This window comes from Amblyomma maculatum, chromosome 7, assembly GCF_055883805.1.
Source record: "Amblyomma maculatum isolate TAMU_Amacu chromosome 7, ASM5588380v1, whole genome shotgun sequence".
NCBI classification, from domain to species: domain Eukaryota; kingdom Metazoa; phylum Arthropoda; class Arachnida; order Ixodida; family Ixodidae; genus Amblyomma; species Amblyomma maculatum.
The window spans coordinates 60,428,530-60,561,193 of NC_139350.1; the positions used below are offsets into that span (position 1 = coordinate 60,428,530).

The 132,664-nt window shown below is 45.3% G+C and overlaps 1 protein-coding gene across 1 annotated transcript; it reads left to right on the top strand.

The window, feature by feature from the left end:
• Window positions 1–439: 439 nt before the first annotated feature.
• Window positions 440–112,092, top strand: LOC146183537 (uncharacterized protein C05D11.1-like). Its single transcript, XM_084609132.1, has 21 exons — window positions 440–804; window positions 3,974–4,056; window positions 6,464–6,622; window positions 12,897–13,106; window positions 14,563–14,685; window positions 23,355–23,495; window positions 26,922–27,032; window positions 32,160–32,251; window positions 36,723–36,825; window positions 38,050–38,124; window positions 42,419–42,529; window positions 44,652–44,795; window positions 52,813–52,989; window positions 54,283–54,385; window positions 64,469–64,602; window positions 66,173–66,439; window positions 66,970–67,133; window positions 79,088–79,277; window positions 88,246–88,550; window positions 90,196–90,348; window positions 108,827–112,092. The coding sequence occupies exons 1-21, from the start codon at window positions 666–668 to the stop codon at window positions 108,885–108,887; spliced, it is 3,045 nt and encodes a 1,014-aa protein (XP_084465258.1). The 5' UTR covers window positions 440–665; the 3' UTR covers window positions 108,888–112,092.
• The last annotated feature ends 20,572 nt before the right edge of the window (window positions 112,093–132,664 follow it).

Here is a 132,664-nt window from a genome sequence, read left to right on the forward strand (position 1 = left end):
GATGCGTCGTCTGCTCTTGGCCGAGCGGCACGTACGCCATTCTGCACATTCTGCACCTCTTCCGGAGCGAGTGCACGATGGGCGAAGTTGCTGTTGCATCATGGTTGCATCGCTGGAACGAATGCTGAAGTGCAACACCACATAAACCAGTTCATGTAGTGCAGGTGAATCGAACGGACAGGAGCAAAAAAAAAATTTTTCTTCTTTCATGCGCGCGGCACAGACAAAACAAGGACGGCGGATTTTTTTTTTTTTTTCCTAAACCCCATGCTAAACCTTTTGAGAACATCACTTTGAGCATTTAAAGTGGCTTCAACTAGAGTATCGTCTGCCCCTCTGTTTTTACGTCTGCACAAAAACAAAAATTATGAAATGGTTATATGCTGATTATTAACTGCGGGAAATATCTCCAAATCTAGCCTACTTTCACTCATTTCATCTCTCTACATGCAAAATGACTTGCCGTTAAGTGATTCGCTGTTGCAGTTTTTCTCGTGCATGTCAGACTCGTCTGCGTCGCCTGCTCATTCTAACCGCGCTCGTGAGTCTCCTGCACGTGCCGGTCGCAGTCGCGGCCGCTGTCATCGACCACGGAGTCCCCTAAATCGAACGCAGCGGGTCCAATACCACCGACTTGGACCTCGCGATCTCCTTCGAAGGACGTTATGAGCAACTTTCAAGAAATATGCGTCGTTCGAACCGACGGCGAATTGCCATTAGCGAAGTACCGGTCAACAAAGACTGGCCTGACTGTATGCGTTTCCGAATTCGATGGCCCCCTCATCAGTGGTTTCCTCTGCATAGGTAAGCTGCTTCCAAGTGCTGCGCCCAGCTGACCCGCACATCCGCTCAGTCGCCTACCACTCGATTGCGCGCATGTGCGGTTAGCCGTTGCGCGGTTGATTTGATGTTTACAAAGCCCTCCATTCGTGTCCCGCGGTTGTCGGAGAGCTTGTGTTGTGTCGCCTGTCTAGACAGGTTCGGGGTGCTGAAAATGACTGTTCGGTGCAGCTGTGTTGCGATATGCGGCACTGTTTCTTACTATGAATAAGAAAAAATGCGTTAAACTGGTATGAGCCAGGGTTGATTTTCAGACTGTGCAGCATCTTGTAACAGTGCCCAGCGCCTGCCCCTGCACGAGCACATTGCAAGTAGCTGTTTGACTCAGCCGATCAGTATGGCAATTCCGAAGGTGTTTATTGGCTACATAAGCGGCTTCTTAAAGTTTCCCCTGGTCAGTAATGCTCACATCATCTTAACGTTGCCATGCGCACAGCAGGAAGTGCATCTACGTCAAGTAGTTTGTGTGCTGATGTAAAAAAAAAGTGAAGCATCCTTTGAGAAATCGGTCTAATGCTGATCCAAGCTCTGCATTCCGCAGAAACTATGCTTGCCACCTATGCTAATACAGTGCAGTTCATTGGTTAACGTTTTGAAGGTAGTGATTAATTAGCCAGAGTCATGTATCGGCAGTTAAACATTCTTCGGTTATCTAAGGTATTCCACTAAAGGAGCCTCAAACTGCATTTCATTCCATCTTACGTCTTGTCCCTAAAGATTTTTTCTCCTCTCAGTGGTCTTGGCATGTTGAAGCTGTCAGAGCACGCTACTTTGCCACAAAACACAGTGCTTTGCTGCAACCTTTTCAGCATCTAGCATGCTGATGCTGTGGCAGATGACATATGGGCAAGAGGTGACCAAAGTTATGTTCGGGACCCCTTTCAGTGTAGTGTGCTTAGAGAGCCAGTAGTTTTGCTTGCGTCTGGAAAATGCCATTTGATGCAACATGCACTCAGGAAGCAGGAAAGTTCTTTGTTAGTTGCACATTTATGGAACGACACCTCGGTTCCTAAAGTTGGAACTTCATGCAAGGGGACTCGGATAAAAGTTGGCATGCAGCATTGTTTGGTATGCACAGCTAGAACCAATATGAAAGGGAATAAGGGAGCACGTGGCCTCCACGCTTCCAAATGCACTGTCACCGACAAGTGATAAGAATCAGTGGTAAAGACTCATCCAGTGTAAGCTTTTCCGGCTGCTCTTCCCAAGCATGCCCTTGGTGCCACCGATTCTCGTCTTGTGTTGGTGGCAGCGCTTTGCAAAGTGCGAAGGCCATGTGCTCCAGTGTTTCCTTTCCTAGTGATTCTAGCTGTACTTGTAAGTGTACAGAAATCACCTTTCACTTGTCAAGTTTTAGGCAGCACTTTCTAGGCCACACTTCTTATCCCCTGTTACTTGTCATTTATGAAGTGGCCTGTGTATTTTTTACAAATGCAAGCCACTATTGCAAGCTTCACAAGGGTTGCGCAGTTCTCTGTTGAGACTTCTGCCAGCTGTATTGTTTGTTCGCTTGGTTTAACATCCCAAAGCAACTCGGACTATGGAGACGCCGTAGTGGATGGAGGACTCTGGGAATTTCGACCGCCTGGGGTTTTTAACGTGCGATGACATTGCACAGCACATGGGCACCTTGTTTTTCGCCACCATCGTAAAGTGGACGGCGCAGCCGGATTTCAATCCCCCATACTAGGGCACAGAAGTCGAGCATCCTAACCACTGCACCATCCCTGCGGGATCTCTGCCAGCTGTAACTTGTATAATTGCAAGAGGCATGCTTAATGTGGTGTCATGGCAGCAAATAGAGGAGGATATTACTGCTTTATGTGATATCATAGCAAATTGAATGCATTTTTGCCTGTTCCCAGATTGTTCTTGAAATGCACAGCTGCTGGTAAGAGTAAATGGAAGGCAACATTAGCAAAAAGAAATTGCAGGGTTTCTTAAGCTATCTCTTAAGAGGTGAACGGCAAACACCTACTGTTCCTCCTTTTATCATTCGCCTCTTTCTCCTGCCTCTTCTCTTTACCCATTTCTCTTTCCCTCTTTCTCTCGGCCTTTCAGTTCAGTCATTACTAAACACTTTTTGTCATTTCTAATCAATTTTACTCATTACAAGTCATTAGTAGTCATTTTTGTCTTTACTACTTATTAATAAGCATTTTTAGTCATTTCTAAGTACTTGTAGTTGTTACAAGTTGTCGTTAGGCATCTTGGCTATATTATAGTAGTACTAATTACTAGTCATTACTAAGCATTTTAGTCATTTCTAATCAGTTGTTCTTTTAGCAAGATGTTCTTGGATATATTGATCATTTGTACTCATTAGTAGTCATTTTTGTCATTACTACTCATTAATAAGCATTTTTAGTAATTTCTGATTACTTGTAGTTGCTACAAGTCATCATTAGACGTATTGGTAATTAGTAGTCATTATTAGTGATTATAACCTCTACCAATCTCTATTATATAAACTTCTATTAATCACTATGTACCACTGTCGATCATTTTTCCTTCCTTAATCCATCTTCATATGGCGGATATTTCCTGATGACACATCCGGAGGTCACGTCCAGCCGATGCACCATGAGCCTTCAAAAGACTTTCGCCCTAAAATTTCAATTTCATGACCTTGAATAGAGGATATGAGGATTGCGAGGTACACAGCAGTAATCAATTAACCTTAGCTGTTATGCTTTGGATTCAAAGAAATCAAAATTTTTTCCGCGAAGTCACCTCCCAATTTTTCTGTTTTTTTTTTCTACAGCAACCGAACAGGGGTATTAAAAAACGCGAGCAGGGTACCTAAATGCTCCACTGTTAGCATTTTTTGTCAGTGTGCAGATGCCTGCCTGGTAACGAAAAAACACCAGTTACCTATGATACAATTATTGCCAGCTACAGTGTCCTTTTCTCATCACTCGGATAAAAGGTGATATAAAAATGCAAGCAGCAAAGTGCATAGGCGTCTCACTGTTTACATTTTTTTCTATGGCTACTGTACCATGTCGTGCAAAAATTTTTCGAAAGGCCATGGCTTTGACTACACACACATTGTAAAGCATGTCCACATGACCTGTACTTTGTTGCTTGTACTGTGCGAACTTAGCATGGTGCATATTTTTTTCTAACCCAGCCACAGAAGCTCAAGATGATGATGGCCTTCCACACACATTGGAGCATCTGATATTTATGGGCAGTGAAGACTACCCTTACAAGGTATGGCAGCTGACCTGAGGTCATTTGTCATTTTGCTTTAGTAAGCATGTGCTGTTTGTGGAAAGGGAAGATTTGGGGGGTGGAGGGGGGGTTGAAAGCATAAATTATAAGGGAAGGAACTTGGGTTGTCTGTATGTCCACCTGAAAGTTGATAGCCACTGGGAAAAGTATGTCAAGATGTATTTCGCAAAATCAAGTTGACCTGATAAAGTTAGTCCAGCTTCCTTCATTTGTTGATTTGTATGGTGGTTTCCAGAATGCATGTAAGTTAAATAAAATGCAAATATTTATAGTTTGAACAAAGTTTGTTTTTGCAGAATGCCAGACAGAAGCAGAAGCTAAAATGAAACTTGGAAGTGGTGGGACTAGCAGGACTTTCTCAACATAAACTTCGCTGCAGCAAACAAAAAAAAAAGGGGGGGGGGGACAAAACAATTTAAATGGGGAAGGGTATTGTGTGCTCCCATCATTTCACAGGTACCGGTAAAGGGAGCTAATTTGAACCTGACTGTCAGATTCAGGCCATTATCAATTAGAATGTGTGTCATGCATACCTAAAGGGTGAGAAAAATTACTTCTTGTTTCTGAAAACTTTTTAAGAAGTGACTACAAAATGATACAAAAGCAAACTGGGTTTAACATCAGGAGTGCATTCCACAGGCACTTGGCGTACTCTGAACGTAGGGGATGGGGTCACTCGTTGGGGACAGGCATGCTGCTCCCTGCGGGATGCTGGTGCTATGAATAATGCCATTTCCTTCACCAGAGCATTTCTCTGTAGACACGCACTGAAAAAAAAAGGCTAGTACATTTTAAAAACTTAGCCAAATATCAGTACAGAATACATAAATTAAGTATATGAACGAATATTTGACTGTTTGTGTATTGTGCTAACATTCTTGCAAAACACATCCCTGTGTGAAACAGCAGAGCTAACGGCAGCCATAGCCTTCTATATTATCCATGGCCGGTAAACCACCCCAGCACGGCCGTTCAAGGTTATCTGAAAACCCGGGTTGTTGGCGGTGCTTCACATAATGCGTGGAAAAAAAAAAAGGTGTTCGTTGTGATGACGCGCATTTCTGCTATGAGGCGCTCACACTACAAGGCTCCCACTACATGCACCATGCATAATTCTGTTGGGTGATCCCAGCTGCAACCACTGCAACCTGCTATGTCCCAGTGTTTGCGTGCTTTATGGGGAACACTCCTGCACGAGCGCAAGAAAATGCTTGTAGACAGTCTCCATAAGCTGCTCAAGCAGACGACGTGTCTCTGCATTTGGAAATTGGGGGATTTCGATAGAAGCAGCATGAAAGCTTTTACCTTGTCACAATAGGCATTTAAATACATACTATATAACGGGCATATTTGTATGTTGCATAATTTTACTGCTGACAGATTTCGCGAGATCTCATCCCACGTGCCACTGCCCTGTAGGATTGCCAACAGAATCGGCAGAAAGCATAGCATCATAGGATATGTGCTTCCCCTGGCGGCACAAACTTGTGGTCGCTGTTTCACCCCAGCATGGGTACACCGACGGAGCACTATTTTTTCTTCCACCTGGGCTTTGAACGTGACAGTTAACATCCTTTGATCTCGATACACGGATAATATAGGTGGCTATGCGGCAGCACTGCAACTCATGTATCTAAGGCAGTAATCGTTACAAGACACAACAGTGACCTTCACTATGAGGTGCGCAGCTTGTCAGTATATTAACTCTGTGGCAGTTATTTCGTGGCTCTCTTAAAATTACTTTTTGCTGCTGACACCGATGGCAAACAAACTGGTGGGACATGTCAGTGGATAACAATAGTTATGAGCCATGGCCTCCAATATCAGGAATGTAGACAGGGTTTGCTAAACCTGATTGAACCCTGCCACGTTACCCTGTATTGCCAATCATATGTTTGAGTATTGTGAGTAGTTTCACATAATGAGACCGCGTTGTATCACTGAACGCACAAACAATTCGCGACAGCACATTGTGCTACCTCAAAGTGGCCCCTGTATTTGAAACAGCCATCGGAAAAAACTATAGCCTGTATGATCCGATCTTTGTGTATGTTATTATTTTGAAAATTGTTTGAACAGCGAGGTTGTGAACACTGAGAATATGCAGTATTTGATTCGCTCGGCAAATCAAATAGGGGTATGTTTGTTTTGATATTCAAAAAGTTTTGAACATTTGCTCACCTTTTAAACAACTTAATTATATGGTCAACTGAATTAGGTGTCGGTGCTCTCCACACAGCCTCTCCTTGCTATAAATTTACTAGTTTATGTGTGCTAACTGAGGAGCTGATAGCTGGCATCTTTGTTGGAATAGTTATTTAAAGGCAAATGCAGTCTCTAAATGTGTGGTCTTGCCGATGTTTCTGCGATTCATGCATGGCTGCAGGGTGTCTTGGACCAGCTAGCAAACCGCTGCCTTGCGTCCGGAACAAACGCTTGGACGGATACAGACCACACCTGTTACACAATGACTACAGCTGGCTCCAAGGGCTTCCTCAATCTGCTGCCCATCTACCTCGACCATATCCTGTACCCGTTGCTCACGGTGAGTGCTTGGGAAGCTAGTCTTGGCTTGAAGGAGATATCGCCTGAGGTCGTTCTCTTAAGTTGATTTCAACAAGCATTGTTGAGTTGTGAAATTTCAGCTTGAATTGTATTTAAGTTAGAAATGTGCCAAATAATGCAGAGAGTGCAAGCGTAGCAGAGGACGCTGGGAGTCAGCTAGGTGGATGAGGGAAGACAGGTGCAGCTGGCACAGGACAGGCTTAGAGGGATATGGAAAGGCCTTTGCGCCACAGTGGACGTTGTAGGCTGATGATGATGAATGCTTGAAGAAGCTTTGTAAAAAAATCCTGAATTTTACAACTGGGTTGGTTTGGTGTATGGGGCTTACCGTCCTAAAGAGACTCGGGCTCTGAGAGATGCCGTAGTGGAGGGCTGCGATAATTTCGTCCACTTGGAGGCTTTTTTAACATGCACTAACATCGCACTGCACGCGGGCTCCTTGCTTTTCGCTTTCATAGAAAAGCGGCTGCCACAGCCGGGACTTGGTCCCACATTCTCGTGTTCAACAGTCAAGCGCCCTAACCACTGCACCAGTGCAGTGGGGCTCGACAACTGGATATTGCACGCAAAGGGACTAGGAGATTTTCTGATCGAGAGACAGGAAGCAGGTTATACTTCTAGAGTGCCTGCTTATTGTTTTCTCAGCCGCATATTTTGTTGTGTCTTGTTAGAGCAAACTTCTCAAAGCACAATTTGCCTTCATATCTGAGGTCCAAGATTTTTATTTATAAAACAGAAGTAGTGGAAAATCTATGCCAGAATCGAAGTGGGTTAACATAGGAGCTAATGCCTTAATGTGCAATAGCATTGCCTTGCAGTTGGTTAGCACCTTTAGGATTTTTACTTTTTTTGACATCAGTATGGCCATTTTCCTTCCTTTTTTTTTTTTTGCATCAAGAAAAAGTCATTACAGTAAAATCTCTTGTTTGGACTTCAAGGGACTAGGAAATCACAGTAATTTTATCTAATGAAAGCTTGGAATATGGTTGTCTATATACTTGAAATGAAAACTAAACGACAGCAGCAAATGGTTTGCAGTCTTTTCAAGTGCTTTCAAGTGCGCATTATCGGGAATGCCAAATAATTGCTACAGAATTAACAGTAGTCCAGGGTTTGACAAAGGTTCGTCTGGTCAGGATTCGTTGTGATCAAGGAACCCGTAGGGGTTCCGAAACGTCTTTTTTTATGTTGACTTGGTCAGTGATTGTAATTCTTTTTACTTAGAATTAACAGTGCCTCCGCGGCCCTTTTTTGCTGCGCAACGTTGTAGCAGTGGTGCCTTTTCATAAATGGCCCTGTCACATTTTGAAGATGCTTAACCGCACAGACAGGTCACTGAAACAAGTGTGATGGAGCATTCTCAAAACTTGACGAGCCAGCGTTGCTGATGGTCAGAGGAACCGCATGGATGCGAGGGAGAAATATGCGTAGGTGTTAGCACAGGCACCACTCTTCCATGTTCAGGTTCTGATCACTGGCTTCGCGGGTCATACCTAGACATGGCCCTCCGTCCGAATTATCCGATGTGAGCCCGTCCTTGCCCAAATTAACCAACGTCTGGTGCCATAGAGTTGCATGAGCTTTGGCCAGGACCGACCGCGCTTCTATTTTGTTCAAATGATCTGAATTTCCAAGGATTGAATGAACTATTTGTCATATTAGCCTCAGAAAGTCCGGTTTTTATATGCCAACAAAGGAAGAGGAAAGGAAGAGTCTGCATACCTTTCTTTAAGTAGTTGTAGTCTATGCAGTCATACTGGGATGTTGCAAATGATATCTTCTGCTTTGAGGGTGCAGGAAACACAATACTCGTAGATGACTTTTGTTGGCTTTGCATCCAAGGGTGGTTAGAAAAGGAAGGGGCATCTGCTCATGTGGCACTGCACCAAGTAGTCCAGCTTATAAAGGAGCATTCTTCTATTCCACTCCCCTACTTGTTTTAAATGACTGAGGGGGACAGGCACATTTGACAAGGAAGTAGGGAAGGTGAAGCTCTTGGAACGGTGCACATTTGGCCCAAATTTACAATGTGTCACTCTGAGTGACTGTGGAACCCTTTGGAATGTTTGAAGAAACCAGCATGTGCATGTGCAAGAGCTGCGAAGGAAAAGAAAGATCAATAATTACACGACTGTTACCTTGTAAAAGCTTGTTGTACACGTGGAAAAATGCGTAAAAAAATGAGTATGTGACATTTTATTGCCTTTTACAGCTGAAACAAGAAGGTGGAGTGAAACAACTTTTGCAAGTTTACTCCGCCACGATTTGGGGTCTGCATTTCAGTCCTCTTGCTTTGGCTTCTGTGCCACAGAAAGTTGTCCCCAAGTATAGTGACTTACTTGGAAAACCTTCTTGAAAAAAGTCTGGAATTGTAAAAATCTACTTCGAACAGCCTAAAAATTTTGACCTTAATTTTTCAAAGTATATGCGTGACACATGAAGTCATCTTTGCTGTCCTTTTAAGTCGGTCACTGTAATCAGTGATGATGAGCTGTAGTCATTGAGAGAATTCTACATGATTTAAGTCTGCGATAGGGCTTGGAAAAATCTCGTGTGAAACTTCACTTGCTCGTAGTGCTTTTCTGCTCTATATTTTTCTTCGCCACTGTTGCCTGGGTGCAGACTGTGGAAAAGTAAGCATAGAGGCCTGCCTTCCTTTTTATATAGCAGTGTGCTGCAATTTGGAGCGTGTGTCGTTCAGTTGCATACACTGTTCCTTCAAATTAGCATGCATTTGCAGAGGCCAAAACTTTTTTTTTTTTGTGCGCTATTGTGCGCTACTCTCCATTTGTAATGCAGGACATGTAATGAGAAGAGAGGATAACCCATGGCTGATAAAGGTAACAAGTCAGATTCCAAGGGGGAAAATGCGTAGCTGGGGGCGGAAGAAAATTGGATGGGCAAATGAGCTTAAGAAGTTTGCAGGGTTCAAGTGGATGCAGCTAACACAGGACCAACTTAATTGGAGAAGTATGGGAGAGTCCTTCACCCTGCACTGGGTACAGTCCCGCTGATGATGGGGATGACTCTCCATATGTCCAACAAAATACAACAAAATTTTTTGTAAAACTTGTGCTGTATAGAAAGCCTACAACGTAATAGCCTCAAACTGTGCTGTTAGAAATGATATAGTAGGTCTTTACTTCTAAGCAATCCCTGTGAGATAAACAACAACCAGTGGCAAGCTGAGTTCGGTGCAATTCATTGTAAGGAGTAAAATGCAATACATAGCAGTGGCAGAAGGGTTTCATATTGTTAATGATGACATTAAACGTAGTGTAGAGTTTTACATACCATAATGTGGTTAGCAGTCATATTTCTACTATATCTTAACTCTTTCGGGACCGCACGAAATTGTGTGATACAACTTGTGATACAACTTGGAAAATATTTTTTTATTCAATGACATTTTCTGCTAGCTTGTTGTAACATATATTGTTATGCAGCTAAATGAACGCACTTTCACGAGAAAAAAATTGAGATGCCTTAAAAATATACATGATATCACAAAAAAATCTCAAAATATCACTTTTCTTCTTAAAAAAACATAAAAAAGAAGGAAATTCTTGAATACGGAAATAAAAAAGAGTAATAAAAATATTTCAGAATATACAAAATGTGATACAATGCCTCTTTTCTAACTTCAAGACAAAAAAAAAGTGGGAGGCTTATGTACAACATTTTTTTTGTGTGTGCTTTCTTGCGGCCTGACGCGAGGTTGACGCCATGGTTCTCAATCTGCGCCGCCGCCGCGCCAAAGATTAAAATCTCTTCCGCGTCGCCGCCTGCCGTGAAAAAGGCAAACTACACCAAAACCGAAAGTTTAGATACTAGACTACTCACTAGATGGCGACACGTGTTCCAATGAGCGGATATTTGAGCTTGAGAGCGCGCGCGATTTGATCGTGCATTTTTACACGATGGCCTATGGCGCGGTCCCGAAAGAGTTAAGCAGAAAAAATTAGTTTTGTTGTGCCTGCTTGAGTACCTTTAACAAATGTTAGGTAGAAACCTGGCAGCCTTCGTGAATCATTTAGCTTGCTTTTTGATAGCCTAGCTTGTTGTAACCTTTGCCAGTTGTAGTAGTTTTTGTTGAAGCTAATATACTGTGGACTCTGCAATCAAAAGTTTTCAAAATCCCCCCCGCACTGCAGGGTGTTTCCACATAAGATCGAACAAAGGATGGTCGGTTGACATTTTTAATATATTTGAAAATTTTATATATTGTTGCATGTTGACTGGAAAGAAGAGATCTGCAATTGGTTTTGCTGCCAAAATTTTTTTCGAGACACAGGAAAGTAATGACAAAGATGTGGACAGCCACACTTATATCTTCTCTGCTGTTTTGGCCAACTTTAGTTGTGAATTACACAAAATATAGTAAAGTTAGGTAGTTGAAAGTTGTCTAATTAAATATATGCATGCTTTTATTTGTATTCTGTTAATTTTGGCCTTTATGGGTTGTGTAGATGTACTTATAAAGTTTCTCAATATCTGCCCAGGAAACGAAATTTAAAATTTTACTTACTTTGCAGGCCTTTATCTCAAAAAATGCTTGTGGCAGAGCGGCAGTAAACCCCACACTAGGTTCTCAGCATATTTATCTATCAAACTGCTAAAGCCTAAATTTATATGACATTTTAGTACAGATGTTTCAATTGCGCTAATTTCAAGAAAACAGCGAACAGTGAAAATTTCTGAAAACAATTAAAAAGAAAACATTTTTGATATTTCTTAGCCTTTGTCTATCTGTTCTCCTCTACTTCAGCTTTCAAAATATTTAAAACTATATTGCATAGTTTTGTTGCACTAGTAATATGGTTACTTCAATAAGGCCCTTGCACAAGGATTGGCAATTGTAGATCTGACCTCTTGCCTGGGTTGGATTTAGGGTTCTTAACGAAAGCCCAGCGCAGTAAGAGCACATTTTCATCTCCTCAGATCCACAGAGCCCGAAACGGTAGTACCTACCTCTCGTGTAGCTGTTCCAACATGTGCACTGGAGCTTCTGTATCCACCCTTTGTTCGCAACTAGACGCTGGTTTCAGTTTCGCTGCCTGGAATGCATGAATGTGGTGCTCCAGTGACAAAGTGAGGTATCACATGCAAAAAAAAAGAAGCAAAGCTGTCGGTAACCGGATGCACGCACCTATCTCAGATGACGGCAGCCAGCCGGCCTGAACTGGATCTTTTTCTGAGTGTTTGATCTGCTATTCACACTTCATGACGGCATACATAGCTGGGACTGCATGGAAGGAACTGTGTGTACAGGAATAAAGGAAATGTGCTTCGTCGAATAATTCAAATAAACGATTGCAGCGCGAAACATTGTGTTTTAATGAGGCAGTTCTCTATGACCTTCACACTTTTTTCATTTCACTAAAAATTATTTGGAATATGTTGCTTGCTCATTGAACTTTATCGTCTTTTTGTGTCATTCGCGTTTTAGTGAAAATGAAATGCAAAAAATTAAGTGCTGTCTGATGCCACTGCGTATCAGGTACTCCACTTGTACAAAACTGATTCCAAATCATTTACTATGGTGTCTCCCACGGCTGATTTGCAACATTGAGACAAAATTGACTAGATACAATGCCAAATTTTAGAAATTGTACGTGATTCACGAATGTCGTAGAGTTTTCAGACCTGCGTGGTGCACTGAGCCTTGTGCAGCGGCCTTATTGAAGTAACCGTATTAGTACTAGCGCAACAAAATTGTGCAATAAGTTTTAATGATTTTGAAAGCTGAAGTAGAGGAGAATAGGTGGACAAACTTTTAAGAAATATCAAAAATGTTTTTTTTTTTTTTTAAATTGTCCTGAGAAATTTTTATTCTTCGCTGTTTTCTTGAAATCAACGCGATCATATCTCTGCATTGAAACATTATATAAATATAAGCTTTAGCGGTTTGGTAGATAAGTATGCTGAGAACATAGTGCGGAATTATTGACTCTCTGCCACAAGCTTTTTTGGGGTACAGGCCCACAAAGTAGATAAAATTTCGTTTCCTGGGCCGATTTTGAGAAAATTTATAATATCTACACTACCCAGAAAAGCCAAAATTACTGAATACGAATGAAAAGATGCATTTAGTTAGTCAGACAATTTCCACCCACCTGACTTTAATATATTTTGTGTAACAACATAGAATAGATAATAGTGAATAGTGCTAGTGCAAGGTTTTCCATCGGAACCCTTCCGCTGCATCCCTGATCCGATTGCCTCAGTGTGCCTCCGCTTGTGCGTGTTTGCAGGATGCGGCCTTCATCACGGAGGTGCACCACGTGAATGGAGAAGGAGACAATGCGGGTGTGGTCTACTGCGAGATGCAGGCCCGTGAGAACACCGGCGAAAGCCTGTGCATGCTGACCTTGTTGCGTACGCTGTATCCTTCTCCTTGTGGCTACCGTTATGAGACTGGTGGACTTATGCAAAATCTCCGAGAGAGCACCAACAATCAGAAGGTAGGCAGCACCTTTATTTAGAAGGGGGGGGGGGAAGGGCATTGCTCTTAAATGGTTGCGGGAAATGACTAATGCAGTGCAGTTATTTTTGTTTTTGTTCGGAAGTGAGACTAGTACACATACAAAGTGTCTTCACAACCATATGGTCCATTCTGGGAAAAGGATTACAGTCCTGTGTTTTCTTTTTCTCTTCTTGTCAGTTGTTCTGTTGTGCTCTTTGGGCGTTGTTCATCATGGACATGACCTTTCTGAAATGAGACATGGTTTAACGGCATGAATAACAGGGACAGGTAGGGGAGAAGTGAGACAATGTGTTGTCTCACTCCTCCCCTGCATGTCCGTGTTATTTGCGCTGTTAAACCATATCTCATTTGTACCCAAACCAACTCGCCCAGTTTTGTGTCCTCCTGAAGACATTAACTGGCTGCTTCCATTGGTACCACCAGAATAGATGGTGTCTATGCAATATATTTTGGGTACATTACTGTATTCACTTACATATTGGTTATGTTGTGTGGGTCCACCCAAAAAATAAAAAATAAATAAAAAGCTACACTGCTGTGTAAGCTGTTTTATCAAGAGCACTGCCATCTTGTGAAGTGGCACCATCTAATGGTTAACTTGGGAACTGCCACCATGGTGGTACGCGCAGCCGCGTTTGCGGAACAGGACAGAAGTGTCCCACATCACCATTTCAAAGATCTCACAATCTTATTTTTGCATCTTGAAAGTTCCTGATTGAGCAAGAAACTTTTTCCAGCTGCAGTGAAGCCGTTCAGTAAAAAAATTACTGGTAACTTAAGCCGTTGACATGATTAGATGTGCTACCACCATTGGGCCGACAGCTGGCGTTATGAAGTAGTCTTACTACCAGTTGTGTGTAACAACTGTATGTGGTGCACAGTGCCGGTTGCATACTGCTGGCTGTGACGGTGGTGAAACAGTTGGTGTAGGGTAACTGTTGGTCTACCCTTTGTGGCAGTTGACTGAAGATAATGACTGTAACAGTTGGAAGCTAGCAAAGGTAGTTCTTTTATGAGAACTCTTTCAGATACAGTGGTTTTTGCATTATGTTTGTTGAGCACACGGATTATGACATGCTTATTTTACTGTTTGAACAGGTACTGCGTCGAGTTCTCACAGTATGTTTCCTGCTAATTATGACCTGATCAAAGGTTGCTGATTAGAGATGAAGTAATGTATTTTGAGGAATATTCATTGTTCACATAGCCACATTCACATGTCTCATCAGCAGTGAAAGCTTATGGAATGAGTGTTCTCAGGAAACAAAAAAGAAAAATATTGTACAGCTGTTCCATGCCAATATTTTGCATCTGCCGAATATTCACAACTTTTCAAATTGAATGTGAACCAAATAACAAAATGTGTCCGATTTGTGTTCAGAATTTCTTTGCACAGCCCTAATGAGGGTTTCTTGTTGTGCATTAACACGCAGGTTCGAGCATACCACAAGAGCTTCTACCGTCCTGAGAACCTCTGTGTGATCGTGGCAGGCAGCGTGTCCCCAGCAGATGTGCTCAAGACCCTGGAGCCATTTGAGAAAAAGATTATGTCAAAAGTAGGTGGATAAGAGCGTTCTTAACAAATGCCTTGTGACACTTCCAGCATCCTGTTGCTCTTGCACAGAGGTGTTGTTTTGACACGCATAGGCATTCCTGGGAAACCTGCTTGAGTATATGGATCATTGTAATATTATACAGGCTCGTTTACTCTTAAAGTGAACACACGAGCACGTGATTGCTCCCTTCAAAGCACCATTGCACCCGACATGACCACACATTCAAGCAAAGTGGCGTAGCTGCAGAGGGACCTGAAGACTGTTCTTCTCGCGGCCAGACCTTTCACTTGATGCACGGTGCCAGGTCAGACAAAATGGTGCTCCAAAGAGGGCAGTTACGCACGTACGAGGCTGACGACCCTGTACAAAGGGCACGAAAAATTTGCCTTGCAGCATTTAAACTTTGCTTGTTGTCAGTGCTCTTGAGTCTATGGCTGTGACCGCGATTATTTGTACCTCTGCCCCTTTAGCGATATGAGGGGTGTGGGTAATGGTTTCCTGTGTACTTGTGTTCTTGTTTCGTGTCATGGACACTGCCATTTATTAGCTTGTGCAGTTAATCAACAGCCTGCTCTGGCAGCAAGCACAAATGTGCAAAAAAAGTGACAGAACTGGCTCACATAAGTTGAAACCAAAGCCTGGAAAGATTTGAATGTGAAGGGATTGATTAAAGCTTTGTAGCTTTGTAAAGAAGGGGGGGAGCCACATCTACGCATCAGCACAATTCAGCTGTTACTCTGCTCGTGAGTGTATGCTAAGTACAGTCAAATCTCGATTAAGGGGTGTGTGAATATCAAAATTTTTGAATACGAATCAAATATCGAATAATCAAGGATGAACGCATTTAACCACCACAAAACATTTATTTGAGCATCTAAGAACATCACAGTTCAACTATCAATGAGTAAATGAACACAAAAGGTGCGTGGCCGCACAAGAAATATCAGTCTGGAACGTTATTCTTAGAAGAGTGGAAATATCACAGAAAATGGCTAGTACACAGCATTGATTAAGGCTAGCTTGCCATAAGCAGAAAAGAGTCTTGCTGGGATGAACATTGTCGTGAAGGAAAACCAGCTGCTCCACATGGTCAGTCAGAAGTTGTTCGCTTCTATCTGAAACAACATATCCAGCCACAGAAAATGCCCTCTCACTTGGCACTGAAGTGGCAGGTATTGCGAAGAACTTCATGCAAAGCTTTTACAGAGGGGGGTATCTGAAAGAACCCGCAGTCTGCCACCAGTCCCATGGGTCACTATCTCGTTTCAACAGTGCCTCCTCTGAACAAGCAGCAAGCTCCCATTTCGCAGCAGAAACTGTCTCAGTTGCCATAGCATTCTTCACCAAATTATCAAATGCATTCCAGACATTAGAGGAAGATGCCTGTGCATAGAGCTCTAGTCTCTGCTTCTTAGTTTCTAGGTCATGAACATGCAGGGACAGCTGTTGAAGCACTAAACCTTTTAGCCACGTCATTTTTTCTTTCTCTGCTCTGAATATGGTGGATTTGAAGCGTGGGCCCAAAAACATGGCCAAGCATGCCTCCTTGTCCTCTGCATACAGGGGGAACCTTGATTTCACTGAAAGTGCCAGGGCTGTATGATATCTAGTAGTACCAGTAAAGTTGGCAAGGTAATGCAGCATTCCAAAAATGAGAAATATTTGAGCTGAAAGTGATAAGTTTTTGTGCTGGCGATAACGGTGGCTTCAAAGAATGGCTCGATCATTTCTACATATTCAGAGGCCTCTTTCCATTCCTGTGAAGTGAGTCCAACAATGCTGCTGTCCGAAGTGGTAAGGTCCACAGTGACTGCAGTTTCAAAAGACACCATCAGGTACTGGCTGTTCCATCTGGTTTCTACATCTTGCACCAGATGGAGAGGATCTTTGCCTGCTTTTTTTGTATTCCTCAAGCCTTTTTTGTGCTGATGAACTGTGTACAATGGTGAACAATTTAACTAGCCATTTTGAACAGACTATCAGTGGGCGGTGTACGAGATCTTGCATCGTTAAGGGCTAGCTGCAGGGTGTGGGCGAAGCACGATCGCTCAGTCCATGGGAGCCTCCTGACAGCGGCACGGATGTTGCGCTAGTTATCTGTCACGATGTGCTTTTCATGGTTGTCGGGTATCCCCCACTCGCTGCACATCTCGTCCAGCATAGCTGCGATGTTTTCAGCACTGTGACTGTCGGCCATATGACACGTTTTAAATGTGTACCGCTTTATTTGAAAATTAGGAGTCAGGAGATGACAATTGAAGCTCATGTAGCTTTCGTTTGCTCACAGGGTCCACATGTTGCTGGTAACAGCTGAACTTCCACCTTCAAAAGCATTGCAGAGTTCCATTTTCACATTCTTCCACGTATCATCATACATGTGCGGGCATCACCTTCAAAAGTGTAGCGCGCGACGGTAGGCGGTAGTTTGTAACAGCAGCTGCCAAAAGCTCTTTAAACCCGCGGTCTTCAACTATGCTGTAGGGCTGCAAATCAAGTGCCATCATGGCAGCAATCTTGCTATCTAATGCTTGCATCCTCTTTTCTGAAAGCGGCTCTGTGGAGTGAACAAAGTCTGTCATGGTCTGTTGACCTATCTCTTGTACACCTGCTGTCATCTTTCAATGCTCTTTCATCTCGGCCGCATGCAGTTTCAAATGATTGACAAGCGGCATTATCGTACCTGTAGGCGTTTTAAGCACTCTGCTGCATGTTGTGCACTCTGCCATTGATGGCGATGACTTCACAAAATATTTTCATATGACATTCTTTTGTCTTTCGGCGTCGTGTCCACATTGTTTGCCCGCTTTGTGGATGACTGTGTCCACAACCTTCGTCCGCCATGGCACGAATCAGAGTTGGACGCAGCCACAAGGAAGCTTATCAGCACACGTTCGCAATGGCATGGCTCTGAATGCCGCCATCTTGCTATGTCTATGTCCATAGGACTTGTGGACCGATGCGAATGCCTGTGCTCGCAGTAGAATATTCGGTTGAATACGAATATTCACGTCGGATCGAATATTTGAAACATGAATTTTTTTGAAACAAATACGAATACTAAAAATATAATATTAAAATTATATTAGAAAATTTTGAATATTCGCACACCCACACCCCTAATCTCGATGTAATGAATCCTGCGGTACCACAAAAAATTCGTTAATTTGAAATAATATTGTAATGAAAAACCTGCGGATATAAGACAGTGGTCAAAACTTGGTATGAAAATGATGTACCTTGGCAGTAGGCATGTGTGTATGCAAGCAAAACCCCAAATGAAAATGTTGCACTAACTCCAGAGCTGATTTATTTGAAGAAGTCAATCATTTTCTTCTGCCACGTGCAGCAAACACTACTGCGCACTACATTACACCACTACAGCACACATACATCTTTCACTTTGCACAACACCTCATCGGCCCCGCAGGGGGCATCTGTTAAAGCAGATGTTTGTGTGTACTGTGCGACACCACTTGGTTGATATGTTGGGGGGGTCCACCCAAAAAATAAAATAAGAAATAAAAAGCTACAGTGCTGTATAAGCTGTTCTATCAAGAGCACTACCATCTTGTGAAGTGGCACCATCTAATGGCTAACTTGGGAACTGCCACCATGGTGGCAGTACCCCGAGCACCCACGCTTAGCCGTGTGTGGCATTGCCGTGTCTGGGGAAAAGGGGATCCTGGTGGTTGAGCCGATGCCGAGTGTTTGGACCACAACAGGACCTGGCCTCTGGCCCAGCCACAGCCTTGGGCAGGACCATCCCTGCTCCAGGCAGGAAAAACTACAGCGACATAAAAGACCTTTTAGGCTCATTTTCCCCAGTATCATTATGCATACAGAAGACAAACTTAGGATCTCAACAAAAAGGTGTTATGAAAAACTATGAAGTCTTTTGGTGCGACCGAGAGCAGTCAGGTAGGCTCTCTGGAGGCGTTGCTATTGTAGTCGGGAGTGATGCTGCAACTAGTGAAATCTGCCTAAAAACAAAATTTGAAGCCGTGGCTGTTACCGTCGTCCATTTTAAAGCATAACAATATGCTCTTTGTATCTGCCACCACATTTAATAACCCTTGCTGACTTGGAAGAACTTCTGCTACAGCTTCCAGAACCATATCTCATAGTTGGTGATTTTAATGCCCACTAATTATTTTGAGGAAGTGAACTAACCGATTCTAGAGGTCGTATTTTAAGATTTTATTTTATGTAACAACATCTGCCTTCTAAACACTGGAAAGAAGACATACTGCTCGCCAAGCTCTGGGAAAATGAGCTGCTTAGATTTATCATTCTGTTCCCCCTCCATTTTTAGCGATTTTAAATGGGATGGGGGGTTCTAGACAACCCTTATGGGAGCGGCCACCTGCCTGTGGTTATTAGCCTTTTATCCTCCCCAACAATCATCCCTACTATACCACGCCATTGGAAACTGCACCTGGCAGACTGGTCATTGTTTAAATCTGAAGCTCGTTAGGAGGAAATATTTTTATATAGCCTCAGTGTGGATGAACTCAGTGGTATGTTTACATCCCGTATCCTCGCTACCATTCATCTTGCCATTCCTCAGAGTTCGGGAGTGGTAAAAAAACAAAACAAATATTCATACACACAAGATGCAGGGCAGCGAAGAAAGAATCAAATAAGGCATGGGGCGTCTTTCATAGATACCCAACATTCGAGAATCTGATACTTTTTAAAAAGACCAGAACTAAAGCTCGGCATATCCGTCGTAGCGCTGAAAAAACATCCTAGAAAAATAACATATCCTCAATAAATAGTTCAGTCACATCCAAAAAAATGTGGGAGCAGGTACATAAGCTAAATGGCACCTACTCTCCCTTCACTCTTCCCCTTCTGACAGTCCCAGGTGTACAAACCAGTATGGAGGAGGGAACATTTCTCCACAATTTCAAGTTCCACACACTACACTAAATCTTTCTTAAAGCACAAAACAACAGCTGAGAAATGAAGACTTCCAACAAATGGAAGCCAAGACGAGGAGTACAATAGCCTAATTACAATCCAGGAATTAAAAAATATTCTATCTGCAGGTAAACAAACTGCACCCGGCCCTGACCGAATACAATATAAAATGCTCGCCAATCTATCTGAATGTTCCAAAGAAGCACTTTTCAAATTTTTTAATAAAATATGGATTGGCGGAATACTCCCAGAGGCTTGGAAGAAGGCGATAATTGTACCATTCCTAAAGCCAGGAAAATCACCGACATCCCCAAGCAGTTATAGGCCCATTGCCATCACCAGCTGCCTAGCCAAGTTTTTTGAAAGCGTTGTCAACATCAGATTAATGTTTACCCTTGAATCCCGTGAACTTTTAAACGTCAACCAATGCGGTTTTAGAAAAACATATTCAACAGCAGACCACCTGGTTCGCCTCGAAAACATAGTCAGAGAGGCTTTTATACACAAGCAACATAAACCCTCCCTCGAATACAGAAGAACCATGCTTACATTTTCATATCTCCTCAAAATACGCTTATTACTAAAACATATATGCTACCCTCTTGTTACAAAGTGCAGCTCCAGAATGTTGTCCAACAATAGACCCCAGTTAATCAGACCCTTGCTATTATGGTTCGAGGATAAATGCCAAGAGCTGGGAATACTAAGTTCCCTCCCTAATATTGAATCAAGGCACGATCCACTACCACCATGGTACAGCCCCCCCATTGTTTGTGATTTCACATTGACTCAGTTTTGTAAACAGAATACACCACATGAACATATTTTGCAAGAATTCTTAGCTCCTAAAGAAAAGTACTCAAACTGCACACAGTTTTATACAGATGGCTCCAAGACAATCAAGCATGTTAGAAGTGCAATAGTGCAAGGAAAATGGGAAAAAACAGTAAGATTACCTCAGTGTAAGGGTATTTTTACCGCTGAGTGTTACGCACCTGCTATGGCAGCAAGAAAAATAGCCAATGGGAACACCACAAACAGTATTATTTATACAGACTCTCTAAGTGTCTTGACTACCCTTCACCACAAAACGCAGTTGCTCCACTACTTGGAGACATCATACATAATATAGCAGCAGCCTCTGCTCAAGGACATAACATTTTGTTGGGTCCCGAGTCATGTCGGCATTGGAGGCAATGAGAGAGCAGATGTTTGCGCTGCTCAAGCCCATGACAAACAGATCAAGAACATAGATATTCCGTACAGAAACTGCATGGCACTAGTGCACTGTAAACTAAAGGAGGAATGGCAGTCTTCATAGTGTAGCGAGGTTAATAACAAACTGCAGTTGGTGAAGCCAATTTTGGGGGAATGGAAATCATGTCATCATCAAGAACGTTTCATAAAACTGATTTTATGCAGACTCTGCATTGGCCGCACACACTTAACGCATAATGTTTTGTTGAGAAAAGAAAACAAACCATTGTGTGAAGAATGCGGAGAGGAACTCACCATAAGCCATATTTTATTTTTCAGCACAGGACTTGAAACATAAAGAAAAAAGTATTTTGCTAGATTTTACAATGAACACATTCCGTTCCATCTAGCATTAATTTTAGGTGAAAGTGGACTTGTTGATCTATCATGTGTTTTTAGCTTTCTAAAGGAAGCAAATGTTTTAAAGAAACTGTAGAATGAATACATTTACTCCACTAAACTCATGATACAACTTTGTGTCTGGCGCATGATAGCCTGATGCGCCATAAACCTAATACAATACAATACAATACACCTCATCGGGTGTGTGATTGCACCGAGTGTCGAAAGTACAGACTTTGTCCATGTGCAAAAAAACGTTAAAGTTCGATATTACCTCATCTTCAGTGCTCCCTGAAGTTTGAAATTCTTGTCTTGGTTCTTTTAAAATGATCGCGGCGGCCGATGGGGCAATGTTGGCTGTCTGTAGAGGTCGATTTGCTTTTTTCCTGCGTCGATTCCTTGCAGTGAAAGCAGCTGCATTCCTATCTTCTTAGCACTTCGCTGGCTGCAATCATTGCTAGTCTCACACAAACTTCGCAATAAGATAATCTGCAACTTCGCAGTAAGATATTCTGTGACAGAAAAAAAATATTTATATACCGTCCCGCACTCATGAATGGCACAAACAACCGACCTGCGGATGACTCACAACACAGGAAGAAATAAGGCAGGTGTCTAGGCCTGCTGGCTACTGCCATTTGCGTAGTAAACCACAGCTTTGTGGTGGCGTTAAGAGCTGGCACTAGATATGCTGATGATAGCTAGAGTCCACGGACCGTACACACAGAAATGGTGGTTTCTGTTTCACGTGCAAGTTGCGAGCTGCAGCACTGATAATTTTAGCCAAATTCATAATAGGTGTTCCTAGATTATAGAAGAAAAAATAAAATAATGGACGTTATTCTGAAGTATGTACGCTGTCTTGAAATTCATAATTCTTAAATTGTTTTACATTGAAAACATAGGAAATCTGCTGGGGATTCTTAAAAAATATTTTAATTTAAAAAATTCGTTAATGTGGGGTTCATAGTAACGAGATTTCACTGTAGTCATGCTCTTCCAGTAAACTTTGATGTATTTTGCAGAGGTAAAAATTAAGCACCTCTTTCCACCTTGTCAACTGACCAGACGACGGGTATCCATATTAATGAGGCAATAGCGCAGTGAAAGGCTTTGGTTCTAAGAAACACTGTCTGTAATATAAGTTGTTCACATTAACTGAAGTCGTATGAATAGAGTCAGTACAATTGTGTAGTATATGGTTATCCCTGGTTATAATGGAATTGTAAAATGGCCACAATTTTTGTTACACCTAAGTTTTCATTGTAGGCAGTTTTTGCATGAAGGCTTGAAAGGGCAGTGCAGAACAGAAACCAAATTAAGAATTTAATGTTGGGGAGACTAGCTTGAAAGTGTTTACAGTAAATCACCGTTACTCGGAGGTATCGAAGTGGTGAAACATATTGCAATCACGCTGAGGGTGCGACGTGCCTGTGGCTACAGCCTCCACTTCCGTCGCGGCTCACATGACATGTCTATGAGGATGCTGGGAAAGGGGCTAAAGTGCAGTGCCTTATCTATTTTTCCCATGAGGTCCCACATTCTTTACCTAAAAAAAAAAAAAGAAAACCTGTAGTTCATGGAAATGTAGGCTTTATTGTAATATTGTTGTTTAAGATGCATTGAGATGTCTACCTTTCTTCATTACCCCTAGCTAGGGTTACATACGTGTGAACCAAACTTAAATAAAGGCATTTGTCGGGCTTTAAATGTGCCAAGAGAAAACTGATGAAGTCTGTGTCATAGCCTGAAAGAAGTTTTTGGTTGTTTGTTTGAAATTGGAAACTTTAGGTTAGAACCACACTACTTCGTAGCATGGCAAATGGAAACTGTGTGCTGCTGAATGCATGAAGGAGCTGCTGCATGCAGTAGTTGTGCAGTAAATGGGAGTAGAGCTATGCTGAAGCCTTTGATGACTATCTATTGTTTTCGCAATCATGTGACAGTTGCGGTTGTGTTTTTTTCCCTGCTCATTTGCTCTGTTGCTTAGCCCAATAGAAAGTGCTCTCTGTTCCCACTGGTGTCGTTCTTAGTGTGGTGCTTGTACTGTGTTGCAACCGCGCAACATTTGTACTAACCACGAATGTCAGTGGTGTCCTATCTCTTTCTGCCTTCGGGGCAAGCGCTAATGCACACCATGGTTTCAGGGTCCAAGGAGGCCATTCTCTCGGCCGTGGCAGAAGCCGGTGCCGCCAATCACTGGCTCCCTGGAGACCGTGGTGCTCTACCCATGTGACGACAATGACCACGGCCTGGTGTACATGGCTTTTAGGGGACCTTCTCTTAAGGTGAGTTGAAAGGACATAATGGGAGGGGGGCTTGTGGCCAGTAGCAACTTCACGGACAATGGAAGGTTGTAGCAGGGAGGCTCAGGGGTATCCTAGAAGGCTGTGCACACAATGTCGCAGCTTCACTGGGCAGACTTCTCTCTACTACACTTAATCCAGTTCATGAGCCCTTTAATTAGCACTAAAATGATTGTGTTAGGGTGCCAGCTAGAGCTGTTTGTGTCTTTGCCCTTATGAGTGCAGGGAACATGGGCCCATTTACAGAGTTAAATATGGCTACAAAAAAGATGTGAGCACTAAACTAAGCAAGTGGCCAAGGCACAGGTGGGCTGGTAGAATGTGGGTGCCATATACTGCTGTGTACGACTCGTTTAGACTTCAAATACAAGACACCGCATATTCCCCCCCCCACCCACCGTGCGCTAAATGGTGTCGCAGCATGTGCAGCTGTAAGCAAAAGTGCACAAAGGTGCAGTTGCTGGGCCAACATTCAGGTGCAGTGAGAGATGAGGCACAGTGAGGCAGCACTGCATCCTGCCTTTCGTACTTGCCGCTGACTAGCAGCAAACCAAACTGCCAATAGTCCTGTAGTTTGGATCGCAGCATGACACTCACTCTGAAAGTTACCAAAAAGCAGATCAGCCAAATTTACCTTGGATCCCACAAAGCCCCTTCTCTCTCCCTTCCCCAATTTTAGACAAAATTGACAATGAATACTCACATTTTATGAGCTTAAGCCCGCTCAGCTAATCATGTTTTGGCATTCACTACAGCGCTAGTTCTGAATGTCGGCTGTTAAATCTAGCCATTAAAGGGCTTTCTGGATAGGTGAATTTGAGTTTTACTTTTAGCTTCATAACTTAGTAGCATTTTTGTTTATCACAAGCCTTATTGGCTGTCAGTAAAGGTAATAGTACCAGGTATTTACAGTCAAACCTTGTTATAACAAATTCTGTACAGTCTGCAGGTAACTTCACAAAATTGAAATTTTGCAACATTGAAATTCGTCTCCTAGCATATGGAGGATCTCCAAAACATTTCACAGACCATTCATATGGAAAGCCTTTAATTGTGGCGAAAGTGGGCATTAGTTACGTGATTGGGTGACATGCCCATACAGTTTTGGCTTCACCATCATCACAGTTCTGAACTGTGAGTCCCCGACCACATTGCCGATTTGATGACGCTTTAGGTCATGTGAGAAGGAGCCAGGGGTGGCAAACCACGCCAGCTTTTCTGCCTTGCTCTCTCTGCGTCGGCAGCAGCGAGAATAGTGCCCTCCATCATACCAGACAAAATGTGGTTCAGCTTCAGTTGAACCTAGTGTAGTTGGAGTGATAGCTGTAGCCGAGGCACCTCTGTGTATATTGCCACACGGCTGCTCATGCGTTAAGCTACTTCTCACGTCAGTTGGCCTTTGACCTTGACCTTCGGTGGGAACAGTGTGGCTGTGGCTTAAGTTCCAACTTGACCTTGAAGCTGTTTGAAGGTCATCGGAAGCACACAGTGACCTTGTCGTTAACCTGGCATAGTGAAGCTGTCGCTTAAACAAAACTGGGTCCACGCTGCACATCGTCACTTTCCACTGGTAGAGCCAAGTAGGCAGGCATGCAGCATCTGAGTGGGAAGTGAGGTTGTCAGGTGGACGGGTGTGACGAACCTTCCAGCCCTTTTGCCAAGCTTTTTTTGTGACAAATCAATGCAACAGTTTCAGTGTGATTGTCTTTGTGTACAGGCAGCATACCGCATTTGGCACCCATTCAGAGCAACAGCACGAGACCTGTGTTAGCTGCGTCTGTCCTCGCGCATTGCGCAGACGCTCGTGCTGCCTGGTGGATTTGTCTACATCTGCGAACCTCACCCATACTACTCCAGACTCCGCAGGAATGAAGATGAAAGGCCATTAGCATAGATGAACTGTGAGCAATTAGTTAAAAAATCTGAATTCATGTTAGAACAAAGGCATCAATATGAAGGTGTGCTAGCTTTATACAAAGCACAGTCTTTGTCGAAGGCTCTGCATTTGCGAGACTTAGTTCAAGTAGCGAAGGTGCAATGCAAATTGAATGGCCAGTGCAATTCGCAGACTATTTGAAATTGTGAATATTCGTACACTCCTACTGGGAACATTCTTTTTTCTTCATTACCAATTTGGATTGCTCTTTCAGGAGCATAGTGTGTGTGCCTTTTCATGCTCCATTTAGCTCATTACAAACATTGTCTAGGAGGCTAACAACCAGTTTGAGGACTTTGTGTTGTCAGCCCAACGTGAGCAAATATGAAGCAGCTGTTGTACCGCACAGGTGTCCTAGAGTCTTTGTGTTGAAATGGTCGATGCAGTTGAAGCTGTCCTCCAAATTCTGTATTTTCTCTCTTGTTTCTTCAGCTTCATGAGCTGCCAACAATTTTGTAGCATATTTGCCTGGCACCCGGTTCCTCTCGTGTCTGTGTTCCATTAGAAATGCTAGATAACCGAGACAATCCAAGAAGAAAGCTGGAGGAACGTCAGAGAAATGCTGTGCGCTAAATAAACGATCACAGGAAAAGGAGAGACGATAGGACAGATTTTCTTCTGCGGTGCCGTAGAGTGCAGTAATGCAAATAAAAATATGCTTCGTGGCACACACATGTGCATGATATCGATATTTGTGTCACAGCTGGTGTGATACAAATGCCGCAGACTGTCACCTTGTTTTACTACATTCAGGACTGTACATTTCACCTGCGGAGAGTTACCCTGCTACGTAATTACACTGTTGTCTCCATTTTTATGCAAACTCTAATTGCCATTGGTGTCAATTCCTGATGCCCCTAAAAGTCATTGCATGGAACCACTGTGTGCGGCAACTAAGTCGTCTACTTGGGCAGTTTTTACGCCAAGCATATCGAGGCAAGGTTTGGATGGGCGCGATGGAAAGAGTGAACAGGCCCTCTTCCTAGCCTAGGTGGTTCTGGCAGTATGCCCAACAAACTGTGAGGGGCGGCCACACATTGCTGGTGCCATGGTTGCCACTTGTGTAATATGCATTACAAGCATTTGGTGAAGGCGCATGGCTCTAAATTAATCCTGTCAGCTGTAAACAGACGTGCGTGAGTGCATTGGTTGTGCCTCTGCATGCACATTTTGTTTGTGGATGATGCAAATATTTTTTTAAAGACATTTGAGATTCGTATAATTTAAATTCGACTCTAATAGGCTGGTAGTAGTGTGATACTCTTTATCCTTCACTCATGTACATTTTTTCAAGGCAGTAAATAACTACTAAAATGTCGGAGAAAATTTTTGGTGCCCTGGTTTTCAGTGCTTTGTACATGCAATGCTTGTGAAACCACCCTAACTCTTTCTGTACTTAGGTAGCCCATCTTTAAACAGTACGGGAGACAGACTCGTTTGTTTTTGTTTTTGTTTTTTTCCTAACCTTGCAGGCTTGGGAAGATATTGCAGCCATTTTGGTAATGCAAGACTACCTGACAGACACATCTGTCTCTCCTCTTCAGAAGTTGTTTGTTGAGACAGATGACCCATTTTGCAGCATGGTATGTACCATAGTGTGGCATTTGCTTTGGTAATTTTATTGCTGCTTTTAAAAGGTAAAGGCCACCTGAGTTAGCGTCAAGTTTAGGCATGAAAGTTTGCATCAGGCCCTGATGGATTGTAGCATACAGTTAGCTCTTGATTTTTCAAACTCTGAGAGTACTGAAAGTTCTGAGTTGAGTGATGCCTTTTAGTACACCTGGTGTTAATTGGACCTGAGTGTCTTGTTTGAATCATCTGGAAGTTCAGTTTTATTTGTGAGAGTTCACTGCAGTGTTGCTGGAGCATGAAGTAGGTAATTGGGTACATAAGCAAGTATAAAGGATGAGCACAAGTTATCGCCAACTGACACAGCAAGAAAAAAGAAAAGTATTTTGTGCAGGTCGTGATTTTCTGCTGAACCTGTCTGAACAGTGAGGAAGGCTTGCACTTTCTCATCAGCGTTTTTGTAAACCTTACCACTGCTGGTTCAGATATCTATTGCTCCATTGATCACCTACCTGTGCTAATCCTGCTTTGCTTACCACTGTATACATGCTTATGGTATTGCTTTGAGCATTCACAAACTCGAGGGATAAGTTGGCTTTAAGGTTTAACATTTAAGGTTATTTTTTTCTTTGTCTTTCTTTCTCTTCCTTGTGCACGAAGCGCTAGCAATTAGTTTGGGTCGTAAAGTGTGGCTGATATGTGGATCTGCTTACATGTGTCTTAAAGTGTACTTTTGCGTAACCTTTACATTGTTTTGAGAAATGTATGACGGCAGCCTAAGAATTCTTACCAGAAAGATTTTTTATAAGTGGTTGGTGGGCATGTTTTAACTCCTTTCTGCCCGGCCTTGTTGCTCTGTCAAAGCCCTTTGTGGTGAGCGACCGCTGATTTGTCCTTGTCCTTGAATAGCCATTGCTGTGCTAGCTGTACCTTTTCTGTCCCTGCATTTTTTAATTTGGTAGCAGTTTGTGCTGCCTGAGGCTGTTTGTTAGTCGGATTGTGGCAGTCAACTGCCAAACTTGTCGACTCTTACAATCAGTCACTTAGTTTCTCTTTTTTTTTTAAGCATAATTGCTCGCGATAACATTAAAATATACTACCATATTTACTCACTTAATGCTCCCACTTTTTTTACAGAAAATTGATGAGAAGTTAGCGGGTGCGATAATTTTGCGGGGAAATTTTTCGAGCAAATGTTTTGGAGTGCTAAAGCAAATTTAAATAGGTGTGAATCATGTTTCTTAGGCCAGCTATTGTAAATATAAACCAAAACATTACTTTCAAGCAGAACTTACCTTTGTTATAAATGTACAGCATTGCCTAAAGCACTTTATTTGCTGCATGCAGCCTAACCATCACTCCCCGCGTTTCGGGGTATAATGCTCACAGCAGACCATACAGTTCTACCCTTGATCAGTCTTGATCTGAGTCCGTATTGATACTGCAGCTGCTGCCTCCAGTAACGCACGCAGAACTCTTAGATGCCGAAGTGCCTGTTGGCAGTGTGGTTGCCATGTTCTAGTGCATACTCAATAGCTTTTAGCAGTACCGCACCATTGCGATGCGGAACCAAGGGCACGGTGGACGGTAGAACAAAACAAGTAACACGGATGGATTGAAGGAACAATGACAGCAAGACACGGAGACACCTCTCAAAATGGCAAAATATGCACAATGGCTCAACGAAGGAGCATAACTCGTGATGATGATATACCCAAACACGCTATTGCTGCTTGGTAGCGCGCACACACAATTAGACCAGCTAGTTTCAGTAGCGCTTCAAAGATGGCGCTTGCTACTACTAGCAGCTAAAGTCACTGGAACTCCGAAAGTACCGCAATCAGCGGGCAGCGCGCTGACATCATTTGGTTGTTGTTGCCAGAAATGGTCCAGCGCGATGAAAGCTCCTATAGCTCGTGGTGTCTCCTCTGCAAACGCATAGTTGATTGATTGTGCGTTAGAAATAACGAATGAAAGTATTTAAGAATGAAATCTTGTATGGGATGAGGGTTTAGGAACGCATTTATGCGTTTCATGACTGTTGCGCTGCCATGATCGTATTCTTCATTCCTCGAGCATGCACGCACATGCAAGATGCAAGCTTGTTCCGTAGTGCTTCATTTTTTGCAGCTCAGGCTATTGTGCCTTACATAGCCGAAGCGAATAATTTTAAAAGACTGGCAAACGCATGTTTTCGGAACAAGGCAAACTGTTTACAGCAGTCATATATGCCGCTTTGACGTGAGAGCACGCCTGAAATGTGATGCGCAGAAAGTTATTCTCTTAGCACTTGCTGTATCATGCCCGTCTGTACTTCCCTTCGTTTTGTCGTGCGTCAGTTGGAGTGGCATGTTGTTAGACAGCTCCAACTACACTAGCGCGCGAAGCCAGCGCTCTGAATTTGCAGCTAGATGGTCGCTCGATGAAACCTTTTTGCAACTACTTACAAGGGGTGGAATAAATCGGGAGAGGCTCCGCTTAGTAGCAAAGAAAGCGCCAAGCCTAGGAGAGTGGTTGGGGAAGTCTAGGCATGCATACACACTGTGCAAATGACAACGGCAGGCTAGCGGAAGACTCCAGCAGCTGTGAGAATATGATGTGCTCTTGAAGTGACTGAAGAGACCAGAGCGCGACCCGTGCTCGGCAGCATGTTTGCAAAGCATTAGTCGCTCAGCGAGCTGTGCACGAAGCCCAACATTCATCGTACCACTCCTTTCATGACCTTTCCTTGCTGTCGGCTCCTAATGTTATCGCACATTAAAGAACTGAATGTTATTTAATTTTGCACGGAACCTTCTCATTCGGCACCCTGCTTGGTCGTTCCGAGAATTATCTTGTACTTAAGGGAAAAATTCAAATGAGCGACATATATTAGCAAAGCACAGATATAATTGCGATATTCATTACTCATTAGCTAATATGAATGACCTCCAGAAAAAGAAATGCGCGAAGCGTCTCCGAAAACATAGCTGTCACGGATAAAAAATCTACAGTGAAACTGCAGTGGAAACTAGCTAGGGATGTCAAACTAGTAAATCGCAGGATGAACGATTTAGTGCATCCGGTAACAGCTGATGGGCTCGCACAATACTTAGCTCGCAAAGCCTGGTATCCCTCGTTGGAACAAATTTGTCGTGCAAATGTGATGCAGTCATACTGCTCTTCGATTAACAGACTTTCCCTCGAAAATGTAAATAGCGCTTTGCCTCATTTTGTTTTGTTGCTACATCCGAAGGCGCAGCACCTCGGCATCATCGGAGACAGAGCGACCACACAAAGCAATATGGGACGAACTTATTCGTAGAACACGTTGCCCGCGTACTGCCGAAGCCTTGCGCTGACTGCGGGTCATCTACTCGAGCGGACCATCCATGATGGGGCTTGAGCACGTGATTGCAGCTGGCCCAAGGGCGGCGCCGCGGCAAAGAGAAAACAGCTGCGGTACTTTCAGAATTCCAGTGACTTTACTAGCAGCAGACTCTCGCAGTGGTAATTTTGGTAGTGTGATGATTATGCAAGGAAAAAAGGAATATTTGACATCCAATATGAAGGGTGAGAGCATTACGCGAGTGCGAGCATTATGCGAGTAAATGCGGTATATATACATAATAAAGTGCCACATTTGCTAATCATCTATGTTGTGCACAGACATATATCTATGCGTGCAAGATGAGTGGAGTTGATGTGATTGTTGGATTCCAACTCGTCACTAGTTTATAGGACAGAATGAACCACTAGAGATGAGCATTAACTTCCAATTAAGTCTTTGGCGAAGCACTTTAGACAGAAAATAATCTTTTTGTTGGCTTTGAACAAAATGTGTACGCTCTGCAGGAAGCCAGTTAGGTGGTACTGCATGGTGAGTGCTACTCATTCTTGTTTGCTTCCTGAGCCGTGGGTAAAACCTTTAGTTTTCTGTGGCAGAAAATCTTAAGGCCTGTGAACTGAGGCAAAAGAATCTGCAGTATTACGCAGGAGACAGCTAAGACTGCTTCAGACTGCTCCTCGCAAATCGTCAAAACCATCTTAAAAGTAGCTAAAGCAAGCATTTCAGTAATTTGGGTAAAGAGCGGGACAGACAGATGCATTGAAGGTATGTGGGAAGAAGACAAGGGATCATTAATAAAGAAAAAGCACTAAAAGAGTTGCGTGGGGTAGTGAGAACAAAGGAGGATAACTGGACACAAGATTGGGCAGCTATCAGCAAGTATCAAGTATTCATGTATCAGAAGCATGTTAGTTACATAGTCTGCTGATTTATGGGACTGGTTTGACTAATATATTGAAGCCGTTGCTTTGCTCAATTGTGGAGCAAGCATTGAAACTTTGACATATTCGTTGATTTCATATATTAGTGCCATGTACACTGCATTCTTCTTTGATGGGGAAAGGGCCTCGGCTATGTTTGGCCTCAGCATTTTGAGATTCTATTATAATGGTAATAATATTTTGTTTTAATTCCTTTGAGGTTTCGTCGTCCCCCCCCCCCTTCGCGTCATGTTCACACAAATAAGGTAGATTAATTTTCCCATCATTCTGGCTTCATTCTGATGTTCATAACAGCAGTCATATTCAAAAATGACAATAGCAGTGAGCACATAGTGCTGTCAAAAATGTTTTTTTTTTTAGAACAATAGGAAACTATAGGGGCCTTATAGCCATAGGTAAAATTTGTAGTACATCATGTGCAAACACTTTGGTTCATACACATAGCGCAGCCTTTTTATTTATTTATTTATTTATTTATTTATTCAGCATTTTTAATTTTTTTAAGCAATGCTCAAAGAGCATTTCTTGTGGCTGTCGACAGCACTTGCATTTTGGCTTCATTCTGATGTTCATAACAGCAGTCATATTCAAAAATGACAATAGCAGTGAGCACATAGTGCTGTCAAAAATGTTTTTTTTTTTTAGAACAATAGGAAACTATAGGGGCCTTATAGCCATAGGTAAAATTTGTAGTACATCATGTGCAAACACTTTGGTTCATACGCATAGCGCAGCCTTTTTATTTATTTATTTATTTATTCAGCATTTTTAATTTTTTTAAGCAATGCTCAAAGAGCATTTCTGTAAGGCATGTAATCGCATGCCTGCAGTGTGCCTCAGAGTTTGCAGTCATGCCTCTCCTTTTCTTTCAGGTAAAGGCAAGCTTCATTGAAAACAAAGAAAGCTGCTTTTATTTTGGTTTTGAGAATGTAGCCAGACAGAAGCTCAGGATGATAAAGACTGCGTAAGTGTAATTGTTCTTATATTAATGGGACTCAAAATTGACCAAAACTTGTCATGTCTCTGTGAGATTATAGTGGTGGAAATTAAAACATCTTGCCTCGTACTGATAAAGCCTGGCGTCCCAATACCAGAAACGAAGGGTCTAGTTTTTATTTCGGATATAAAATTCGCATATAGTATGAAGCTTTAGTGACACTCTGCACTGAAAATTTGGTATTTTCAGCATACTGTCACATGGTGGTGACAAGGTCGATAACACAAATGAAAAACTAAGCGATTCGGCGGCGGCGAGCAGCAGTCGTGCTCCACTGTTATCCAACAAAGAATGCCTGTTTCACTCGTCACTGCTCAATTTAAAAGGGGCATAGAAGTTCTCGATAAAACCGTGAACAGTGACTAGCATAACCGGGAGCATTGTAGAAATACAAGCACGTGGCTGGATTCCTTCGAGATAGATCTCGAACCACCTGCCACAACAAACAAACTGATAAGGCCGTGTCTCGCAATAATGAGCATGGACAACAAATAAATACGGAAGTGATCCGTGCGCTAGATTCACAATGATAAGACCACATGGCGGCGGCTGTCGAAAAAGAGTAAATCAGGATCTTAATGGTTCGCGGCAATCTCTTTCCATGTGACCCACGTTCATAGGAGTAAATTATTATTTACATGTTATTAGCTGAGTAGTGCTTGTTTTATTCTCCTTTTTAGTCTCATCTCTTAAAGAAATTAAAAAATGTAATTTGGTAAGCAGTGTTTACTCATTACCATCCACCCAAGTCCAGCCTTAAGGCCATGAGATTAGAAGCTTCGCAGTTGAAGAAAAAGTTTCAGTTGTGAACATTTGGGAAGAATCTTCATAGTTGAACTGTTTAGATGATGGTGCACGCTGTTCTGCGAAATCCATTCAGGCATAACACTACCCACAGTCCGCCAAAATTGTTTCCAGCAGGTGTGCAATAAAACTCCATTGTTTTAAAGAAATGGAAGGAAAGGAACAACTTGCAATTGAGCTCCCTTATTAATGTGTAGCTGTATGGATGTGAACTGGCACTGTAGTTGTAGTTATCAAATGGTTCTTCCCTATGCCCTTAAACTGCCGCAAAAGAAGCCATTGCTTTTCTCCTCATGAGGTCATATTTTTGTGGGAAACGCATGTCTCACATGCTGGCTTTCTGCTTCACCCTGTTGCATTGAGGCCCTGCAGAAAAGCAGCTGTGGCAGGTGATCGCCACTGAATTTTTCACATCGCAAGCGCTCGTTAGCATATCTCCGGTTGATTTTAAAACATAGTAAATGGTCACAATTTGTTGAAATTTCTAACGAAATAACCAAGAAATCGTTTATGTGGGAACACATTAACTCTCTGGGAGACGTTTTACTGCCTGCAATTTTGAGCACATGAAATGGGGAATTGTATGAACCTGGAACATATCGAGGTTCCACTGTAAATCTCAATGGCAGAAGTAGGGGCTGGGTTTATTATACAAGTGGGTTTACTGTATTATACAAATAAATACAGTAGTTGCAGTCTTTAGAATCTGCATCCCCATGCCCTTGGGCACTGCTAAATCACAACTGCGTTTCTCCTATTCATGACGTGTTTCTGCGGGAGCAGTCTCCAATATGTTAGCATGTTGTTGTTCTTTGATGTTTTGCCTCTGTGCATGTAAGCGCCAAGGTGTCTCTGCTATTTATGTTGTGCGGCCTCTGATTCAGCCCGCTCTTGCGATAGTGTGTGTACAGTCAACCACTAAACCTATTATATGTCCACATTTAGGCGAAATTTTGAACATGGTAGCTGAGGAATCATGTTATCAGAGACAAATTGACTGGGTGAAAACCTTTCTATCACAATGGGACATTTTTCTGCTCCTCTTCCTGTGAGCTTGAGCGTATGAACTGCGAAAATATCAACAAGGTTCTATTGTACATCAGTATGCATTAGCAACCTTGAGTGTGTAAAATCAGGCAGGAAACAGTTCATTATTGCCTAGTGGCTCAGGCCAAAATTGGCTTTGTGGTTGCTCAATTTTGCTGGTGTGCAGTTTTCATGCTCACGGTGTCTAGCATCAGAATACACAGGCATACTTTTCTCCATAAAAATCTGCAACATTTCTGACAAAGATGTTGAGTCGTGCCCCTCAGATACCAAGGTTTCTTTCCTTTCTTTTTTACAAGTTTCATGTCAAATTAAATCGAAACGTATTCTCACCTGTATAATCATAATGATTTCCTGTCCAGCCTAAGCACAAGGTGCTCTTTGACTGTCCAGTCAGCAAGGTGTTACGTCAGGTGTGTAAATACAGTAGAACCTTGTTGATGCATTCCAGGTTCATACAGTTTCTCATTTCATACGCTCAAAATTGCGGGCAGTAAAATATTTCACAAAGAGTTTCACTATTTTTCTCCCAGTTAATGCGTTCCCAAATAACATGATTTCCCGGTTACTGTGTTTGAAATTTCTACAAATTATAGTTGTATACATAATACGTTTTGCAATCAGCCAGACATGTGTTAATGAGTGCTAGTGGCATGAAAAACTAATCATCGGGGCTCACCGTCTTCAGTTGCTTTCATGCAGTGCTTAGATAGGGCTGAAGAATCAAAGAAAGCCAACTTATGGGGCACCCACTCCCGCAGAAACACGACTGTACGAGAAGCACTGTGGTGCTTTAGGGGCATAGGAGGGAACCATTTGATAACTACAACTATTCGCTTGAATACGAGCGGGCCAGGTTTGGAGAATGCAACATGAGCAAAAACACAGCCACTGTAAGCCATCGCGATGGCTTCTCCACATGTCACTGGTGGTGTAAGGAGATGAAACAGTCCCCTATAAAAGCATGGGGGAAAAAAAAAAAAATCCAGCAAGAGCTTTTGGCCAAGACCTCTTATATTTGGAGACATAGGCGCGACAGCTTTTCAGCATTATGAGCGGGGCTTAATGCGGACACCCTGCAAGCAGTACAAGCACTCGTCTAAACTTGAAATTGTAGTTTCTCAAGAAACGCTGTCAATGCATGCCTGTGTTGATAACTTTCAACTTCAAATGTGCAATGGATGCTTTTGATGACCCTGATGGCACAGGGTGGATTTCCTTGAGCGCCTTTTCTGACACTGCGCGGAAAATTATGGGAATTTCACTTCCTCCATTTCAGACTATTCCTAAATTTGTCAGCCACCAAGGGAGATGTAATGCTGGTAGTCAATGCTGCAAACTGATGATTCGAGCATTGGTGCCCTTCTCTAGTTTGCTACTCTGTGAAAGGAACTTTGTTGTGGGACAGTGAAAGGCACTGGTGACATCACAGTCAAGAGAAATCGTTTGCACCTGCGAGCTGTTTCGTGGAATGCCTGTTTAAGGCGTACTTCAGTTGAGCTTTTATCAAGAGAACATCCTGGATAATAGGTTATTAAATTGGATAACACATGGTTCACAGGGCATACCATTGTAATTTCATGACTACTGATGGGCCACAGGTGTTATCATGCAATGTATGCCATTGCAAACAGAGGTTTACAGGCCTTGCTGCAAGGTCTGATTGTATTCATTTTAGTAAACGAAGCATGCATACTCGATAGGCTTCAAGGATTGTCAGTAGACTGGTAGAATGTTCTACGCGACACTCACGGCACGTTCGCCACTATGGTGGAGGGTGAACACTGTCATGGATAGGTTACACGCAATGTAAATACCCAAGAAAGTAGAAGATTGAACGGCCATAGCCCAGTGGTAGAGCACTGGATGTCAAATTCGGAGGTCATGGGTTCAGATCCCATTGTCGACTACTTTCTAATCAGTTACTTCCACGATTAATCATTACTTCAGATTCATCACAAAAAAAAATGTGGTCTCCTTTGTGTCAGTGGCTTTGGCTCCTCCCTTATGTACTTTGAGTCTAGTCACAGTTAATCATAAAATGTCCAGCCTGTTTGGCTCTTTATTTGTAATCAGAAAATAACCGCACATTCAAATGAACATGTAAACGATTGCTGTGAGGTTTTCAACAGCGATACCCGTAGAAAGGCAGCCTAGACAAAGGCCAACCCACGCAGTCAGCTGATTGCGCCAATCATCAGGCACATATTGTATCATTCATACTTTTAGTGTGTTATGCACTTGAAGGATTCACCAGGGACTCTGCTAATTCATCACAAAAATGGCTGTTGTCATATAGAAAGAGGACATGTTATCAAGACCGCATTGTAGTCTGCCAATTTTAATGGAAAAATGCCGTTTTTTGTACCACACTTTGTCAGAACCATGAAAAAAAAAAAGAACAGCCTTTACACGTGTACTATGTTGATATGCAGTAGGGAAATAGCTTAGCTCCACCTTGCCTTTTTTGATACTGCTTAGCTGCACCAGTTAAGTGCACCATTCCTTTTGCATGATGCACCTTGTTGAAATGAAAGTTGAAATGAATGGTCATGTTATCATGTTGACAATTTGGGCTCTGTTTCAGGTTGATGAAGGCAGTGGCAGACATTATCAACGAGACTGTGACTCTGGACATGGAGAGATTGGCTGTGGTGATTCAGCGGCGGCGCCTTCGGATACTGAATCAGGTGTTGTGAACTTACACCTGTGGCAGCCTTCAAGCTTGATAGGTTCTGTACATGCTTGTTGAGCAGTGGCATGGCAGAGCTGCCTTTAACTACTCTTGTGACTACACAGCATATAGCTCAAACGTGTGGAAAGGGCTTGCGGCATTAGTCTGGGTTTAAAAGCTTTCAGCACGGTGTCTAATATCTTCCTGAAAGATAAGTCATGCCACCATGGAAAAGGGACTTCCTCTGTGCAGGGAAGTGTACTTTGGAGTCTTCTGAAGAGTCCAAATGCATTCTGCCTGACTAGTTGATGTGTGGGATAGACTTATGAACTGTGGAAGTTATTTTCATAGGTTTTCTACTTCTCCTGCCTTGTCTGCTTTTGAAGCAAAGGACAATGTATAATATGAGCAGTAAAAATGTCAGGTTTTTAGACCTCTGCCATGCCATAGAATTGCGAAGGTGCAGCTGTGTTTGTGTCATGGCAGCCACTTTTTTGTTGATGAAACACAAGATATTTAGGACATGATATAATGTGAGCTGTGCAGAGTTAGCCGCAGTGAAGAGGGGCCGTTTGTGAAAATGGATGGACAGTGCAGGCTTAGAATGTGCAGTCTTTTGTTTGTTAAATGATGCAAGCATTGTGTTAATTAGCAAACAAATGTAGGGATAGTGGAGCGGCTTATTGTGAGATACAAGGGTAGCCAGCAGCCACTGTCACCAAGAAAAGATTAAGGATTTTTTTTTTGGTATTGATCAATGTTAAATGGTAATGTAATCAGGTATATAGCTGAATAGAAAGGAGAAAAGGAAATGCGCACCACCAGTAGGATTCAGACCCACGACCTATGACTGGTGGCATGTGATTGCTTTTTTTTCTGCTTTGAAACTGATAATGCCTATGGTTACATTATTATCTCTTGTTGATCAGCAGGAAAAAAAAAATATCCAATGCTCTACTTGATGGTGTTGGGGGCTGTTGTCTGCCTTTGTATAGTCACTAAGTGGGTCTTTTATTTGTCCTGGGCTGACTTGCAATTGGCTGTAAATGAAGGCAAAGTGAGCATGAAGTGTGCGAGGAATATATAACATATTCGGAGGCATTGAGATAAATGATGGTGATGACAGCAGCAGCGCAGATGGTGATGAGTGATCACAAAAAGCACATCGGTTAACATATTGCATGCATTGTTTCATGTACCTTGTTAAGCATAATGCTCAAGTAGGTGCCCTGATTTGCAGGTTGAATCCTCACCTCACGAGAGTGTTGCAAACTCAGTCATTATGGACTTCCTGTATGGAGACAATATTGAAGATGTAAGTTGCCTTTGTGAATTATTGAAACCTGCATATCAAACCAAATCAGTTTGTTTCCCATCTAGCAATAGAGAAGAAGGAATTACAGAAAAGGCTGCCCCTGGACAGCTTGACGGGTCTACACAGTCCTAATGATCAATAGGGAAGCAGCACAAAAGCTTATGCAATTTTAAAACAAACACACCAAAGAAGCACTATAGAATACACATTACGGCCAAATGTGTACATAAGTAAACTAAACCAGATGAACAGGAAAACAAATCAAAATTAATGAGGATATACCTATTCAGAAGCGTTGAAATTTCGAGTCTATTGATGGCATTCTTCGCCAAGATTTAGTCAAGGTGTCAGCATCGTGCGTTCTTCGCCATGTTTGTTGGATAGACTGATATTTTGGTCCTTAGTTCGACTAAAGATTTGTTACAATATTTTCGATTTCTGGCACTAAGTGGCACTAAGAAGATTGTATGCTTTATCACTCTGGAACGACTAAAGCAAGCAGCACTTGGATGTTGGTACAATTAATTATACAGTCAAATCTCGATATAACGAATCCCGCGGGACCGCAAAAAATCATTCGTTGTTTTGAAATATCGTTGTAATGAAAAATCTGCGATTATAAGCCAGTGGTCAAATCTAGGCAGTAGGCACGTGTGTAGACAAGCAAAACCTCAAGTGAAAAGGTTGCATTAACTCCAGAGCTGATTTATTTGAAGAAATTCATTAGTTTCTTCTGCCGCGTGCAGCAAACACGACCGCGCACTACATTACACCACTACAGCACATACACCTTCCGCTTTCCCGAACACCTCATTGCGTGCGTGATTGCACCGAGCGATGAAAGTACGGACCATTGGAGTTTTTTTATGACCCCATCTTCAATGCTCCCTGAGCTTTGAAAATCTTGTCTCGGGCTTTCATAATGATCGCGGCAGTCGATGGGGCAATGCTAGCTGTCTGTAGAGGCCGAATCGCTTTTTCCCTGCGTCGATTTCTTGCAGTGAAAGCAGCTGCATTCATATCTTCTTGGCACTTCGCTGGCTAATATTATCGCCAATCTCGCACAAACTTCGCTATAAGATAAACAGCGGCAACAAAAAAAAAAATTCCGTCCTGCACGCGCGAACGCACGAACGACCGAGTCGCGTACGGCACACAACACAGGAAGAAAAAAAATGCAGGCAGCTAGGCTTGCTGGCTACTGCGTAATAAACCATAGCTTCGTGGTGGTGCCAGGAACTGGTCCTAGATGTCCTGATGATGATAGCTACAGCCCACGGACCATACACACAGAAACAGTGGTTTCTGTTTCGTTTCACGCGAGAGTTGCAAGCTGCGGTGCTGTTAATTTTAGCCAAATTCGTAATACTGATGTTCCAAAATTATAGAACAAGAAATAAAATATGTTCGTTATTCTGAAATATATGCTATTTCGAAATTCGTAATTCTGAAATAGTTTTACATTGAAAACATGGCACATCTGCCGGGGACTCTTAAAAAATTCGTTAACTTGAAAAGTTTGTTAATGTGGTGTTCATAGTAACGAGATTTCACTGTATGTATTTTGGAGATATCTTTTTTTATTTTGCAATAAATATGAATACACTCAAGCTTTGTAAATGTTGCAGTACCATACACTAACTAGTTGTAGTTTGAGTTGAATATTGAATTGTATACCAGCATCTTTGTTGTTGTAGGAAGGATGCATTTTAGACTGCCTATCTACACCCGTGATTTGTTTTTGTTTTGTTTTTTTAAGACATAATTGACATGATTGTCCCATGACATACTGACAGAAGTATAGCCCTGAAGCATTTAAACTGCTCCACTATTTCTACTGAGCGTGAGTTTAATATATCATTGTGCGGTGGGATAACTTTGTCCTTCTGGCCTAAATATGACAGCTTTGGTCTTACTCTTCGTTTATTTGCATCAGGTTAACTGTGAACTAGATGTCAAGAGCTCTCATTGTGGCATTACACTGTTTAATAAGTCCAAGAATATTTTCATCTGGAAAAAATAGACTTGTATCATTGCTGTAGACGACCAACTTCGCACTTCAACAAATGTTGACTACCGTTTAGGTCAGTATTAAAGGGCAAAGCTCCTAGCACATTGCCTTGGAGGGCACCACATGAGCAGCTTCGGTTCAGACCATATACCATTCATAAATACCTTTTGCTATTTAAATGATAAATAGGAACTTAACTGTGATAGAGCTTTTCCTCGGATGCATAGCAGTGTAATTTATTTAGCAAAATTTCATGATCTACCATGTCAAAAGCCTTTGAAAAGCTCTCAAACACATTAATGACAATAGCTATGTTTTCAAGTTGCTTATTGCATATCGTAAAAACCTGCATATAATACGAAGTTTTTTTTCCCATCATGCCACATTTTCGCCTCATATTATTTGTGGATCCGAACAAATTTTGGCCTAGATTCACAGTTCCGGCCTCGTTAATAATCAGCGCTGTCAGCATCACGCTTCCAGCCAGAGGAGGTGCTATCTAGCAGTGGAGCCAGCTGACTGTTTTGATGGTTTCGGTTTCACCACGCTGACCCTGCAATCGTTGTGACCATGGTGCCTATGACGCACACGCGACCGGACTCATGTCGAGCGCACCTTGCATGGTTTATCCCACTCCTCACGGACCTCTCTAGCAATACTGGCCGTGCGCTACAGCCGCTTAACTAGTACTCCCACTGAGCACATCGGTTGCGCTTTCAAGAAATGCGGTATACCAAACACGTTGAGGGGTACCGAAAATGATATTATACAGAAAGATTATTCTAGCAAGGGTCTTGTGGCAGACGATAGATGTGCTGGATGACGATTGCAAAAACCGCAAATCTGAGAACAATTCCTGGGCGCATACACTTCCTGAGCGCCGTGCACCTGCGTGCGGTGCTAGATGCAAACTGGCGCAAGGGCAGCGTGTGATGGCTAATGGCTCGTGTGCTGTTGTTTCGCGTCCAAGCTGGAAGCGGCCTACTGGTTTTAGAACAATAGGAGGACCATGTGGCTTCTGCGATAGCCGGGCGAATATAAGTTGCTCTTCTCCTCTTGGTGCTTGAGATTCTCCAATCATGCGTGTTGTCACGAGGAGATGAGTGAACGAGCACTGGCACATGGAGGTTCATGGCACTATTTGACGCCTGGTAGGGGTTGTGTTGGACACAAAAGTGTGGAGTGCGTATGATTCGCGGGACAACTGCAAAATATAGTGTAAATAAATACCTTTATTGGTCTTTCCTCACTCACATCATGCGCGGATGAAAACTTCCCGTTTTTGCTTTCCCGAAATTATGCCTCGTATTATATGCAGGTTCATATTATACGTGGGTTTTTACGGTATTCCTTTTGTTGGAGTAATGCAAGTTCAGTTGATTTGCCTTTGCAGAAGCCAAAGCCAAAATGAATTGGTATTGGTAAGCTAAATTTATCAATGAAATTTGACATCCTTGGATGAAGAATTTTTTCAAAGGCTTCACTGGCAGAACAGAGATCGGTCTGCAGTTAGCAAGGGCATTTTGACGTCTCTTTTATAAAGAACAGTGACTTTTGATAATTGCATTTTTATTGGAAAAAGGGCAGTTTCTTAACATATAGTAAAGATAGCAAGTAGTATATGAGCGGGTATATGAGCTGTATGCTTGATTAGCCGCATTTGAGTATGAGCAGTGTCACAGCTACCGCTATTGCTAAGATTTCTTATCACCGGCACTACTTTGCGTGACTGGATGCAGAAAAATTGTTGCCTCATTTTGAATGTGAAATATTTGCAAGTATCAAATCCAGCAGCACGAGTAGGCAGTTTCGTAAAATTAGTATTGAATACATTAGCCAGTTCAACACCAGAAACTTCTTTCACATCAATATTTCATTTGTTAATGCAGCGTGATAACTGTCCCACTGCAGAAGTGTATTTAATCTTCACCACATACACCGTGTCGAGCATTCTTAACCTTTAGAAGTGACACTTGACAGACTGTGCATGCAGAAAATTGCAGTCTTTTATTCAGTTTATTCGTATAATCTTTAAATACCGCAGGGTCCTTCCTCAACCTTCCGACTACCCACATTTTCTCTGCAGCTTCTGTTTCATTTGTATTTCTGTGTGGAGCTCAGCGTTACCCATGGCTTGCGGACTCTATGATGTTTCATATATATTACAAGAGAAAAATAGTTTGTGCCATACTTGTGCCAAAATGTGAAATCAAATGACAAAATAACCATCTCACTAAAATGCTTGCTGGCGTGAAACTCCAGTAGACTGTCTTGTGATTGCAGCTGCGCAACAGAGTGAACCAGATCCCCATATTTATGGCCTTGCTGAAGCGGGACAAGCAATTTTGGCTCCAGCTTCTGAAGAAGTACATCCTTGACAACAAGGTCATTAGTGTGAGTATTGGATTCTTTCTTCTCTGCATTAACCGTGTGTCCGGTGCTGGTGCCTGGCAGCGCCTGCTTTGCACTGCTAACACCAACTGATACTTTTACACAGAAGCTGCTCTTATGAGCATGGCACAGCAACTTAAAAACAGATAGGTGGTAAGGGCCATTGCTTGGCGCTGTGTGTGTGTCAGTCGCTGTCATTTTGTCTCCACATACTTTACTTCACATTTTAGATGCGTCATGGTTTTATAATACAGTAGAACAACTCCTGAGCTCAGCGCTGCTGGCTCATGGCTCTTTTTTTTTTTCTGAGAAATTCTCTCTGGCTTGTGAGCTGTGTTGCCGTAGGTGTAGTTGCTGGTGTAACCAAGCGAAAGAGTCATGTGGCAGAGAATTTTTCAGAGCCAGGCGCTCAGCGCTGCTGACTCGTGGCTCTTCTTTCTCTTCTGTGATAATTTGTCTGGCCTTGTGAGTCGTGTTGCCATAGGTGCTGTTGCCAGTGTAACCGTGCGAGAGAGTCGCGAGCCAGAGAATTTTTCAGAGCCATGAGCTTAACGTTGCAAGCTCATGGCTCAGCACTGCTGGTTCATGGCTCTTCTTTTTCTGCTGAGAAATTCTGTCTGACCTTGTGAGCCATGTAGCCGTAAATGCCATTGCCAGTGTAACCAAACGAAAGAGTGTCACGAGCCAGAGAATTTTTCAGAAGAGAAAGAGCCATGAGCTCAGCGCTGCTGGCTCGTGGCTCTTCTTTTCTGAGAAATTCTCTGGCTTGTGAGCTGTGTTGCCGTAGGTGTCATTGCTGGTGTAACCAAGCGAGTCACGCGCCAGAGAATCTTTCAGAGCCATGAGCTTAACGCTGCAGGCTCATGGTTCACCGCTGCTGGTTCATGGCTCTTCTTTCTCTGCTGAGAAATTCTATCTGACTTTGTGAGCCATGTTGCCGTAAATGCAGTTGCCGGTGTAACCAAGCGAAAGAGTGTCACGAGCCAGAGAATTTTTTAGAAGAGAAAGAGCCATAAGCTCAGCGCTGCTGGCTCATGGCTCTTTTTTTTCTGAGAAATTCTCTGGCTTGTGAGCTGTGTTGCCGTAGGTGTCCTTGCTGGTGTAACCAAGTGAAAGTCACGTGCCAGCGAATTTTTCAGAGCCATGAGCTTAACGCTGCAGGCTCATGGCTCAGCGCTGCTGGTTCATGTCTCTTCTATTTCTGCTGAGAAATTCTGTCCGACCTTGTGAGCCATGTTGCCGTAAATGCTGTTGCCGGTGTAACCAAGCGAAAGAGTGTCACGAGCCCGAGAATTTTTCAGAAGAGAAAGAGCCATGAGCTCAGCGCTGCTGGCTCGTGGGTCTTCTTTCTCTGAGAAATTCTCTCTGGCTTGTGAGCCGTTTTGCTATAGGGGTCGTTGCCAGTGTAACCGAGTGAAAGAGCATCACAAGCCAGATAATTTTCCAGAAGAGAAAGAGCCAGTAGCTCTGGGCTGCTTGTTATTTGCCTTTGTTTCTCTTCTTGTGAGAAATTCTCTTTGGCTCATGGGAAAAATAAAGATTGCTGCATACACATACAAACAAGCATGTCTCAAATTCTTTGCTTTGATGTATCGCAAAAACGTGTAAATAGCTGCACTCTAATTTTGCATTAGGGAGTATCATAATTGTCCTGATAACTTTTTACTCATCTGCATTGTACGCTAAGCTTCTTCTGCTTCTTTAGCTATAAGTGAAATTTCTTAATCATTTGTACATGTGTTTTTAATAATAACTCTGGTTGATTTTTCAGTCATACAACTCCACATAAAAGTGCTGTGCTACTATGACGACTTAGCCATGTGATTAAACATTGTCATCTGTCTCTTACAGCATACGTGCATTTTCAGCCAGACCCTAGTTTTCATTCAAGTTTCCTCTTTAGTATTGCCCTTCATCAAGCTTCATGTCATACGTCCAGATGTCATGATGTAAACTTGTTTGTATATGTAGTGCTATCTCCACCTTCTGCTTGACTTATGTTTTCATATTTAGAGATTTATTTGATAGGCTCCTTTTTTCTTGCAAGTGTTTGTAGGTTAGGTCCTCATAAAATATTTTGATGCATAGCCTCACATGGTTGTTTGCCTTCTTTCTTGTGATCCAGGTGATTGGGGAGCCCAGCCCTGAAATGCTGAAGGAACTGACGGACGCTCAGAACTTGAGGGTTCAGCGACAGCGTGATTTCCTTGGCGAGGAAGGCCTTGCTAAGCGTGCTGAGATCCTGGAAAAGGCCATTGAGGCCAATGAGGCATGTGTCTAATGGCCATTTTGTAACAAATTAACTGCAGTTGCAGACACGGTGGGACCCGGAAAATGTTCTGAATAATCAGTCTGAAAAATCCATGAACTTGAAAAAAAAAAATCACTTTTCTGCAAAAAATCGGCTTTCCAAATCACGAACACTGCTGCCCCCGATGTTTTGTTTATATGTTCATAATAGGGAGTTATAGTCGTTATAGCACAGCGAGAAATGCTACTGTGACCTGCTTCCGTGTGCCGCCCATGCGGCCACCAGTGCATTTGAGCTGGTGGTGGTCACGCAGCAGGCATGCGTGTTGCCAGGGGTCGTGCAACTCGTACAAGGCGGTTACTGCATGTGCTGTGGTGGCCCGCAGAAGCCGGTCATGCTAAGCTGTAGCCACTACAACCTCCAGTTAGAATATCTCGACCAATCATGCCTTTGTCATATCCATGCCACTATACAACGTATTGCGATACAACTGCAGGTCATGCTCTTGCTGAAAATATATGCATGCGCCATGCAAAGCAATAACTTTCAGTTTCCATGATTAAGGGGGGACATGGGTCTTAGAGCAATTTTTATTTTTTGGCAAATGGTAAAATTCACAGTCTTACTGAATTTTTCATGCTGATTTCAAACATGCAATCTTTTTTCCTGTAGCCCAGTTAGTTTACAGGATAATAATCAACTTCATTGTCTAAGGCCCAAATTCTGAAATAATGGGGGGTTAAAAACTTAGAATTAAGGCATTGTTAGATAGCCAGAAAAGTGAAGAATAAAACGTGAGCAGTTATTCGTTATGTTAATTAGCACTCATTTTGCAGCCTTATTAATTTCAATATGCAAAGTGTGTGTACCAAGTGGGAGTAAACTCATCAAAATAATTATTTTTAACTTTCAAAAACAAATTTGCTTCCAACGTTTCACACAGCATACATTAAGCGTCTCACTGTAAAAAAATAAAAGAACATTTCAGCTCTACGTGCTTTTGGTGTTGAGATATTGAGGCCGCAGAACTGCAATTGCTCGACAGTGCATGTTTCGAGAAAAGAGCAAAAAAGAAATGAGGGATTATTCAACGAACATTTACTGGCGCAATGCACACATTTACAATTTAAAATGGCTAGGAACCTTCAGGGATGTAGTCTCTTTGCTTTCCAGCATCCAAGTGTCGCCTCTTTCATTTTGATTTGCAGTTGCAGCACGTTCACTTGTCACTTCTTCGGCTGCGCGAGTCACGTGCAGGCAGCAACGTTTTCTTTTCTTTTCTTTTTTTTTTTTCACTTACATTGTTTTGCCACGCTCTCGCATCAAGACCGCGGTGACAAACATTTATTGTGGGAAAAAATGTCATTTGGAGCTGTTTGATGCTTCCCAATGCTCTGCATTGCACGGGAAGCAAGTGCGTTCACTAAGGACTAAGAACATGATCCGATTGACATAAGTGTGTGGCAAGCTCTATGAAGACGTGTTTCCACAGTTTATGCACTGAAGAATAAGTTTGACGCAGATTGCTTATTCACGCTCACCTTTTTCAACGCAAATATCGCCGTCGTAAGTTTTACACTTCGCCATTCTTGGCAAACTGTTTACATCTGATGATAGTGAACTGCCTCGCCAAGCGGACTGTGGCGCGCTGCTGTCATCATCACGAAAACAATACGACTGTTGCTTCATTGCTGGAGTTAAGAGTTCAAGCTTTTTCTGTTTTTGAGCTTCTTTTTCTGCCCATCTGCGGCCTGCGATATGTCGCCGCAGGTGCGACCGCTGGGAGTAGCAGTCTCCCATGCTGAGGAACATACTAGGCCTAATTCAGGCTCATACGCTCGATCATTCGGTACACAACTTTCGTCTGCCTTAGCGCACACACTCGGGGCAGGGCATCACTTAAGATTATTAATCAGCAATTTTTCTCTTCTTCCCAACTTCATGCCGTGAATGCACCTCGTGGTTCGGAACCAATCGTCTCCGCCATGCCCCTGCGGATCGGGCGCGCTAAACAGATGCCGCCAGCCAGCTCCACCATTGCAGTGACGCCCTGCCATCGCGTGCACCATGGAAGCCAATGGGATTGCGAATACTACATTTTCTTCTTTGCCATTTTTAATGCAACCAGTGAGCGGATGGAAACAACACAGGTTGCTGAAGACAAAAGGTGGCTTTTTCGAATAAGACCAAGATGGCTCAGGTGCCGCGCACGAAGTGGGAGCTACACCTCGCGAAAAATAGTTGTTTTGGGGGTTGTTTTCAGCCCAAATTTGGGCGACATCGGTTATATAAATTGGCATTGTGACTAAAACACTGATCCTGAAGATGAAAAACTTAGCAGATAGGTAGGTAAAGAGGTACAGATTTCGAAAATTACATTTTCTGCGAAGTGATTTTTTTGTGTGTTATTTTTGGTCCAAAAGACCCGTGTCCCCCCCTTAACAATGGTAGTGAAGACTGCGAGATGGAATTCATAGAAAAAAAAGTGAGCGGAATTAGAGCCTCCTTGAATGAAAACTTGTGAACAGTGGACTTGAGCTCCTCCTTCCCTTTTTTTTTTTCTTTTCAGTATATATACTATACTCTCAGTTGTACGTAGTGAATACAGTAGTCTACTAATTTTTCGGATTCCAATAATTCAGACTTGCGTGATATTTTGGATTTCATTCAGAAACCATCACATGTTCCATAGGAATGAGTATATTTTCATGACCAACATTGCGGACCCTATGGTGTTCAAAATTTCAATTTTTCAGATCAAATTTGTCTCCAGCAATACTACGGACATCAGTTTTTGGCTGAAGGCTCATTTTTTCGGCATGACAGACAAGAGCGGGCATCGCTACTGCAAACAACTGGCTTTGTGCGGCCCTGAAAGTGAAGCAGGGTCATTTGGATGTATTAGCTTGTCTTTTTGTTTGTCTTTGCCATTTGAGACAATGGCAATAAAGGAACGCTTGTGGTTGCCATCACGGTAGCCTGCAAAAAATGCTTGATTGGACTGGAAATGGAACATGAGCACGGCCTGCCGCCGCCCGTTCGGAAAAACGGGGAAAAGGGAGTCTCTGCATTCACGAAAGCTCTCGTTCCACTTCCTTTTTCCCATGAATTCCATCTTGCGGTCCTTGCTAATGTTGTTAACCATGGATACTGAATGTTATTGCTTCATGAAGTGCATGCATTCATTCGCGACATGGGCATGGCCTGCAGCTGTGTCACAGTACGTTGTGAAGCTGCACGGACATGACGGAAGCATGACTGGCCGAGATATTCTAACAGCGTTATAGTGGTTACAGCTTAGCATAATCTGCTTCTGCGAGGCAGAGTAGCACATGCGGTGACCGCCTCGAGCGAGTTGCATGCTTCCTGGTGGTGCGCGCACATATCGGATCACGCTAGTGCGTGTGCATGGGCGATGCACGGATGCAGATCACAGTAGCAGGTTGTGCTATTCTGTAACCCCCTATTATCGACGTATAAACGAAATATGGAGAGTGGCGATGTTCGGGATTTGTAAAGCAGAATTTTTGCAGAAAAGTGATTTTTTTCCAAGTTCACCGATTTCTCAAACTCTTCGATTATTTGCACCATTTCCAGGGTCCCGCTGAATCCGAAAAAAGCATCAGCGACTGTATTCCAAAATAACAAGCTTTTAAAAAATTTCCATCTATGGTTCTCTGCATTCTGCGTAGAAATGTTACGGTTAGATGAATTTCGGAAAATCGAGTTATTTCAGTTAAACAAACTCAGTTGGTGAACCCAGGCTTATTTTTACAATCATTTCAACAAAATATTGGACTCTTGAGCTCTGGTGTAGTAACACCCACTGCAGTCGGGGAACTGCTGGCATGAATTTGGCCTCCACTCCCTTGTTCAGCAAAAGCGGGCAAGGAGAAAGCGTGACGAGGTGCTTGGCCCCAGGTTGTGGACAGAGATCTCTAACCTGCTGGATGTCAACAGCAATACTTCGTTTGATGATTGTGGGCAGCATGCCTGCCACCCCTTCGTAGTTATCTGTAAAATGTACAAGTTAAGACCCGCTTTAGGATTTTACAGATCATAACTCAAATTGTACAAAAAATAAATTTTATTTGCAAAAAAAATGTGATACAGTCGAACCCAGATATATCGAACTCAAAGGACATCGCGAAATAGTTCGATATATCGATAATTTAATATACAGAAATTGGCTTGTGACGGCACTTACGATGCGAAAAAACGATACCGTATTTGTCGCATTATCAACTCACTCGCATAATGAATCCACCCTCCACTTTCGCACCCGAGAATTTGGAAAAAAATAGCGTTAAGGCCAGCTCGCTCACATGCAAGCGATTGAGTGATCTCAGCAATGAGCGACAGCGACGGGGCTAAAAATTTCCAACTTGTTGGAACTGCATCCCTCTCGCCGCTTGAGCCACCGCGGCAGCTCGAAACAAGGTTTCTGTGTCCCCTTGGCAGAAATCGCGAGTGTTTTCGCTTGCATGTTGATGGCGCGCACCACTCCGTTTCGGTCGTCTCATCCACAGCTCTGCCCTAGACCAGCCGTCGCCGAACTGTCGCCTCTCATTCCTTGCACGCGTGGCTTGAAAACGACACGCAGAAAACGGCCGAGGGTGATGCGATCGTCTTTGGGGAAGGTACACTTTTCAGTGCGTGGTGCGGAGTTCGTTATATCGAACGAGCGGTGAAATTGAGTTCGATATATGACGCAGCTTTCCTATACTTTTACATGGGATATTCAAGGGGATATTCCACGAGTTCGATATAACCAAAATTCAATATATCCGGCTTAGATATATCTGGGTTCGACTGTATTATATTCAACGGACATTGGTGTTGGCAGCTTGCACTGCCATGAGAATGTGATATCTACCATTTGTGAAACCATCAGGAGCTGTGATGTATGTATAGTGACTTCTATTTTCATCTCGAGGGGACAGAAATTCATATCTAAAACTCCATAACTGCCTCCGCTAACCTGTAGTAGTATTGATACAGTAGAACCTCGTTTATTTGTTCCTGCTTCATACAATTTCCTGTTTCATACATTCAAAATCGTGGGCAGTAAAACATCTCCCAGTCAGTTACATCATTTTTCACCCGGTTAATATGTTCCCGGAAAACACAATTTCCCGGTTACTACGTTTGAAATTTCGACAAACTATGGTCAAATAATGCGTTTGCAATCAATCGGACATAACCTAAGGAGCGCTCATGACGTGAAAAACTGATCAGCGGCGTTCCCCCGCTACTGTTGTTTTCCTGCAATGCATAGGTGCAGCGGAGTAAAGCATCAAAGAAAACCAGCCAGCCAAAACACGAGGTGCCCGTTTCCGCGGAAACATGACTTCATGAGGAGAAATGTGATGTCTTCATTTGCAGTGCCTTAAGGGCATAGGGATGAACCATTTGATAACTACAGCGAAAGCTTGTTAATTCGAACCTCAATAGTATTTCGAACTGCACTGCTTGGTCTGATCAAGCTCCATAGAGGTGTATAAAAAAGACTTAATTCAAATGGGAGTTGGTTCCGCTACGGGTAATTCGAACCCGCCACGTCTGGGCGGCCTGGCACCTAGTACATGGCCAAATAAAGGCCTCCGTGATAGGGAGATATAGTTAGCGGCTGCGCACATCGAAAAGAGAGGATAAAGCCGAAGTGGTGCCATGACCAGTATGGCGGCCTGCGGCACAGGAGGATAGGGGTTGGAGGCCATGGCGGCGGCTGCCTGTTCTCTTCTGCGCACATCCGAAGCTTGCAACTAAATACTCGCTGATTCGACCACCATTAATTCAGAAGTACGGATAAGTATTGCTGTCGGCGCGGTCCCATTCAACGCCCATTAAAGGCTATGATGTCGTACGGGCGCTATGCGTTTCGAAATAAAAACCAAATCATTTCGTGCGAAAATATTTTCTCTTTTTTTCTTTTTTTTCTTGCGACAGTCCATCTTTCCACCCATGAATCATCAACGAAAGAACGGTTCGCCTCAAAAGGTTCCAATGATTGTGTGGCAGTGGACGATGCCCGTCCTAAGCCAGCACAACTAGATGAGCGCTGGCACTCTGCCAAGTTGCCCCCCACCCACACCTTGCTGCTGCCTTCTTTTTCCTGCTACAGCTAATGTGATTATTGCTGCGCAGCATCTTGGCGCACTGCCAAGAAATTCATGATGAATGTGACGGATGGCGTGAAACGGAAGGACATGCTAGAAAGCTTTTTTTTTTTTTTAATATTGGGGGGTTCATTATGCGAAGGGCATGAGGAAAAGTGCGGTGACTGTAAGCCATCACGATCTTCCACGTGTCACAAGTGTAAGGGGGTGAAGCATCCGGAAAAACCAAGGAAGCGATCCTGGCTCGTCATTCCTTCTACAAACCAGATCTGTTGCTAAATCTCTTCCATGCTTAGTAGAATGCAAATACGGACTGAATTCTGCAAGAGCTAAAAAAGGAGCTGTGCATACTTCATGTCTATAAATGCTAATCTACACTTTTATGCAATGAAAGCCCGACTTCTAAATGCCTTTGTACCTCATTCAGCAGTTAATTTGTTTTTTTAATATTAGGCACTTTGGATGGTACGCTTTCCCAGATAATACGTTTTTCCCTACTCTATTACTGTTTGCTTCTTGCCATACCTGCTGCCTTTGCAAGACCCTTGTTTAAGGTTTCTGCCTTTTGTGCTGGCCTCTTTTATTGTGTGAACAGCTGCCCTGGCAGACACGATTCAATGGTGGAGTTTTATAGCCATCGAAGCTTCGAAGCCTCGACAGTGCATTCAAGGGCTTTTGAAATCTTGCACTGTTATTGTGTTTCATTCCATGGAAGAAAAGGGCCACTCAAGTTCCTGAGGATCCTGTCAATTCTTCACAGCGATGATGGATGTGAATGAATGTTGAGCCCTGTGAACAAAAGCTTGATCAGATTTTTGGTCATTTATATCTGGCAATATTTCGGAAGCCTACTGATGGCTAAGAAACACCAAAGTGGAACTTGCTGAATGCAGACTTAATTACATGGGCTATCATGACAGGCATAACATAAGTTGTGCTTTTCATGATTGTACATTTGCGTTGCTGCTTCTGCTACAAGACAAGAGGCTAGTCAAGTGGCTGTTTCCAACTTTTGTCATTGATTCCCGCCACAAGACAGAGTCGAGGGCTAGTCAAGTAGCTGTTTCCAACTTTTTTTATTGATTCCATTTAACTGTCTATTTTATGGAAATGAATAGTTAATTCGGTTATAATCTCCTCTAACAAGGCTGTTGAATTGCACTGTAGAAAAGTGAGTCAGCTTGTTGCCCCCGCCCCACCCCCCCCCTCTCCCCCTCGCTTTCACGGTTATGAAGGTTTTACGAGTATGGTGGTGTGTGCAGTGTGGCAGTGAGCTCATTATCTGTGCTGAACAAACAGATCTGGAAATTGTGTCTCATGTTTATCTTGAAGAAAAGGCAATGGCAGAGACAGACTCACACCCTTTCAGACTCTTTGGACTGGGTTTGGTTTGGTTTTGGGGTTTAACGTCCCGAAGCGACTCAGGCTATGAGGGTTGCCGTAGTGGAGGACTCCGGAAATTTCAACCCCCTGGGTTTCTTAACGTGCACTGACATCGCACAGCACACGGACGCCACTCCGTTTCGCCTCCATCGAAATGCAGCCGCCGAGGCCGGGATTCGATCCCGCTTCCTTGGACACAGTAGTCGAGCGCCGTAACCACTGCGCCACCCCAGCGGGGTCTCTTTGGACTGGTTTGTTGCTTCTTATGCTTTAAAGGTACCCATGCAAACAGAATTTTAATTCTTTTTTGAAATGCAGCGACATCACTTATTCACCTGGTACATTTTAATGTACTTAACTCTATAATTTGCATTTCACAATGTTGACTCAGTGTATACCATGCCGTAGGCTGTTCTATATTCTAGTGTATAGTCACTTTTGTTAAGTTTCGGTTAGGTGAACTTCTTCCTTAGGAAGTTCACTCAAGTGAGAGTATGGCGTAATTTGTTTCACTTGTTTACTTCTTGGCACAGAGAGAACCACCAAAAGACATGATCCTGGCTGTCCAAGTTCCGCCCATATCGACGATCAGATTCCACAGCTTGCAGCGTACCTGCAATGTCCAGAGTGATAAGGGCATTCTGTCCTTCGGACTTCAAGGGATCCCTTTCCGATTTGAGCTGGATCACATCAAGACAAACTTTGTCACAGTGAGTGTTCTTTTGCATTCTTCGTATGGCTTTCTTTGAGTGCTTACCTGTTATTTGAGGACACTGGTTCCTGTTACCTTCAATACTAGCAAAATCTCCCAGAACCTTTGCATGCATATGCCTCACTGTCTTCTGCTTGGAGGCAGACACTCAAAAAAATTGTCCCCCAAGCTTCCACCTAAGCTAAATGAGACTTAGGTGTGCTAGCATGTCTAGCTGACTATGACATCCAGAATCAAAGTAACCACATCCGCAATATATGAGTTCAGCACTTTATCATACATTTTAAGTAATTGCAGAGAGCCAGCCTAAGGGTGACAGTATATTTATTATATGTAATATACAGGGTGTTTCACGTGACTTGAACCAAGGGTTAAAAAAAAAACCAAAGCGTGTAGATGGCTGAGACCGTACAATGAGTGGCGGCTGCTTACTTGGGCGCGGTCACCGCATACGTTTCGTTCGTCCAAACGTTGTTGGCAGCGCTGCAGTATTGTAACGTACGGGAACAGTTACGCGACATTTGTTTTATATTTCGCGGGTTTTCTTCAAATGCTGGTAAAAACAGCCACGTCATAGGTATGTTGGCAGAAAAATCTGGATATGTTGTTTCCGAACCCTCTCCACAGCATGATGAAACCCACCTGGCCCCAAAGGGAATAATAAATAATTAGCAAGATTTACCTTAGTTTATGAACTAATTGCACGGGATGTAAAAATACTCTGAGGAGCTCTACATGACTGAAAGCGATATGCCGTTGGTTTCACCAGGCTTCGCTGCACCATTCTTTTTTGTAATCCTTGGTTCAAGTTATGTGAAACACCCTGTATATAATCTGCAGCCAGCACAATGCACTCTGTCCATTGGGTGCAGCAGGCGCGTTGCTTCCATTTGAACATGCATAGTGCCTTTTCTCAATGAGTTTCCTCTTCTCAACCTGGAGAAAGAAACAGAGCAGTTCATAGTTGATGCAGAATTCGCCACTTTCATGGCTCAGGTTGCGAGCTAGACAGTGACACATCTAGTGCGCGTGTGCTAAAAGAACCTTTCACACTAAATGGTCTCTGAAGCAAGAGCAACCATAGGCGCAGCTTGCAGCTTAAGACCAGCTGCTGCAAAACACAGCGCTGATAATGCAAACAGGGCATCTTGCTGGCAGGCGGGGAATACCGTGGAACGCTTTTGTTGCTTTTAGGGCATGTCCATAGAAAGAGAACTTGTGCTTTTTGGACTGAATTCAAAAATTTTATTAAGTCAATGGCTCCACAAACGTTTTTTTCTTCCTGCTCCAGATTACTGTTATGCTCAACACAAGTGGTATCTCCCAGGAACTTCGAATGCACGTTCCGCTTTTTCTGGAGCTACTTCATGAGTCACCAGTCGTGACAAAAGGAGGTAGGTTAAATTTGACAAAAGTGGAACATAAAGAATTTTTTTTAATGTTATTGGCTTAACTGTGCTTAAGAGCCATTATTTTCCTCCCTGTTTTCCTTCTGCCGCTCATCTTTCTTCTCTTTCTTTTCTTCACTCTTGGCTTGCTTTCTTTTGCTTTTATCTCTTCTCTTGTGGCTCGGTTGTCTTGCTTGAGTTTGCAGATTTCTATAGATATTATTATTCCTATAATCTAGGAGATTACGGTAACCATACTCTCTGGTCTACAGGTTACCCCTGTACATAAATTTGCTCCCTCCTGCAAACACCAGTTTTCTGAAAACTTCACTCATCACTTGTGCATAAGGTGCACCTGTTTATGTAGTAAATGCTATAAAAACACACTGAGAATTCTTTTTTTAGAGTTCAGCTTTCATGCATGGACAAACCTCGAGCTGTGGCTGACATGCATACTTTCTGCAGTCTTTTTTGTTGGCTTCATCATTCGGAGCATTCGTGGGTGTTTGCGCAAGTTCTTGATAATTGGGTTCACTCGCATAGAACCTCTGCTGCCTGGTTCGCTTCCTGCAATCCATATTAAACAACGCTCAACTTGAGTTTTGCCTCGCAGCACCTTTGCCTTGCAGATGTATCATGTTCAGCAGCAACAAAACTGTAGGTGCGCAGCATAAGTGTGCATACTCTGAGACTCAACCAAAAAAAGGTAGTCCAGGCAAACCAGTGGTTTCTTGCTAGCCGTTTTCAACAAATTATGAAAACGTGACTGAGTAGCATGTTACAGATGTTTTGATTGCGATGAATAGAACGCCCCGCCGGGGTGGTGCAGTGGTAAGACGCCCGACTACTGTGCCAGAGTTCCCGGGTTCGAACCCGACCACGGCGGCTGCGTTTCGATGGAGGCGAAACGAAGTGGCGTCGTGTGCTGTGCGATGTCAGCGCACGTTAAAGATCCCCAGGTGGTCGAAATTACTCCGTAGCCCTCCACTACGGCTCCCCTTTCTCTCTATCCACTTTCACTCCCACCTTCATCCCTTCCCTTACGGCGCGGTTCAGGTGTCCACAGAGCAAGTGTGACAGATACTGCGCCTTTCCCTTCCTATGAACCAACCAACCAACCAACGAATAGAACAGCTCAAGGTGTGGCCTGCCTACATTGCCTGTCTAAAGCGCAGGGTTGCTTTTTTTTTTTCTACACCCCACTGGGATATTGCCATGGTGCTTGACAATTTAGAATCTTTTTTATAATCCATAGTTGTCATAATGAGCTAGTGGTCAAGGTATTTTTTTTTTTAGAATGTTGGGAGGACTTACTGCCTTGTAACGGTAAAGAAATTATGTTCTTTGTCAGTGTGTCTGACCGGTACAAAGTTGTTGTTTTTTTTTTTTGTTTTTTTTTTTTTTTACACAGTAGCATGAAAGGCCCTATCATGCAGAAAATTCGGCGTTGGCATTGAGAGCAAAAGGTAGTTAGCAGGTGTTAGTTGGCCGGGCACTGATGCATCAGTGGGTTATGTGGTGTAATGACGCTACATGAGATCACACTGTTGGGAGGAGCTGACAACTGGGGTTAATCATTCGAAGGGTGAGATAGGAATCAACCTTTCTATTCTCCATGGATGCTGAGTCAGGCACACTGTATCGGCCATGAAGGCATGTTTGTGCGACTTTGTTAATGCGGGGCTTTATATTGTAACGAGTACAAGGCAGCGAACACTGAACCGATCAGTTCCACACACTGCACTGTTTCATTCTCTTCGTTTTCGGTTCCACGAGGCACGCGGCATTACCCCCCCTCTTCCAAAGCGGCGACTCAACGCTGGGAGTGTCCTCGAGCTATATGCACACAGGAGAAGCAGGGAACACTACACACGCGCAGACGATCACTGCCTCTTATAATACGGTTTCATTCGCGCTACATGAACAGTTTCAGCACTTGAGCGCCGCCGTATTGAGGGTCGTAGACCACAAGGAACAACTTCATAGGTCACGTTACTAAGACGTCGAATGACCTCGTATAGGCCAAAGTAACGGCGAAGTAGCTTCTCGGAGAGTTCTCGATGGCGCACTGGTGTCCACACCCATACAAGATCGCCAGGCTGGTAGTGAACGTCTCGGTGTCGGAGGTTGTACCGACTGGCATCGCGGTGTTGTTGACGTTGAATACGGCACCGTGCGAGCTGGCGCACTTCTTCGGCCCGCTGCAGAAATATGTCGACGTCCGCATAGGCGTTGGTGGCATCGTCGCCGTGACTTATGGGTAGCATAGCATCCAACATTGTTGTGATGGGACGACCATAGACTAGCTGGAATGGCGCAAGGCGGGTTGTCTCCTGTTCAGCCGTATTGTATGCAAAAGTTGCATACAGAAGGACTTCATCCTAAGTGCAATGCTCAACGTCGACGTACATGGAAATCATGTCTGCAAGTGTTCTATTGAGGCGTTCAGTTAGTCCGTTTGTTTGTGGATGGTAAGTAGTCCTACGATGACTTGTGCGGGTAAGACTGAAGAGAGCCTGCATTAGTTCAGCCGTAAGGCTGTACCGCGGTCAGTGATAATAACCGATGGGGCACCGTGGCGCAGTACGATGGTCTTAAGAAAAAACTGGGCTACTTCTGCAGCAGTTGCACGGGAAAGTGCCTGTGTCTCGGCATATCGCGTTAAGTAGTCCGTCGCCACTACTATCCATCTGTGCCCTGATGCGGACTTTGGGAAAGCGCCCAGAAGATCCATACCCACTTGCTGGAAAGGGGCTGTTGGCAGAGGTATCGGCTGAAGGAGCCCTGCAGGCTTCAGCGGAGGTGTCTTTCGCCGCTGGCAATCTCTGCATGTTCTCACGTAGTGCTGGACTGAAGGCAGCAACTTAGGCCAGTAGTACTTTTGTCGAATGCGTGCTAATGTTCGCGTGACTCCTAAATGACCAGCCGAAGGCTCATCGTGGCATGCGTGCAAGATTTCTGGCCGGAGGTGTCGGACGACACAACAAGAAGAAAGGTTTCCTTGTTGTGCTGAAAGTTTCTCTTATATAAGACGCGATTGCGAATGCTGTAGGAGGATAAACCCCGTGCAAAAGCACGTGGGACAGCTACATCAAGGCCTTCGAGGTGCTCAATAAGCGGGCGTAAACCGGGGTCAGCCCTTTGACGCTGGGCCATGTCGGTGGTCGTGACTAGAGCAAGAAACGGGAAGTCGTCGTCTTCGCTGTCGGGAGGGGCAGTATCAACTGGTGCACGCGACAAGTGAACGGCGTCGTTGTGCTTACGGCCGCACTTGTATACAGCCGTAATGCCGTACTCTTGGAGACAGAGGCTCCACCTTGCAAGTCGTCCAGAGGCGTCTTCGAGGTTGGCTAGCCAGCATAACGAATGGTGGTCGCTCACAGCCCTAAAAGGTCGGCCGTAAATATAGGGTCGGAACTTAGTTATGGCCCAAACTACCGCGAGACATTCCTTTTCCGTGGTTGAGTAGTTTGTCTCTGCTTTTGAAAGAGAGTGACTTGTGTAAGCGATAACTTTCTCAGTGCCATTTTGCCACTGAATCAGAATGGCGCCGAGTCCAAAATTACTGGCATCGGTATAGATATCCGTAGCGGCGTTTTTGTCAAAATGGGCAAGTATCGGGGTGGCCTGCAGTCGCCGGCGCAACTCGTTGAAAGCATCCTCTTGATCATCTTGCCACGCAAAAGGAACATTGTCTCGGGTAAGACGCGTAAGAGGCTCGGCAATCACTGAAAAATTCTCTACGAAACGCCTGTAATAGGCACAAAGCCCCAAAAACCTTCTAACGGACTTTTTGTCGGTTGGAGGCGGAAATTTTTTCACAGCAGCAGTCTTGTCGGGATCTGGTTTCACGCCCTCAGAACTAATAACATGGGCAAGAAAGCGGAGCTCCTGGAATCCAAAATGGCATTTCTGTGGTTTTATCGTCAGTTGGGGGGCTGAACGCAGCGCTTGTAGTACCATTCGCAGCCGGTCAAGGTGCTCCTCAAAACTAGCCGCGAAAATGACATCGTCGAGATACACTAGGCACGCTTGCCACTTCAGTCCAGAGAGAACGGTGTCCATCATTCGCTGGAAGGTTGCTGGTGCAGAACAGAGGCCGAAAGGAAGCACTTTAAATTCATAAAGGCCGTCGGGGGTGACAAACGCTGTTTTCTCTCTGTTCCTTTCGTCCACTTCTATCTGCCAGTAGCCATTCTTGAGGTCAAGCGACGAAAAATAATTTGCATTGCGTAACCGGTCCAATGCATCATCGATACGAGGGAGCGGGTATACGTCCCGTTTCGTTACTTGATTTAACGATAATCGACGCAGAAACGCAAGGTATCTTTTTTCTTCACCAGTACTACAGGCGAAGCCCAGGGGCTGGTAGACGGCTGCACCACGTCGTCGGTAAGCATTTCCTGCACCTAGCTTCGAATAGCCTCTCGTTCCGTTGACGACACTCAGTATGGGTGTTGGGTCTCTGCGTCAACCATAATGTGGTGTTTGGCTACTGGGGTACGCCCAACTTTCGAAGACGTTGCAAAGCATCCAGCAAATTCCTGAAGGAGGTCTAGGAGTCACCGCCGCTCAACCACCGACAGATTGGGATTAATGTCCACAGTTGATAGAATGTCGGGTGCATTACATCAGGCTGGCGATGGCGGCGCCAGAGTACAGATGTTCCCTGGCTCAATCAAGTCGGCAACATACGCGATGGCCGTTCCTTTCGCAATGTGCTGAAACTCTGTCCCGAAATTTGTAATCCAGAGCTTCGCACAACCGTCCCGCAAGCGAAAAAGTCCTCTTGCAGCGCAGATCCCTTTCTCAAGAAGCAGGCCCACGTTCGTCTCTGCCAGTACGTCTCGGTCGCATGGTGAGTCGCTTTCTACCAAGACCATAATGCTGCACCGTGGCGGGACCGTAATGTCAGCAGCTGTAATATGTAAGGCGGGCGTTGATGAACCGTCGACGCTAGATCTCGCAATGACTTGGCTCGGCGAAAATGTCACTCGTGATTCTTGCAAATTAATTATCGCACCATTAGCCTGTAAGAAGTCCAAGCCGAGTATGACGTCTCGCGAACAGTGGGTAAGAAAACGAAGTCGCAAACATAAATAAATCCGTCAACTGCAACTCTCGCAATGCATCTTTCAGCCGGGGTAATAAGGTGTCCCCCTGCAGTGTGGATCTGAGGCCCAGTCCACTCTCATAACTCTCATAACCCACTGCTCATAACTGAATAGTCCGCCCCCGTATCAACTAAAGCTGTAATGAGAAAATCGTCAATAGAAACCGGTATGTCCGAAACTGCACACTCAGGTTCATCGTTACATACACCGTCTGATAGCCGTTATCTTGTACTAAACTTGATGGAGGATATTCAGCACTTCGCTCGTCAGCGGCCTCACCTCCTAGTTTTCCCGAAGCCTCGGGGAGCGGGGGCTCGTCGAGCGGCTAGTGCGGTATGTAGAGGGCGTGGACTTGGAGAATGATAACGGGATGACGTAATGACGCGGGACCCGTATTGTGGGACGTCTGGAGGGTTCGTATGCGTCGACAGGTACTCCTCGATTTCGGGTGGTCGTTCACCACTCCGAGGACATCGTGCACGCGGATGGAAGCCACAAAGTCCGGCGCGACGGTACGGACAGAACCTTAACATGTGACCGGCCTCACCACAGTGGTAACAAAGGGGCCGATTGTCAGGGGCATGCCAGACGTCAGTCCTCCGAAATTGTGCCTCGGCTAGAAGAGGAAGATGGCGTGGGCTTGGATCAAGAGTAGGGGGGTTCACTCTGGCTCTGGGAGAGTCGTACCCACTATGGTGCTGGTTTGGATGAGGCACAGTGGGATTCCCTCTTGGAGGATCACAGAAGTTATGCTACTGAAACACGGACGCGTACGTTGGCACACTCGGTGACGGTGGCTGCACACCAGACACAGACTGTTCCGGGACGGCTTGCCTCATTTCTTCGCGAACGACCTCCGTGAGTGATGGAAGCCTCGACGACGACGTTAGACCCTGTAGCTGAATGTGTCTCAGCTCTTCTCTGACCACAGATCGAATAAGCTCCCTGAAGGCATCATCAGAACCGTTGAAGCTGGAACCATAGACGACCGGTGACATGGCGGACACGTTACGGTTATAGTGCTGAGCCCTGTGTCGAAGTGTTTGTTCTATCGTGGTGGCCTCCGTTAGAAAATCTGATGCCGTGCCAGGTGGATTGCGCACAAGCCCAGCAAATAGTTCTTGTTTCACCCCGCGCATTAGGTGGCGCACTTTCTTCTCCTCTGACATATTTGGATCGGCACTCCCAAAAAGCCGGATCATGTCCTCGTAGTGCATTTCAATACTCTCATTAGGGGCTTGGATACGAGATTGCAGCGCCGACTCTGCACGCTCTCTTCGGTCGTTGGCGGTGTAGGTCGCCAACAGCTGGCGACGAAAGAGGTACCATGTTGATAGTGTCGTTTCGTGGTTTTAGAACCATGTCCGCACTGAATCTTCGAGACCAAAGTAGACATTATAGAGCTTCCTTTGCTCATCCCAGCCATTGTAATTAGCGACCCGTTCGAATTGGTCCAGCCAGTCTTCAGCGTCCTCATAAAGCTCGCCATGGAAGGACGGTGGCGTTCGAGACTGAAGACGACGAACTGGGGTGAAGACTCTCCGTTAGCCGCAATGTTCGTGTTGGATCTATGCATGTTAGCCACAGGCGTGCAGGAAAGAGGCCTGAACTCTGGCGACTGACCTCGAAGGCGGCGGCTGCAACTGCGATGGACCGGTGTCAAATCCGTCGTGGCTCTCGGCTGCCCTTGAGGTGACTTAGCAAAGACTTAAACATTTAGCAAAAAGGGAAATCGTACCCGGCTGCTCCACCAGAAAATCTAACGAGTACAAGGCAGCGAACACTGAACCGATCAGTTCCACACACTGCACTGTTTGTTTCGTCCTCTTTGTTTTCGGTTCCTCGAGGCACGCGGCAATATATACAGAGTTAGGTGGCTGCCTATGACTGGTAGCTGGATAACGTGGCATCTTCGTGCTGTACACTAATAAGAATGTGTGAGACATCAGAGACAGCAGACCCTTTCGCTGTCACGAACATACCGGTACATTTTCACACTCTTCCTCTCCAGTGTCACCGACGTACCGGTACATTCTCTATCGTGGGTTCAAAACTTTGTGCATGAGCGTGAAGCTGGCAATGCTTGGATTGGCCGCGCCATCTGGCGAATCTTTTTACGAGTTCGTATTTTCACCCCGCGTTGTGTTGGTACGTATATATTGAAGAGTATGGAGCGATCACACCCCCCCCACCACTTTCTTTGCTTGGGGCCGTGGTCGCTCCGCGCGCTACTCTCGTGCGCTAAGCGATCATGCGGCGCGTACGTGCGGTTACAGGTTCAAGGGTTTTTCTGCCATCTGCCACAGGTTTGCAGGTTTTTATTTTTATTCTGTTTGCGAGTCTGCCTCAGCGCATCAAGTTTAAGGGCATGCGCTATTGCCTTTCCAATAGACCAACACATGACTTGATCGCTGCTTTTGCTCTCTCGCCGTGCCCTCGCTTGCAGCTAGCAGCAGCAAACGAGGTTGTTTTAGCCTCTTTCCATCTCTCTCTGTCATCTTGTTTTCACAACGTGCCATTTCTCTGCATTGTACGGGCCACCAAAAGTGTGTGCAGTTACTTTCGGGTGGCTGACAGCTTGGGACCTTTGACTACGGACTGGAGTGATGGCTCTTCTGGTTATGAATACGAGCCGAGCTCGGATTCGGACTCTGAAGAAGTATTGAGCAGTGTTTTTTTTTTTTTTTTTCCTCATGTTATCATCATTTATATCATTTATAGTAAGGCTGATGATGATGTTAACAACACCTGCAGAACACTGAAATATGCATATTCTGTTGGTTATGTTATTTGTATAGCAAACATAATCAAAAATAAATTGCTATGCTCTTTCTCTGAAACCAAGCCGATAACGGGGGTGAGTCACGACAAGAAACACCCTACAGCAAAAGGCTTAAGGGATTGATAGTGAAGTAAGGAGAAAATGCAAGTATGAACCAAAAAGTCAGCCTATCGTCTCATAGCCTTTGTGTCCTAAGAGTAGTGGGTGCTTGTCCGCTACGTGCGCACTAAGCATGGCGGCTGGCAGTTTCACACCACAGCAGTGCTCCAGTGCATACCACCTGTGTACATACGGTTGCATTTCGATAATTTGAACTTGGAAGGGTGCAGACAACCAGAATGAGGGTTGTATGGGCTGCTTTGCAGTGGGCAACAGATGAGTGCATGCTCAGCTTATAATATGAATCCACTTGGCTCTGGAGGCGAGTGATGTATCTGTCCTCTGACGCACACACACATTGATGCCATGTGAGTGCCACATGTGTGTTGCTTCCTTGCCACCACCAAAATATATATCGGTCCCTCAAAGCAGAAGTTGTACAAGAAAAGGCAGAGGAAAAGGGAAGCAGAGTGACAAACGTAGCTCTGTCATGGTGGCTTTAATTGGCCTGTGACAGTCACAGGGGAGAGCATGTGTAGCTTACACTTGGGGCATTGCGAGCAATTGTTGAGATATGTTATATATACCGTATTTACTCATGTAATGCATCCGCTTTTTCATGAAAAATTGACATCAGTTTGACAGGAAGGTTTACAATCTGGCGGGAAAAACTATTTTTTTTCTTCTCCCATCAGTCATCAGTGAAAGCACATGGTCAGCCACAGTCATGGTGCTTAGCATTGTTGGCTTTGATCCAGAAGGCATTTGCTTCTATTGGGTGTCCCAGGGATTTTGTGACAGTGCACGGTGCCCGCTCTAATCACAGCGTGATAAAGCGAGCATACTGAAAACCAGGCTTGTGCAGCCGGACAGGCCAAGAAAGCCAATGCCCTCATTCCTATCAATGGCGCTGGCACTCTGCTGATTCTGACAAATTTGCCGCCCCCCCACCTGCCCCTAGAGCTAATGTCAAAAAATGAACACTGTGATATTATACTGCGCAGCATGTTGGCGCGTTGCCAGGAAATGCGTTGGGGATTACAACAACGCAAAATTGAAGGACACGCATTATGCGAGTGGGCTCATAACATGAGTTAATATGGTACTACGTGTTAGGGGGGGGGTTCACAATGGGCACAAAGAAAGCATCACAACCGCACACCCAGTGCTGTCACTTGATGGGTTTGCTTTCAAACCTCGCTCATCACTCACTTCTGGAGTGAGCTACTGCTCTGTTGTGCTTTCCTGGCCAAGACTGACTGGCTGCACTGCATATTCCAGTTCACCATAATAAACTGGAAGTCTGGGTCAAGTTGGAGTCAACAAGATGCCACTGTATACCCTAACAAGCTGCTCTTATGATCTATTATTGTGTGCAGCTAAAAGGAGGTGCACCAATATAGTTATGTGCAGTTAAACAGGGGTACAACATACAGTAGAATGCCGCTACAACAGATGCCGTTTGAACGAAATTTTCACTTCCCTGAAATATTTCCTGTTCTTTGTCAGTTTCCCATAGGAAGGAATGGAACAAATTTCTCACCACAATGAATCATTTTTTGTGGCCAATTTCCACTTCAACGGAATGCTTGCTAAGGGCGGCTGGATGTAAATAAGCATATTGCCATTAATCTGTGCACTTCCGTAAGTCCGCACTGCTTTGCTTCACTAAAAACTTCTGCTTGAATCCAAATGGCGATGACTATTTGGCTGGCTGCCTTGGGACAAGGTGCATTTTCTTCCAAGCCAGATCAGCAATCAATCCGTTTCTTGTAGCATTCCCGCGTACATGAGACACATTTGGTGTGATCTGCAGTTTTATCAGCGACCACAGCGCTCCTGGCAAAAAGAAAAGCAGTAGCAGCTGACCGTGAAAAATATGTTTTTCATCTGCGTAGTCTAATCTGACAGTGTTTTTCGGGCTTATTTCGAAATTTTTCGCACACCCTGTCAGTTTCATTGTAGCGAGGTTCAACTGTAATTAGAGTGGGAAATTGTACGCTTTTTTTTTTTTTTTTTTGCCATACGTTGGAATTATTGGTTGGCCACTTATCCCAGGTGTATAACCAGTGCCGCGGCTGTTTACTTGTGCAGGGCGCATGAGCCACAATGATGTGATCAACCAGCTGGAGGCTGACACCATACACATTTCCACTGGACTGGGGCTTGAGAGCAGCACAAGGTTCTTCGCAGGCTCACATGCCCAGTGTGCCTGCCTCCGCCTTCTGGTATGCATGCCGCCCATTGTGCTGATGTGATTGCAGCTTATTTACTTATACACGCGTTGCTCTGTGTGCAATTTTTTCTCACCAAGGAAAAGGTGCAGATTGGAAGTACTAGTGTGCACTGCCTATGCAAGCATGTGAGGAGCATTCACTGTCATGGTGTTTGCATTCTCCACTGTGGCCCAAGAGAACAGTTAAGGAACAGTTGTGTAGCTATTGAAATGAGCAGTGTCGTAATTTACATGTATTTTGTATTGTTGAATTATATCAGTAAATATATGAGGGAAGGGCAGCATGTGGTTGACGGCTTACACAAGTAGTATGCAAAGGTAGTATCCTAGCCTTGCACTAAAACAAAACTAATGTTCAACATTTTGGTGAAGAAACAGCACATCTATGACAACCACTAAGGCGGTATGAGTACGCGGAGATTACGCCTGCACCAAATAACTGCAGCAGGTCTAAGGTTCTGCACTTCAGAATTGCCTGGAGGGCATTTGACATTTATTCCTGGTTTGTGAGCAGCACTTGCCAATATTGACTCTTGGGAAGGAAAATCTGTGAGCACTATATCCCACCAGTATTCCCAATGGGGCCATATCTTTGTGGTTATCGATTTGTACGACTAGAAACAGGGCGAAGGAAAGGTGTAGCTCTTAGAGACAAGAAAAAAGCAGCGTAATCGTACGACCATTAAATGTTGAGCGTATTTTAGTCTATCTAAACCTTGTGTTTGTACATAATAGCTATAGTTGCTTTATGTGCCATAAAACCCCATATACCTAACATATTTTAGTTGATGCTAGAGGGATATGCTTGGAAAATTTACTGGGATAGAATGGCTGCAGCTAGAGTTGACGCTACAGTTGGAGGTCATAAGGGGCTACCTTTGTCACCCTGTTAACTGAACTCAAAGGAGGTGAGTGATAATTTCTGAGATTTTGCAAAGGAATCAGCCTTAACTTCTTCAGCAAGAACCATTTGGGCAACACTCATACTGAGAGCTTTATCTGTTTTTTTCTCACCAGAGCAGTTTTTCCAATGAGCTCATCTCAACAGAAGGGTAAGTTGGGCGAGTTGTAGGTTGTTCATAGTGGATTGGTAGGTGCTGTTTAACACCAAAAGGCGCTAGTCTCGTGTTTTCTTCTCTTTGTCTTTGTGTTAAACCGCGCCTATCAATCCACCATGAGCTCATCTCGGCTGCTGAATAGGTGATGACGGTTCGTTGCTGCCACACTCATTTTCCAGCAGCTGCTGTAGTCTGCATAGTATGTTAACCTCTGGAAGCCGACATCATCACAGCCAGTCTTGTCTATTCAGTTTTTAGCCATGCAGCTGGCGTCTTTAACTGCGATATAGGGTGTTTTTAACATGTCCTCTTCACGTTAGTTTTTTTTTTCTGTATGTTACCCACCTTTTATACCCTTAATCCTTGGGCGACATTGAAGTGAAGGGGAGTGAAACAGGTGCACTCGTTTAACAGCATCTTTTCTTTTATGCTTCTCAAAGCATGTCCTATAATTGCAGGTCTTCCACGAGGCATAGATGAATTTTTTCTTCTTGTGCGATGCAGGTGGACGAGGAGAAGTACTTCCATGGCGTGCAGTGGGTGCACGACCTTCTGACAGGCATCGAGTTTGACCCCGACCGCATCCAGGTGGTGGCCAACAAGATGGTCAAGGATGTGGTCAAGAAGAAGCGCTCGGGCATCAAGATCACAGGCACCCTCATCCGCACGGTGGCCTACAAGCCGGAGAGCAACCAAGCAGCCGGCAGCATGCTGCGCCAGCAGACCTTCCTCTACGACCTGCTGCGCCAGCTCAAGGTGGACAACACCAAGGTGGGTGCCATTAAGTGTAGTACAGTGAAGCCTGCCACTTGCCATCGGAGCAGGCACCTCTTAGTACCAGGCTCGTGTATATCCGTTTCATGTCCAGCCATGTTGGCATCTAAAGTAAGAATTTGATATATTTGTTTTGGTAGATCTTGGAAGAGTTTGAGATAGCCATTGATTTATATGTCCATATTTGATATATCAAGAATCAACTGGAGTATTGGCTGTAACGTTCATTAATACCATTCATTTCAATATTTCATCCCCAAACCAGGAAGTGTCGAGAATTTGGTCTGTCCATGTAAAAATCCCGGTTAATCATTTTTGTGTTTGTTGTATGACAACCATGGCTAAATGTAGCGAATGACTTTCATCCCACATAAAATTTGAAAATATACTTAAAAATCTTGAAACAGCTCTATTTGTGTTTCTGTTACTGTAAAAAGAAAAAAGTTGCTGTCCTTCTGATGGCCACTGTGAATTGCTGAGTGCTTAGTTTGTGCAGGTCATTCTGTTGCACTTCTTTCCACTGGCAGGTGGTGAAAAAGCTGGGTGAGGTGAAAGAGTTTCTGACACGACCTGAAAACGTGACTGTGCACCTTGCTGCTAACGTCGAGAAATTGTCATTGATGGGAGATCTGCGTAAGCCCTGGACAGCCTGTCTTTCCCAAGTGCCCAAGGTGTCACTTCCTATCAAAAGGTATGTTACCAGGAGGGTGTCATGGTTTATGCAAAGTAAGCTACCGAAGCTTACAGCAATTAAAAAGAAAATGGGCACGGGCAGTGTTGTTGCAGTGTGCGTGAAGACAGTTGGTCTGCTTGGGTCCTATGGCGCTATTGATGTATCAGCAGCTCATTTAGCGCATTGTCTCGTCTTTACCTCTGGAATTTGTACGAGAAGTGTCCAAAAAGTAATGCCCCCCACCCCCCTCCTCCTTTTTTTTTTTTTTTTTTAATTTACAATTGTTACAGGAGCATATCAGCTGGACTTGTGTTGCTTTTCAATGTAATCTCTGGGAGAATGTATGACTTTGCACTTCTTGTGAACAATGAATGGCATGCATGCCTACTTTTGTACCACTTTTTTCTTTCACAGTGCCAACACTGGTTGGCAGCTTTGTCATAAGGGCAGGGCTACACAAGAAGGGGAAAAAAAAAAGACATGGACACAAGTCTATTGTAAAAGTATGGGGCAGTAGCATCATACTCTTACATGCTTATTGCCTTAACACAGTGCTCCTTAAAGGGCCACTGCAGCACTTTTTCCAGAAATCAGGCTTTCAGCAGAAACCCACAGTTTTTCATGCCACAAACTCGAATATCAGGTTGAAATTAGGCAGAAAAAAGCAGAAAACCTTTTTTCAGCTGAAATACACAGCCCGCTTGACGGGGCTCACTGCGGGGCATGCCGCCGCCTGTGATTTGCCAAGACATTGCGTGGCGACATTTTGAGGGCCGGGGAGGTTTCCGATGCCGCCGTCGTGCTGCGTGTGATCGCAGCTCTCTGCAGCTTTGTGAAAGTCATTATGGCACGCTATTTCCACTCGAATGACCATGGGGTTTTTCACCGCGTGTATTCATACCAGATGCGCCCACAAACGATCAGCATTTTCGTTGTGGGGAGCGTAGGTTTGGCATGAAAACTTGCTGTGGTATAGAGTAAGGCATTTTGAAAAATATGTGTGTCATTATTAGCAGAAACTATATGGCCCTCAGCGAAATCTCAGCGCGCATATACCTGGGAAGGAAAGGCAGTGAACAATGCACTAGCTGACTGCCTTTGTCTCAAGCCTCCTGCCCAGCTTGAAAAGTTGTGAAAAAAGGGCGAAAGGCGTGGTATACCAAATCCTGCTTTGAGTGCCAGGTGTCATACTTTGAGGAAACGAATAATTTTACGGAAAGGGTGAAGCAGTACACAGCTACCACCAGACAAATTAACAGCAAGCGAAGCGCGGTTGCCGAACTCTGCGATGCATGCGAGGCATTGGTGGAGCTATTGTGCTAGAGACCATGTCAAACATGCGCAGAATGCTGCTTGATTTATGGGACATTTAGAAGACGTAGAGAACCTTTCCCTTTTATTCGTACGCTCACAGTATAAGTTTAGTGAATTGACTGCTGATGTATATTGAAAGCCAAGCTGCAGCTCCTCCGCACCCATACCTTCATGAGAAAACCATGTTCTGAAATGTGTCTTCTTACAAGAGCCTCATCGGTTTCAGCTCTAAATCAATTTGCATCCCCAAACAAGACAGGAATATGTAAAATGACAAGGTAGCAACGGGTGCAAAGTCATGAGGCCATATATGAACAACTTCGATGATTGCTTGCTTGGACTCATCAAAGGAAATTTCGCTCAGAAGTACAAGCCGTACCTCCCTTTTCTTCCTTTAATAAACACTGTTCTAGGGCATAGTGACTGGCACAATTCTTTTGTCCGAAGACGTAGAAGGAACCACATCATGGTTCAGCCATTACTTTTTGACAAAGCCCTAAGAAATTGCATTAGGACCAAACTGCACGTAGTCACAGTCACGAAAATGCTTCGAGTAGAATGTTTCCTTTTGTCGGCTTGAATTTATCTCTCTTCTCTACAGCATCGCATTGTGCTGCGAGCTTTTGACATTGGGAGAAACGATGGAAGACGACATCATCGTGCCCACAGCTGTTCATGCATATGAACACATGTAGAGCTGTGTTGTATTGGGCACATAACACTAAGTTGACACGTTTTGCATATACGCAACACACGCAAGACTAACAGTGCACGCCGAAAGCTCCCTTGGGTGACTCTGAATTCCTCTGGCTCCTCAAATTGAAGTCACAGCGGATGGAGAAGCGAGATTTCTTTCTCTGCTTTCCTCCTCTGTAGCAGTTGTGCGGGGCGTAGATTTGAATTGCATGCTTTCATTCGGCACTTGCGCAGGTTTTTAATGCATCACCGAAAAAAACTTCACAGACGTGATCAACAAATAATCCATTTCAAAAATCTAGAGTACAGTAAAAGCTCGTCAATTCGAACTTCACGGGACCGGGAAAAAAGTTCAAATTATCCGATGTTCGAATTATCGAATGGCCTCGGAAAAAACTGACAAGAACCATTTGTATTACTGTAAATGTACTGTATTTAGTCACGTACGAACCCGCTCGCATAATGAACCCACCCAGCCCCGATTTGTGCCAATGAATCCCCCCCCCCCCAAAAAAAAAAAAAAAATATAAAGGCGTCAGACGTTAGCGCGTCCTTCGTTTGGCGCCGTGGCGGTCCACAACATATTTCTTGGCAGTGGGCCAAGATGCTGCGCAGCGATAACAGCGTGTTTATCTTTTGACTTTAGTTCCAGCAGGGTGGGGGGAAGCGAACTTGGCAAAGTGCCAGCGCTTGTCCGGTTGTGTAAGCCTCCTTTTCAGTACATTCGCTTTATCATGCTATGAGCGACTGGGGCGGGCGCGATAGCAGCAGCAAGCGGCTTTTGAAGCAGCGTTATAATCGCAACTGACTTGCGTACTTCCGTTGACAACAGATGGTTGGAAGGACGGATGGCTTTCGAAAAAAAAAAAAAAGAAAAGTTTAACCCGTAGTGCCCGTCTGAGATCATAGCCTTTCATGGGCGTTGGCTGGCACCGCGCCAACAGTACTTATCTCTATTTCCAAATTAAGAGGGTTGGAATTAACGAGTATTTAGTTCCGAGCTACGTTGCGCAGAAGAGAGCAGGCAGCCGCCGCCGTCGCGCCCATGCACTGACCTTGCCGCGGCCGCCGTCCCCTCCCTCCAACGCCGCCGCCCGCCGCGCCGGTCATGGCGTCATTTAAGTTTTACCCACTTTTCCTTGGTTTTACTTAGTTCCATCTTCTGTCCCCGTTTTGGACCTGCGTAGCCTTTAACTATGCCTTCCGATCGCGGAAGTGTTTCTTTATTATTTTTTTTTTGCCGCGTGATGTGCGCCAAGCCGCCCAGACGCGGCGGTGCGTAGTTCGAATTATCCGTAGTGGAACCGACTCGCGTTCGAATTAATGGGCTTTTTTATACACAGATCTCTATGGAGCTTGGCCGGACCAAGTAGTCTAGTTCGAATTATCCGAAAATTCGAATTATCGAGGTTCGAATTAACGAGCTTTCACTGTATTAGCACGTTTGAAAATCGCCACAGTGTCCCTTTAAGGGGGGACATGGGTTTTAGAGCTATTGTTGTTTTTCTTTGGCAAATTGTAATAAAAATTCACAACCTTACTGCATTTTTTTTTTTGCTGATTTCAAATATGCAAACCTTTTTCCTGTAGCCCAATTAGTTTGCAAGGTAATTACTAATTAACTTTCATTGTTTAAGGCATAAATACTGAAATAATGGGTTGTTAAAACTTAAAATTAAGGCATAGTTAGGTAGCCAGAAGAGCAAAGAATGAAATGTTGGGAGCAGTTTCCCAATATATTAATTAGCACTCATTTTGCAGCCTTATTAATTTCAGTATAAAGTGGGTGTACCAAGTGGGAATAAACTCATCAAAATAATTTTAGCTTTCAAAAAGAAAAAATCTGCTTCCAACATTTTTCACTTAACATACATTCAGCTTCCCATTGCAAAAAGAATTTCAGCTCTATGTGCTTTGTGGGCAGAGATATTGGGGCCGCAAAACTGCAAGTGGCCGACAATGCATGTTTTGAGAAAAGAGCAAAAGTAGAAACGGGATTATTTAATTTACTGGTGCAATGCATACATTTACAATTTAAAATGACTAGAAACCTTCAGGGATGTAGTCTCTTTGTTTTGCAACGTCCAAATGTCGCCTCTTTCATTTTGATTTGCAGTTGCAGCACGTTCAGTTGCACTTTTTCGGCTGCGCGAGTTGCATGCAGGCAGCGACCTTTTTTTTTTTTTTTTTTATTGCGTTATTGCAAGGAAAAAAATGTCATTTGGAACTGTTTGCTGCTTCCCAGTGTTCTGCATTGCACGGGAAGCAAGCGCATTCACTCACGATCACCTTTTTCAACGCGAATACTGCCGCTGTGTGTTTTACACTTCGCCAGACTCTGCAAATTGTTTACATGTGATGATCGTGAACTCTGGCTCGCCAAGCGGACTGTCTGCCGCGCTGCCGCCATCATCATGAAAACAATCGGACTACCGTTTCATTGCTGGAGTTGCCACGAGTTAGAGCTTTTTCTGTTTTGAGCTTATCTTTCTACCCATCTGCGGCCTGCAATATCACTGTGGGTACGACCGCTGGCAGTAGTAGTAGTCTCCCGTGCTGGGGAACACGCTAGGCCTACTTCAGGCTCGTACGCTCGATCGTTCGGTGCGCGACTTTCTTCAGCCTGAACACACACAGCCCAGGCAGGGCATCACTTGAGATGATTATATTCAACACTTTTTTTTCTCTTTTTTTCCAAACTCTTGCCGTGAATGCACCTCGCGGTTCTGAACCAAACATGACTGGCCGCCGGCATCACATCTTCGCAGTCTCCCCGTGGCTCAGGCGCGCCAAACAGACGCCGCCAGCCAGCTCCACCAATGTGGTGACGCCCTGCCATCACATGCATCCCAAAAGCCAATGGGATTACGAATGCCATGTTTCCTTTTTTGCTATTTTTTATCCGACCAATGGGCAGATGGAAACAGCAGAGGGGCAATATGAAGACGAAAGGCGGTTCTTTCAAATGAGACCAAGATGGCTCCGGTGCCGAGCACGAAGTGGGAGCTACGCCTCGCGGAAAATGGTTGTTTCGGTGGCCGTTTTCGGGCCAAATTCGGGCAACATCGATTATATAAATTGGCACTGTGACTAAAATACTGATCCTAGAGATGAAAACTTAGGTAGATAATGAGCTACTGATTTCGAAAATCACATTTTCTAAAATGTGATTTTTTTTCGCGATTTTTTGGTCAGAGAGACCTGTGTCCCCCATTAACTCATTTGGAGGAACGTGCCTCTGGGTGTAGGGGGTAGTATGTCTGACACTTGATTGAAGGGTCAGAGGTTCATTTCAAACACTTGACCTCCTATTTCTTTCTTTTAAGTGGCGTGCCTACGTGTGACATCATGACGTGACCCATCTTGATCTGTCAGGATCATACAGTCGTGCCCGAAGCTGCTTTTCCTACCGAGCTGGCCCTCTGCCGTTATAGTGTTAACAGCTTTTGCAGAGAAGGCATGCGTACCCTTGTCCACCAGTGATAACTGTACAAATTAGATGAGATCACATTAAATATCTTAATTTCACGAGATATGTGGCTACAATAGCTATGAATTCCATAAATTTTGAATTGCCAGTTTTGGAGTAAATAAGGGACATTACTTATCGGACACCCCTCATATAACATGGCGACTACTGTTGTCAATAGCTGCGTTCGATTCAGCTATGGTTCTCTGCACAGCGGGAACCAGTTCAGGTGCGCTGCACCAAAGCGCACAACTCGCAGTATTTCCTGCATCACCGTCTGCGATTGATTTTGGTGCAGTCGTGGTGCCGCTCTGGTGCAAAGAATCGTGGCACCCTCCGAGGAGGAGGTGCAGAAAAGTGGTGCACATATTTACGGCGCTAGCAGACGGAGCGTGCTGCCGATGAGATGCTTGTAAACATCGATGGTTCACTTAGGGACATTTTTTTCCCGTCGTTGACCGATCCAGCGTCATTCTCCGTGAAAATGGCGAGTTCCTCTAAGGTCTCTTTCGTTTTTGAGAATTCCAAAAAAAAAAAAAAGACAAAATATGGCTCGTGAAACCACACTATTTTGCTTCCAGAAATCTGTTAGCTTTTTTTTACTTTGATTTCACCGCCAGCAGCGTCGTCACGCGTGTCTCGCACTGTGATAACAGATCCATGGCAAAGTCATCATCATGTGTGCCAAGGAATTGTCGGATTCATCACCTATCAGTTGGTCGCTGAGGCAGTTTTATCCTGGACGCAGTCATCATCATCGGACGGTTCTTCTACTGAACGGACACTTTTTATAATGTCCTCATCATTTAGTTCCTTGCGGACAACCACCTCCCCATAAACGCCAAGGAAATCTTCCAGCTGTATGTCAGTAGTGATGCTCCTGGTCTCTTGAAGTGAACTCCATGCCGTATCAATCGCTGGGGTCGGTAACGGTAGTATGCTGTCTTCTGGAGCTGTGGTGATGCTGGTTGCCACGCCAAGAAAATAAGCCTGGAAGGTTGCGAAAGTAAGCCGCTCTTCTCTCTATTCCGACGTTTCTTCAGCACAACATTTTCTTCTCTTGACATTGTGTCGCTCCATACTATTCATAGACTCTTCACCAACATCTTCAGCATTAAGAGCGTCCATGAAACTTGTCTCCGAAGTTTCACTTGGCTGTTCGGTATCAAGCGATCTTGACCGGCGTGCTCTTCTGTTTCTTCGGCACGGCGCTGTCGCTTGGCCGCAGCAGATCGTTCCAGCACCGCCTTGTACACATCATCCTACATAGCGCACTGAGAGGAGCGCAGCTGCAGCCCCCCGTTTTATCCCGCTCTAGCGAGCGCTTTTTCTCTGCAGTGGCGCAGCCGGCCTGTGAAGCCTCACCTCCGCCATCGATGGCGCTAGCTGGGTCCCCGTCTCTCGATCTGTCGTGACGTCACACGGTCACGACTTCTTTGGGTTTTTCGCGCGAAAACTGCATGTAAGGAAAACCTGGATGTAGCGAAAAATTGCGGACATTTTACAATTTCATTTACAATTTACCAGGTTTAACTGTATATATCAGATGACTGTAACGACTCAAGTCAGGAGAGTTGTTCGTAGCCCATGCTGAGGCACCTTCCTTGTCCGCTGAAGTAGATTCACCGCACAAAACCTTTTCGACGACATTGTGCCAAGCTTTAAAGTGATTCAGCCACCCCGTATTAGCCTTGAAATCATCTAAGGACCTTCTGCTGCATTATATGCCCACTGAGTGGGATGTTTTTCGCTCGAGTGTCGACAAACCAAGTGTAGACAGCCTTGTCCAGCTCGTCATGCGTTCCTGACGCAAGTGCCTTGCTTACGCTGTCCTTGCCTCACAAAATCGAAACCGAACTCGGAGCAGTGCTGAAGTCCGCTGCAATGCACGCCTTCTTTCTTCTGCTTGGGCGATGATGGCTGCCTTATCTTGAAGTGAAAGAAACATTAGTTTTTTAGTTGATGGTGTCTTCAACATTGTAGTGACTGACAGAAATCTGAGACTTTATTTTCGATAATCCTCATGTATGGCACACGAGAAAATGCTGCTGCGATGCCGGCGATGTGACGTGATTGTGAGGGCACTGGTTGCAGTGGACTTGGTTGGATTTGTCTTCAACCGACTGCGCCGAAGGTGAGCCAAGTTGTACAGCCCCCAAATTTTAAAAACGGACGGCTCACTTAACGGCGAAAGCTTGCAAAAAATTTGTTGAAGCGAATGTGTTCGCACAAAATAATTCACTTTGGAAGGATTTTTAAAACATTATTTCCCATTAGGGCTTTGCGGGAAATGGAAAATGCTTCGTTATGGCAAAAATTTTGTTCAAGCAGCGTTCATTGTGCCGGGAGTCGACTGTATGCCAGTGCATGGCTTCAAACCTTTTATTGGATGTAACATGCTGTCAACATGTCCAAACCTTTGAAACGCATCTCATAAGCTGTGTGCACATCCTTCCTGCCTCATCCATTCTGTGAAGGAACCTAGGGACAAGTGAAAGAGCAAAGGTTTTTTAAGAGACAACAGTTCTGCTTGCTCTCATTAAGTTTTGCAACTTATGTAACATGGCAAAGTCTTCGCGAGTGTTTTTTTTTTTACTGGTTGAATCATCATCATCATCATCATCATCAGCCTGATTATACCCACTGCAGGGCGAAGGCCTCTCCCATATTTCTCCACTTAACCCGGTTCTGTGCTAGCTGCATCCACTTGACTGGTTGAATAGTGTTACCAGAAAATCTGTGGAATGAGATGAAATGCTTCCAGGCATTTATGTAAGCCAGAAATTATGATAGTTTGGTAGTAAGTGCCAAGGACAGACAGCATGGAAAGTAGGCAGGTAGGAGCTGTTGATTGCTGGAATGGTAGAGCCCTTATTCTTCCGTTTTCATCCTGGCCACGGCAGCCGCTTTTTGATGGAGGCAAAACATTTTCTGAGATTGCTGCAGAATCTGCACTGGAGAAATGCGTAAGCCTGAGCGTTGCTGTGTTGTCCACGAGGTGTGTCAGCAGGATTCCAGGAGTGATAGATACTGCGTCTTTCCTTTCCTGTAAAACAATTATAGAATGCTGGTAAACTTTGATGTGTTCAACAGAACGCTTGTTATGTTCAGCAAGGGACGCACTGTGTGTTCAGCAGAAATTCTCAGGCTTTCGCATATCTGCGCTGCAGATTCTGCAGTGCTCTCGGAATTTTTCAGACTGCAGCTGGTTTATTACCCCTCTTCACAAACTTTCCAAACATTCCCACCCATTTGTGCACGCAAATCACGCCCTTTCCCATTCGTTCACATTCAAACATTTCGGCATTTCACTGCATCATTTTGTTACTTGCACACTTTTCCTTGATGCTCTATCCGATGGTACCATTCTTTTTCCAATACACCTAATAGTTCCTCTTTTAAGCGCCGACAGAGTCACGCCCATGCAAAACCCGCCTACATTGCCAGCATTGAAAAGCAAGGCGCCCGTGTGCTGTGCGATGTAAGTGCACGTTAAAAAACGCCCAGGTGGTTGAAACTTCCGGAGTCCTCCACTATGGTGTCTCTCATAGCTGAGTCACTTTGGGCCGTTAAACCCCATAAACCAAACCAAGCCAAACCATTTCGTTTTCCAGTATGCCGCTTGTAGTTGCACTATGTGTCATCAATGCGCTGTGGCCACCATGTGACGTAGTATATTGCAACTCATATTAAGCACTACAGTACCTTTCTTTTCCATCAACCAGAGAATCTGCAAGTGAATGCTTTGCACATTGGAGCTTCAATCAAATGTAGACTGAAATTAGCTTGTTCCTATAACATTACTGGTGATGCTGTTTAAAAATTTGCAGTTATAAATTGTTTGCAGCTGTATTGAAATTTTGCTTCAGAAAAATTAGGCTAAAGCCCTAACAGCCTGAACTTTGTTAATTTGAAATCCTGGATAATTCAAAGAATTTCTGGGGACCCACAATTTTTTATGTAATCTTTACCGTATAATTCGAAGGTTTGGCTGCGGGAATGTGCAATCTCGAATTTGTTGCAAAAGCGGTGAAGTGATGGCCACTCGGAACCATGACGCAGCACCGTAGAATGGCGTAGCATGTTTTCTCTGCTCAGCACATATCTGCAGAGAAGACATGCCTGACTGCAACAAAACCATCGTTACTGGTTACAAAGTAACATGCCCACAGTGGTTCGCCGTGGTCAAGGCAGTGTCTGGCAAAGGCACTAGCATCAAAACATCTCCCACCTCTCCCAACTTCACAGTGCTTCTTTGGGAAAAGGCCATCCGAATTAATTGGGGTCACCCACCAAATCAGCTGCAAAAAAAAAAAAAAAAAAAAAAAAAAAGTCTGATTGTGTGTTATTTACCCCGCTCGTACGTGCTGGCGGCCACCCCCTCAGACGAGCATTACATAGTGCGAGAAGAAACTCCTATATCCGGGGTTTACATCGTGATGGAATCTGAAGCTACAAGACCATTCGGTTTGCTGCTGGTCATTTGGGCCAGTATGGTCAGTGTGGAAGGCAGCGGAGAGCACCAGTCTTCCGCTTTTTATCTCCACTGGCTTCAGATAGCTTCTGGCTTCTTTGCAATAGCGCGGTTTTGCCTCTATTGCTTTGAGTGCACTGGCGCCTGCGATGGTATCTCATAGAAAACTAGAAAGCAAATTGCAACAGCGGGACTAAACAGCAAAAGCCGACAGTTGGGTTTTTTTTTTTTTTTTTTTTTTTACGCAAAAAGGACACAACCCAGTCTCAAAGTTTGGTCAAGAAAGGCAATGGGTTTTCATTACAAAATTCTTTGCTCTTGTCCCACTCGTTTTTTTGCTGCACTCAGTTAATTCGAAATTTCAGTTGATTCCAAATTTTTCGTAGTCCTGATGACTTCTGATAATGCAGTTTTATTGTACTTTCATGTGTTACTCAGCAGAATTTCAAGAGATTTCAGTTCCCTTCAGTACATATGGACTTGGTAAATTTTTTTTTGAAGCAGAAGCTTCACTATGGACACCAACTGGATGGAGCCTTCAGCATCAGTGTTGGTGGGTGCGTGAAAGAGTGCCAACTCGGACCGCTCCTTTCATGTGGCAGGGCGACATTGGAATCAGCCTGCCATGACATTTGGATTCACATTACCCCTATGCCACGGGCAGGAGCTGTCAACTCAGGTCGCTCCTTTCATATGGGAGGGTGATACATACCTGCCAACCCTTCCGATTTGTATGGAAGAAGTCTTTCCGACTATACGATCATTGCCCTAAATCTTCCTATAAGTGATATCTGCCAATAAGTGGTATCTGCCTGCGGGTTTGGACTTGTGAAGACATGGTGGTCGATGATTCCTTGTAGGCAGCAAATTTGGCGGCGGCTGGCAGCGGTTTGCAGCTGCAGTAGATGTAGAAGCTCACTGGCCACTTAGCGCACTTGGCGGTGAAGGATTATTTCTGCAGCTTTACCCAAACGTCATGCCATCTGATCCTCCTGTATTGCGCTCAGCTGCATATCTCATGGTACCGAGCTGCGCTATATCTGTCGATGCCGTGATAGCTCATCTTTCGGAACCATCACAACCAACAGTGATCACGAACAGAATTGCGTGTAAAGGGGCTAATAATGGTTTCACATTAAACTACAACGGTGCGCCTATGACGTAGAGGGAAAATGGCAGTGGCGTCTCGCCGATTAGTTTGCGTCGAGCGGCTGCGGAGGAGTAGTGAGACCACTTGGAGGCGGCGTGCAGACGTCTCTGCAGAATTTGCCTTTTATGCGTGCTGTTGCTGCTTGTGTTTCGATTAGTATTCATTGGACACTGTCCCTGTGTTCTGAACGTGCCCTCTTCCTCTCAATACAGATAAGAGATCTTTCGATTTTTGATATGGGGATATTAGAATCTGTCTGCTAGAACCCTTTGCATTCACATTACCCCTAGAACACATGGACTTGGTTAAAGCGGGACTTCATATATGGGCTGTAGCTTATGCTCTTGTGTCATGCACTTAAAGGCTGAGCTTAAGTATCCCTGATAGTGTAGTTCCCTAAACTGATAGGGCATGATAGAGGAATAATGTAGCAGGCAAAACAAGCTTCCACTTCCATACACGTTTAGCCAAAGCTAAACCACAGCAAATTTTTTCTGGTACACTTTAACCATTTGCAGGATATTTTACTCTATTAGGCCGCGAGTTGCTCGCTGTCTTTCAAGAGGCTGTTTTTGTTGCCATGAAAATGCTTGGATAGCACAAGTTAGTATTGTACAAGTCAGTATTGTTTGCTTCTAGTATGTCTGCTCCGTGCTAGAAACTGAAAGTGGCATGTATTTTTTGGTTTTTGGGCCGTGCAGTTGTTTAATGTAGATTTAGTTGCAAGTGAGTGTATGCTTTTATTTGCGAAGTTATTTTGTTATCAAGTAGGGAGAGGCGGAAATTGTGCTGTGCTTTTTGCGAGTGGATTTATAACAGGAATACACTACAATTTAACTCTGCCGTGTTGTGTGCGGTCCGGGGGACAGTTCTCCTCAGGTGCCTTGTCACACTCTGCTGCTGCGCAACAATGCACCAGGCTTTCCACGCGACGTGATCACATCCGCTGGATCGGTGGAGTCTGCCTTCCTCACCCAGTGCACTCCAAGCCTCAACTCTTACACAAGCCCTGACCTTCCTCCACTGCTTGTGCTCATCCAGTATCTCGTCCAGCTGGAGGCAAGTCTCAGTTGTGCAGCTCATGTCATTTGCAGTGCACGACATGCAGCCTAAGATGCAGCCTAAGGTGGAAAAATAGTTGAATCAAGTGTGACGTCGCACCTGGTGTCGCACTGCTATCGGAGACAACTATTTCTCCACCTTAGGCTGCATGTTTTGTTTAAGTGTGGCACGCAGCAAACAAAGGGCTTTGAAGGCCTGGTGCATATATCTGTGGCACTTGTTAAGCCTTTCCCTGAGAAATGAAAGCCTTCTGTTAGAGCAGAGTCATAGGAATGGGCAAGTACTTGAGCTGACAATTTCAAGAGAGTTATCCTATCCCTCTAGCGTTACTTTGAAGGCAAGACATTTCTATGTTGAGGTTGTAGCGTTCCTTTTGAATCACTGCTTTAGCTAGTGGTGATATGGCTGACTACCTCTCTTTTGTGTAACTAGTTGCTCTTACTAGGGGCGTGCTGATTGTACTTTTGCCAAACTACTAATTAAATGTGAATAGTGTAGCTTGCCTGACAAATTGAATATATATTGAATATCTGTACTAATATTTGGTATTTTTGCAAGTAATCATGCAAAATGAGTTATGCATAGTATGTTTAGATAGCATAAGTTAGTTAAGGCTACATCAGTTAAAAGATGAAATCCTGACCTCTGTTAAGGGACTGTAGTATGTTAACGCTATGAACGTCAAGTTAGAAGTGTAGGAAGAGAGAGAAAACTTTATTTGTCAGTGATTTAGATGATTTTTGCCTTTGGTCGCGTTCAGCTGCTCCAAGTGGCTGGCAGTTTGTCTGTCAGAAACCCTCTTGTGCTCTTGCCGAGGCCCGAGACTGGACGTCTGGGTCCTGGCTGGCGAGAACAGCTCCCAAGTGTTCCAGCAAGGGAGATGGTACTAGATCTGCCGGAGGCGGATCATCCGCGCAGTCCCAGATTATATGGTCTACAGCAGTTAAAAGATGCAACCCTGACCTCTGTTAAGGGACTGTAGCAGAAATGCAGTATGTTAACGCTATGAACGTCAAGTTAGAAGTGTAGGAAGAGAGAGAAGACTTTATTTGTCAGCGATTTAGATGATTTTTGCCTTCGGTCGCATTCAGCTGCTCCAGGTGGCTGGCAGTTTAAGTCTGTCAGCAACCTCTTGCGCTCTTGCCGAGACCCGGGACTGGACGTCTGGGTCCTGGCTGGCGAGAACAGCTCCCAAGTGTTCCAGCAAGGGAGATGGTACTAGATCTGCTGGAGGCGGATCTTCCGCACAGTCCCAGATTATATGGTCTAAGGTGGCAGGCTCACCGCACAGTTGGCAGTACGGATTTACTAAGTCTGGAAAGATTTTTGCATACGTCCAGGGGTTTGGCTGCGGCCGCGTTTGCAGCAGCCGCCACTTGGTAGACTGCTCTCGGCTAAGCGAAGCGTGCGGAGGAGGCAGGCTCGCCCTGAGCTCTTTGTAATACATGGTAATGGCCTGGTACTTATCCAGGGACTCACCTCGTCGGGCACCCGTGTCTGAGATCCCCTCACCAGCTCGGCTGACAAAACTTCGAGCATATTGGTGCGCGGCCTCGTTCTCCGGGACGCCCGAGTGAACCGGGACCCATACGAGATCCACTACGTTCCTATCTTTTGGTAACGCGCTAAGAATTTTGAATGCAGTGGCGGAGACTTGACCCCTGGCGAAGTTGCGAAGTGCCGTTTTGGAATCACTGAGAATGGTTCTGGTTCCGTTTCTAACAATTCCTAGGGCTATTCCAGCCTCTTTTGCCTCTTCTGCCTCTTCTACTCAGCCCGTGACCACCACCGGAAGATGCTCACCGCGCTCACAGCGAAAGCCTTCTTTCCTGTGATGTTGTATTTTGCCGCATCAACATACACGGCACTATCATCCCCTTGATACTTTTTGCCTAACGTCTTCGTCCTGGCCCCCCTCTGACATTCGTGGCGATCCGCTTGCATGTTTTTGGCGAGTGGTTTGACCCAAATGCATTCGCGCACCTTTACCGGCAAAATCACCTGGCTTGAAGGGTCCTCGCCCCTTATACCTATGCCTCTCATAATACACAGCTCCGCCTTAGTTTGCCTCAGCAGCTGCTCTTGCGATGTCAATTGTGCCTCAATGAGCTCTTCGAGGGTGTTGTGGACCCCTAGTGACAGATGTCCCGTGGTGGACGCGTTTCTGGGGAGACCGAGAGCCACTTTGTTAGGCCGGCCTTATTCAATTTTTCACTATCGGCCTTTTTGAGGTCCAGGTAAGGGGTGGCATACACGAGCCGACTGAGGACAAAAGCCTGAACGAGCCTACATGCGTCGCACTCTCCCATACCTTGTCGCTTAGTCGCCACACGTTTAATTAGCTGTATGGTCTGTTAGATCGAGGTCGACAACCTTTCCAGCGTAACCTTGTTGCACTGGTTGGATTGTATAAACATCCCAAGCACCCGTATTGTTTCTACCTCCGATATTTTGTTTCCCTGGATTTCTAGCTGTATCCTGTTCGGCTTTGTTTTATTACAAGCCCTTCTGTTATTACTGATGACCAACAGTTCCAACTTCTGTGGGGAGCATTCCAGCCCTGCCCAATGAGCGTGGGTGTCTACGACGTCCGCCTTTTGTAGGGCTTCCTTGATTTGTCCGTCTGATTCCTGACTCGTCCAAATCGTCACGTCATCAGCATGCAGGGTGTGTCTAATAATACATATGGAGTCGAGCTTTTTAAGGAGCGTGATCAGCGCAGCATTGAATGAAAAGGGAATAACACTGACCCCTGCGGCGTGCCCCTGTTTCCCAGTGATGTGCGTTCCGACTTGAGTTCCCCTATGGTAAGCTCCGCAGTTCTGTTGGACAAAAAATCTCTTATAGTATACGCGTAGGTGTGCTACCCTACGTTTAGTTTCGAGATGTTGGATAGTATAGCTCATGGGAGATGTTATCGAACGCTTTCTTCAAATCTAACCTCAGGATGGCCCTCATACCGTGACCGTTCCCCAAGCCTAAGATTTCTCTAGAGAGTTGAAGCATCACGTCCTGTGTGGACAGATGCGTCCTAAATCCGATCATTGTGTGCGGCATGAGGCCATAGGTTTCTACGTAGTTCTGCAAACGCGTCAGAAACATGTGCTCCATGAGCTTACCCAGGCACGACGTAAGGAAAATAGGTCGAAAGTGTTTGATGCCGAGCTTTTTTCTGGGTTTCGGTATAGAAGTGACTCTTGCATGTTTCTAGCTGGCAGAAGGTTTCCCCACTTCCAGCACTTGTTCGTATAGCCTGTTAAAGCCTGGACCGAAGCTTCATCCAGATTTCTAAGGTTTTGTTCGTTAGTTATTCCATCTGGGCCCCACCGCTGAGGTCATCTGGAGTTTCTCCATCGCAGCTATCACCTCTGTGCTGGCGAAATCCGCGTTTAGTGCCTCATTCTCCGCCCCAGTATATCGAGGGGGTGCCCTCTCATCTAGTGTTGCGTTGAGATATTTGCCCTTCAAGTCCTTGTAGTTCTTCGCCCGTCCCATTGTACTGATGTACTATCTGGTTCAAGCGCATCCGAGCCACAGACTTCGTCGGGTCTGGAAGGTGCCGCAACAGAAGCCACGATTTCTTATTTCCTAGTTGCCCATTTAATCCATCACATATCTGCCCCCACTGTTGCCTGTTGAGTTCATTAGCGTGATCTTCAATCTCCCTTTCCAATTTGGAAATGCGGAGTCTGAGCTTCCTTCCTGTTGTACTTGGCCGACTTCCATGTGCCCAAAAGGGACGCGCATGCCTCCCATAAGTACATGAGCCGTTCGTCTGCCGCGGGATGTTTTTCGGTGGTGTCCACCTCTCCGGTGGCCTGCCCTGCGTCTTGCTTAAGATCGCTTATCCAGGCATCCAAATCGGAAATTGCACCGCCTGTCCCCGCTTCCCTCATTTTACGGAATCTATCCCAGTTGGTTTTTCTTGCCGGAGGCGTTTTGCGTATGTGCTGCGCCATGTCAAAGTAACTGAGACCACATAATGGTTGCTGCCCAATAGTACTCCCGTATTCAGCCATTCAGCCCTTCAAAAGTTCCTCGTCAACGTGAGGTCAGGGCTCGTGTCTTTACTTACGCTATTGCCTATACGGGTCAGTTGTTATGCGTCGTTCAAGATGGTTAGGCCTAGGTCTTGAATGATTTCCCACAGTTTCGTGCCTTTCGGGTCGCCTTTGAAATATCCCGGTCTTGTCTTTAAAAGAGCTGTATACATTAAGGATGTATAAGTTTTGTTCCCCCTCTTTCTTGAGTACCACTTCTACTAAGGTGTAATCAGCCTTAGCTTCATCTATCTCATGCTGGATCGCTGTGATATTCCTATGAACTAGGATTGCAATGAGCAAATCACGCTTCTCCGCCATGCCTAACTGATGATGTGCCTTATAGTCAGTTAGTGAAATTAATCCCCTAATCTCTTGCTGTGCTATTATATCGGGCTTCGAGACTTTTTGGATGTGGATGTGCAGATGTCCCCTCTTCTTTCCGAACCCCCTGCAATCCCAATGCCACACTTTGATTTGTTCACGTTTATTGGTGCGCGCCATTTTGAATTCCTAATTTCTGACAGATGAGCTGCGTGAGCTCATCGATTTTCGCGTCCATGTACACAATTAAATTCTCCATTTTGGTCTCTAGGGCGGCTATCCTGGTCTCCGTCCAATTTTCGAGGGTGGTGATCCTAGCATTCTGAGCATCCATGCTCTCCTTCAGCTGCATTAAGAGGTCTGACCTAGTCTTCAAATGGACCTGCCCTCCACTGAGGGTACCTGCATCCTCTTTGGCTCGTTCTGGGACAGCGTTTCTGGCCGTGATGCACCCCCAGTGTCGGCTGGATTTCAGGGAACGAGCCTATCAGGGAAGGAGCATCGCGATTTATTTTTTATTATGATTGCTATACAAATAAAGTAGTCAACGGAATATGCATATTTCAGTGTTCTGCAGGTGTTGTTAATTGACATCGTCATAATTATCAGCCTGATTATAAATTAGATAAATGAGGATAATGTAAGTATAAAACTGCTCGATACTTCATGAGAGTCCGAATCTGAGCCCAGCTCATATTTATCAAAAGAACTATCGCTCCAGTCCGCAGTCGAAGGTCCCGCACAGTCAGCCGTCCGAAAGTAACCGTGCGCACGGAGGGCACACTTTCGGTTGCCCTCACAGCTGAGAGATATGGCACGTTCTGAAATAAAGATGACAGAAGGGGATGGAAAGAGACTAAAACAACCTCCTTTGCTGCTGTTAGCCACAAGCAAGGGCGCGGCAAGAGAGCGAAAAGGATCGAGTCATGTGTCAACCTATTGGAGAGGCAACGGCGCGAGCCCCTGAACGTGACTTGTCGTAGCAGACACGCCAACAGAATAAAAATAAAAACCTGCAAACATGTGCATGATGGCAGAACAGCCCTTGAACCCATAACCGCACGCACACGCCGCGAAACGCGCCCCGCATGATAACTTAGCATGATAGAGTAGCACATGCGAAGCGACCGTGCCCCCTAGCAAAGAAAGTGGGGGGGGGGGGGGGGGGGGGGGGGGTCGCTTCATACTCTTCAGTATATACGTACCAACACAACGCGGGGTGAAAATACGAACTTGTAGAAAGATTTGACAGATGGTGCAGCCTGTCCAAGTGCGCCAGCTTCGCACTCAGGCGCGGAATTTTGAACGCACGATAAAGAATGTACCGGTACGTCAGGGACACTGTGGGGGGAAGCGCGAAAACATACCGGTACGTTCGTGACAGCGAAAGGGTTAACATCCTCCTTGTTCTCGAGAGGGGCCTGCCTTTTGACCGTGTTCGCCTTGTCTGTATCCATTGCGTTTTGGTTTTGCCTTTCACCCGCAGCAGCACCCGTGGCACTACACTACATTCCCATTGGGTGGGCTGCGTTCGTTATCGAATCTGGTGCTACTGCTGGCGTGCATGCCACCGCTTTCTCGCTCGCTTTCTGCTTTGCCTTGCTGTATTCCTTAATCTGGGATTGCAGATCTAGTATAGTATTAAACATCTCCCTCACCTGTTTACGAAGGGCTTCTGTTTCCTGGTCCTGTTTCCACCTGACGGACTTGTGTCCAACGGATAGGCTTCTTCCCTGGCTGGAACTCCTCTTCTTCCAAATTTTGTGGTTTCCTGACGAAGTCCGTCCTCGATCGTTACTCAGGGGTGGGAAGGAGGATAAACGGCCCCTGTACCCGTTCTGTTGTTGGTGATGGTTCCGGGATCTGGCCCTGCCTCGTTCTTCCGCTCGACTATCCGTCCCTTGCTTCCTGGTGTCAGCGCTGGTCCCTTGCTTGCCGCTGTCGACGCTGCTGCCATATGTGCACTTAATAAACCAGTACTTGCAGTTTCTGCTACGAGCATTGTGGCCTCCCAGTGCATATGATGCACTTGAGGGTACATGTAGGCGGGCCCCTTCCGGCAGCGGTCGATGCTGTGGCAAGGAGGAATGTTGTGGCATTGGCGTCCCTCCTGAGGCTCCTGTGGCAACTTGATCAACAATCTTCGGCTTGCGTCCAAATTTCTTCTGCAGAGAAAGCATTTTCCAGCTCCCGTCGAGGAGTTCAGCTTCAGTTATGGTGGTTTCTTCGACTACATGGCCTGCTCCAGGGCCGGAGAGATCCATGTTGGTCGGCATGGTGTCGGAGTCAGCCCTAGCCATGGGCGGAGGGGCTGGTGGTGGCGCCGGCTGTGCCGTGCCCGTGTCGAAATTGCCCAACGTTCACTCGCCAAATCCTAAAGTGATGTCCGCAGGTGCCGCTCGACTTCACGAATATTTCGGTACCGGTTTCAAAACCGTGGCTCAAAAGGGACCACCTAAAAAGTTGAAAAAACTGCGGAGCCCATGCGATACGCGTCCGCACAGCTCTGACACCTGGTGGCTATCCATAGGTGTAGGAAAATATTTTCTTATTGATGATGAACGAAAATAAACTAGAGCCATGCCTCAGGACATCAGACTAACGGCAGCACATATGAGCCATGGCCTCGGAGATCAGCCATCAGACGAAAGGTTTCTAAGCTTGCCTAAGCCTTGCTGCATCATCCAATCTTGACAGGCAGTGTATGAGCATTCCAAATGCTGCTACACAAATGGATCTCATAGCAGCACTGAATCCTTCAGCTTGCGCATGCTAACCGCTGCAGGACTGTACGCTGTATTAGTGCAGGCCCTGCTGTTTGAACGGTCATTGAAGAAAAATTCTACGGTGGTCGTTATTTAAGCTTCATGCCAGTCACCTGAAAAGTTTGAAAAAAAGATCATAACATATTGATTCGGTTCCATTAATTTCCAAAACCACATTGTTTGATTCATTCAAATAGTCGAATATGAAGATATCTTCGAAAGTTTCGATATGTTCGAAAGTTTTTAATATTTACATGCCCCTTGTTCTCACTTATGTTATAAGGTGGCTGCCCTCAGCGTCTTTGGCATTTGCCACCAAAACAGTAGAATGAACTGCAGTTGAGAGGCAGTTCTCCATTCCAAGTTTTTTTTAGCAAATCTCACAGTTAGTAAGCGGCACCTGTTTAGGATGCGGTCATTGCGAAGAGCTACCATCAGTGAGCTAATTAGCAAAATTAAAAAGAAAGTTCAGTTACTGTTTTACCTTAGCTGCATGAAGCATAGGGTGGTGCTACAGAAAAAAATTGGATAATGAAACTTGTCGGAAAATTGGGAGTTTAAATTTTCATTCGGCAGCTTTATGTGGAATGGGAGTTGTAGCAGTAAACTTAGTCTAGTGTAAAGGAATTGGTTCACATTGTAGCACAAATTCTTTTCAGTTAAAAAGGAACATTGTGCAAAGTTAGCCCTAGCCTGCAACTCCTATGGATCTTTTTATAAAGTCACAAGCAACTGAGTCACAGCTGTGTTTCAATGGAATCCCATGTGCTGTGCAATATAGGCACGCACTAAAGAACCCTAAGCAGCATAAATTAAGAGCCCTCCATTAGGACTGCCCTCATAGCCCATGTGTCACCTCAGGGCATTAAACTCCAGAAAAGACAATACCGTATTTACTCGCATAATGCTTGCACTCACGTAATGCTCGCACGCCAACATTGGGCGTCAAAAATTGTAAATTGTTTTTTCCTCACATAATCATCTCACCACCAATTTACCACCGCGTGAGTCGTCTGCTAGTAGTAACAAGCACCATCTTTGGAGCGCTACTGAACCTAGCTGGCCTCGTGTTCACGCACTACCATGTGACGATGGCGTGCTTGGGTAGATCATCATCATAGGTTATGCTCGTCTTTTTCTTTTTTACCTCCATGATGGTCGTAGTTGTCGCCATTTTGCGAGGTGTCTCCGCGTCTCGTCATTGTTCCTTCATTCCGTCCGTGTTCCTTGTTTTTGTCGACCGTCTACCGTGTTCTTGGTGCCGCATCGCGATGGGGCAGTGCGCAAGTTATACAGGTGCTTTTAAGCTGAAAGCTTCCGAGTACGCGCTACAGCATAGCAACCGCGCTGCCAGCAGGCACTTCGGTGTCAATGAGTTCTGCATAGTACGCTCTGGAGACAGCGATTGCAGTGTCGACATGGCCTCGGGTCAAGTCTGTGATCAAGAGTAGAACTTTATGGTCTGCTGTGAGCATTATACCATGAAATGCAGGGAGTGATGAGGCTGTGTGAGGTAAAAAGTGCTTTAGCAATTTGTGCTTTTGGCGACCTTGTACTTTTATAACAAGGATAAGTTCTGCTTGAAAGTAATGTTTTTGTTATATTTACAATAGCCTATTTAAATTTCCTTTTAGCGCTCCAAAATATTTGCTCGAAAGTTTTCCCCGCATAATTATTGCACCCCCCAACTTAGCATCAATTTTTCGCGAAAAAAAGTTCAAGCATTATGCGAGTAAATACGGTCTACCAATAGTCTATGGCAGTGAGCCTTTATTTCCAGCTTTTCTGATTGTCAAACAGGCAGCCATTTGCAACACTTGTTGGCCTTCCTCGCAGGGTCCCATGTGGCGGCAGATAAGGGGACAAGGACTGTCGTACAACTATGACCTCCACGTACGGCCATGCGATGGCCTGCTCTACTTTGTCCTGACCAAGTCGACGCTGGTGTCAGCTGCGTACCGTGAGGCCATGCAGATAGTGCAACGTCACGTTGGGGGCGAGGAGGAGTGGGACGAAGAGCTCTTTGAAGCAAGCCGCAGCAGCCTGATGTTTGAGATCATTCAGAAGGAGAAGTATGTCAATGAAGTGGCCCTCCAGTCCATGCTGGCCTACCACCGTGGCACTGACATGTCGTACACCAGGTAAGTGGCCTCTGGAAAATGGGGCACCCACTATATCCCATTTTTGGTCAGCTCCCTCCTCAAATCTTGCCCGTAGATGCCTGGTAGTGGTGCCTCCAAAAGGGTCGGAAGTTATCAGCGCATGCTATTTCTTTCTGTACCTCAGTAGAAATAAGTTTTTGTTGTAAAACATTGTCCCACTCAATGCAGTCTGTTCTGGCAAGGTCCTGGCTTGCGCGTGTGCTGAATTCTAGTGCAGGAGCGTTGAAGACCCTGCTGTCCAGAAAATGTGTTGTCGGCATTATGAGCAAAGCATCGTAAGCATGCCTTTGGCTGCTGGTAGTTGGCAGGTGATTGGTGCCAATTGGTTGGCAGATTGTGTGGCATCATAAGACCATGTAGCACAGCAGAGTTTGCCAGCTCAAGCAGCTGTTTTGGGATGCTGGATGCTTGAAGTGGGAGTCAAATTGCTCATACCCATGTCTCCTGGTTTAGCTAACACAGTACCCGTAGGCCATGCAGGCATGCGCATATGCCTTAGTTGAAGCAGTGATTTATACTTGTATTGGGTGGTCTTACAAGGCACAAATTAAAAGATTAGTGATTAAGCAAGTAGCGAAACTTATCCATGTGAATGAGGGTCCACAAAGGGTGACACAGATGGGGGTCATGACTGTTGATGCCCCATGACCTTAAAGTGAAGCTTAAGTGTCCTCCAAATTTTAACTTTTTTCTGTAGAAAAATAAAAACCGCTGCTAGCCGTACTGTGCATCACATGCCCTCTCTTGGTTATGCGCAGTGCAGAAGAGAAAGAAAATGGGGGGAAAATAGGGAAGACAGCTGAAACATGGATTGTCCCTACCTTCTTAGTTTAGAGGGGCCTTGCACTTCCTAGTCACACCTGAAGAGTGCGGGCTAATATGGGCACAAATTGATTATTATGCAACAGTCAGCATGCTAAAAGTATTGCATTAAGAATGTCAAGTGACCTTAGGCAGCTTGGGCCAGGTCATCATCTTTAAACAGCTGACAGCCAGCTGCGTACAAATGCAGAGCGCAGTTATGCAAAATGCAATGATTGGATTAACTTTAGTCCCTGTGTAGTAATGGTGAATAGTAATAGCACTTGTGTAGTTTGAATGCAGGAGGCAGGATGCAATGAGGCATTATTGGAGGTGCAGAATCGTCTCACTACAATGGGCTGCAAGAGGGCTCCTTGCAGTGCACATTTCGCAGCACGCGTAACATGTTTATCACGGTTCAGCATATCGCTGCACCATTTATGAGAAGCCATTAAAGGGGCCCTGCAACGCTTGTCCGCTATTTTTTAGATGAGTTACCGTATTTACTTGCGTAATGAACGCACTCCAACATTAGTCATCAAAATTTCCATTTTTGTTTCTCCCGCGTAATAAATACACCCCAACTCTCGTCCCTTACAGTCCCGCGAACTGTAGCTTCGCCACTTCACTCGATCTGCCTGTTGGCATGGCAACAGAAGCAGCAGCCGCGCGGTACCTCCTCGCACTAGCACTCTTTTCTATAATCCCCCCCCTAAATAAATCTAAGGTGTGAAGGTGCCCTTGTAGTATTGACAACTTTCGCTGAGATTGTGCTGCCCTCTGTGTTTGACAGTCACTCAATCACGGGTTTGGGGAAATGCAGGACCTTGTTGGAGAAGGTGGCCGCAGTGAAGATACCAGACATGGTTCGTGTGGGCAAGCAGTATTTGTCCTCGTTGTTCAACCCGGCCACATCCAAACTGGTCATTTGCTGCCACCCATCCAAGGTTGACGACATAGTCTCGGCCTTCAAACAGTATGTATCATTTTTTTTCCTCTCAAATGTGGCAGGATTATGCCATTGGTTATAGCCGCAAATGTTGCCTTGGCAGATTGAAAGCTTCATTCAACAGGAGTCAAAAGGGATAAACATTTGAAACTTTCTGGTCTCTGAGGCTTATGCATTGTAGTCGGCTTTATTCCCAGCTTATAACACTATGACATGTTTTTTTTTTTTTAAAGGAATTATAGGCACTAAATTTTGGCTTCTCTTTTTAATGGTGCATAAGGCATTAGTAATTCAGTAATCAGTGCATTTTATTTGCCTGCAAACAGTGAATAATTTATAAATAAATTTTCTTATGCAGTACTATTTCATTTTCAGTGTCAGTAGCCAAGAAATGGCTGTAGCATCAGGGTTCAGTATAGAAAACATGGTTCATCAAAAAGCTGTGATATAATCGCTGCTTATTCACTTGTAGAAACTTTGGCTCCTGAGAGAGGCTGGCTTAAGCTTTGTAGTGAATTAAGATGGCGAAACAACAAATATTCCCTTTTTTTATGCCTTGCATAATTTATATTGAACATGGAAGGTACAACCATCGCTCGGCTGTTGAGAAACGGCATTAGAAAAGGAAAAGTATCCTTATAAATTATTTACCAGCCACCGACAGTTGCAACATGGTGCTATGGTGATCAGTCCATATCTGCGTGTTTGTCAAGCTCAATGTTTACGTAAAGATGGCATTCAGTGGTAATATTTGTTTCGAATACTATGGTTGGGTGGGCAACTAGCCTGATTGGATCAGATTTTACTACCGAATCCTTGTTTGTGGCGAGAACACACCCAAACAGCAATTTTCCGTAGCAGTAGTGCTAGTTGCAATGTCTTGTACCCATTGGTGAAATGAATGCTGTGCCATGGAGGCAGCCGATAGATCACTTATTCCTCTAGTGGGTGCAAGATGCCACTATCAGTACTACAGGTGCCATAGTTTGCTCTCTGGGTCTGTCATTGCACCTGAGAATGGGGTTTTGATGATCAATTCTAACTGAATCAGGCAAGTACGCCTGCCAGACATAGAATAAAACAAAAAAAATTACTAATTCCCATCTCTGCGCAAAACTTCAGCCAGAGCAAGGGAGTACACTGAAAGAATTTTCATTTTCTCTGAGCAACACAGTGGTCATTATTTGTCTTCAGAGAAAAAAATTGGATGCTGTGATTTGAGCCTAAGTTGGATATACCGTAAAAACCCACGTATAATACGAGGTTTTTTTTCTTCAGTTTATCACGTCATTTCCGCTTCATGTCAGAGTCTAAACAAATTTCATCCTAAGCCCACAGTTCCGGCCTCATTATTAATCAGCGCTGTTGGCTTCAGGCTTCCAGAGAGAGGAGCCGCTGTCTAGCGGTGGCGTTGGCTGTTTTGCGGGTTTTGGTTTCACCACACTAACCTCGCGACCATGGTGTGCCCACAACGTGCACGCGACCGGAAGGAGGTCGATCGCACCTTGCAAGATGTAGGACGGTGAAAGGATCACTCGGCACGTAGCGTGGGTCTCTTATGTGCCTCCCAGCCAAGCTTGCCATGCCCGACAGCCGAATCGCTGACACTTCACTAGTATTTCCAAGGAGCGCGCTGGTCCACTTTCGAGCAATTGCGGGATACCGAATCTGTTTAGAGGTACCAAAGAAGAGTTTGTACTGAAAGAGGTTCCAGCAAGGGACTCTCGGCAGACAATACACGTACCGGATGACGATAGTCTGGAAAACCCCAAGTTTGAGAACACACCCCGGGAACGCATAACGCGCGCGGTGCTAGACACAAACTGGCAATGAGCATGCACTGCCGTCCCACATTTGAGCTGGAAGCGCCCTACTGGCTTTTTAGAACATGAAATTCTCTGATCAGGCGTGTCGGCGCGAGAAGGGGAGCGAACCAGCAGCGGCACATAATAGTTTGTGGCATTATTCGACGCCTGATGCGGGCCGGCATTGGACGCAAAAGCACGGAGCGCATAGGCCTTGCGGGGCAACTGCAAAATGTAGTGAAAATAAATACTTTTGCTGCTGTTTTCTCTCTCGCATTATAAGTGGATGAAAACTTTTTTCTATTTTTGCTATCCCAAAATTTGTGGCCGATTCCTCTGCCCACAAGAGATGCACAGATAAGCCAAGGAAGGACATAAGAATAAACGAGTTGCTTATGGCTTACATGGCAGCCATCTGGGGCTGAGGTCATGAGGGGTGGCGGCCGACAGCAAGGTAGCAGGCAAGAGACAGGAAGACGAAGGACGGAAAGCCCTAGGTGATAGTGCACCTTGCCCCAGTGGGTACACTCTCAGCCCACGCGGGAAAGGGAAGAGGTTAGGGCGCAGCGTAGGGGAACAATGGGAAAGCGCCTCCCCCTCACAGACGGCTGCAGCAGACCCCTACGTCTTCTCACTTCCTTCAATATACTACCCGGGCTCCGCCAGCGGACACTCGATCGCTGGTCAGCATCCACGTCATCTGCGGGAACAGTGGAGCTCGTTGGAGAGCCACCTGCTGCCTCGTGCAGCTTGCCAAGCGCCAGGGTAACCTCCAGCTGTGGTGCCGGGGGCCCGCCTGCTTGGCCAGAATTGCCCCAGTCAATGAATCAGCTGCTGGGACTAGCAGCTCTGGACTGTGGGCCTGGAGAAGACTGCTGCTTCCTCCGCGCTGTCCATTTGGACAGGCAGCACGGCCACCAAGGCGGTCGAAGAGACCGATGCTCTATGCCATCGCTCTGTTGCCTCCCTGTGACTCGTGAAGAGCACCGGCATCGTGGATGGTGCGGCATATCACCAGTGTGTCCACAAGGCAATCCACTCTTCATTTGTGTAGCGGGCTAGAGGCTCGTCATCGCGTTCTTCTATGATTAAGCCCCTGAGCGGGAGGGGCACTGACCACGGGTTGTAACCACGGAGAGGCTTCACTTGGTCTCTCCACCTTGGTCTCGCGCAATACAAGACAGCAGCCCGGTCGGCAGCTGTGGTCCAGGTGGGGGTGTGCCACAAAGTCCTCAGTTCAGGTTGCAGTTCCTGGGCAATGGCCGCGTCGTTCTGAAAAGGAGCCAATTTCCTTGGTCTCTCTTCAATACCAAGTCGCTTGTGTTGAAAACGTGACAACAATCTTTGTTGTACTGATCCACTTGCTGCATGCACGCGACATCGAGGTTTTCTTGAGCTGTGCGCTGCACTGCCTCAAGATACTCGTGGAGCCTTGCCGCATACTTTCCCTGCCGCATTGAGTAGGGCATTCTCTAGCGGAAAAGCGATCTCTTTTCCAAAATTCAAGTGAGCGGGTGTCATACCCACTGACCTGTTCCCAGTCCTAGTGGCAAACGCTAGTTCGGACAGCTGTGCATCCCAATCTGTGCTGCTCGGTCGTCGGGACCAACATACTCTTCAGCTTACAATTCACCTGCTCGGTGATGTTACTCGGAGCATGGTAGGGACTCACTTTCCTGTGGGGGATTTGAAGCGCCCAACAGGAATCAACAATGACATTGCTTGTGAAGTATGAAGCATTGTCTGTGATTAGGTCGGAAGGAAAACCGAAACGAGTTAAGGTCTCCAAAAGTTTCTCCCAAATTCGTTCTGACACAATCTTTCTAAGGGGGAATACCTCAATCCACTTTGAATAGTTGTCCATTATTACCAGGATAAATTGGCTTTTCTGCGCAGATCGAGGGAGGGGTCCCGCGATATCGCACGTGACAACTTGCTATGGGTAGTTGCTAACTACCAACTGCATCATGACTGCCAGCTTGCCCGGCCGAGGCTTCGCTGCCTGGCAAACAGGACACGTACGGCATAGCGTAGCACATCCTTTCTCATGCCTGGTTAGGTCGCGACCCAGCATACCTTGTCGCAAGTCGTATTGCCGCTGCCATGGCCTGCCAGCACTGAGTTGTGAAAGTACTGCAGAAATTGTTTCCATTAACCTTCTCGGCACCACTACTTGGAAAGGTAATGCAGCCGCCTCTTCCTCAAGTTGGGGGATGTAGCAGAGCAGTAAGCCATCATTGCCTAGCAGATACGAGTTGTACTTGCCCTCAGCATTGCTGGTACAGGGTGCACTGTTTGCAAGCTCTGTCAGCACCCCCTGGCATAGGCTGTATGCTTTTTGGGCCTTAGTCAGCTCTACTGACCACTACTCCCCAAAACATATTTCTCTGTCTCTCGCCTTGGCAAGCGAGCAGTCGCTGCCACAAGCTGCTGCGCTTCCTTTCTCTTGCAGTGCTGTGTGGCACCTTGTTCTGCCTTCTCGCAGCACCGCTGCTTTCAGCAGCACTGGACTGCGCCCCTGACGCGCTTTGACCAGGTTGCCATGGTGTGCATGACAAAGCGTCCACCTTATTCAAGCTACTGTAGCGTTGCTCAATGGTGTACGTGTAACATTGCAACGTCGGCACCTATCTTGCGAGTCTGCCTGCAAGGTTTCTCAGCCGCTGTAAGGGGGACGCGGCATTAAACAGGCGAAAAATGGTAAAAAAAAAAAAAATTAAAAAATCGAATTTTTAAAACTGTTATTGTCTGCTTTTGCAACTCTTGTTTTATCTAATTAAAAATTTTCACTCTCAAAAACATCCAGAAATACTCCAAATTACTGTTTATATTGTCCCGATCGTAGACAAGGAAGTTTACCGGTGATGATTCCATGGCATGATGATGGGCGTGTCTGGATGCTTGAAGAAGAGGAAGAAGAAAGAATAGAACGGCTTGCCGGTACGATGTCTGATGCGTGGGTGATCCGCCTCCCTTGGAGCTGTCAACCATCCTTCACCAGAGTCCATGGGACTCTGGTGACGGATGGTTTCATGTCCATCGGTTCCTTCGGGTCATTCGGGTCCTTCGTCTCGGTTCTGGTTGATGTGTCTGTTCTCCTTGTCTTCAGGTCCGGGCTTGGGGCTGGGCGCTGGTAGTTGGTCAGGTCTGGGCTTGAAAGGGCTGGGGCAAAGCTGCTCGGCGATGTCCCTGGGCCCTCGGTCGATGGTCCCGGCTCACAGATGGCGTTGATGCTCCAAGGCGAGGATGGGGATGACATACGCCGAAGTTATGGGCATGGAGACAAATGCTACGTGTGCGGCTATGAGTGTCACCGAAGTTGCGGCTGCTGATGCGAGTGCTTCGTGCGTGGCTATGCGTATCACATAAGTTATGGGCACGGATGCAAGTGCTTCTTGTGCAGCTATGAGTGTGACTGAAGTTACGGCCGCAGGGGCGAATGATACTTGTGCGGCTACGAGTGTCACCGGAGTTCATGGCACGAAGGCGAGTGCTTCCTGTGTGGCTACGAGTGTCTGCAGCGCCGTTGAAGAGCTGCTACAGTCTTGCTACGCGGACGATATATCGTCTGAAAGAACCAGGGACACTGATAAACTATACGTGTCGCGCTACTGATCACTGGAAGCGTCATCAGGTCGTCGCACCACTCATCTCGGAACCTCACGCAATGTCGCCACGCCATCGACGAGCACCGGGCGCATCATCCAGGCACACCTGCAGCCGTGTTTTTTGACTGCCAGAAGCGTCGCAGGAAGCCGCCGCGAAGTGTCTGCGACCGCGCGGAAAATGGAGCTGACGGGTGAGGGCCAAGCACTTGCCAGTGCAAAGCCAGCGGATGAATTCGTCGTTGTGCAAGTCACGGCCCTAAACGGGCTTCTGGAAAATGCCAATGCAAGCAGTGCTTGCAAGCTGGACTTTTGGTTCAGCTGGGAACAAAGCTTGGGTTGGCAGCGCAAATGATGCTGACATGCCGCAGAAAGTCTGCGGCACCGTCGCAAAACAGTAGTCGTCGCCGCGGAAAGAAGGTCATCGAATTTTCGATGTTAACTTGATAGCTAATCAAGCTGTCAAAAGCATTGGTAAAAGAGCAACAGCGCTGACAGATTTTTGGTCAATATTGAATGTGTCTCAAGGGGGATTGCATCATAAAGCCTTCCAAAAGCATTTGAAATCGGGATTTTGACTCTCCAATGGGGCAACTGTTGCCAATATTTTTACTGGTGCTGCAATGGCTGTGCACACTGTTAACAGTGAGATGGACCTTGCGTTTAACAATAACGTAACTGTGGTCTACGATGGAATGTGGTTGGCACGGGGCCACACATCTTACATAGGTGTTGGCACTGTGATAGAACTTTACACAGGACTCATGCTCAATTGTGTCGTCCTATTTTATAGGTGTCATGGCTGTGAACTAGGTCTTAAAGGAGGAGATGATGGTTATGATGAGTGGAAGTCGTTGCACATCTGCCAAAAGAACAATCTTGCAGAATGGAAGTTGAGGCTGCCTTACTCCTATTTAGAAGGTTTTTTTAAAAACATGGCTTGCGATATAGAAACATTGTGATGGGGACAGAACTTTCGTGGTACTCTGCGAAGATGAGGCCTACGGTTTTATCCCCTTCACAAAGGAGGATTGTGTGAACCGTGTGAAGAAAAGGGCGGACACAGCCCTGCGTGTGCTTGTCACGAAAGGAAAGAAAGGTCAGTCTATTGGCGGGAAAGGTAGTTCAGAATTGCCTGCAGTTTGTAATTGTTCAGTCTCAAAGTGCTGTTGTCAACAACAAAGCCTAAGATGTTCACTCTCTTTGAGGCCAAATGCACTTTCTTTTGGGTTGATCATTAGGCCAGCACATTTCATTCTGTCATGAACGGAGTTCAGGTGAATGAGGTGCTTTTCGAATGATTGTGAGAATATCCCAACATTGTTGAGATATGCCATGACGTAGTTGAACCTTGTGTAGAGAATTTACAGGGTTGTAGCGGTGCACCCCAAACAACGACCAGCTTGACAGGCTTCCCGAACTGAGCAGCCCGTGCTGTGCGTGTGCACTGTGCACGCCCTATTTAACTTCATTTTCTTCTTTCGCCGGCTGGGAATGCCAATCTTAGTGCCTCCGCTTTACAGCGTCATTGTGCGCTTCAGAGCCCGCCTCCAAGATGGGGGTGCCACGGCGGCAGGCGGATTGGCATATAAGCCAGCAACATCCGAAAGGATGTCCTGGGGAGATGTCTCCATGTATACGGGTTTGAGCCGATCTAAGGAGACAATTCCTTCTCTACCATCCAGCAGGATAGTCTCCAACTTAGTCGTATTGTTGAGGACGCGGTATGGGCCATTGTATAGGGGGGGGGGGGGGGGGGGGGTAAGAGGCACTTTTACAGAGTCTCTCCGTAGAAGAACATGCGTCAAAGATACAAGATCCAGATGCACGATTACCTAATGGTCAGATGATCGAGGCAGGACTGGGCACAGGTGTTGAATGCAGTCCTGAAGGCGTTGAAAATACTCCAAAGGCTGGGACGAAGGAGCCAAGCAAACGAACAAGTCTCCGGGAAGCCACAGCGGGGTACCGAAGGAGATTTAGGCCGCCGAATAGCCAAGTTCACTATGAAGAACGGCGCATAGGCCAAGAAGCACCATAGGAAGGTGGCTCGCCCAGTGCTCATAATCAAGGCGAGCAGTGAGGGCAGTCTTGAGCTGACGATGGAGCCGCTCAACCATGCCGTTGGCACAGTTGATATGCTGATATGCTGTGCTGCGGTAGTGTTTAGTGCCGGGCAGACGAGTAAGGAAGTGAAGAGGGCGCATTCAAACTGGCGGCCACGACCCATGGTAACAATGCCGGGGCAGCTGAAGCCGGAAACTCATACCGACATGAAGGCTTTGGCAACATTTTCTGCAGTATAGTCCTGAATGGGCACTGCTTTGGGCCAACGAGTGAAGCGGTCGATCATCGAGCATCGTCAGAATGTACAGGCAGCCATTAGAGGGAGGTAGCGGTCCAACCAAGTCCAGATGAATGCGATCAAAGCGGCAACTAGGGGGCAGGAAAGAAAGACTGGGGTGGAGTTTTTGTATGGCGGGTCACTGGTGGACTGGTAAGCAAGGCACGAACGGGCCCACTGGCAAACGTTGATGTTAATGTTTGGCCAGACGTGCCGCTTGGGTAACGAGGCACTGGGTGGCTCTTATGCTGAGATGGCAGATGCCGTGAAGTGAATGGAAAGTGGCACGACCAAAGGCCTCTGAGATGAATGGATGCGGTAGAGCCGGTGACATCTCGCACCAGAGCAATTCGGGTACGAGCTGTAGACAGAGGGCACAGGGGTGGTCACGCAAGGCCTGAAGCTCAGATTCTTCTAGCTGCACCCGGGCCAGACATCCCAGTCCATAGCAGACATAGACATGCTGATGGAGGTAATGCGTGAAAGTGCATCAGCTGCCTCATTGTCGATGCCTTTGATTTGCCGAATATCTGTTGTGAAGTCTGATATGTAGCTCAGGTGACGAAGTTCACAGGCGACATACTTGGAGGAGTTTGTACGGAACACACACACCAGAGGCTTATGATCCGTAAGAACGTAAAATGGCTGGCCCCCCAAGAAGTGGCGGTAATGCTGGGGATGGTGGAGTAGATGGCGAGCAGCTCACAGCCAAATACGCTGTAGCAAGTCTCGGCAGGTTGGAGCTTCCGAGAGAAGAAACCTAGTGGGTGCCACTCAGAGTCTATTTTCTGCTAGTGAACAGCACCAATGGCCGTGCTGGAAGCATCCACCTCGATACAAGTCTGTGCGAAAGTCTTAGGGTGGACGAGAAGGATTGAATTGGCGAGGACTTGTTTTGCAGCCGTGAAAGCAGCTTGAGCTTCGAGACCAGGAAATCGTGGAGGAGGAGGGTTTGGTTGTGCGAAGGTCGGTCTGGGGGTGAAGAAGCTCGGCGCAGTGCAGGATAAAGCGTCGGGAAAAATTCACTAGGCCCAGGAACTTGCGGAGCTTGCGTAGATAGTGATTGCTGGGACGTCTTTAACAACTAGGACGTGTGAAGGCAATGGACGAATTCCTTGTGCCGAGATATGGTGGCCCAAAAACTAGCTCAGAAGAGCTAAAAAACACATTTCTGGGCATTGACGACCAAGCCAAATTCTTGGAGGTGTTGAGAGTTCCCGGAGGTGATGTTCATGATCTTGTGGAGTACGACTTGCAGTGTTTTCGATGTAGGCAAGCACAGCCGGGAGCTCGCACGTCACTGCAGCAATGAACCTCTGGAAAGTTTGAGCTGCATTACATAGCCCAAAGGGCATACGCACATACTCAGACTGAAGGGTGTAGTGATGGCCGTCTCCTGAATATCGGCCGGTTAAACAGGGATTTGATGGCATGCTTTTACAAGGTTCACTTTACTAAAGATCTTACAAGGTTCACTTTACTAAAGATCTTGCATCCCTCCAGATGTAAGTCTTGGATGTGTGGAAGGGGATAACTACTGTGGACCGTGTGAGTGTTGAGAGCCCTCTAGTCGCTGCACGTATGCCAGTCACCCTGTTCTTTCTTGGGCACCAGATGGAATGGTGAGGCCCAAGTGCTAGACGAAGGGCGAATAATACCCAGCTGGAGCATGTGGTCAAATTGCCATTTAGCAATCGCCAGACGCTCACCGAAGAGGTGGTACGGACGAGCTGCAGCTGGTGGACCACGTGTAACATTGTGGTGGGTTATACCATGCTTGGGTGGCTGGTGAAGATTACAAGGCCTCGGGACCTCGGGGAAAGTCTGCGAAAACTTGGGTGTATGGGCAGGATGGAATCAGCGTGTGGATGCCAGCGGAAGCTGCTGTCGATATAACGCCAGTGATGGAAAGGTACGTCGTGCTGTCGAGACGATGGCTACAAATGCTGATGTCCAGATCAAAGTGCATCAGGAAGTCTGATCAAAGGATGGTTTGATGGACATCGGTGACGATAAAGACCCATCGAAATGTGCGCCGCAGGCCAAGGTCCAGAGTGAGGGATTAGAGACAATATGTGGCGGTGGAGGTTGAGTTGGCCACACAGAGAGTAAGTCCAGGTGACTTAAAAGTACACTTAGCCTTGATGGACTGCAGAAGGCTGACTTCGGCACCAGTGTCGACGAGAAAGCGCAGGCCGAAAATGCGGTCCATGACTACGTAAGGGTGGCCAGGGTGAAGAGCGAGGTCACATGCCGCGCCATCAGTGATCTTGCAGCGCGTATCCCGACCAATTGCATGGTGGGGTGCATCGGTGAGTACGGTGTTGAAAAGTGCGGTGATACCAGCAAATACGCTAACTGCGAGGACTGGAATAGCGCGAACCTCTCGGTAAAGGGGAATGGCGGTGAGGACTTGAGGAGAACCCGTGCTGGGCATGAGAGGATGTCAGAAGGGCTTCGAGAAGCGGCCACCTGATTGATCCGGGTCTCTAGTCGTGAAATGATGAACTGGTGGAGAGGAGAGGGTGGCAACGGAAGAAGTCGTGTCATGAACTTGATCAGCTAGCTGGGCGAGGCGATCAAGGGTCAAGTCCCCCGCAGCAGCCAAGATGAGGTGGGTGGACTGCAGCAAGCACTGCAGGAAGAGCTCTTTCAACAGTGCTCTATTCGAGTAGGCATTTCATTTGCCCCGTAGCTGCCGCATGCTAATGAGTAGCTGGAAAGGGCGGCGGTCTCCAAGCTCTTTGCTGGGGAGCAGCTGCTGGAGGCGCGCAGTCTCAGACGCCATGGTGCGGTCCAGAATGCACTGCTTAAGATGCTGGTACGGAGTATAGCCCAAGGGTCTAAGGATGACATCCGTCACGTCGTAAGCCACCTCAGGAAGCAGGTTAGAAAATAACTGATGAAACAGAGATGCCTCCGAGGTGATGGCTTCCACCTAGGCGAACCAGATCTATGGCTGCTTGGGCCAGAATGCCGACAGGCGGAGCTGGATAGCTGCGATGTCCCATGGGTGCAAAGTAGCATTAGGTGGAGGGTCGCCTGAGGGCAGTAGGCTGCTGAGGTAGTCATCTCTAGGCCGGAGTCATCACTGTACAGAATTTATGGCGTCGCAACAGAGCACCGCAAACAAAACGACCAGCGTGGTAGGCTTCTCGAACCGAACAGCCTGCACCGTGCTTGCGCCGTTCAACTTTATTTTCTTCTTTCACCGGCTGGGAAAGCCGATCTTGGCGTCTCCCGTTTTGCATCACTGTGCGCTACACTTGCATCTCCCAACACGATGTTTATCGTTCGCATGAACATGCTCGGGGCATTCCACAAACCAATCGAAAGTCAAGTAAACTCGAAGAGCCCGCAGTGGCAGGTGAATGCGGTCTTCTGAATGCCACCTTCAGTCACCTCAATCTGCAAGTACCCTCTGCTTGCATCCAGGACTGTGAAGAGCCTTGCATTCCCTAACACATACATCACAGCCTCGATCGACTGAAAAGAGTGCGTAACCATAGATGTCAGTGAGTTTAGCTAACCAAATAATCAATGCACAGCCTGACAGTCTCATCTTTCTTCAGTGCTAGGACTACTGGGGACACCCAAGGGCTTTACGAAGGTCTCATTGCACCGGTATTACATCTCGTCAAGTGCACCATTGAGAAGCTGCGCGCTTAATGTGGGAAGGCTACCCTTGAACACCGTTCTTATTTCTTGAGGTACTTGAATAAAATTTTCAGGGTAGGGTCATAGTACAAACATTTGAAAAACTGCCAAGTTTCATGGAACTGGGCTCATTGGTTCTCAAGTTAGAGGAGTATATCAAGATGGTTTACATAGGTCCCTTGGGGCAGGCCTGGAGAGTTTGCAAAACATGCTGGCACTATGAAATTCGTTATGGTCATTCCTGGATCGTTACCCCTGGGTAAGACAATTCCCTTTTTTCAAATCTTCTCGCTGAAAAATTTTATTAGCACAGTCCCAAAATCAGTATTATTAATCAGACCTGCATTAACCAAATTTTAATTGTTTGTCATTAATTCCAGACACAATATCTTGAAAAAAGGAAGTTGTCTTGCCCTCAGATATTTATTGAGGTATGGAATAAAAGAAACCTCATGGAAATCTGATAAGCGGTTCCCGAGATACGGCTGTCCTAAGCAGCCACACTAGGCAAAAAAGTGATTCTGAGAAAACTACCCTAGAAGGTTGAGAGAACGCCAATTTGTTTGTTTGTCAAGATATCTCGATGAAAGTCCTAGGGCAGGCTCATAGCATGGACATTGGAATAACTATCAAGTTTCATAAAACTGTGTACGCTGGTTCTCAAGTTACAGAAGTATATAATATGGGTCACATCGGTCCAGGCCTGTAGAATTTGCGGAATGTGTTGGCATTGCGAAATGCATAGAGGTAATTTCTGGATAGGTATTGCGGGGCAAGAGTAGGGGCTTTTTTTTTATTTCCTTGTTTTCCAAGTTCCACTGTAACAGATGCTAGGACGCAGCAGACGTCGCTGCAGTCGTCGGCGGCGCGCCTCGCCATCAGCACGGCCTTCGCTTCCGTGCACTGAACGTGTGTCGCATCTCAAGGCATCGGGAGCGACTTGAAACTGTTGAGAGGGCAGACGAGAGATCGTGATTCCGGCGATCGCAAAAATGTCGAAAGGTGAACAGAACGCACGAAGTACAAAAACGGCCAACGACAACAGCAAAGAGCCACCCCGCCGGGGTGGCGCAGTGGTTACGGCGCTCGACTACTGTTCCCAAAGACGCGGGATCGAATCCCGGCCTCGGCGGCAGCTTTTCGATGGAGGCAAAAAGCAAGGTGCCCGTGTGTTGTGCGATGTCAGTGCACGTTAAAGAACCCCAGGTGGTCGAAATTTCCGGAGTCCTCCACTATGGCGTCTTTCATAGCCGATCAGTGACAATGTCGAGTCCATACCTAGCGAGTGCAGAGTAGCTTTACCCCGCTTGCTAACATAACAGGGCTTTAACGCGACAACATTCCTTGCACTCTACAGGCGCGGGGAACAAAGGCTTCTCCGCCGCCCGCGCTGCAGGCCAGCGACATGGCGGAGGGGGTACCCTTCCCAACCTCTGCCTTGGTCACTACAAGAATCTCCCGCCGACACCGATGAGCCTTTACTACTACTTAACGCTGCTGGTAGTCCGCATTTACCTACACGCGCTTTGCTTGACAATCGCGTGCCACGTAGCCCAGTTGGTTGCAATTCCAGCAGAGCCGGTCATTCACCTGCCACGTGGCCGGGGGATCTCTTTCCACGAAGCGGTTGGGGACGCCTTTCCCCTTTCTTCGCAGCTGTGCGGCCGTCGCTTGCTGCACCACGGCTTGTCAGCCCAGTGCAACGCCACTGCTCAAACACGTAGTGATCAAGAGCGCGAGGTATAGTTGCACATTCCGGTGGCCTTTCTTGCCTTACCATCATTACATCTGCGCCTCTGGCATGCAGCGTGGAGTCATGGCCTCCGGCCCAGGCACATTGTGGTTTTAGCAATTCGGCTGCCCTGGGGGGTGGCTGGTAGTGCAGTTCAGTGAATAAATCCACTCGCACTGATCTTGCTTCCTTTGCTAGGGCCTTGAGGTTTGCAAAACCGCGTCCCCCCAAATACGGCTTGAAGCGCGGATGGCACTGCCAGGTCTCACGTGCAACTTGATCATTGTTGATTGCTGTGGGATCAGCCCTCTTGTAGAGCTCCTGCATTGCACGTACATACTCGAGGAGGCTGTCCTCTGGGTGTTGGATGCGCAATTCGAGCTCCTCAAGCATTCGGCGCTCGTGATCGAGCGGCAAAAACTCGACGTGGAAACGATTTTTGAAGTCTGCTATCGACTGGAAGGCCGGTTGGCAGTGTTGCCATTGTGCCGTTCTCTCAACACTGGCAGCACTTGCCTTGCACTACGTTTTCTGGGGAACCTAGTGCCGTCTGATATTCCTTGAGTTCTTGCAAGAACTCCTGGTCTCCTACATTTATCTAGGGGCACAATACTATCGTCGATGCTCCGGCTTGGTTGGTGCCAACCCCCCCCCCAACACTACAAACTAGTACACTTCTCGCCGGACCTGCTAACTTTTAGCTCAAAATGGCGTCGCACCTCATCAAACAAAGCACACCCGCCATGTTTGGCTGTGCACTCTTAGATGGAAAGAGACATCGTCCACGTGGATGCTAATTAAAGCCCCAGTTGGATGCCATTTTGTGTTGGCAGTTCCTCTGCCCTCGAGAGACATACAGATAGGCCGAGGCAGGGCATAAGAACAAACGGGTTGTTGATTAAGGCGAAAGCCTTTAATGCCTCATCGTTGTCAGCAGGAGCTGTCGGCAGAGGGTGTCATGCTTTCGAGGGAGATAGTTGAAAATAAATGACTAAACCTTCTCTCCACCGGGAATCGAACCTCCATCCCTTGGATCCCCAGTCGAGTGCTTTACCAACTGCGCCACACCCCGGATCTTGAAACGTTCATCATAATTCCCCTTGTCTACCATGGGGGTAGTGGAAATCCATGAGTGACAGATACTGCGCCTTTAATTTCCTAAGAACGCCGGTGAACTTTGATGCGTTCAACGGAATGCTGGGGCACGCCATGTACCGTCACGACTGGTCATGACGTCACCATGCATAGACGATGCCCCGCCTGGCGTCCGATTCAGGCATCCTTGCGGCACCTTTCATTTGGCGCTTCCTCAAATGCTGCATCACACAGCACACAGAAGCAGACCCAGATGTCTAGAAGGCGTTAGTACAACAGGCATCAGCAGCGTTTGAATTTCATTTACAGGATAGAAAAGGCACAGTATCTGCCACAATTCTCTGCGGACACATGTACCACTCCGTAAAGGAAGGTGGGAGTGAAAGAAGAGAGGGAGATAGAGATGCCGTAGTGGAGGGCTATGATCCACCGCATTATAATGGCTTTCGCCGCATCGCACATCAGTGGTTCAAAGTGCCCTCCAGAATTTGTTTTGCTTATATGGTGCTGTCCGGAGCTGAGGTCAAGTGGGGTGGTGACCAACAGCAGGGCAGCAGGCGAGACATCTAGGAAGACGAAGGACGGAAGCCCAGGTGATCGTGCACCTTGCTTATATACTCCCCAGTGGGTATGCTGGTTCCCCCGGCCCACGTGGGAAAGTTAGAGGGGTTAGGACGCAGCTTAGGGGAACAATGGGGAGGCACCTCATAGATGGCTGCAGTAATCCCTCACAAATTGCATCTTGTATTATATGTGAGTTTTTACTGTAGGTTAAATTACTTATAAAAAAGTATGAATGAAAAGTAATTATTTCACTGTGGACAGTTAACCCTTTGAAGGCTGAATTCTCTTATAAGATAACACGCCCCTGTGGTAAATTTTGTTATTGGTACTTCAGAATGAACAAAATGGCTTTATTCGGTTACAAAGCCAGAAAAAAAAAGAGGGCAGACAGTATTTCAATTTTGAAGCGCAGGCAGGAAGATGCAGTTTAACCTCGGCGTTGCATACTTTCAAGACCGCCATGAGCAACATGACACCCTCGTCAAATAAAGCAATTGAAGCGATCGACGTTGCTTGCACCTGGCAGCAGCACAAAGCCCACAACCTGCCCAGGTTACAGGTAGTCATAGGGCAAAGCACATGATGAGTTCATCTGAACATCTCAGTGTGTAGAGAGTGAAGTTGGCACATGAATGCCAGCAATAAACTTAGTGAAAGACGAGTCAAAATAAATATCTGTTCTTGTGCACCTCCTGTAGAGCAGGTGCACACAGAAATACAAACTGCCCATGCAAAATGCTCAGCAAGGAAAATAACACCTTTAGCATAGTGCATACCACCCACCAGAGCCAGCACGCACACACAGATGTGCCATGAGCCATCGCGGGGTGACTGAAGGAAGGACGATTTCATTTCTTCTATTTTTCCCTGGGGGCTTTAGCATTGCAAAAGAGAGTGCATAGGTACGAGTCACATCCACATCTTCTGGCATCGACAACATCAACTCAAAATTTTTAAAGAACACCGTTAATGCTTCCAGCCTCATTTTATGTCATATTTTTCGCCAATCATTATCCGTTGGTCAGCTACCTTTGGATTGGAAAATCTCTAAGGTAATCCCCGTGTTTAAGTCTGGAAACAAACATTTACCGGACAACTACCGACCGATTTCACTCACGTGCATTTCCTGCAAATTACTCGAACATATAATTGCATCCCATGTTTACCGTCACCTGGAATCTAATCACTTTTTCTTCGCTAATCAGCATGGATTTAGGAAGGGGTACTCTTGCGAATCACAGTTATTGGAATTTTCTACTGATATACACTTTAATATGAATAATAACCAGCAAACAGATTGTTTTTTTCTGGATTTTTCGAAAGCCTTCGATAAAGTAGCCCATTGTCGCCTAATAGAAAAACTAGTCGCTCTTAGACTCGATGACCATACGCTATCTTGGCTCCGTAACTTTTTAACGCTGCGTCAGCAGTTTACTGTGGTTAATGGCTTTTCCTCGCCCCTATCCGATGTAACTTCCGGTGTCCCGCAAGGCAGCGTACTCGGCCCTTTACTTTTTTTGATATATATTAATGATTTGCCTAGTAATATTTCTTCTCAACTGAGGCTCTTTGCGGATGATTGTATTATCTATCGCACGATTAACAACACCGACGATCATCTAGCTCTTCAGGCTGATCTTAACACCATTTCTAACTGGTGCCAGACCTGGCAAATGACTCTTAACGTTAATAAGTGCAAGGTTATGACGTTCACCCGCAAGAAGACCGTATCCAAACTTAATTATTTATTAAATGACTCTGTTGTATCCCAAGCCTCATCTTACAAATACCTAGGTATTCATTTCACGCCCAACCTATCGTGGTCCTTGCACATTTCCAACATTCGTAGCAAAGCATCAAAGACGCTAGGGTATTTCCGCCGTAATTTGCACAAGTCTCCGCCCACCGTACGTAGCCTCTCTTACTTAACTTTCGTCCGTCCGCAGCTAGAATTTGCTTCAGCTGTTTGGTCACCGTATCAAAAATATTTAACTTGCCAACTAGAATCTGTGCAGAATAGAGCCGCTCGCTTCATTTCAGGCAATTACAAACCATACTCCAGCATTACAGTAATTAAACAGGACATTTCGCTTCAACCATTAGAACTTCGTCGACAACTCGCCCTTTTATGCCTCTTTCAGAAATATGTTCATAGCCCGAGACCATGCCCCTTTCCCCTTGAAGCTCCATTGCGCACATCATCGCGGCTACATAATAATGTCAGCTTTCGACGCATTTCTGGCAAAACGCTGGCGTTCAATTCATCTGCACTCCCACGAGCCATTTCACTGTGGAATAGTCTTCCCGACACAATCGCTTCTGAAGTTGACCAGGCGCTGTTTCGAAAAGCGCTGGAAAAGTTGTATAGGAAATAAATAGAACATGTCATTGGGTGTTATTCGTGTTTTTCATTCTTTTTCATGACCTTGATGTATTTTGCTTTTGTATAATCTTGTATCTTGCCGTTGCCTGTAAGTAATTAATTTTGTGCTTCACTGTTCATGTGCCCCCCTTACCCAATGCTCCGCCTTAGGAGCCTGTAAGGTATATTGAATAAATAAATAAATAAATAAATAAACATGTAGTAAGCGGCGGCAGTATGTGCTATGCTAGGCTGTAAACCTCACTGATCTTTTTTTTTTTTTTTTTAAATGCTTTCAACATGAATCAAACTGCCTGATTTTTGAAAATTTAATTTTTTTATGAAGTACAATGGCATTTAGTACTGACACTTCTTGTGCATAAAATTGTAATCAGCATTTCTTAATGTCAAATATGAAAAGCTTTCCTTTTTTATTTTTGCTCTAGCAGAACTCAGTCCGCATTTGCGTTGTCTTTAGCGCAGAAAATGTTTAGCAACAAATCTGATCTTCTGTTTACAACAGTTCATGCCAGGATTGCTTCCTTGGTTGTTTTCGGATGGTTTGCCCCCTTACATTATTGATATGTGGGGACGCCATCGGAATGGCTGACTGTCATCACGTGGTCAGAAAATAAAAAAAAATTCTGCACCCCCAAAACCCAGCCCAAAACACAGGCCGCGAACTTTGTAGAGTGCCAGCACTTGTCCGGTTGTGCAAGCCTCGTTTTCAGTAGGTTCGCCTTATCATGCCATGGGTGATTGGGTTGGGGGCTCTCTGCTGCCACTCAAGACACTTCACAGAAAACAAAATTTGCTTTTCTATGGGGTACTTTCCCCTCTGGGGTGCTTTGTGTGTGCGGGAAGTGGGATATGCACCAGCTGGTCACCTGACAGATTTCTTTGAAGGCTAGGGAATAAAAAGTGTCAATTATACCTTGGTGCAAACATTGCTTCCAGATGTCTTTCAGGACGATCTGCAACTTCTGTATGGATGCTTTGTCCATTAGTCCAATAATTAAAATGTTTGCTGGTCAGTTTTTATTAACTTCGAAGAATGTAGGAAATATTGTAGAATAGGCCACCATGAGATTCCCATTAAACCTCAGCTAGCTATTCTTTAAAACCTGGGTTATGCCTGGTACAGAACCTAAAGCTCTGAAAACAGCAGCAGTAGTCGTTTATCAAAATTTGGTTGTGACGTTACCATTACAGTTGACATTACCTCAGATAACCTCAGAAAAGCAGTGCGACAGATTGTATGGTTGCTTTATTTGCTTTGGCACTCTTCAGCTAAGCCTTGCTATACAGTAGAGACTGAATGCCTCACTTATTTCTTTCCAGGTTTCAGAGGAACCTCACTGTTGTCACATCTCTGGATGATAGCATTTTTGCAAAGTATTGAAGATGTGGCCAGTTGTCAAAAAAAATTGAGCCAAGAACACTGCCCAAGCCCAAGGCTGAGTGCCTGAATGGGGTTATTTTCTTCCACAGTTTTTTTTTTACTTTTCTTTTTAGGTGTGTTCAAATATTCTTCCTCTTGATGTGTACAGTACTGCACTTTTTTTTTTAAATAAGTGTTCAAAGGCTGAGTGCCTCAATGGGGTTTTCTTCCACAGCTGTCTAAACTTGTTCTTTAGGTGTGTTCAAATGTTTTTGCTCTTGATGTGTGCAGTACTACACATTGCATTTTTTTTTTTAATATTCAGATGTTCTTGCTTTTGATGTGTGCTATACTTTTTTTTTAATAAATATTCAAAGGCTGATTGCCTGAATGGAGTTATTTCTTCCACAGCTCTTTAAACTTGCTCTTTAGGTGCGTTCAAATATACTTGCTCTTGATGTATACAGTACTGCACATTTGTACTTTTTTTTTAAATAAGCGTTCAGATGTTCATGCTTTTGATGTGTACCATACTGCGCATCTGCATTTTTTTTTAATAAGTGCTCAAAGGCTGAGTCCCTCAATGGGGTTTTCTTCCACAACTGTTTAAACTTGTTCTTTAGATGTGTTCAAATGTTCTTGATTTTAATGTCTGCTATACTTTTTTTAAATATATATTCAAAGGCGGAGTGCCTGAATGGGGTAATTTTTTCCACAGCTCCTTAAACTTGCTCTTTAGGTGCGTTCAAATATACTTGCTCTTGATGTGTACAGTACTGCACATCTGCATTTTTTTTTAATAAGCGTTCAGATGTACTTGCTTTTGACATGTATCATACTGCGCATATGCATTTTTTTTTTTTCATAAGTGTTCAAAGGCTGAGTGCCTCAATGGGGTTTTCTTCCACAACTGTTTAAACTTGTTCTTTAGGTGTGTTCAAATGTTCTTGCTTTTAATGTGTGGCTATAATTTTTTTAATTAAATATTCAAAGGCAGAGTGCCTGAATGGGGTTATTTTTTCCACAGCTCTTTAAACTTGCTCTTTAGGTGCGTACGAATATACTTGCTCTTGATGTGTACAGTACTGCACATCTGCACTTTTTTTAAATAAGCGTTCAGATGTTCATGCTTTTGATGTGTACCATACTGCTCATCTGCATTTTGTTTTTATTAAGTGCTCAAAGGCTGAATTCCTCAATGGGGTTTTCTTCCACAACTGTTTAATCTTGTTCTTTAGGTGTGTTCAAATGTTCTTGCTTTTAATGTGTGCTATACTTTTTTTTTTAATTAAATATTTAAAGGCAGAGTGCCTGAATGGGGTTATTTTTTCCACAGCTCTTTAAACTTGCTCTTTAGGTGCGTACGAATATACTTGCTCTTGATGTGTACAGTACTGCACATCTGCACTTTTTTTAAATAAGCGTTCAGATGTTCTTGCTTTTGATGTGTATCATACTGCGCATCGGCATTTTTTTTTTTTAAATAAGTGTTCAAAGGCTGAGTGCCTCAATGGGGTTCTCTTCCACAGCTCTTTAATCTTGTTCTTTAGGTGTGTTCAAATGTTCTTGCTTTTAATGTGTGCTATACTTTTTTTAATTAAATATTTAAAGGCAGAGTGCCTGAACGGGGTTATTTTTTCCACAGCTCTTTAAACTTGCTCTTTAGGTGCGTACGAATATACTTGCTCTTGATTTGTACAGTACTGCACATCTGCACTTTTTTTAAATAAGCGTTCAGATGTTCTTGCTTTTGATGTGTATCATACTGCGCATCTGCATTTTTTTTTTTAAATAAGTGTTCAAAGGCTGAGTGCCTCAATGGGGTTTTCTTCCACAGCTCTTTAATCTTGTTCTTTAGGTGTGTCCAATTGTTCTTGCTTTTAATGTGTGCTATGCCTTTTTTAATTAAATATTTAAAGGCAGAGTGCCTGAATGGGGTAATTTTTTCCACAGCTCCTTAAACTTGCTCTTTAGGTGCGTTCGAATATACTTGCTCTTGATGTGTACAGTACTGCACATCTGCACTTTTTTTAAATAAGCGTTCAGATGTTCTTGCTTTTGATGTGTATCATACTGCGCATCTGCATTTTCTTTTTAAATAAGTGTTCAAAGGCTGAGTGCCTCAATGGGGTTTTCTTCCACAGCTCTTTAATCTTGTTCTTTAGGTGTGTTCAAATGTTCTTGCTTTTAATGTGTGCTATACTTTTTTTTAATTAAATATTTAAAGGCAGAGTGCCTGAATGGGGTAATTTTTTCCACAGCTCCTTAAACTTGCTCTTTAGGTGCGTTCAAATATACTTGCTCTTGATGTGTACAGTACTGCACATCTGCACTTTTTTTAAATAAGCGTTCAGATGTTCTTGCTTTTGATGTGTATCATACTGCGCATCTGCATTTTTTTTAAATAAGTGTTCAACGGCTAAGTGCCTCAATGGGGTTTTCTTCCACAGCTCTTTAATCTTGTTCTTTAGGTGTGTTCAAATGTTCTTGCTTTTAATGTGTGCTATACTTTTTTTAATTAAATATTTAAAGGCAGAGTGCCTGAACGGGGTTATTTTTTCCACAGCTCTTTAAACCTGCTCTTTGGGTGCGTTCAAATATACTTGCTCTTGATGTGTACAGTACTGCACATCTGCACTTTTTTTAAATAAGCGTTCAGATGTTCTTGCTTTAGATGTGTATCATACTGCACATCTGCATTTTTTTTTAAATAAGTGTTCAACGGCTGAGTGCCTCAATGGGGTTTTCTTCCACAGCTGTTTAATCTTGTTATTTGGGTGTGTTCAAATCTTCTTGCTTTTAATGTGTACAGTACTGCACATCTGCATTTTTTTTAAATAAGCGTTCAGATGTTCTTGCTTTTGATGTGTATCATACTGCGCATCTGCATTTTTTTTTTAAATAAGTGTTCAAAGGCTGAGTGCCTCAATGGGGTTTTCTTCCACAGCTGTTTAATCTTGTTCTTTAGGTGTGTTCAAATGTTCTTGCTGTTAATGTGTGCTATGCTTTTTTTTAGTTAAATATTCAAAGGCTGAGTGCCTCAATGGGGTTTTTCTTCACAGCTCTAAACTTGTTCTTTAGGTGCGTTCAAATGTTCTTGCTCTTGATGTGTACGATACTGTACTTCTGCATTTGTTTTTAATTAAATGTTCAAATGTTCCTGATGTGTACCATACTACACATTTACATTTTCTGTTTTAAATAAAGCTTCTAGAGTTGTTGCTTCTTCAGTTTTGTTTTGATGACTATGCCAGATTGTCAGTATCCTTAGCTGTGCCGTTGACCTGATCTGGACACTTCAAAGAAACAAGCCTGCTTGGGTCATCCTGATTGTCCACAAAACATCGGAGCTTTGCATGCTTTGAGAGTGACGATTCAAAGCCCATTCTCACTCTTTTTCGGAAAGGCCAACCCTCTCGTCCTTGGTGCTGATGCTAATTAAAGGCTTCACTGGTAGGCCATAGTGAACATTCACAATTGAATAACAGGCACGGACTCTTGCTGTTTTTCGATGCAATATTAGATTTGGTGCAAAAAGAAGAAAACAGTTCCTTCACCTGTTCCACTTATGTCCCTGCATGATGTCCCACATTCTCAGTTCTTAATTTAATTACCACGTATATGGGTGCAAACTGTCTGTAGGAAGCTCAGTGGTGGAACTGCTATCCCAGACTGTGCCATATTCCAAGCCAGCTACACAGTACTACACTGAGAAAAGTGCAAAGGTTTAATGTGGATGAACCTAGTACCGTATTGTATGAGATCACTAGTAATTGGCATAGTTAATCTTGATAAATGGTAGGTGTATTTAATCTCGCATTCTTCTCATCATCACTTACCAGAGTCATGCTCGTGAAGAAGACTAATAATGTATGTTGCTCAAGTTAACACAGGCGACATACCAGGCATTTCAAATGAATTAGTCAATGCAGATTTGTCTTCTCGAAACCATGCAAGGTACTTCGATACAATTTGCATTATTTGTGATTTAAGGAGCAAACTATATTTGAATTTAAGGCTGTTAGCATGAAAGCAGTCATCTTTTTAATTTTCCTAGTCGCAATGTTGCCCTCAATATTATAATGTCAAAAATATGCATCTGAAAGATCCGAGTTGGCGTTCCCACATTGCAGTTATAAAATAACCTTTTTTATGCATTATATACAGGCACTGTTTGTGTATTTGATGATCTAGCAAAATTAACTAGATGCAGTGATGTCATTTTAAAAGTGTGTATACATGAAAATCAACTGGGTGAGCTTTAAGATGCATATTTTTGACCAATATTTTGAGCGAAGTTGCCGTACAAGAAAATTTCAAAGGAAGACTGCTTGGATGGCTATAAGTATTGCACCTTCAAATAAGTTTCTTAAACAGAGGTTGGCTAAGTAATATTAATTAATCAGTAATCATTGAGTTTTAAAATCTAAATTTTTCCTTGCCATACAATCTACTTGAACAGACCACATCGGCATAATGTTTGCAATTTTCAATGAAAAAATTTGTATTGGATGATTTGAAGCATCTTGCAGATGTAAAGTCCCTTTTTTAACCACACCGTGCAAACATGTCTGCATGGCCTTGGGGTAGCGTGTTGAACTCGATCCCAGGGTACTGGAAAGAGTGTTTATGATGCATGCATGCCTCGAGGCACCAACACCGTGTTTACAAACAAAGGGGGCGCTCGCGGCGCCGCAGCCGACTGGAGGTTAAAAGTATGCTAGTGCCCATAGGAATACATGGAACCGAAAGGTTCCAAAGCTGTTCCTCATCTCACGGGGTACCTATGATGTGGTGATTCGGTACAAAGCAACTATGAACATTGTAGAACAGATCATGAAAGTATAAAATCTCATTACCGAGGCGAAGTATTTTTAAAACACCGCGAAACGTATGCAGGCGCGAGTTTGGAGGGCGACCCGCAGAAACATGTAAACAGTTTTTCTCTTTTCGCAGAGCACCAGAAGTGGTGGCGGGTCTTTAAACGTTGGCCAGCGCTTTGAAGAAATGTGTGACAAAGTATGCTTCGTCATTGCGTAGGCAATCTACTTTCAAAACTCCCCGAAATAATCTGTGTTGTGAATCTGGACACCCCCAAAAACAAAGATGGGTGTAGCGAATCGCATAGTTTTGCTCGCAGTCTGATATGCTGCCGCATGGGAAAGTTAGTTTGATAATACTGTCGCTCAAGTGATACAGCCTAGACAGAATTACATTTAAAAAGCAGCTGTTAAACGCCGTTCGACAATATCGACCAAACGCGGTCAGTTTATCGTACTCTGAAGAGTCCTGTAAATCGTCAGACTTGCAGTGCTTGCAAGGGAATGTAGTGTGTGATAGAGCAATGTCGGACTACGTGAAAAGCTTGTCGGAATCGGATAAACAGCGCTACAATGAAAAGCTGTACACTGTCGGCGTTGTGCACCATTGTAGTTATTTTTTTCTCCTACGCTTCCCTGCAGAGACCGTCCAGGCATACAAGTTACTGGAGGCATACAATTATTTTGAATCAGGTGGGTGCGCGCAAGTTCATCAACGGGAATATATGCTAGCTAAATATTTTTCCTTTATTTCCTATTTCCCCGTGGTATCGGTATGGCTGTCCTGTATCGGCCTGCGCTATCTGTGCGGTTTCCTGGTCTTATCTCTTTTTCTTTCCGTACGGCGCAGACCATGCAGCGCGTGCACATACATCGGAATATAAAGCCTGTCAAAATGTTTGCTTACGACTTGCTCACCGCATGCATGTATCGCGACGCAACTACAATTTATTCATTTTATTAATTACCGCCTACATAGCCACGATCGATGTTTTCAGAAAACAATGACATCGTGCCCGTTATTTTGCGTTTCTTTTTTTGCGTCTCAATTTACAATATGAACCATATGTCTCGGCCATAGAGTTCCTTACACTAACTAGAGGGAAAGCTGAGGGCGCTGCACTTCAGCCACCATGGGCGCGCTAAGAATCATGGGCCGGTGTGCTACTTGTTGCGGGACAGTCGGTTTTTCTCGGGTACGTGGAGTGGCGTTACTGCGATGTTTCTTTTTCGTCATCATCATCATTTGAAGGTGCGTACATAGACCGCGAAAGCCATAGTAGCGAAGGCTCAAAAGCAGACGTCGCCAATAAATGGTTTCTGTTTCCCGAAATGCCACTAAAAACTTCCTGAAGTGATTGCGCAACCATAAATATTTTTATAACGTTTTTTTATTTCAAAGTTAAGCCTATTAAGTGCGAAATATTGGTATTTGTACTGCTCAAAACTAAGCCAATAGGAGAAAGAGCCATCGCTTATATTGGATGAATATCACACTGACATGCTGTTTCTCTCTCTCTTTACAATTTATAGTCACAATATTCAATCTTAGGGCATTATTTACGGTAGAACAACGTTTATTTTTGCATTAGTTTTGGCCAAAAGTTGTAGTTCTGCACTCGGTAGCTCACCGGCCCATGATGCTTTGAGCGCCCATGGTGGCTGAACTGGCCGTCTGGAAACTCCATGTAAACGCCCATAGACGGCAGCACAGCTTTCCCTCTAGGTAAGAGTAAGAAACTCTGTGGTCTCGGCGGCATCATTGCTGCCTTACGCGGCTCGTGCACATCGCTAGCCCTTCCAATCTTTTGTTTTTTACTTCTGCCATACAACATATATGTCGGGGCGTGGTACAAGACGTTCATAAAAAAAGCAAAAGAAAAGCCTTTCCTAGACGTGGGGTTCGTCTGGAAACGCGACGCACATCATCATCATCATCAGCCTGATTATACCCACTGCAGGGCGAAGGCCTCTCCCATATCTCTCCACTTAACCCGGTTCTGTGCTAGCTGCATCCACTTGACCCCTGCGAACTTCTTAATCTCATCCGCCCACCTAACTTTCTGCCGCCCCCTGCTACGCTTTCCTTCCCTTGGAATCCAGTTTGTTACCCTCAGCGACCATCGGTTATCCTCTCTTCGCACTACATGTCCTGCCCATGTCCATTTCTTCTTCTTAATTTCCACTAGAATGTCGTTAACTTGCGTTATTTCTCTGACCCACTCTGCACGCTTTCTATCTCTTAATGTTACCCCTACCATTTTTCGTTCCATAGCCCTCTGGGTTGTCCTTAACTTAAGTAGAACTCTCTTGGTTAGCCTCCACGTTTCAGCCCCATAGGTGAGTGAGTGAGTGAGTGAGTGAGTATTTATTGATAAATATGCTTTAAAGCGATGTCAGCTAGACGAGAAATGTTGTTGCATACGTATATTCATGGTCTTAAAATAATGCAACAGCTCTTAACAAACAACTGCTTTCGTAGCCGCAAAGTCAGCTTCTTTACAAACTGTTCTTTACATATATTTTGTTTGGGCCGCGCTGCATGGATTTCTATACTCAGATTTTAGACAAAGCTAGACGTTTTAAAGGTAGATAGCCTCCGATGACGCAGCACGCTTTGTCATATTTTTTCAAAGCGCTGGCCAATGTTTAACGACTGCCACCACTTCTGGTGCTCTGCGAAATGAGATATAAGTTGCGGTAAGTTGTGTTTACATGTGTTTCTATAGGCACCGTTAGCACCGTGCAGAAACCCAGAGGGCAGCACTCGCGGCGAACAGGCAGCGCCACGAGTGAGCGCCGGAACAGTTTGATAGGGCACGGCCGGTCTCGAGGGAGAGCGCGTTAGCGCGCGCTCTCTCCCTCGAGACCGGCCGTGGATAGGGAGACGAGCGGCCGGCGCGGCCGCCTCGCCTGGGCGCGCGCTTGAAAAAGGCGGCCTGCGCAGCGAAATGGTAGCAGCTCCAGCCTGCTCGAGTGACGTAGAGAAGCACAAACAATGCGAGAACCACACGACACAAGGCGAAGAGACAGGGACGAGCCCTGGCCGCCCACTGGGCGTTTATTTCTAGGCTGGAAACACGCGAAACGGAAGACGACGTGAGAAGCACGTGCAGTTGGAAAAGGCCGAACAAAAAGAGGGTGGAAGGGTGGGGGGGGGGGGGGGGGGGGCGTAAAAAACGCGGTAAAAATGTAGAAAATGCAAAAAACATTTGTGGCGAACGCCCCTCCTCCCAAGTGTGGTACAGCTTCACAAAGGCCAGCTCGAACGGCCCAAGCTGGAGTGGTTGAGCTGCGGGGAATCGAGCGGCTGAGAAGGATGGAACGAGTGTGGGAGAAAAATAGGAATGGATGTAGTCGAAAAAGAGAAAAAAGCCTAAAAAGAAGCGACAAGCCTGAAAACTTGAGAACACGATTGCCGGGGCCTGAAAATGCCGCAGTCACATTATGCAGACAGAATTTGAGAGCTTTAGCTGTTTTCTGGTGAGGCGGTTGCCACTTTTCTCGACGATAAAGGAAAAGATGGCAGATGGCACGCGGTGGCTGATACAGCGACACAGCTATGAGAATGGAAACTCCCATATAGTACTGCTCAAGCGATCTACAGTTTAATACACATGCATGTCTTCTCTCTGTCACATGTCAGAATTGTAGCATGCTTAATTTTCTTTTTCGTTGAAAGAACGTCCTGCCTCATCCGGACTTGAATGCTAGTTTTCTTTCGTTTTCTTTTAACGATCCTCAATGCCTTTTTAACGGTACTTTCAAGTCCTCTGCCACAAAGTTAAGTTTTGACAGGGGAAGGTAACAGCTAGGTGGCAGCCAGCCGCTCGACAAATTTTTTGGAGCAGGATGGCATGTATTGAATGCAAGATCTGTTCAGAGCGTCCACGAATAAGTAAAAAGAGAAAATAACATTGATTTCTTTTGCTTATTTTTTTACTATAGTCTCAATTGAGCAGTATCGCATGAGAAACAGCTTAATTATCATTCGAGGTCATTAGCACAACTAAATGAATAAAGCGTATGGAATGGCAGACAGGGGCTTTATGAATCACATCTACAGAGGAGGGCGAAGCGGACAGCGAAGGATGGCGAGGAAAACAAAAATAACGTCAGGCTGGCGGACGGACAAAGGAAGCCGCCCAAGAGGAGAAGGAATGTAGCGGCATAAGCGTGGAAGGAAAGGGTGTGGAAAGAAAAAAAGGAACGAGCTGAGAGGGAGGAAAAAAATAATGAAAGCAAGCAAGCAAGCAAGCAAAAAAAAAAAAGTTGGCAAGGTAAATTCGCGAAACTAATGCGCAAGACATAGTAAATGCGCCATTAAAACGCTCCATTCCTGTTGATTACTGTCTGCATTGTACTAGTGCTTATGCAAGCTATCGCAGACAGGGAATATAGACCACAGGACAGCATAAATAAAAATTATGCAATGAACAACTGCATCCACGAGCGCGGCCCACTGGGCGCGCACGGCGGTCCCAGTAACGCTGATACCAATAAGTTGCCCAATTTTTTTTTAAATATTATTTTTTTTTTTTTGAGGGTTGAGAAAGGATGCTAATGCAGGTAAAGGTACAGTGTGTCCTCTTTCGGGAAAAATGCTTCGCGGTAAATTTGGACGCGGCAATACCCGGGCATGATTACCAGCTCACTGCTCGGTGGAAGGCGGCGATTCGCACTTAGCGTCGCTTCGCTTCGTAAAGCTTATTCGGTTACGCGAAAAATATTTTATCAGGCCAGTGAAAATGTGTGCAACAGCAGCAATTCAAGAACTGCAACCTAGCAATTCATTTGTGACCATAGAATGCCGCGAATCGAAAGAACGAACGGCGAATGCGCCCGTGCACGCACAGCAGATCCGTCGCGTCTCCGCTGCACGGCCGGGCGCACGTCTCCCTACCAAACTGTTCTTCCCGCCGCGAGGGGCGCGCGCGTCGCACCCCGAGTTACTCCTGCACGGTGCCTACACCGTGCCCTCCCAACTAGCACTCCCCTACGTTTCGCGGTGTTTTAAAAATACCTTGCCTCGATAACGTGATTTCATACTTTCACGATCTGTTCTAGGACGTTCACGGTTACTCTGCACCGAATAAGGACATCATAGGTGTCCCGTGGAATGATAAAACTGCTTAGAAATCTTTCGGTTCTATGTATTTCTATGGGCGCATACCTTTCACTGCTTTCACCCCCAGTCGGCCCAGTCTGACGACAGAAGCGCCGCCGCATCGTGCTTAACGTCACAGATCGGTGTTGGTCTATTGGTATAGTGTTCTATAACTCTAGAACACTATAGCTGCATTCGATTCAGCCGTGGTTCTCTGCACCCCCGGAACCGGTTCACGGTGCGCTGCACCAAAGCGCTCGATTCACAGCATTCCCTGCACCACTCTCCGCGATTGATTTTAGGTGCAGTCGTGGTGCCGCTGTGGTGCAAAGAACCGCGGCACCCTCCGAGGAGGAGGTGCAGAAAAGTGGTGCACGTGTTGACGGCACTAGCAGACGACGCGTGCTGCCAATGAGATGCTTAAAAACATCGATTATCGACTTAGGGACATTTTTTCCCGTCGTCGACGGATCCGGCATCATTCTCTGTGAAATGGCAAGTTCCTCTGATGTCTCTTGTGACAACCTGAATACCCTCTCGAGTTCAAAGCTGAAATATCTGGCAACGGCGCTTCAGTTGTACGGGAACTCGGTTATTGCGGTCTGTCCGAACCAGTCTGTCTCGGTCTAAATAACGATGTTGCCTCGAAGGAAAGCATGGCGTAGGGCTCCTCATCCTCACTGTCGAAGGACTCCAGAAATTCCTTAAAGTTGACTTCGACGATGTTGTCGTCCACGACGTCGCGACGCACCGCGAAAACTTAAAGCTCGCGGCGCACGAGAACTCGCGAGCAGACGACTAGCTCGTCTGAAGTGGCGCTGCTGACGCGCTGCACCTGCACCTGAACCACAAAACTGGAACTGCACCTCACCGGCACCCGACTGGCACCGGCAGAACTTTTTCAGAATTGGTGCCGAGAACCAGTTCTGAATCGAACGAACCTTATACTATTGGGATGCCGCTACCTTCCTTTTCGGCCGCTTTTCGATGGAGGCGAAAAGCAAGGTGCCCGTGTGCTGTGCGATGTCAGTCCACGTTAAAGAACCTCATCAGGTGGTCGAAATTTCCGGAGTCCTCCACTACGGCGTCTCTTATAGCCCAAGTCCCTTTGGGACGTTAAACCCCACAAACCACCACCTACATTCCTCCCTACTCTCTGCGGTGGGCACCACTGGCACATACCTGACAAGTCGCTGGGCGAACCACGTGGCACAAGTGGCAAGAGCGAGCGCGGTTGGAGCATCGAGGAAGGAAAAATCATAGGTTGGAGCGACGGTCTGCGCTGCGGCTGGGTTATGGGCAAAGTTGCTACATAGGTATCGGCGAGGTTGGCGCTGTTTGCAATGAAAATGCATAGATGGCGGCAGAAAGCGGTACTTTGAGGGTACTGCCAGAGAAGACACGGCTTTTTCGTTTCAGAAGGCGGCAAGCTTTCTTGTGCGTGCGGGTTCAACCTGCTTCTGCGCGTCCTTTTTGATCATCGAGGTGCAGCGTTTGTAGTTTTTTGCAGGTGCTTCCACAGGCGAGCCGTTCCGTACTTCTAGCAGTTTCGTTGCGATTTGATCGGTTCTTTTCGCGTTGTGCGTGTGCCCGGCGGGTGTTGAGGAACTTGTTCGTATTGCAATAAACAAAATTCTAGCACGTTCTTCTGGCGCTGGCGGGAGAGATCCACCGTATCGTTGGCGCGGATCGAGGGCTTGCGGGAGGCACACCCGGCGCGGCGTGCGTGCTCATGCTGATGCGCTTAATCACTTTAAAAAGGTGAGCTTTCACAACTAGCAGAAATGAAACTATACCGCGGCATAAAGAGCAGTCTTGCACTGAGGCTTTTGTTTCAGACTTTGGTTTTATTTCGGCCATATTGCCTAAAGTAGTTTTAATACACGGAAATTAATTGTGCAGACTGTAAGTGGCCCAGATACAATCAAGCCGTTTCGGTGCTCCACGCATCGTGGAGATCGGAAATGGGGAGCCCACATCGAAAAGGGCAGTAGCCCTGCCACCTGTTCACATGCTTTGTTGCTTTTATCACTGCATTCAAGCACCCCACGGTGCTGCACTTTCTTTTTGCGATCCACGAGCGCTACCTTGGCGACAGTTGAAAATGCCCTCAGTGAACCTCATGCAAGGCCTAGCACTACCTCACATGCTGGCGATCAGTCATGAGGAAAGCTCTGGTTCTGTGATAAGTGCACCATTGTGCACGCCAAGCTAGTGAGTACTGCTAGAAACATGGCCGCAGTTTTTAAGCGCTAATTCTGGGGAGCAGGAACGCCCATCGTTTTCGGGCCCTTGTTCAGCCTAACTTCGAACAGGAGTCATCATGTGGACTATACCCACAGCAGGGCAAAGGCCTTTTGCATATTCCTCCAATTAACCCAGTCCTGTGCTACCTGCATCCACTTGACTACAACAAGCTTCTCTCTGCCCACCTAACCTTCAGCTCCCCTTGCTATGCTTGCCTTCCAATGGAATCAAATTTGCTAGCTTCAGTGGCCACTGAACAGGAACGAGTACTACAGCCCAAATCAACTAGCAAATCATATGCAGTTTGAAATTTCTATTCTCGTACACCCATTTCATGCAACAGTTCTGGGCCCATATTCAGAGTTTGCGTCATTATCAAAGTGTCGCCATCTCACCTGACCTCGAGTCACCTGATTGGTCAAAACCAGGTGTTGCCACTACAGAACCAGAAGAGGGTGCAACATCCTGCTCCAGTGTTTCCACCAATCAGATGACTCGACACTTTCGATAACGACACAAACTCTGAATACGGGCCCTGAAAAAAGCACACACATAGCCAATTAAGCACTGGCTTCAGTTTGTTTCATCAATGTGTTAGTGCAAAAGCATGAGGTCTAACTGGTTCACAAATTTGGACTGTCGCCAAACTGACCCGAGTTGGCAACACCTAATCACATTTTGCTATTTAGACGAGAGGGCCTCCAAGATCACCGCGCGAACACGCGCGCGAGGGTGATCTCGAAGGCCATGCTCGAGGGCCTGGGCAGGCGAATGCTTGAGGCATCTTACATCCCAGATTCTCAGCAGATGAGCGCGCCAGCTCGGAGAGGAGGGAATTTCCGCACTGCGCATGCGCGTGCCGCCGCGGAGAGCTGACCGAGTGGAGAGAGAAATCGTCTGCCGGCATCGCATGCGCAGGGCATGCGAGTAGTTTCTGCCTAGAACACCGGTGCGCTTTTATGTGTTCAACTGGACGTTGGTTGTGTTCGATGCAACGATCGGTCGCCCATTCTCGACATTCAATTTCAGCAGCGCTGGACCCCTGTAATTTTCTGTGTATCATAGCACATCTGGATGCGTGAACGCAGTTCCTCGGCTTGATGAGCCTGCAGTAATTAGTCTAGTTCACTATTCCTGCAGGTCGAATGCCGTTCTCTTCGTACTTCGCGGAGAGCCGACAGATGGCGCCCCGAGTAGAACGCTATTTTCACTCTTGGCCTGTGCTATACCTGTGCTACCATGGCTGCCGACCTGTTCAAAGAGTATGGCTACGGGCATCATCATCAGCGGCCGGACTGCAGACAGCTCTCAGTCGCAACCAACTGCATGCAGTCATGCCGTCAGGAGGAACTAACGGAACTGGTGTGTCAACGTCTAGCTGAGACTAAAAAAAAGTTCCCACACTAGTGCCGGACATTATCAAGCTCATCACCGTAGCCATCAGTTTTTTTCGCTACGCTAGAAAGGAGCGGTTGGTTTTGTTCGAGTTTTAAAAGCTTCAGTAAAAAACGTTGTTTTATCACATTTTTACGCGTTCTTTTCTCGTTTTGAAACACATTTAGGACATTGTTTGTAAGGGGTTGATATAGAACGATTGTGATCCATGTTCCAAAGTAGACGCTCTGTGAGTTTCAGTTTAAAATTTCTATTTTAGAGTGTCGCTCCAGCTTGTAGTTGGAAGATCAAAGCTTTTAAAATAAGAAGCCGTTAGCAGCAGAGCTGCTTGCGCTCTCATGCATCGCGATTGAACCTTCATGCATGTATATGCAAGGCCAAAGCTACAAAAAGATTTGGCATATGGCCTCACACACGAGTGCGCCGCATTAAACTTACGTTTTGAAATTTCATGGCAGATTTTTCTCTCCGCAATGAGAGGTATATGCGTGAACTGCAAGGCGTGCGATCTAAAACATCCCTAAGACGAATTGTGGTGTGGTGTACACCTTCCAAGTCCGCCAGGCGATGACCTGTGGCCGGGCATCGGATAGGCCCTCTAAGAAACAACACTTCTATGTAGAGCGGGAAGAAAGTCGACCTCGCACCCGTTCCCAGCAGTTTTATTCACACAGCGAACATAAACGACCAATCAGAAAGCCCCACAACCCACAGCATCAGGTTTGTTTGACCGCATTCGAAGAGTTAGCTAAGAGGCGCAGGTTCCCTGAATTAGTGTCTCGTCCCAAGAGGGAGCCACACAACATCACCTCCCCATAGGAAATAATGTGCATTACATGCTGCAAAAACACCCGCCTAGTAACACGTGCAATGAAACAGCAAACATATACGTGGCAAAAGAAGGCACAACCTTTATGCATTGACTATGATTGCGGCATTCGATCAGCTACACCTGGCAGCAACTTTGTCGTAACAAATAACACCCAGTGAGATTCATCATTATACATGACTTATCTCAGAACATCGTGCACTGAATGCAGATACACGGAAACTCGTACAAGGGAAAGAAAACTAGAAAAGAAAATCACAGCGACGCAGGAGATACTCATTCATTGTCCGCTTATAAAGTCTCCCTCAACCTCGGGCGGCTCAATCGAGACTCCAAATGAAGAAAAACAGTAGTGCTATCGTTTGCTCCCGAACTACATCTTGTAGTCTACCGTCCATGAGGGAGGTCTCCGCTGGACGCCCGCTGCTGTTGTGTGAACTGGAAGTCCCGACAGTGTTTTGCTCAGGGAAACTAAATGCTGCCCATTGTCGATTCGATTACATGTACTACTAAAGGAGGTGGACGGTTTGCGCTCAGTGGCGTGGACACTTTCGGCTGAGAACTAACATTTTTGGGGTAAGACTTGTCGTCCCAGGGTATTTCACCCATGGAATCGAAAATCAAAGCAATAGTTGATGTACCTCCCCCCAAGAGCGTAAGTCACTGCAGTCATTCCTAGGTGTGATTAACTGGTGGCAAGTTCCTGCATCATTATGCATATTTAGTGGAACCAGAAAATGCTCCGACAAGGTCAATCATTTGAATGGACGGTGGAAAAAAAGAGTTTTGATCAGCTTAAGGCACGCTTGGCATACAAACCTGTTGTGTAAATGTTCAACCCGTAGTTACCTATCATAGTGACCACGGACGCATCTGACATCGTCTTGGGAGTTGTACTACAGCAGAAAGAATGGTCGCACTTTCATACCTTCAGACATGAGAGGAATTCAAGAAGGAACTATTCAAGGTATTTGCCAGCTTCGTGAGGGGAGAGAGAGAGAGCTGAACTACTCCTTCAGTCTGGAGTCCAGATCTAATGAATATTCTGTCCTTGCCTTTGTATAAAAATAAAACGCCTTTTTCATCGCGCGAACCCTGACATGTGCGAAGAAAGGAAGGTAGCTTCTGATGCCAGGCGTCAAAGAGACACTTTTTGCTGGCCTTATCAGGAACCACCCGAAAGCCCCTTGAGAAGACCTTTCACTTTCGAGCCCGGCAGTACAATCGCCCAGCTCATGTCACACCTATCCACACCAATGAGACGTCTCTAGGCAACGACAACTTTCGGGATATCATTCGAGAGAGGTCGTCCGAGAGCTTCACACCGGCTGCTATCAGCAAGCACTTCAACAGCCCCAAGTAGCGACGCTACGAACGTCGTCCGCGATGAGGTGCAGCAGGGACTTGATACAAGTCCAACCCATACGGCCGCTCCTGAGCAACCACCAGTTGTGAGCAACGCGGCGTGCTACGTAGCTCGGCTGCACAATGTGAGACATCGAGCCCTGACCGCTACCGTCCTGTTCCCAAAAGCTGCCCTTGGACCCCACCGCCAAGCCTACGAACGACCTTCCAGCCTCAAGAAATGCGACGCCTGGAGGCCGGGCTTCCAACCGACCACTATGCTTCCACTGCGGTGAGGCCGGTCACATTCTACGCCACTGCCCTTACAGACGCATCGTCCTGCGCGGTTTCGCCGTCGACGCACCACGACCCCGTCCTGGCGAGAGACCACATGAAATCGACGTCTTCCTGCGCATGGAGGAGCACGCGCAGCTAACCCCTCTGTTCCGCTCACCATCACCGTTCGGGGCCCGCTCTGCGTCGCAAGGCCGAAACTATATGTTCAAGGAAGGTACCCTAACCCCCGTAGGGTAAACTAAAGGCAGCAACCTTTGGAGGTGAGGTTGGCTCAACGGCGAAAAGGCGAAAAGACGAAGATCCTCCGCCGTCGACGACGAGTAACGACGACGCAGCCATTACACCGCCGTTCAACACGACGCTATCGACGACCAACCGACTGGTGTTGAATCCGACACCGCCGCCCAACGAAGTGACAACGGTGTGCCCCGAACGTGACGTATCTCGAAGGATTCCGGCAACTCGCGTGTGTTTCTACAATGTTCCAGGTTATGCTAATGACCGCAAACCGTTTGCGGCTTTATCTAGATGTTTCTTTGCCACCTTAAATTGAGAGTTGACGGGTGCGACGGGCATTCGCAGTCTGACAACCGCCGAGTACTGCTATCAACACCGCCGTGTTTCTTAGTTCTTCTGTGGGCGCAAGTCAGCCCAATAAAGAGTTCATTCCAGTCCTACAACTGTCTCATCGTTTGGCATCTACGGCATTATCACCACTTGACAATACGTTTCACACTCCCAATTAGCGCGTGCTTCCTTCCACGTATTACAGCGCTCATGGCGTCTTTTAATTTTTATTTTTTGACGAGGTGCCTGAGAGGCAGTGTTCTACGCCTTTTCTGTGTCTGGTTGCGTTCCCATCGGTTAGCTAGGGTGATCCAGTAGAAATTGAAACCATATGTAGGTGAGAGTGCATCTGTTCACTTGTAAGCATAAAATAGGTCGACACTGCCGCTGAATACATCATTTACATGAATAGATGTGAAAAAAACGGTAAGTTGAAAACTTTAATTATCCGACATGTCTGAGAAGTAGAACTCGCTCAGTCCAGGTCAGAGGTCTTAAGTGCCAAACTCTGAGCCGTGCTAACTCAAACTGCTCTTGGCCTTGCAGTGATGAATTGCGACTCTAGGAGTATGAAAACTTTCCCTTTCATTCAAGAGCTGGGAGCACCATGCAAGCTGCGCTGTAATTTTTCCCTTCGCTTGTTTGTGCGTACTGAAAGCAAACTCAAAAAGTGGGTTAAATTTCATTCCTCACATATCGCAAATCGTTAACGCCCATCCTGCTGCCCACCTCTTGCTTTTTCTTTAATGCGATAGCACTACAAGCCTCGCCTGGAAAGTATGCGGCGTCAGTCATAAAATTGTCCCAGTGCGGAACTCGACTGGAAGTGGCAATGATACGTTTCGATGTATTTTTATTGCGTACTTGTCACCATACCTAGAAACCGTTGGATGAAACGTATAACTATAAGTATAACATGGAGAAAATTGAGCATGCTGTAAAGGACGGGGGAAGCCTTAAAGCGGTAAAGAAGAAATTGGGCATAGGCAAAAACCAGATGTATGCGATAAGGGACAAGACGGGCAACGTCATCACGAATATGGATAAGATAGTCAAAGTAGCCGAGGAGTTCTATACAGATCTCTACAGCAGCCAAAGTAGTCAGGACCGTAATAAGATTGGCGGTCGGGAAAAACATTCAGACGTTCCACCAGTGACGAAGGACGAGGTCAAGAAAGCATTAGAAACTATGAAAAGGGGGAAATCAGCTGGAGAGGATCAGATAACTACGGATTTGCTGAAGGACGGGAGGGATATCGTGTTAGAAAAACTGGCCACGCAGTGCCTGGTGTCATCGACGGTACCGGAACCATAGAAGAATGCAAACATTATCCTCATTCATAAGAAAGGGGACTCTAAGGACCTTAAAAATTACAGACCAATCAGCTTACTGTCTGTTACGTATAAGCTTTTACTAAGGTAATCGCTAATAGAATCAGGACAACCTTAGACTTCAATCAAGCAAAGGATCAAGCAGGGTTTCGGAAACGGTACTCTACTATCGATCATATCCATACCATCAATCAGGTGATAGAAAAATGCTCGGAATATAACCAGCCCTTATACATAGCATTCATTGATTACGAAAAAGCATTTGACTCAGTTGATACCTCGGCGGTGATGCAGGCATTGCGAAATCAGGGGGTAGACGAGCCGTACGTGAAAGTGCTGGAAGATATATACAGTGGCTGCACAGCAACCATAGTTCTGCATAAAGAAAGTAACAAAATTCCCATAAAGAAAGGTGTTAGTCAAGGAGACACAATCTCCCCAGTACTATTCACAGCTTGCTTAGAGGAAGTATTCAGAGTCTTGGAATGGGAGCAGTTAGGGATAAGGGTAGATGGAGAATACCTCAGTAATCTGCGATTTGCTGATGACATTGCCTTGCTAAGCAACTCGGGAGATGAACTACAAATAATGATTGATGACCTAGACAGGAAAAGTAGAAAGGTAGGCTTGAAAATCAATATGCAGAAGACTAAGGTAATGTTCAACAGCCTCGCGAAGGAACAGGAGATTAGATTAGGTAGCGAAGTACTGGAAGTAGTAGGCGAATATGTCTACTTAGGACAGGTAGTAACCGCAGACCCGGACCACGAAAAGGAAATAACAAGAAGAATAAGATTGGGATAGAGCGCATTTGGCAAGCACTCGCAGATTATGTCTAGCAGCTTACCGGTATCGCTATAGAGGAAAGTATATAACAGTTGCATCTTACCTGTACTCACCTATGGCGCTGAAACGTGGAGGCTAACCAAGAGGGTTCTACTAAAGTTGAGGACAACCCAGAGGGCTATGGAACGAAAAATGGTAGGGGTAACATTAAGAGATAGGAAGCGTGCAGAGTGGGTCAGAGAAATAACTCGAGCTAACGACATTGTAGTAAAAATCAAGGAGAAATGGACATTGGCAGCGCATGTAGTGCGTAGAGAGAATAACCGATGGTCGCTTAGGGTAACAAACTGGATTCCAAGGGAAGGAAAGCGTAGCAGGGGGCGGCAGAAAGTTAGGTGGGCGGATGAGATTAAGAAGTTCGCAGGGGTCAAGTGGATGCAGCTAGCACAGAACCGGGTTAAGTGGAGAAATATGGGAGAGGCCTTCGCCCTGCAGTGGGTCAGGCTGATGATGATGATGATGATGATAGTAGATAGATGTAAGTCCACAAATACAGTGTAAGGGTATCAACTAGCTTTGAATGCAATCACGCGTTAATTAGGCGTCTCTGTGATGTTTCTTGGTAGCTGTGAAGGAGGAGAATGACTAATTTCGGATAGGCCATATTTGTGGCGCAACATAAGCAAATACGGGCGGGACCACGCACTGCCGATATTTTAAAAAAGCAAGGCATTTGCAGAAGCAATAAACAATACCTTGTTTCGAACGCGCCGTAGAGGATTTCAAAAGCCGGTTTTTTGAGCCTCGAACGTCAACTAAATGTTAGAGCTGACACATGCACACTTGAGCCTATCAGCTACCAAAGTGAAAATTGCCGACTATCTAGCATGCTGTGATAGCCTGTTTGTCCACAGTTTCTTTTTTTTTTTTTAATTTCCGCTCCCATGTATGCCAGTGTCTAGGCAACCAAACAAGGCGGTCAGATTAATGTCGTATATTTCTGCCTCTAATTTACACATATTCCATACACTTTGAGGTAAATAAAACAAATTTTGCAAATATATAGCGCATAGGCGAAGATTAATTCACGGTTGCGAAATAATGGGAGCCAAGTCCAAGCCTATAGTTCCAGATTTTTGTTCTTTAGTGTCCAAACTTTCAACCGCTGTTTGAAATTGACGTAGCTTCCTTAAGCGCGTACTGTCTCTCTGATTAGCTATAAACGTTAGTACTTTTGACTTTTTTTAAATAATACGAGCGGTATTTTGAAGCTGTATATGCACTTCGTGCAAAGCGCTGTCATTTTTCTCTCCGCAGCATATAACCTACTCACGTACGTATAAATTTTATTCCAAAGACATTTGAGTTTTAATCCTGTTAACTCCACATTTCTTTCCCCTGAAATTTTCTTTTTGTCTGTGATTTCGACAACTACATTTCCACTAAACTACGTACGGACATGAAACTTAATGTCAGTTTCTTTTTTTCGTTTCAAAGGCGTTACATTTTTGTGATAACGCACAACTACGGACTTCCCTGCGCAAACAAACAAAAAATAAAAACCTGACGTATGTCTGAAGCCTCAACTTTTGACCTTTGAGGATCCTTCTTGCAGGTTGTATATGGCATGGGGCACGGCCGAGCATCATATAGAGAAAGGACAATATAGCTTTCCTTCCTCCATGGAATGCTCTGGAGCCGTTGATGTAGTTGTATAACAAACGACAAGCAGGCACACTCACACCCTTTCGCTGCCGAGCTCGATGCTCCAACCAACTTCTTCTTTATTGCTTCTTTATAAAACCCTTGTTCGTCCTAAACTGGGATATGCAGCCTCTGTCTGGGACCCTGGCCTTGCATCTCTAGAATCTGAAATCGAATCTGTTCAAAACCGCGCGTCACGTTTTATACTTTCCAACTATCACCGTAACTCCAGTGTTACCGTTATGAAAACAACATTATCATTGCCACCGCTCTCACTACGCAGAAAAATTTCTCGCTTATGCCTATTTCACAAAATCTATTACCACAATCCTGTCCTTAAGAGCCGGCTACTAACTACCCCCACATATGTTTCAGGTCGCATTGATCATCTTCACAAAGTAGGTGTTCCGTCATGTCGTACTAAACACGCCTCTTATTCTTTTGTTCCAAACACTTCTGTCAGTTGGAACCACCTTCCTAGGCACATTGCTGATATTACGGACCCAAATTCTTTTAAGACTGCCGTATGTAATTTATATTTATAGATGGTAGTCAATTGTTTTTGTTCGTTTTCGGTGACATTGTTGACTGTCGGAAATGTTTTTTTTTTCTTTTTGTCTCACCTGCTTTTCCGCTTTTTTTTTTCGCCAATCCTTTTTCTTATCACTTTTCGGCGTGTTATTGTTTCTCCTATGTGGTTTTATGCTGCACTGTACCCTGTACCAATGTATCTTTCCCATTCCCCTCTTTAATGCCTTCGGGCCCTGAGGGTATATGAATAAATAAATAAATAAACTGGCGTTGCATAGACAAAAAGTAAATTCTGGTCAAAGGGCAATGGATGAAAAATAGACCATTGACAGGTAGAAATAATCGAGAAGAGGTTATCTGGTTGCTAAAATCAAAGCAATATTAAAATGTCAGTAAATGGCATATATATATATATATATATATATATATATATATATATATATATATATATATATATATATATATATATATATATATATTAGCATTAATTCAAGTGTTACCGTCCGACGATCAGGTCATTTCGTAGACACCGGCTTTTTCGCCGTGTTTGCGCTTGTTTTGTTGACTGAGGTCGCCACTGTTGACTTCCATGTCTACAGCTAACCACATCTTACTACAGCTCACTGCAGCTTGCTACTTAGCGCAACACCGGCAGAGAGCGTGAGGACCGTTGTGCGTTTAGTTTTGCTTTTTTTCCGGCAGGTACTCTGACGCCGTTCGTCAAATGCTTCGGTATTTCTGCCCTCTGCGCACTTTTTTTTTTTTTTTTGCGTTGATGTGTAGTTACCATGACTACTGTGGATTTCGAAACTTCCGGAGGGGTCTTTGCCGTGGTGTTCCCTACGCGCTCCGTAACTCAGTAGCGGCTGCGGAGAGCAATGACAGCGCCGCTACATATGCTCGTTGAGGAGCGAATCAGCAATCGGGGACGCCCAAATTTCTTCGTTGTATAGGCAAATTCGCTGTACCGGTCTTCCTTTTAGAGGTGTTCACAATGCATATGAAACATAGGAATACGACCAGGACCTACAAAATCCTTCGTTATACAGGTCATTTCGCTGTACAGGCGTTCGACTGTCTGTCCGAGTCCTAAGTCCTACAATGGGGCGATAGTTGTTTAGGATGAGGAAGTGTCTGCGGAATCGCTACTCAAAGGCGAGAGGCAAGCGACAGGCCGTTTGAGGAGCGATGAGTACTCCGAGGGCCGGTTGATGAGCGAATAAACGTTGAAACGTACGGCGGCTTCCTTTTGTGGTTATTCACTCTGACGACAGACGTTTTAAGACGTTTTAGGCAACCTCCCAACAAGGTCAACAGAACTAAACGTTGCCACCCACGATGAATCATTCGCTTCAGCAGGGTGACTCCTACACAGGATGCTGCCGGCGAGGCAGTGCCTGTCTTCGGCACGGCTTGGGCTTGTTCCCGACAATACAAAATGCGTACCACCTTACCCTTTGGTTAAGTGAAGTTAATCCGCTGCTGGGGCGCTGCTATCCGAATGACTTATCTACGTTTGATAATGAGTGGTTCCTAATGACCAGTATCATTGACTGGAAGCTGAGGCATGCCATTCTTGCGGCAGTTATCTCTCTTCGTGAGAAAAAACTGCGAGAACACGCCAGAAGACGTCAGAGGTAGGCGAGGACAGTTCTCCAAGAAACCTTCATCTTCCAAATTTAGCTTCCCTGTGCAATCCCTATTGTTCATTTTTTTAAAGGCCACTGGCATTATCGAGCTTCTTTCTTAGCTCTTACCCTGTGGCCTGTTCTAAATATGCACCTATATGCATTTTAAAATGAATCATATTCCTATAAATTCCTATAAATTTATCTGCTCTAGGGAGTGCGTAGTTTTGAGCCCCAGAAGCAGGATCGTGTATGACGATAAAACGCTTGACACATCTGTTGTTTGAGGCTACTCGTTTCTACGATGGCCGCTTCGGCGCCACCAGGCGAAAAGAGCGCTACGAGATTGCGCTGCCGCGTACCGCGGCCGTCTACCGCTACCGCGCACCGCCAGCACAGCACGCGCTGATTGGTTACCGCGTGGGGCGTCCGCCGGAATTTGACAGGAAGGTGACGCCATCTGTCGCCATCGGGGTGATCTGTGCATGCGTACTGACTCTTGCGCGGTAGCGGTAGGCGGTAGCGGTAAGCTGTAGCGCTAAACTAAAAGTCTGTATTAGAAAGATTTAGTTTACCGTAATTCGCGATCCGCTACGGAACCCTCTACCGTGCGTGAGCGAGGCGCACAAGCTGATTGGTCCGACGTGGCAGGTCTATGTGCCGACATCCATTATGTGGCGCCATATATCGGCTTCGAGGGGATCTGGGCATGCGCAGTGGAACGCGCGGTGGCGGATCACGGTAGCGGATCGCGGATTACGGTAAACTAAAACTCTCTATTGCTGTCTGGTGAGCTAGCTGTCATAACAGCCGCTTTAACAAAAAGGCCCGTCTACTACCGATCAAATTCTACCTTCTCCCCAACAATTAAGTGGCAAAAGAAAGCGCACCATAATTTACACTTTTTTTTCTTTTCTTGGAACGTGACAACGGCCAGGACTCGGCATGGAAAGGAACAACCGCTTAAATGTTGTGCGGAGCAGACGACGCAGACGCGCGCTGCGCACACGCTATACTAAAAGGCAATAGCGTAAGGGCCCCATGTCGCAGAAAGGCCGGTGTCGGCGTTGTGGTTGTAACGCGAAAATTAGGAGAAAGTAGAAAAAAAAAGATAATTGAAATTTTTGCGGAAAAGCGTGGAGACAAATACGGTCCTTTCGCAATGCGAGGCGAGCACGCAACCACTCCGCCACACATTTTTTATAGGTTTA

What these genes read in the sequence shown, in the direction of transcription:
- LOC146183537 (XM_084609132.1), top strand. Translation starts at nt 666, where the DNA reads ATGAGCAACTTTCAAGAAATATGCGTCGTTCGAACCGACGGCGAATTG. An exon ending in ATGACCCATTTTGCAGCATG is followed by an intron (nt 27,033 to 32,159) that starts GTATGTACCATA and finishes CTTTTCTTTCAG; the next exon opens with GTAAAGGCAAGCTTCATTGA. An exon ending in AGTATCTCGTCCAGCTGGAG is followed by an intron (nt 79,278 to 88,245) that starts GCAAGTCTCAGT and finishes CCTTCCTCGCAG; the next exon opens with GGTCCCATGTGGCGGCAGAT.